The sequence below is a fragment of the Chenopodium quinoa genome, unplaced genomic scaffold (genome assembly GCF_001683475.1).
Source record: "Chenopodium quinoa cultivar QQ74 unplaced genomic scaffold, ASM168347v1, whole genome shotgun sequence".
Lineage (NCBI taxonomy): Eukaryota > Viridiplantae > Streptophyta > Magnoliopsida > Caryophyllales > Amaranthaceae > Chenopodium > Chenopodium quinoa.
This window is the reverse complement of record NW_018742204.1, coordinates 20,202,410-20,325,730: the sequence shown is the minus strand read 5'-3', so window position 1 is coordinate 20,325,730 and position 123,321 is coordinate 20,202,410. Positions and strand designations below refer to the sequence as shown.

At 34.9% G+C, this 123,321-nt stretch overlaps 18 protein-coding genes and 1 long non-coding RNA gene across 23 annotated transcripts; 8 read left to right on the top strand and 11 right to left on the bottom strand.

Moving 5' to 3' along the window:
• The first annotated feature begins 18,007 nt into the window (after nucleotides 1-18,007).
• Nucleotides 18,008-25,263, top strand: LOC110722325. The gene is made up of 4 exons (XM_021901602.1): nucleotides 18,008-18,680; nucleotides 21,418-21,653; nucleotides 21,797-22,598; nucleotides 22,813-25,263. Exons 2-4 carry the CDS (start codon nucleotides 21,420-21,422, stop codon nucleotides 24,867-24,869), a joined length of 3,093 nt encoding a protein of 1,030 aa, XP_021757294.1. The 5' UTR covers nucleotides 18,008-18,680; nucleotides 21,418-21,419; the 3' UTR covers nucleotides 24,870-25,263.
• A 1,763-nt stretch (nucleotides 25,264-27,026) lies between these two features.
• LOC110684728 (pentatricopeptide repeat-containing protein At2g03380, mitochondrial-like) lies at nucleotides 27,027-30,635 on the bottom strand. Its single transcript, XM_021861193.1, has 2 exons — nucleotides 30,615-30,635; nucleotides 27,027-30,139 (listed from the first exon to the last, which is right to left on the bottom strand). Exons 1-2 carry the CDS (start codon nucleotides 30,633-30,635, stop codon nucleotides 27,965-27,967), a joined length of 2,196 nt encoding a protein of 731 aa, XP_021716885.1. The 3' UTR covers nucleotides 27,027-27,964.
• A 496-nt stretch (nucleotides 30,636-31,131) lies between these two features.
• LOC110722314 (protein GDAP2 homolog) lies at nucleotides 31,132-38,369 on the bottom strand. The gene is made up of 15 exons (XM_021901592.1): nucleotides 38,147-38,369; nucleotides 37,280-37,671; nucleotides 36,751-36,828; nucleotides 36,271-36,326; nucleotides 35,672-35,791; nucleotides 35,515-35,585; nucleotides 34,683-34,776; nucleotides 34,337-34,546; nucleotides 32,749-33,000; nucleotides 32,489-32,597; nucleotides 32,325-32,392; nucleotides 32,072-32,141; nucleotides 31,883-31,957; nucleotides 31,687-31,778; nucleotides 31,132-31,476 (listed from the first exon to the last, which is right to left on the bottom strand). The coding sequence occupies exons 2-15, from the start codon at nucleotides 37,595-37,597 to the stop codon at nucleotides 31,401-31,403; spliced, it is 1,689 nt and encodes a 562-aa protein (XP_021757284.1). The 5' UTR covers nucleotides 37,598-37,671; nucleotides 38,147-38,369; the 3' UTR covers nucleotides 31,132-31,400.
• A 1,152-nt stretch (nucleotides 38,370-39,521) lies between these two features.
• LOC110696438 lies at nucleotides 39,522-40,762 on the bottom strand. The gene is made up of 4 exons (XM_021873749.1): nucleotides 40,400-40,762; nucleotides 40,218-40,307; nucleotides 39,982-40,078; nucleotides 39,522-39,803 (listed from the first exon to the last, which is right to left on the bottom strand). Exons 1-4 carry the CDS (start codon nucleotides 40,632-40,634, stop codon nucleotides 39,665-39,667), a joined length of 561 nt encoding a protein of 186 aa, XP_021729441.1. The 5' UTR covers nucleotides 40,635-40,762; the 3' UTR covers nucleotides 39,522-39,664.
• A 1,465-nt stretch (nucleotides 40,763-42,227) lies between these two features.
• LOC110722295 (26S proteasome non-ATPase regulatory subunit 10-like) lies at nucleotides 42,228-47,612 on the bottom strand. 3 transcript variants are annotated; one of them, XR_002511568.1, is made up of 6 exons: nucleotides 47,331-47,612; nucleotides 47,111-47,243; nucleotides 44,027-44,151; nucleotides 43,756-43,902; nucleotides 42,775-42,977; nucleotides 42,228-42,584 (listed from the first exon to the last, which is right to left on the bottom strand). XR_002511568.1 is itself a non-coding variant. In XM_021901578.1 (6 exons), exons 1-5 carry the CDS (start codon nucleotides 47,517-47,519, stop codon nucleotides 42,843-42,845), a joined length of 729 nt encoding a protein of 242 aa, XP_021757270.1. In that variant the 5' UTR covers nucleotides 47,520-47,612; the 3' UTR covers nucleotides 42,228-42,584; nucleotides 42,809-42,842. The 3 variants fall into 3 exon arrangements, 2 of the variants coding, with proteins under 2 accessions (XP_021757270.1, XP_021757261.1); XM_021901578.1 differs by having other exon boundaries at nucleotides 42,809-42,977; XM_021901569.1 differs by having other exon boundaries at nucleotides 42,228-42,587; nucleotides 42,809-42,977; nucleotides 47,331-47,610.
• A 1,833-nt stretch (nucleotides 47,613-49,445) lies between these two features.
• LOC110722286 (thiamine biosynthetic bifunctional enzyme TH1, chloroplastic-like) lies at nucleotides 49,446-56,539 on the bottom strand. The gene is made up of 10 exons (XM_021901559.1): nucleotides 56,344-56,539; nucleotides 55,784-56,017; nucleotides 54,483-54,557; nucleotides 53,659-53,734; nucleotides 53,496-53,571; nucleotides 52,876-53,010; nucleotides 52,052-52,116; nucleotides 51,802-51,929; nucleotides 51,366-51,616; nucleotides 49,446-50,209 (listed from the first exon to the last, which is right to left on the bottom strand). Exons 1-10 carry the CDS (start codon nucleotides 56,380-56,382, stop codon nucleotides 49,678-49,680), a joined length of 1,611 nt encoding a protein of 536 aa, XP_021757251.1. The 5' UTR covers nucleotides 56,383-56,539; the 3' UTR covers nucleotides 49,446-49,677.
• A 1,463-nt stretch (nucleotides 56,540-58,002) lies between these two features.
• LOC110722280 (nodulin-related protein 1-like) lies at nucleotides 58,003-59,085 on the top strand. Its single transcript, XM_021901553.1, has one exon. The coding sequence runs from the start codon at nucleotides 58,183-58,185 to the stop codon at nucleotides 58,867-58,869; it is 687 nt and encodes a 228-aa protein (XP_021757245.1). The 5' UTR covers nucleotides 58,003-58,182; the 3' UTR covers nucleotides 58,870-59,085.
• A 578-nt stretch (nucleotides 59,086-59,663) lies between these two features.
• On the top strand, nucleotides 59,664-60,233 carry LOC110684649 (nodulin-related protein 1-like). Its single transcript, XM_021861117.1, has one exon. It carries the CDS (start codon nucleotides 59,664-59,666, stop codon nucleotides 60,231-60,233), a length of 570 nt encoding a protein of 189 aa, XP_021716809.1.
• Nucleotides 60,234-67,478: 7,245 nt separating this feature from the next.
• On the top strand, nucleotides 67,479-68,350 carry LOC110722270 (nodulin-related protein 1-like). The gene has a single exon (XM_021901549.1). It carries the CDS (start codon nucleotides 67,606-67,608, stop codon nucleotides 67,981-67,983), a length of 378 nt encoding a protein of 125 aa, XP_021757241.1. The 5' UTR covers nucleotides 67,479-67,605; the 3' UTR covers nucleotides 67,984-68,350.
• A 1,541-nt stretch (nucleotides 68,351-69,891) lies between these two features.
• LOC110722263 lies at nucleotides 69,892-70,791 on the top strand. Its single transcript, XM_021901541.1, has 2 exons — nucleotides 69,892-70,392; nucleotides 70,480-70,791. The coding sequence occupies exons 1-2, from the start codon at nucleotides 70,015-70,017 to the stop codon at nucleotides 70,567-70,569; spliced, it is 468 nt and encodes a 155-aa protein (XP_021757233.1). The 5' UTR covers nucleotides 69,892-70,014; the 3' UTR covers nucleotides 70,570-70,791.
• An 11,183-nt stretch (nucleotides 70,792-81,974) lies between these two features.
• Nucleotides 81,975-84,415, top strand: LOC110722249. The gene is made up of 3 exons (XM_021901529.1): nucleotides 81,975-82,267; nucleotides 82,948-83,013; nucleotides 83,356-84,415. Exon 3 carries the CDS (start codon nucleotides 83,357-83,359, stop codon nucleotides 84,152-84,154), a length of 798 nt encoding a protein of 265 aa, XP_021757221.1. The 5' UTR covers nucleotides 81,975-82,267; nucleotides 82,948-83,013; nucleotide 83,356; the 3' UTR covers nucleotides 84,155-84,415.
• A 97-nt stretch (nucleotides 84,416-84,512) lies between these two features.
• LOC110722230 (altered inheritance of mitochondria protein 21-like) lies at nucleotides 84,513-87,879 on the bottom strand. 3 transcript variants are annotated; one of them, XM_021901510.1, is made up of 6 exons: nucleotides 87,152-87,879; nucleotides 86,961-87,025; nucleotides 86,612-86,863; nucleotides 86,059-86,515; nucleotides 85,889-85,970; nucleotides 84,513-85,804 (listed from the first exon to the last, which is right to left on the bottom strand). In XM_021901510.1, exons 1-6 carry the CDS (start codon nucleotides 87,175-87,177, stop codon nucleotides 85,607-85,609), a joined length of 1,080 nt encoding a protein of 359 aa, XP_021757202.1. In that variant the 5' UTR covers nucleotides 87,178-87,879; the 3' UTR covers nucleotides 84,513-85,606. The 3 variants fall into 3 exon arrangements, with proteins under 3 accessions (XP_021757202.1, XP_021757195.1, XP_021757210.1); XM_021901503.1 differs by having other exon boundaries at nucleotides 84,513-85,970; XM_021901518.1 differs by having other exon boundaries at nucleotides 84,513-85,970; nucleotides 87,104-87,878.
• Nucleotides 86,769-89,766, top strand: LOC110722256. The gene is made up of 3 exons (XR_002511565.1): nucleotides 86,769-86,854; nucleotides 87,894-88,072; nucleotides 88,179-89,766. It is a non-coding gene; the product is annotated as an uncharacterized LOC110722256 (long non-coding RNA).
• A 692-nt stretch (nucleotides 89,767-90,458) lies between these two features.
• Nucleotides 90,459-91,127, bottom strand: LOC110684483 (probable aspartic protease At2g35615). The gene has a single exon (XM_021860970.1). It carries the CDS (start codon nucleotides 91,125-91,127, stop codon nucleotides 90,459-90,461), a length of 669 nt encoding a protein of 222 aa, XP_021716662.1.
• Nucleotides 91,128-92,721: 1,594 nt separating this feature from the next.
• LOC110684399 (aspartyl protease family protein At5g10770-like) lies at nucleotides 92,722-97,915 on the bottom strand. Its single transcript, XM_021860881.1, has 2 exons — nucleotides 97,657-97,915; nucleotides 92,722-93,362 (listed from the first exon to the last, which is right to left on the bottom strand). Exons 1-2 carry the CDS (start codon nucleotides 97,913-97,915, stop codon nucleotides 92,722-92,724), a joined length of 900 nt encoding a protein of 299 aa, XP_021716573.1.
• A 2,352-nt stretch (nucleotides 97,916-100,267) lies between these two features.
• LOC110684306 lies at nucleotides 100,268-101,957 on the top strand. Its single transcript, XM_021860781.1, has 2 exons — nucleotides 100,268-100,367; nucleotides 101,302-101,957. Exons 1-2 carry the CDS (start codon nucleotides 100,268-100,270, stop codon nucleotides 101,955-101,957), a joined length of 756 nt encoding a protein of 251 aa, XP_021716473.1.
• A 2,360-nt stretch (nucleotides 101,958-104,317) lies between these two features.
• Nucleotides 104,318-106,260, bottom strand: LOC110684220 (protein ASPARTIC PROTEASE IN GUARD CELL 2-like). The gene is made up of 2 exons (XM_021860668.1): nucleotides 105,882-106,260; nucleotides 104,318-104,943 (listed from the first exon to the last, which is right to left on the bottom strand). The coding sequence occupies exons 1-2, from the start codon at nucleotides 106,258-106,260 to the stop codon at nucleotides 104,318-104,320; spliced, it is 1,005 nt and encodes a 334-aa protein (XP_021716360.1).
• A 1,386-nt stretch (nucleotides 106,261-107,646) lies between these two features.
• On the bottom strand, nucleotides 107,647-109,907 carry LOC110684124 (aspartyl protease 37-like). The gene is made up of 3 exons (XM_021860567.1): nucleotides 109,688-109,907; nucleotides 109,448-109,576; nucleotides 107,647-108,302 (listed from the first exon to the last, which is right to left on the bottom strand). Exons 1-3 carry the CDS (start codon nucleotides 109,905-109,907, stop codon nucleotides 107,647-107,649), a joined length of 1,005 nt encoding a protein of 334 aa, XP_021716259.1.
• A 1,205-nt stretch (nucleotides 109,908-111,112) lies between these two features.
• On the bottom strand, nucleotides 111,113-112,972 carry LOC110684033 (aspartic proteinase nepenthesin-2-like). Its single transcript, XM_021860460.1, has 2 exons — nucleotides 112,597-112,972; nucleotides 111,113-111,765 (listed from the first exon to the last, which is right to left on the bottom strand). The coding sequence occupies exons 1-2, from the start codon at nucleotides 112,970-112,972 to the stop codon at nucleotides 111,113-111,115; spliced, it is 1,029 nt and encodes a 342-aa protein (XP_021716152.1).
• Between the last annotated feature and the right edge of the window lie 10,349 nt (nucleotides 112,973-123,321).

Genomic DNA, 123,321 nt, shown 5'->3' with positions numbered 1-123,321 from the left:
ATTATTGTTGTTGTTGTGGTGGTGGTGGTGGTTGTTGCTGATGTTGTTGTTATTGTTATTATTTAATCAATTTGAGGAGATAATAAATTTTAGTTATGAATTGAATGATCTTTAACAACCATAGGGATATATTAATTCGGTACAAATTGTTTATAACAACTTTTTAATAATTTTAACCCTATACCTTTTTAAAAGTATAAGAAAACACTAATAAATATGTGATAACAGGTTTATCTTTAAAATGTTTGTTTGCCTATATGCTCTTATTCATATGAGGTTATTAATTGCATCTAAATTTTTCTTTGTGTGAATTAATGAATCAACGAACTCTTATGAATAATGTTTGAACAACTATACCCTCTAAAAATGTTTATTTACTTATTTGACCTCATTAATTTTAATTACCATTTCTGAACTCCTAAGAATAGTATGGAGACATTTATACCCTTAAAAATATTTGTTTACATATTTTCTCTCATTAAATGTTGCCAACAACGGAAAGGGCTCTCTAAATGAGTAGCTATGGCATGCGCATTGCGCGTTTTAGCCACCCTTATTAATTTGAAAATTTGATATCATTACTCATTTTTTTCTCCCTTTGACTTTTCAAGGTCTATCTTTATGACGCATTTTTAAACATTTATAACTCCATTTTATATGTGTAAATTAAAATTATAGAAATTTGATATTAGTAATTAAAAGAAAATTTTGTATTTTACCACCCATTAATAACACACATTTTGAATTTACCTCCCAAAAAATTATTTTATATTACCACCCATTAAGTTAAATAAATATTTAAATCATCACCCTTTGCCTCTTTCCATTCATTTTTCATGTTAGGACTTAGGAGGCCCACTTTTATTATTTCCCTCCTCTTTTTTACTTTTATTCTCTCGATTCCCTCTATTACTATTCTATCCGTACTTTACTCTACTCTTCCTCCATTTAATTTCTTCATCTTCCAACATTAAATCAATTTCAATTCTTCAACCTTTCCACCATTAATGAAATTAACCTTAAAAAAAAAATCAACCGTTAAAACGACCTTTCTTTCTCTAATACCCAAAAACCATAAACTAGAATCATAATATACCCTTCCTTTCTCTCTCTTCGGTGGCGCCTTCTCTGCTGCGGTTTCTTAAGGTAATTTCTCTATTTGACACAAATAATTTCCAAGAAAGGTAATTTTATAATAACCCCAATTTTATTGCCAAGAACCCTTATTTTAGAAAAACCCCTAATTCTATTGCCAAGAACCCTAATTGTGTTTGACAACTTCACACAAATAATTGAGCTTACATAATTGTGACATTAATGTCTTCACTTGTGTAGGAGAATTATTCAAATTATAGCTTGCAAAAATTCGGAGAATTTAAGGGCAATTGATATCGATAATATGGAGGTGTAATTTTATACATCAATATCGAGGGCAAAAAGTAAAAGAAGGATCAAACTAGTTGTTATGTGGGGCTCTCTAATCGAAAAATGACCGGAAAGAGGCAAAAGGTGGTGATTTAAATATTTATTTAATTTAATGGGTGATAAATTTTTTTTTTTTTTTGGGGGGGGGTTTGTAATTTCAAAATTTGTGTTATTAATGGGTGGTCAAATACAAAATTTCCTTAATAAATATAAAATGAGACGAAGCCAATAAGACCTCACTTGACTATATTATCTTGTTACTGATTAGAATTTACAATCAAAGTTTAAAAAGTTTGACCCAATAATTTATAGCGGGACAAAAAAATAAGGATAGAGGATTAGAGGGGGTATTTACTCATCTTATATACAATAATATTGGAATATGTGGCAAATGAGCCCCATAACCTAAGACTTAAGTGCAAAATAGCCCCTAAGTACTAATAACAGCAAATTAACCCCACTACTTTTTAAATCGTGCAATTTAACTCCCATTAGACATTTTCCGGTGACATTTAATCTTAATACATAATACAAACCGGAAAACAACTACTACGTATTTTTTTCCCCAAATAAATAGTACACATATATTTATGCTAATATAATTCATGGCACCTGTATCCCATTTTTCCCATCTTACCAACTTTTGGTCTACTTCTTCATCAATTCTACATACAACTTTCTCCCTGTACCCACCTTTTCTCATTTTTTCTCTCTCCTTCCAATGGCAAATTATCTTCAAATCTAAGTGCAAATTAAAGTAGCTAATTTAATGAGAGGAATAATTGGGTTGTTTACGAATCCTATTAGTAGTCAATATTCACTACCACCTTCTACAACTTTCAAAGAATTTCTGTAGAACTTCTAGCACTATCGTATCGCCATATCCATTGTCCATCAGAGCTCCAACCAACATATAGCGCAACTAGGGACTACAATTACAAAGGTAATACTCATTTGTCAATTACAAAGTTGTTAATCAATCAAGTTCATAGATCTTATTATGAATGTTGTAAGTTTATTTGGTAATTGATTCATACAATTTCATGTCTAAAACTAATTGATTCATACTCATTTGAATAATCTGAATTTCATTGTTTTTTTACAAAAAAAAAGTTATTAGGTTTTCCCAATTACATATTATCTTGATGTGTTTCTACAGGTACAATTTAAAATTAGGTTTTAATCATGGTTTATATCATGAGAGAGAAATCAAAGTTACCTACAAAGGAAGCCATGGAAGAGACTTGAGATGTTTTGGAGAGCGTTGTGCTTGAACGTGGAGTTGTTGTTCATGTAGTTCACTTTTTTTTTTTTTGGGATGTATTTTTTAATTTCATTATAGGGTTATTGTATGTAAGTTATAAATAACGTACTTCAAATATACAAGGATTGTATCTCAATGGTTTAAGGATAGTATAATGGTAAAATTATAGTGGTATTCCGGCGAAATTAAAATTTTCCGATTATATATGGCCAGAATATACAATGTATGGGCTAATTACACATTCTCTAAAGGTGCAGGGCTGATTTGCACTTAAGTCTTAGGTTATGGGGTTCATTTGCTACAAACGCCCAATAATATTTACCAACTTTAATGGTTTTTTTTTTTTGGAAAGACTTAGAGCTTGTTTAGTTCACCTTGTGTTTACTTATTTCAGAAAAAAAAAGTTCATATCAGTTTAAATAAGGGTTTGTTCTCATTTACTGAATTCAGTTGAAATGAACTGAACTGAGCTGAATTGAACTGAACTGAATGTTTTATAAGAGAAGGAAATTAGGAGCTGAGCTAAACTGAATTGAATTGAACTGAACTGAAAATAAACGTATGAGAACAGGCCCTAAATTCATATCAAATCATCGTTTAATGTGCAATTTTAAACCGCTAAATATCTTTAATTTCGTAATGAAAAAAATTATGAGAATCACATATTAATAAAATACACATTATTACGAATCTAACAAGACCCCACTTGATACATTTTTTCCATATAGATGACCATATATTTAGGGATTTGTTAAACATCGCCCGCAAATCTCCACATAAAGCCCACAAAATCCACTTGATTTGACAATATTGCCCTTGACCTAAAAAAAAACACTCACACTCTCATCACTCACAATCTCATCGCTCATCTTCTTTCAACAACTCAAAAAAAAAAATTCAAACAACGACAATGTTAAGGCGGCAAGGCAAGGAATTGGCGGCGGCGGCGGAGGGAAGGTGGTCTCAAGGAGGCAAGGTACAATTTGTTAAAAAAAAAAAAAAGGAAAACCGCCGTGACGGAGGAGGGGCGCCTTGGCCGGACGCCCAACCAGCGGTGGTAGCGCCAGCTGCAGACGCCGCAACCAGTAGGCTGGCGCCTGGGCTGGACGCCATAGCCACGGTTGTGGCGTTTATTCAAAGCGCCGCAGCCGTGGCTATGGCGTCCAGCCCAGACGCCAGCCCACTGGTTGCGGCGTCTGCAACTGGCGCCACCACCGCCGGCTGGGCGTCCAGCCAAGGCGCCCCCCCCCCCCCTTTTTTTTTATATATTTGTATTAAAATATTGTTTTTTTTTTTTTTTTTTTTTTGTGTAATGTCTTTTTCAATTGTTTTTATATTTTGTTGTTTATTTTTATAAATTTTATCAATTTTGTTGTATTTTTTCTATGTTTATATTTTGTTTACAATTATTTGTTTGTTTTATTTGTACATTTTAAAAATATAACTATTTTTTCTATGTTTATATTTTTTCTATGTTTATATTTTGTTTACAATTATTTGTTTGTTTTATTTGTACATTTTTATTTTTATTCTCAATTTCAATTTGTTAGTACATTTTTTTGTTCATTTGATATTGTTTTTGGTTAGTTAATTTATTTTAATTTTTATTATTGATATTGTTTTTGGTTAGTTAATTTATTTTAATTGGGAATGAATTATTTATGTTTATATATATTCTTATGTGTTGGTTTTATTTCCTTTCTTAGTGTATTTTTTATTCTATTATTTTTATTTAAGTGTTTTGTTAATTTCTTTATTATGTTAATTTGTTAGTATGTTTTTAATTTATTTGATTTGGGTAGTGGTAGCTATTTTTCGTATAATTTTTTGTATGTTTATATATTTTTAAATTTTTTGTAGAATTCACTGCGTCGTCATGGTGCGGGGAAGAATGTAGAGCTTCTTAGTAGAAGCTATTCAGTGGAGAGGTCGGGGCATAGACATGTTAGATCCCGTGGTATTTCGGCCTCGGCTCGTAGAGAACGGATCCACCGTCGGGATGAGGATGACGATGATGTACTGAGGAGGGTGACCAAGAGGAGGAGCAGGAGGAGGGCGCGGATGAGGATGAGGATGTGGACGATGGTAGTGGACCGTATGATGATTACGGTCCATTCAGTCAGAGGGTTGATGACATGTACGAGACACATATGGTGGAGGTGCGTAAGGGTAGGGGTGGTAGGTTTGTTAGTAGATCTGGCACATCATCTGCGTCCACTGTATCTGGGGCAAGCAGGAAACGGTCGAGGGTCGTTAATGATTCTTGGGTTGTTAGGAGTGAGGTGCCCGGTGGGCCTATTGACGGGAGTGTGATTCCTAGCTTTCTAGGACACATAGCTGCCCATATTTGGGAGGACCAGGAGAGGCCTTCAGTTACGGGGTTGTTGAAATGTCATACCCGGGAAAAGACTTGTAGCTTTTTGCGTACATGGGTTGAGGCTTGGTCGGCGGAGAGCGAGATGTTCGAGCGACTGGAGGGCACTGGGGTGAATCACGTTCCTGCCACCATGCACGATAAGATTGACAGTACGCTGATCACGGCTTTCATTGAGCGATGGCAGCCGGATACAAACTCTTTCCACCTTCCGTTCGGTGAGATGACGATCATGTTACATGACGTCGAGGCCATTATGGGGATTCGTGTTGAGGGTAAACGACTTTGTGCTGTGGCTGATGCGGATCAGGCAGATTTGCTGGCGGAGTTGTTGGCGGTGGACAGGGCTGCACTGTACACCGAGGCGCTTGGTGTTTGGGAACACGGCGGTGTGAAGATCGCATCCGTGTTGCAGCGGTGTTTGTACCCCAGTGCACGTAGGACGCACGACGCACAGCTGAGTGTTTATGTTTTTCTACTCCTCGGATGTACCTTGTTTCCGGATAAGAGCGGCGGAAACAAGCTCGGGCCACGCAACATAGTAGAGGCGTGTGACCCCGACAGTGTAGGCCAGTTTTCCTGGGGATCGGCTACGTTGGCGTATTTGTATCGCCAACTAGGATTTGCGAGTCGGGCTGACGCGGCAGGTATCACTGGGTGTCTGACTCTATTGCAGACCTGGATATACGAGTACTTTCCTGCATTGCGACCACATCGTGACCCGGTTCCTATTGATGAGGGGATGCCGCGTGCTTGTGCGTGGAGTCCGCGCTCGGAGAAGAAGTCCGTTGACCGCCTACGATCGATACGGTTATTGCTGGACAGGATGTCCCCCTTAGAGGTAACGTTTATAAATTGTTTCTACATTTTATTATTTGCACATATTATATTCATGTTATTAAATTTTAAAACTATTTGCAGGTGAACTGGATGCCTTTCGGCCCGAACCCTAGTGTTAGGGTACCCAGGACCCTGTACACGGGACTCATTCAGTATCGTGAGATCGTCGAGGCGTACATGCCCCAGCGTTGTCTTCGCCAGCTTGGATTTGTCCAGGTTGTCCCTCCTCCCCCGGCATGCCCGATGAAGGCGGTCCGACCTGCATCGTCGAGGGACTACGTCGTGCAATGGCCGGATATCATGACCGGGACGTGGGACCAGTTTCCGATGGTGGCCCGCTTATGGACTGCGGAGTTGCAGCGGCCGCCCTCTCGGGTTCCTCCCATGTGTGACCATTACTACATGGAATGGTTCAACCGGTATTCGCACCCGAGGTTGATCGCAGATCTCGACCACAGCGATGATGATTATGTGCCACCACCTACTGCCATGGAAGCGGTATGTCTCATATTATATTTATCGTTGTCTTTTAATTAAGTTTTATATGTTGTTATTGTATTTCATCTTTTGTTTTTTGTTGTATGCAGTGGATGGGAAAGATAATGCAGGACGTACAGAAACTCTCTCTTGAGAAGGACAACATGAGTGCAACAGTGAGAGCTGTTGTTGATAGTCTGGAACAGACCCTTGCGCAGTGGGAGTCGTCGTCGAGGAGGGATTACTGATGGTTTTGTCATTTTATTTATAGAGCACTTTAAATATTATCGTTTTAATTTATTAAATTGGACATTATGTTGTAAGTTTGTAACATTTTAGATTGTTCTTTTAGCTTCCAACTTAAACATATTATCATTGCTGTTTTTAAATTTTGATATAACCGTTCGTGGATCCGCGCAACTTACCCATGCAACATATAGAATGCAGTAAGCAATACAATATAAAAGATTAATGTTCTCATTAAAAGAGCAACATACAAATAAGATTACATAGGAAGAATGTAAACATGAAAAACTAAAATGCAGCTAGGGTGTTCCATTCGTGGATCCGGTCATGATATAGCGCATCCCAACCCTCTACGCTCGGTGTGCGAATGTTGTACCACCGAGGTATAATCGGTGGCACTGGAAAATCGGATGACATGTCTAGTCGGATGAAATGTCTGTATGACGACCCAAGAAACGCAATAGCTAGCTCTCTGACCGGTGTGGTGACAGTCTCACGCGACCGCCAAGGGAGAACCGTGGTACAAGGATAATAAGCTTGACTATGCACTCCCAGGCCGAAATGCATGACTGCGCATTTGTAAATGTTTGCAACGGCAAACAGATCTAGGGGCGCGTCAAAATAATGATTTTGGCCGCAAGGTCCACCTCCCCACCGGATACGCCGCAGAGCGCCATCCAAGTCATCCTGGTACACATGACGATAAACATTTCGGTTAGAGGCAATTTCGCTGTACATCAACTGACGCACCAAACCGTAGTTGTCTTCGCCCATTTGAAAAACATCAGCCACGACCCGGAATCCGCAGTTACCATCTCCGACTACATCATTCCACCCTTCCAAGTACGGCATGATGATCGCAGGTATCCTTTCCTTGTACGGAAACTGATCAACATCGTTTCTTCCTATTCACCATATAATTATAAACAGTTAAGAAGGCAGGAGTAACATTTTAAAACTATGTGCAATGTAAACAACCAAAACGTACCAGTTCTCAGGGGCATATTCACAGACGATGAAGATTGACTACGACTAGATGACGATGTCCGACCACGAGCACGACCACGACCAAGACCACGGATATACTCAAACGCACTCCTGTTCCGCCGTTGTCGACCTCGAGGACGGTCAACTCCTTCGGGTTCCTCATAATCTAAGGTAGACGTGTGGAACATGTCATGAAGTACATGAGTAGCGTCACGAATAATAGAAGGATGGCTGGAGGACACTCGGTTGTACATCGAACGAAACTGCTCCAACTCCTCCTGTTCACGGTCGGCCGTTTGAGTGTCTGCATGCTCACCAATAACAAGCGTCCTCCAGAATGAATGGACCTGATCAACATGTAACGACTCCCTTTCTTCTGTAATAACGCGGTGAATGGTGCATGCGCAAGGTAATCCATGAGTTACTGAAATAGCACACCCACACCGAGCATACACTTCGTCAGCCAAGTCCCTCATCCTGTTCAGCTCAGTGAGAATCAACCCCAAGCAGTAGTGCGACACACGACCATGGAGAATCTTAAATATAAAATGGCAATACATCGTACCATGTCGTCGTCTGGAGTCCTCTAGAGAGTTCCTGATGCCGTTCTTCTGAGTTTCAATTGACTTGTGAGGGACCCATTGCTGCATCACATAGTCCACCAGTGCCGGACACCACTGGTACGAATCCCTGAAGTTAGCCAATGCTCGCTCATACGCTTCCTCTGTGGTAGCCTGTAGGATCTTCCGCCACTTACCATTCACCAATCTCTCTGCCATTTCCAAATTCTTGTTGAAAAGGTTGTAGGCTTTCACTTTCACGCAGTTGTTGATGTGCCATGTGCACAATAAGTGGTTCGATTCTGGAAACAGCTCTGCTATGGGGGCAAAGAGACCTCCCTCACAGTCGCTGACGATGGCTGCTGGATGAACATTAGGCCCGATGTAGTTTCTCAGCTTCTCCAACACCCAATAATAACTTGGAGCCGTCTCATCCTTGATGATTGCATGACCAATCAGAAAGTTCTGGTTCGTTGGAGTCATCCCCATGATCTCAACCAGTGGGAACTTGTACTTGTTTGTCTTGTACGTTGAGTCGATCAAAATCACAAATGGCCAAGACTTGATCATATCATCACAATCAGGATGCACAAGGAAAAGATGAGTCACCTCCGCTGTATCTTCATCAGAATCAAACCAGAACAGGTAACCACGTGATTGTGCCTGGTGTAGCAGCTGCTGTATAGGGTTCCTTCCCTCTGACCATTCAAACCTGAGTTGCTGTCTGACGTTGTAGATGTGTCTTCGGTTTGGATGGTCTTCTGGAAATTTCTCTATCACAGATGCTAATATTTTAGCAGGCTTGACTTGAGCATCACTCATTTCTTTCACAACTAGTTTCGCAGCAGGACTTAAGCCGCTCAGCTGTCGATGACCCTCTTCATATACTATCATCTCATGGTTGTGATACCCCCATTTAGAGTAACCAATCACTTCCTAACCGTCACGACTCCGTAGTTGTCGAACCTTTACTCTGAACTCACACCCACAACCTTTCCTCTTTGTATCAAACCGAGTGGCTGTACGAAAATCTCTTTCTTCTCTTTTGCGATAACGGTCACATCTCAAAATGCGATCCATTCTACCATCCCGTTGAGATTTATGAGTTACTACTACCAAGCAAAATCCAGCTGCAATTGCAACCTGTTTTGCCCAATCAATCGCCTGTTGAGCTTCTTCGAATGGACCATCATGTCCAAATATCCCACTGTAATCATTTCCGTCTCCACCATAATCCTGCATCAATTATATATTACAATAAATACATTTAACGGATAATACATTTAATTTCTATATTTACACAGAATTAACACAAAAAAAAAGCATAATTATGTATAATCAAACTTAATTTTTATAAAAACCCAATTCGAATTTTCAAACTAAATTTAAAAATATACCATTTCGAATTTTCAAACTTAATTTTAAAAAAACCTATTTCGAATTTTCAAAATTAATTTTAAAAAAACCCATTTCGAATTTTTTTAAAAAATCATTTTCGATTTTTTTTTTTAAAAAAATAAATAAATAAAAAACAACAACAAAATCAAAAAAGAAAAAAAAAATTAATATATAAGGGTGGCGTCTGCCAGGACTGCCACAACCACTGGACTGGCGCCTGGCAGGGCCGCCTCAGCCAGTAGAGTGGCGCCTGGCCAGGACGCCAGTCTGGTGGTCTGGGCGTCTGGGCTGGACGCCACTCTGGTGGTTCTGGCGTCTGGCTTGGACGTCCAGGCTACGGTTTGGGCGTCCATCCTAGGCGCCGGAGCCACTCCGACGGTAAACCGTGAATTTTAACGGTGACTTACCTCGTTTTCCGTCACGACGACGTACCTCCGGCGTCCCCCGCATCTCCAGCCTGCCCTCCGGTCTCCCCCGGCGAGCCAGTACGGCTCCAAATTTTTTAAACCGAGATTATTTCAATTTTAGAAAATGGGCATAATGGTCACACCAAGTCATATTTGTGGGCTTTATATGGTAATTTGCGAGCGATGTTTAGCGATTCACTATATTTAAGGTCAAAGTTTGTTCAAATTAGACATTCACATCAGTAAAAATAAGGTGAACTAAATAAGCCCTTATATCGTTTCATCACTTTGGCATTTTGTTCCCCCTAAAACCTTATGTTTCACTTTGGTGGCTAAAAATACTTCATCACATATTTGGCTATTTGCGTATGTCATCTTACTAAAATCACCCAAAATAGTACTCCGTAGTATCTATTCTATGGTTATTCTACTTTATAAAACACTAGTTTAAGTCCCGTGCAATGCACGGTTTTTACTTTACCTAATTTTTAATTACAATATTAATTTAACAAAAACTTGAAATATATACTTGAATTTCTTTAATAATAATAATAATAATAATAATAATAATAATAATAAAGCAAAACAAAACTTTAGTTTAATATTATATCGATGTCAAAAGTTATTGATCATTAAACATTTTTTTTTTAAAAAAAACACAAATTTAATAATTATAAGATTTTACATAAGAATTAAATTTTATGTTAATTATAACCCGTAGAATGTACCTTTTTTAGAGGAACACGTGTAATGTACATACCTCAACGTCCCAATTTTGTTGGCATGTTTTGACCGGCACAATGTTTTATAGCTTACTTTGACCGATATAATGTTTTATACAAATTTAATTGACTTTTTTTTTTATAATTAACAATCAAGGTTTTTTAATTTTTATTTTATATTTTTATTTATTGAATTGTAGTGTTATTATTATAAATAAATCAACAAATATATACTTCGTAATAAAGGTTAAAGAGTCCATCCAGGTTGGAGCAAAAAAAAAAAAAACCTTCCAAAGAAAAAAATGTGATACAAAATGATATGGAGTAGTACATTATTATTGTAAAATATTATATGTTTGTTTATTTTAGAAAAAAAAATACCTATTATAAAATAATGAAAGATAGGTTAAAATATTATTAATTTATTATCATTGAATGCATATAGAATATACTTTGTATATAATATAGTTGCCAAATTGAAGGATAAATATTCTAATATATATAAATTAATATTCACGAAGATTTGTAAAAAGAAAGAAAAGTTAAAAATGGCGGGAAAATTTTTAATCAGAACATGACAAGTCATGTCAGATTCACCTTTAGTATTATGTTATTGATGATTGATTATTAGCACAATATATCAACATAGTGAATAGTAGTGAGTCAACTTATACACTACGTATATTATTCCAAATGTTCAAAACCAAGAAAATTACTAGAACAAGACTGTGACCAAGTGCACACAATAAAAACAAAGAATAATAAGTCTTCTGAATTATTCAAAATTTAAATTTCCACTAATAACAAAGCACACCTTGTTAGAATGAATAAGTTAAAAGATTTAGTTATTTCGTATACAAATACTTTATCTAGATCAATTTAGTTGAGAAAATTTGACTACGGTCACTTTTTTTATAAATTGCTTGAACTTCTTTTTGTGCTTTTAAAGGAAAAAAAGGCATGTTAAATCTTACGAAGTACTTCGTATTTAACATTTTTTTTTTGTTGGTTGTACTACTGTGTGGTTGGTGCACTCAGTCACCCAGGTGTACCATGCGCATAGTGCACCCAAAAAAATATTAGTTATATTTAAAAGAACATGAGTAAAAAAAAAAGGACATTATATACATTTATAAAGAACACAAGCATACTATGTTCTTTAAGTTTGATTATTATGTTCTTGGAGTTTGAACTATATTATATGTGCCTTACATTACACAAAATGTTCTTTAATATAATATATGTACATACTGCGTAAAAAAAATGGTTAAATTCAACCAAATGTATTATCATGCTCTTTTTTGTAAAGACTTTATATATTTGATCTTACTTAGACCGGCTCGACCTGACTAGATTTTGGGCAGATTTTTTCAGTCCGAAATCGGGTCGGGCCCGGCCTGGCCAGGAATTTTTTTGGGATTGTGCTTTGTTGCATATTTAGTTGTTTTTCTAGCACGACCCGCCCATTTTGGGTGGGTTGGCAAAAAAAATTTGGGCCAAATTTCGGCTTGACCCAGCTTGGCTCGAGAAGTGGGCTAATGTTTTGCTCTCGGCCCACTCAATGATCATCTCTAAAACTTATGTTCTTTGTAATGCCACTTTTTTTGTCAAACACAAATATGTTTTTTTGTTAAACATAAAATTCCTTTTCAAACACATTCAATGACTTTTTTTTTCCCTGAGATATGACATTGACATCATCTTATTTGTAGATTTATCATGGTGTGCGCCAATGCGGTAATAATTACGGAGTATTTTGATAGAACATGTAAAAAGTTTTACTTGTATAAAAAGAAAGTTAAAAACATGGCAAAGAGCCCAATAAAAGAAAGAAAAGAAGAGTAAAGCCCATTAAATCAATCAAGTTAGAAGCAATTTAGCAGTACAATGTGGGCAGCCTCGAAGATTTGTTGGAAAACGGGTGTTTAGTGCTGGAAGAATTCGAATACTTCATTTCACTTTTTGTACACCCATAAATTCATATGAGTATCATTCATTCTTATTGGATAATTTAACATCTAGATAATTAAGCTTAATGTTGTCACAAGGGACCAATAATTTGGTTAATTTGGTTAAAAGTTGAATCCCCTCTTCATATAAAGGGTCAACCAAAAGAGAGAAAAAGTTAGAGAATATATTTTTCATTTTTTTGAAATAAAAAAAAGTTAGAGAAGATGAGTAAGGGAATTCTCGTCATTCAATTAAATCTTTTTTTTTTCAAATTTAAAGAATAGACATGTTTCAAAAAAAATAAAAAATTAAAGGATTGACATTAATAAATTCAAATTTAAATTAAAAAAAAAATTATATAAGTCATTTAATTTCAATTGACTATTATTATTAATAAATCTTACTTTATAAATTCGTGCATTTTATAGGACCAAAACAAGTTTTTATGGATGTATTGGGATAAGGAAAATAATCTACTTCGTATTTGCTTTACTTGCAATAAACTTTCTCAATTATCCGAGCCACTTACTTGCGCAAATTGGCCTCTTTTGAGTTTTGACATTCTTAGACTTTCTTGCGAAATGTGGAGATTTATTTGCTCAACTTTATTGAGTTAATTTGCGTAACTTAGAGTTGATTTGCGATGCTTTGAGTGGACAGCATTACATGCAAATTTGCACTTGTGTTTTATTTGCCACACTTTCTTTGAAATAAAGCCCACAGTTTGCCACACTTTGTGTATCACAATTTTTTATTTTTATTTATTTATTTATTTATATATATTTTTTAAGGACTTTGTGCATCACATCTAAACTAAGGACAATAACAGTGTGTTCTTTTCAACTAGTTTAAATAATTTTCAAACAATAAGTTTCAATAAATCTCAAACATTCTCATATGTTCAAACAATAAATTTAAGTTTTGATGAATCAAATAGGTTGAATATGACATGTCCTATGTATATAAGTATATAACTAAAATAAAATTGAAAATTAAAAATCACGCAAAAAAAAACTTATTTAGAAAGTTAAGGACGACTGAAAACGCCTAACATGTACATAAGCCAATAATCCATATTTGACCAATTAATTTTTCGCCACTTCTTCATATTCTAAGTAGCTATTACTTTTCATGTGAATAGGTGTAAGATAAAAGATGGATCAACCAAATAAGATTCAATATGTAAAGGTGAATAGAAATGTGTAAGATAAAATAATTTGACTAAAGATTTAAAGTATAAGTGGCAAGAAAAAAACACTAAATTGAAGAATTAATATTAATGACATAATATACAGTGTAACTATTTTTTTTGACAGGTCATGCGTAACTAATTTAAATGCGGTAATATGTGTATCTAGTTTAAGGGTCCGTTCATATTTACTTATTTTCAGTTCAGTTCAGTTCAGCTCTAATCAGTTCAGTTCAGTTCAGCTCCAATCAGTTCAGTTCAGTTCAGCTCAGTTCAGCTCTTAATTTCCCTCTCTCATAAAATATTCATTTCAGCTTAGTTCAGTTCAGTTCAGTTCAGCTCAGCTCCAATCAGTTCAGTTCAGTTCAGTTCAGTTCAGTTCAGTAAATATGAACAGGCCCTAAATTAATACTCTAGTGTCCAATAATATTATTGCATTTATAAAAAAAAACCACATTTTAAATTTATTTAATGGTAGTATGTACAATTATGGTTGGTCAAATTAAAGATGTGCTGTGTTAACTTGTTTTATATTGTCTTAAAAAAAACTTATTTTATATTTCAAATAAAATATTTCAAGAAAATTCAGTTTGTTGATAAGGATTACCATGTTCAAATTTTGACCAAGGGCCTATTCACTTCAGCTTAAATTCAATTCAGTTCTCTTCAGCTTCAATCAGTTCAATTCACTTCAGCTCCTAATTTTCTTCTCTCATAAAATATTCATTTTAGTTCTATTCAGTTCAGTTCAGTTAATCTCCAATCAGTTCAGTTCAGTTCAGGTTCAATCAGTTCAGTTCAATTCAGTTCAGCTCAATTCAGTAAATGTGAACATACCCTAAGATTAGTTATAAACTTATAATAAGGTATGATATTCAAATAAATAAAATTATGCTAAAAAAGTGAAAATCAGGTAAATAAAATAATTTCATATAAAATGTGAAAATGAGTATAACATTTTTAATATAGTAGAGGATATCATGTATTAGAACTTAAAGACAGTTGTTAATAGCAATTCAAAGTAGCATTTACTTCGCACCCCGGATTAGCTTCAATAATCTAACGGTTTTAAAGAGATGTTCAAAATAAACATTTACTTTGTACTTTGTAATTATTTAAGGAGAGATTATAAGAAATGTGACCTAAAGTATCTCACATGCGTAGATGAGAAATGTGACATTTCATTTGATTTTTGATTTTCAAATGAATTTAAGTCCCTACAATTGTGTGGCTTTGATGTTGTCTAAGCTTTTAGACACGTGGAAGCATATTTCAAAAATAATAAATACGAAAGTTAAAAAAATTCGGCTTTATTAAGGTACATAAGCTCACACAAATAAGCGTGAAGATCAGCCAATTATAAAACACACATACGTATCATTGATCAAAATTAACTTCGTATCATTATCATCCTCAATAATTTTTAATTATTCGCTCCCTATAAAAACTTTTCATCTACACTTTTATACTCCACTATTTATAAAAAACACACTAATTATACCGATTTACGCGTGTTTTTGTCATGAATTCCTAACTTTATACATTTTCCAAGAGTAAATTCAATGCTTATATATAGCGTATAGCATTACCCATATTTTATATACATTAAATTATCTCTCTTCTATCTTAATAGGTAAGAAATAACATACGGAGTATATATTATTGCCTTGTCAGTTAATCAGAGCTTGATTAACCCATGACGCTATAGAAGTCTAATATGTTTACCGGTATGATAACTCTTCTCATTTACAAAACAAAAAAAGTAATATTTTTTTTTATATTTTTTTTAATTTGTATTTTAATAAGTGTTCCAATTTTTTTTTGCCCTATTTATATATGAACTTTAAATCAATATACGTAGTAACTGTATTTGTATATAACTGTTTTTGCTATAATGTATTGTGTAAAATGTTATACATAGTAGAATTAATCTCAAATGCACATATCATAAAATCAATTTTATATTATCATAAAATCAATTTTATATAATTTTTTTTGAAAGATATAATTTTACTAATAAACAATAAATTATAAAATGTATTGATGCTTAAAGTTCTCATTGGCACATGTATGGAGTATTAGTTAAAGTGATACCTTGTGGGAGTTTAAAATATAATTGTATTATTTTTCAATACTTATAATTTTAAGATATGTAAATTATTGCAATTCTTGGTAATAAAAACCAAACATTTTATTGATTAAAGTTATGAGTTTATAGCGAAAAATAATGAGATTTGTTTTAAGAAATATTATTGAATAAAAAATCTGCCTTTTTTTTCGTAAATAAAATTTCGATGTAAAGGTCAATTTGTTTCCTTTCAAAAAATATTAAAAAGAAAGGTCAATTTGTTAAACCAACCAACCCAAAAAAACTCATAAAATAATAACACCTCATCTGATTTTAGACAGTAGTGTGGGACCCAGTTATTGTCTCTCTATCGAGAGTTAGCCAATTAAATACTTTAGCTTAAAAAAAAGAAAAATAAAATAAAATAAAATTAATAAAAGCCACTTATACATCTTTTGATTTGGTTTAAGTGGATACAGGAATTAATCTACACTTGTTAAGAAGTTCTATAGATTTTTATACTAATAATTACTCCCTAGTATTTATTTATTTTTAATAGAAAGTAACAGAAATGGTTTTTGTTGACCATTTTATAGAATATAAAATTTGGTAAAAAGAAAATTAAAAAGTTTGTAAAAGCTTTGATATTTGTCATGCCTGCTATTGTTATTACTTGAGTGCTTGACCAAGTTGCCCCAAATCTGAAATTCAAATGAGCAATTTTTTTTTTCTCAAACTTATTTAAGGCCAAATTATGCTTACAAATCATGTTGGATCTTGCAATTATGACATTATTATTTATTAATGAAGATTTGTGTTGTATTGTTTAGGTAGGCATAACGCCATAACGGACAAATAATGTAAGTAAAATTCTATCTCATGGCTTGAGTACCACCCATGATACATAAATCAAATTAACTAATTAACCAAATATGGAGTATAAAGTACGTAGTATATTGAAGGTAAAATGTGACAAACAAAAAGAAAAGATGACTAATGTCTGTAGATAAAATGTGAGAAAGAAGTATATTTGGTACCAGTAACAATAGCTACAAGTATCAAAAGTATGTGATTAAATTACAACCACATACAAGGAGTATTAAAGACGAAAGAAATACTTTTAGGAAATAAAAATAATTGGTTGACTGGATTTATTCTATTGAAGATCAATAATGAAATCTACTATATTAAATTGGTTGATCTTTTTTTTAATAATTTATATTCATGATTAAAATTAAAATTTTATTCTATTCAATTTACGTTTTCCAGTTAGACATTAAATCAATGGCAACAGAATTTGAATCTAATCACACTTATCATAGGATAAATCGGCATAAATTAATTACTAACATTATAATTAGTACTAATAATAATGTTTAAAAGCAATAGTTGCAACTTGTCCAGTTTGTTGTGTTGTTGCTGCTTGCAGTACCGCAGGCGTGTTGGGTGTGCAGTACAAATGTTAAAAATTAATTTCTTATTAGTACTCCTATAATGAAAATAAAGACTAATTTTTTTTTAAATGGTAATTATATAGATTAAAAAGGTAATATTATATTGGATTATAAGTATCTGTACCAAGTACCAAAAGCAAGGAAGGTGGAGAGAATCTAGAAAATGGCCCCCAAAACCCATTAAATCTAATTTATTTTCTTTTTTCATTTTAGGAAAATTCAATAAGATTATTATTTTTTGATTTTCTCACACATAACTTATACAAGTATTATCAGGTTTTAAATAATCATGATAATAATCAATTCAATAATTGAAAGTAATTAATAATTACTCTTATTAAGTATTATATTAATTGTGCATTTAAGTAATCACATTTAAAATGCAACTCAAAATATTACAGTATTAAAGACACATCTTTAAACTTTAACTGTAAAAGATGATACAGTAACATAAATTATAAAGTTATAGTATTAGTATGCCAAAAAAATAAACTTAAGATTATTTATACTGTATAATATTTATACTTACGTAATATGGAGTATATTATTGTGGATCGGGTCTATATGATATTAAAATAAATAAATTAAAAGTTAATGCAAAAGCTAATTAAGTGAGGCAGAGAAGAGTAGAGGAGAGAGAGAAAGAAGAGAGAGATAGGAAGAAGAAAGATAAATGGAAAAAGCAGAGAATAAAAAGAGACCGGATGTTGACAAATTTCATGTCACTGTTCTTAGAAGGTCGTTTGTTTGTGTGAAGATTTCTTATCTGGGATCTCTCTCATTCTCTCTCTCTAACAAAAAATAAAAACTCTATTTTCTCTCTCTACTTTCTTTCTCTTCATTTCTTCACTTTCTCTCTCTAAAAAAATAACTCTTTGTTTCAGACACTGGCCCAGCAGATCGAAATCTTCATCTTTTTCCTCCCTTCTTAATCTCATGACGATCTAATTAGCTCTTCATTCAATGGGGTTTTTTCAAAATCTTTTTTTTATTTAATATATTTATAAATATTTTATTTTTGTTTTCTAACTAAAGGTGGGTTTTTTATTTTATTTTTATTACTTATAGTTTGGTCATTAAAGATTTTATCTTTATTTAATTTTCTTGTAAACTCATTTGTAAAGTTCATTCCTTTTTCAGTCTCTGAGGACTGAATTTTCATGATGGGACTTTTTTTTTTTTTTTTTTTTGTTTTTCTCTTTTATTATCATCTCTGAAAAACCTCTCTTACTCATGAATGATTGAATCCCCTTTGTTTTAGAGAGAGAAACACAGTTCTAGAGAGAGAGGGAGAGTGATTGGAGGATGTGGGTCTAAAGGTAAAGTCTTTATTTATTTATTATAATTTCTACTATTTACCCAGAAATTAAATTTGTGGGTTTTTGATTTTTATGGGTTTTTTTTGATCAATTGGGTACTATTCTAGTTCTGTAATTAATAATTCTTGTTCTATTGATATAATTGGGTGTTGTGTTTGGTTGTTTAGATGATATTTGCATTTTGTTTAATTCATAATTGCTTGGATTTGGGGTTTGGGAATTGCATTTAATTTCAATTTTGTAGTATTATATCTAATTGGGGATCTAATGCCTCATTATCTGTTTTGAATGAATATTCCCTTATCAATAGTCATTGAAAATTTTGTGCTTTATTCAAGTTATTTGAGTAGGGTTTTGACAATTTGATAAGTCTCAGTTTGGAATTTTGGGTAAATTTCCTTTTATGAGAACAATTGCCTTTCCTTTTGTTTCTTAGATATCACTGTTAATCGTGTTTTAACTGGTGTTTTAGCTGAATTTTTGTTTTATCTACGGAATATACTTTTCTTAACATTCTTTGGAATTGTTGTTTATGTGTAAAATGGGTGAATCTTTGCATTTTCCGTTGATTTGTGATTGATTGTTGAGTCATTCTAGTGGTTAAATTAAGCTAAATTTAGGATAACTTGATTTTTTGGGCATTTAGCTGTGAAGGCTATGCTGCTGCTTTTGTTATCCTGTTCTCTAAATTTAATAGGTTTAATTTGAGTGCATTTTGGATTTCATCGTTTTCTGTTATATAGTGATGCTTCGCGACAAAATGGAGTTCGTTATGTTATTGACGTGGAGTTGCATTCAAGTAGTTGGGGCCTGGGGGTAGGAGGGGGGTGGGTTTCTGGACTTTACGTGGTTACTTGCTAAGCAACACCTTGTTTTCCGGTGGATGGATGATCATTAAAATTGGTTTGTTCAGTTTATTGAATGTCTGGAAGACAGTGTTGATTAGGAGAGTCGGTAGAGGCTTACGAAAACTTGGGCTATTGTCTGGTAGTGGCTTTGAGGTTTGTGGCTTATATTTCTGTATTTTGAACTGGAGTTCTTGGGATATCCATGGTGTTGTGCTGCTCCTTATGTTGGGTGAGAGACAACTATAATCTTTCTTTGCCAAGGATTAATGTGAACGCTGTGTTTTAAGTGTCAGTTATGTTGTTGCATAGTTGCTTTGTGTTTGTAGCGTAGTTTCTGCTTGCTAGCTTTTCACTTATCAATTAGCAGATTGCCAATCCAACAAAATTATCGTCATAGAGTTGTACACGTGAGATTTATGAACAAATCTTATAGCTTGCGATTTATAAATACATCTTTTCATTTACTGAACTGATTTCTTAATACTGCTGAGGTGATTTTGATAAGCTTAGGGAGTCAATTGATCTTGCATTAATCAGTGAAAGCATTACAATATATATAGCTCTGCGAGTATGAGCTGTACCTGAAACCTGTACTGAATTAGGCAAAATATACTAAGATTAGGAAACAAATCCTTTTTTCCTCAATACAAGGATTATTTCCTTAAATACATCCACATTAATTTATTTTATTTCCTTTTCTTTTTTAAATAAATTGTTTTGGGGTACTGGTGGTGTACATTTGATTGAAGGATAGAGCCTTTTTAAATGACAAGGTTGTCATGCAACTTGGTAAAATAGAGAATGTCAAATATGGTTTTCTGTGAATTCTTTGTGATTTTGGAAGAGGGAAGGGATGACACTAATGCACTCTTTTCATAGAGTTGTTGTAAACATGAGCTCGTGAAAGACTTGAATGGCATAGTAGGAACTGCTCTTGACAAATTAGGATACTCTTTTATTGGAATGTACCAGTAGTATGGTTCTAGTAGAGATAGATTCATTGAACATGAAAGAGTGATGTTTGTATGGTGACGGATAGTGGGTCATAGATTTCAAGTCTTATTAATACTGGACATCGTTATGTTCAAGTTTAATTGTGATATCAGCGGGGAGTTTTAGTTGGCATATTTCTATCTGTCCCCTTTTCAGTATGTTGAACTGTTTGAGTACATTGTTCCATGGAATTCCATTTGATTCACCTTTTAGGTTTGTATCCAGGTGTGAGTATGTCCTTTATGGCACTGAAGATTTATCTGCTTATGATGATAGATACGAGTATACGACTGACTTAAAATGCATGTCTTATTCCCGAAGCTGAATATGACTTCTAGTCAAAGATCCTGGTGGGTGTTGGGGGATGCTGGTTCATACAAAAATGTAAAATGTGGTCTCTGCTGGTAACCTAACTCCCATGAAACTTGTATTTCATCGAGTTATATATATGTACACACTCCATTACCTTTATTGCATCTTGACCTCGGACAACCACAAATCAGATGCAATCTGCCTGCCGTTAACGTTTGGATGCATGATATCACACACACCCACACATTAATGTTTTTCATCGAAGTGCTAATTGGTCATGATTCTGAACAAGTTTGCATATTTTGTTTGATAACGAATTGATCTCTGCAATGATGTCTATGTTTGTATCAGTTATGCTTGCTATATGTAAATAATTGCAAGATATGTCATGTGAGGACTAGGGGAACATATGGTGGTAGACTGGTGGTGAGTGTACAGAAGGCATTGCTTAAAAGGATATTTCTGTAATGTTTTTTGTTTGGTGATATGTTTGTGCAAGCCGTTGTTGCTGCAGTATTCGAGTGTAAATGTGTAATCTGTTAGTGTTTGTTTCTTATTTGGATAGTGTTTCCATAAATGGACAGGAATGGGAACAAAAGTGCAGTTTGAGAATTACTTGCCTGCACATTACTCAATGAAGGCTCTTACTCGTGAATCTAATGGTGCTAATTGGCCTACTTGTTTTGGTGAGAGCAATTTATCCAACGGACAATTTTATTACGGTTTTTTGCCTAGGACTGTTGCCGATTCACAGCCAGGGTATGACAAGGATATTGTAAAGCAAACAATGCTGGAGCATGAAGCCATATTTAAAGATCAGGTATGTATTATTACCAAATTCAGTTATCTGAGTGTCACATAATAACCTTTTTCTGGAATAGATGGAATTACTGAAGATCTTTTAAGCCCTAATTTATTTCTCGAAGATTCTTCCATCGACCATTCACATGCTTATTTATCCAGGTGAGTGAGTTACATCGACTATACAGAGTACAAAGAGATCTGATGGATGAGGCCAGGAGGAAAGAGCAATTTAAACGGAGGATTCCTTATGAAACATCATCTTCTTCAAGCCCTGTACCATCCCAAATGCAATATGAGGATGTGCAAAGATGGAATGGTCCAAACCTTCCATTGTCAAACGAAGTTTGTGGCAGACCTCCCATTTCAGCCCCAGATACTGTTCAATCGTCACCATTATCTGCCAAAGGAAAGAGCATACAAGCCAGTCCAAGTTCACTTCCGAATTGCTATAGCCCAAAGAACTCGGAGTCGGAGTCTAGACCGACAAAACTTAGAAGACGAATGCTTGATCTGCAACTCCCAGCTGATGAGTATATTGACACAGATGAAGTGGATCAGTTTAATGGTGTAAAAGTTTCTGATAATACTAGTCCTTCCCCTGATAAAAACAGAAAGTTTGCAGTGGGGAATGGAAAACGGTTAATGGACTATCCTGCAAAGACTGAATATCAGGGAGATACTTCAAGATCTAATTTGCACGTCAGTAAACCTAGGGCTCTGGCGGATTTGAATGAGCCGTTACTTATGGAAGAAGCTACCTCTGTCTCATCTATTGACTTTTTGCGCCGTGGTGGTAGTCACATTGATGTTCAGTACAGGGATCTTTCTGCACGGTTGTTAAGGTCATCTAATGATGTTCCTCAGAACCCCAAGAATAATGGCAGCATGAATGGGGCTTTGAACAATGTACACTTAGAACATAGATCAAATGGCGCGGACTGGTTTGGTACATTAGAACAAGGTAATAATGAACCACATTGCTCTTAAAAATTTTGGTTTTCCTGCATTTGGATTCTTGATCTCTAGAATTAGGAACTTGAGTCTTCATTAGAACAAGGCATGACTACACTTTTAGACAAGTGATGTATACTTGAGTCTTCTCATGTGTTTTATTTATTGTATTATCAAGGTAGTTGTTCGTACTGTTGATCATTATTTCCGTGTTTAAATTGCAGATAATAAAGGTAGCATTAGATCCATTAATCAAGGAATCTGTCCAGAAAAAGCACCTGTACCATCTCAGCCAGTACATATTATGCTTGATCAAGTTTGTCAACCTCCGGCTTTTCTGGCCAGTGATCGTGTCAAGGGAGATCTTTGGAAAGCAAAATCTGGTGGCATCGTAGAAAAATCTGACAGAGGTTATTCTCTATCCAGCTATAATGTTCCTGGAACAGGTGCTTCTCATCTTCCAAATCAACCTGGATTTTTTCAGCCATGGGATCAATGTACCTCATCTTGGGGGAAACCAGGCAGCTTTTTTGGCCAAAAGCCCATACCAGTTCAGACAAGTCCATATCCAACTTCTGCTACCTTGAGCAAGAGTCCCCAGTCATCTGCCCAAAGCAATGATTTGTTTGGCAATAATAAGTGGAATCTAAATAGCAGCCCTTCAGCTTTGGGGACTGACACACCTGTGAGAAACGGTTTTTATGAAGGTTCATCATATTCTTATAAAGGCACTGATTATGCAAATGGCAGTTACAGTGAGAAAAAGGTGCCTTGTTCCAGTATCAACTACTTCAAGGCTACAAGTTGCTCCAATATGAATCCTGTAAAAGATATGAACTTGAATGTGGCACTTCCAAATGGTATGTCTGACGATCATTATAGCAGGCAAGGTGTTAGGATCTCAGACAAGGAATACAGATCCGAGGATCCTGTAGCTGTTTTGCCATGGCTCAGAGGAAAGGGCGCTTGCAATAATGAGGCAGAGAATTCAAGGAAAGGTCTTTACTCGCTGGATTCAGCCCTTTCTCGATGGGGTTCAGTCGCTTCAAATTCATGTGAGGGTGATGTTAAAGCCAAGGTTCTTGATAGCAGCAGAAAAATTCTTGGGGTACCCATATTTGAAAACCCTCCAACACCGAAGAAAGAGATTTCCAATCCTTTGCTTAGTCACAAATGTTCAGGAAACAAGGAGAGTGAAAGAAGTGGGAGAAAAGGTGGTTTTGATATGAATTTACCTTGTGACCCCACTGAAGAGGAAGTTGTGATTGTAGAAGAGAATATTCAAACTGAATCTGCTAGTCTCAGACATCATTTTGATCTTAATTCTTGCATATTTGAGGAGGAAATTCCGAGTGAAACCCCTCTTCCAGAAAATAAAACCTCCTTGAGGAATTGCACTGGTATAGATCTGGAAGCTCCCTTCATTCTTGAAGACGAGGAGGTCATTCCTCCGGATGAAGATTCTTTAATAAAAGAGACGGAGAAAGAGCCAGAGTTACCCCAACATAATGCTGGTGACGGAGAAGCCGAACTTGCCAAGTCAGCAGCAGTGGCAATCGTTGCCATTTCATCATTTGTTAACCCAAATCAATCCAAGGAAGCAACTTTCCTACAAGTCGAAACTGACTTGGATGATCCCCTTCAGTGGTTTGTTGATATCGCTTGTTCTAATGGATCTGATCTTGAAAATGTGGATGGGGTACCCGAAGATTTGGATGATTTTGAATTGATGACTTTGAGACAGAAGGAGTGCACTGCAGAAGAGTCCTTCCCGAAACCAAGCTTTCCTGAAGTCCCTAACATTGAAGAAAAAGGGGCGTGTGTCTTAACTACAACTAGAGCACGAAAAGGACATGGTCGTAGAGGAAGACAAAGAAGAGACTTTCAAAGAGACATTCTTCCTGGCCTAACATCACTTGCAAGGCACGAAGTAACCGAAGACCTCCAAATGTTTGGTGGTCTAATGAGAGCTACAGGTCATCCTTGGCAATCTGGGCTAAATAGGCGGAATGCTACTAGATCCGGAGGTGCAAGAGGCAGGCGACGGTCTGTCGCAGCAGCACCAACACCAACACCAACACCTGCAGCTGCAACAGCAAATGCAGTCTGTGCCCTTCCATTGAAGCAGCAGCAGCAGCAACATTTACAGAATAGTAATACAGAAGTGGTTTTGGAAGATAGAAGCCTGACGGGATGGGGAAAAACAACTAGACGTCCCAGAAGACAAAGGTGCCCTGCAGGTAATCCTGCATCCGCCCCTCCTCCCGTTCCTTTGACCTAATTTATTGAATCGAGGCTCTGATATCATGAATCGGAAAAAAACCTATAGAGCGAAACAAAACAAAAAAAAATACTCGAGTAGAGTTGTTCGTTGAAGACCTTCGGAACTGAGCTTTTCCTTTCTCCTCCTTTCTTTTTTTTTTTTCTTAGTCACAAAAGGGGATTGTCTTTGTACATGTTCCTTAGCCCAAAATTTGGGTCCCCTTTTTAATTATCTGTCTTTTGCAACCAACTTTGTATTGTTTCATGAATAATGTTGCATGGGGTTTCTTGTCCTTAGCTTATGCTTTTGTGCATGAGCTAATTTGAACTATAGTAGATCATGCACCTGTATTGTGTGCTTGTCTTCTTCATATCTTTCTGATGATTATTAACAAAGCCTTTTTCTGCTCAAATCTAGGACATATATTTTATATAATCATTTTTGAGTTTCATATACTTTTAAGATATTGTCACAGATTTTCATAAATGTTATAGTCCCTTTTGTTCCTAAATTAAGTTATATAAAAATGTTCATAAATGTCCTATGACTCAGTCTAAAAGTATGATCTTGAATGTGGCCATGTGCTAGCGCATTTGTTGCGGGATTTCATCCTTTTATTTGGACCCTACTCAGGCTCACTCGGTTGGGATTTTGCTGTCTATTTAATGTAACAGCAGTGTTGATTTTGCCTGATATAGGTGTTTAATTAGAATGAACAAACTTGTATTTCAACTAAATCTAATTGGCACTAAAGTCTTTGAGTTGTTGAATAGTACTTAATTTGGAATAAACCTCTATACATATAGAATCGTGATCGTGTGTCCTAAGATTGTTGACTTGGGTTTAAGGAACGCTGTTTTATTGGTGATTCTATAAATGCATTGAAATGAATACAGAATTTAATATGGTTAGATATAGAATGGGAATGGGAGTGCGGTGATATAAAAATTGAAGATTTTTTATATATACGCAAAATGTGTACATAATATTTACCGAAAAACACTCTTGTTGAACATTTTTGACAAAAAATCTACTACTTCCAAGGTGAATTATTGGTGGGTTTTTATCTTTTTACTTTTATTTGTAAAGAATTATTTATCACAAGTATATAGGAAAATAATAAAGGAAAAATTATGGATGGATAATTTTACAAAAGAACAAGCACCAAGTTTTGAGGCATCTCCAGACTTAAAGTGTAAGGACCACAAAGAGAATCACAATTCATAATTAAATTTAATAAATGAATTTTATTTAATCAATCAATGAAAAAAAAGTTTGAGTCATTATATGTCACGACTCACGAACCATCAACCTCACATAATAAATAATGCGAGTAATACCAAATCAAATATACTTCTATCAGATTCAATTTCTATACCATGCATCCGTGTAGAAATAGTTGCACCAATTTAATTTTTGCACTATGAATTCACTAAATTTAACCCTTCTTTTAAGTAAAAATAATTTTAACATAGATAATAAATTTAGCTGGATATATCTCAATGTCTAATTTAAGATTTAAGAATATCAACTTTTAGAAAAATTTACAACATACTCCCACTGTTTTATGTTGGTTGTCTCATTTGTGATATTGAGAGATTCCAATGGAAATAAAATCTAGTACTTTAAAGATTTTTCTATATACTTTAAAAAATAGTAATGTGGAATCTTGTAAGATTTGTTTTAATTTTTATTTTTCAAGTATGCAATTTTTAATCTTACAATTTTTTTTTTCTTTTTTTTTTTTGGTAATTTGTAATTTTTACCAATTGGATTACAATTGTGCAAAAAGAAAATGAGAAAAAAAAAGAATAAACAATAAGGAAGTAATAAGTCAAAATTGTGCATTCCTAACATGAAAGTCAGGAGGCATATTCGGCAAAATATAGTTATGAAGGTAACTGTTAGCTGTGGAGGTAGCTGTACGCTGTGTAGATAGCGGTTGACTAGCTATTACATATAAAAATTAATATTTTATTTTTAAAACTATAGATTAAATTTTCAATCGGTACCTCAAAAGTTTCAAAAGCTAATATTATAACTTTTCATGAAAACTAACTCCACCACTAAAATTTACCATAACCACTACTTTGCCAAACACTCACATTTTTTTGTTAAATGCTACCTAAAAGCTACTCGAACGCTAATGCCGAACACGCCATATAAGAAGAAAGTTTTAATGGATAAAGTAATTTATTTAATGCTTTCATCCCATTTACTAGGTCCATTTTCCTTTTTGGATTGTCATAATTTACTTTTGCAAGTTAAATTTTAGAGAAAAAAAAAAAAATCTTTCTTCTTTTTCTTGAGTTGTGTCTTGCATTCATCCACAGACGGAGGGAGTGAAAATAAAAGGCGGAGTAAATTTCAGTTTAGTGAAAATTAGATGAAAAAAAAAGCTCAAGAAAGAATTGGTATTTACGGTCTAATTAAAGTAAGAATGGGAAGAGAGTTTTCAATATGATGAGTACAATGGTCACTAATTTTTACTTCCTCTCTCATTCTAGTAATTCAGTGGTCTGGATACTGCACAGAAACCTCACTCCACTAGCTAAAATTGCAATTCTCTTATATGATGAACTAGCTACTAGATGATCAAGTATAATAAGCGTTGGGCAAACCCCATTTGCATATAACACATTTACATAATTACAATGTGGAGGAACTCTATATATTTCATGTCAGATACAGTATTTCGTAAACATCTGCAGGTAGAACAAAATTAGCTGTATTACAGTCAGTATTCACCAGCTCAATACCCCCAAAAATTCGCTCTTTCACAGAGATCAGCTTATAAAACCACTATCATCTTTGAAGAGAGAACATTTTGTTTCCAGCTGACAAATTTGTGCATCATAGCCACCAAGCCATCTCAGTCATTCTTGAAAGTTGTCTTTTTAGATGGCTTTGCCACAGCCCACAGGTCCAGAATGCAAAACCATTTTTTCTACACTCTTACTCCATGCAGCTGCATCGCATACACAACACTACAACATGGATTTCGTTGATAATTATAGGCAAGGAAGCTCCAGAGATAAGCACCACAGATTTTTTTTTTGATCTTTTACTCAGTCAGTGACACGGAAGATATTACTATCTTCTGTCTTGAGCGATTACCTAGTAGAAGATAATTGCAAGGAAGGAAGCTGGTTAAAACTTTCCATCTCTGAGGAGCTCCAACCAGGTGACTTGCTCAACCCTCTTTCCTTCATTAAATCTCTGATCTCATCTGCCTTGTCCCATCTTCCATCTGAAGCATACAACTTATACAAAAGCACATGGTAACAAGCTTCGTTAGGATGCATGTCTAACATTCTTCGTGCTGCAATCTCTCCCAGTTCAAACTGGGAATGAAGGCTGCATCCATGAACAAATGCTCCTAGGACAGTGATATCTGGACGAATAGGCATATTCTCCATGATGTCTGCAGCTTCCTCTAATTTTCCTGCACGAGCTAATATGTCTACCATACATGCATAATGTTTCATGGAGGGCACAAAGTTATGCTCCCTACAGATAGAAGTGAAATATTTCCATCCTTCACCGACATTTCCTGAGTGACTACATGCTGATAAAAGAACAGTAACATGGACATCATTAAGTTCCACATCTTCCTTTAACATATTGTTGAACAGTGTAACAGACTCCTCGCCATCACCATGCATCCCATAACCCCTAATCATAGAACTCCAAGTTACTTCATTCTTTACTCCCATCTCATCAAAAACCTTCCGTGCACATATCACATCACCACACTTGGCATAAAAATTTAGAAGTGCCGTGCCAACATAGGTGTTAACAGATGACAAACCTTCCCTGATTAATAAAGCATGTAAAGAAGAACCAACTTTAACAGCATTTATAGAAGCACAAGCAGAGATTACGCTGACCAAAGTCACTGTATCTGGAGACATAGATTCTAAAGTCATTTGATGAAAGAGTTTAAGGGCTTCAAGAGCATACCCATTTTGGGCGTAACCTGAAATCATTGAATTCCAAGCAATCACACTCTTGTTGTGTATTGAATCAAAGATATACCGAGAATCTCTCATCAGGTTGCATTTTGCATACATGTCAATGAGGGCATGTTTGACATCAACATCTTCTAAACCTTGCAAAGTTGCAAGGCAGTGAACCGACCTGCCCATACTCAGATCTCCGAGTTGAGAACAAGCTGAAAGTACACTAGCTATGGTCATGGAATTAGGAAAAATTCTAGCTCGCCTCTTGTCTGCAAATAACTTCAGGGCCTCATTAGGCTGGCCGCATTGAGTGTGCCCAACTATCATAGCGGTCCAAGAGATTAGATCATCGGTAGAACAGAACTCGTCAAATACAGAACGAGCATCTTTAATGCTCCCACTTTTGACATACATGTCTAGAAGCGCGGTAGCCAGAAAGGAATTCAGATTGATCCCAGCTTTGAGCAAATACCCATGAAGCCACTTCCCTTGATGCAAAGCTCCCAACTTCCCACAACCTGTCAGTAAGCTCCCCAATGTAAACTGATTTGCATCAACAAGGCTTTCCCTCATCCTATTAAACAAAATCAAACCCTCTTCAGAACAATCATTCTGCACATACCCCGTGATTAACGAAGTCCACGAAACGACATTTCTATCCTCTATCTCTTCGAAAACTCCCCGAGCAGAATCAATCTCCCCACATTTAGCATACACATCCACCAAACTAGTAAGCACAAAACTATCAGGACTCCCTGCCTTGACAATATGGCAATGCACCTTCCTCCCCTCATTGACATCCCTCAGCTCACAACAAGCCTTCAACACAATAGAGAAAACAATATCATCGGTCTCTCTGAGGCATTTCCTCAAACCCCTGTAGCACACAATTGTTTCAAGATGCAATTCATTCAAAAAATACCATCTAATCATTACTTTGAAAGAATAAAGGTCTGGGTTAGGAATTTTATCAAACACCTTACGGGCAATCCTCAAATACCCAAATGAACCATACAAACTCACCAATTTAGTGAGGCAAAGAAGATTATCAACTACACCATGAACAATGAGTAAAGCATGAACTTTTTGGAGAGAAGAATGATTTTTGCAGGTACCCAGAAGAAGGTAAGCTGGGTTTGAAGAAATGGAGAGCAACGAAGCTTTAGATTGCTGGGAAGTGTGGTACTCCTTGGGAGGAGGATTGAGAAATGGGAAGGAAGAGAGAGAAATTGCCCGCCATTGATGAGGGTATTTGGTGATGAAAGCAGGAATTTGCTTCAGAAAATGGGAAAATAATTGATTCATGATGATTTGAAGAAGATGATTCTAATTTGGGGGAAGAAATTGGTGCCGCCATTTTCTAATTGGGACTTTTTAAGGTTTTGGTTGTTGGCATTGGCGGCAAATCGATTGTTGCCTGTTGGTTTGAAGGCAACTAATACGAGTACGTCCATATAACTAAAGATGGTGCCGGGCCGTGCCTCATGCCGGGTTTTGGGGCTAGCTAGGCTTAGTCCACAGCTCAGCTCACAAATTACGTGCTGTGTCGTGTCGTCAAAATTATAAATTGTAGTCAAAGTCGTGCTTAAGCTAAACTTTTTAAATTGTAAAAAATAGTAAGTATGGATTATTTGGAGCACATTGTTGGTGCTTCAAGGACCATAACCATACAATAATTAGGCTTTTTCATTGTGTCATACTCTTCTTTTTTTTTTTCTTTAGATGGTAATCAAAGCAATCAGATAAACATGCTAGGTCGCTTATTATGTGTAATCAGTTAGCAGTTTTTTCAAAGGTATACTTCAAAAAGTGTCTTCTCCATGATCAACCCTTTCTACTCAAGTCTTTATCTTAATCACTTTTCCCATCAGAAGTTTACCTAATTTGAAATTCTTTATTCTACTCAAGCCTCACAAATTTACAATTTACTTTAGTCAAGTCCTTTTATATTTCCCTGCAAAATCTTAATAAATGTGAAAAACATTCAGTACTGTTGAAATTCTCACCAACTAAAAAACATTCAGTTAAGATTTCATTGATCTCCCACCAGTCAATCTATACTTTTTTTTTTTACTAATTTAAAATTGTGGGTAAATATGGTTGAAGTTGTGGCTTTAACTATGACATTCCAATATAAAAGGAAATAAATGTAAGCAGATAGGATGAGAAAACGCCAACAACAAAAGCCTTAGTCCCAAAATGATTTGGGATCGGCGAACATGAATCGTCATAAGAAATTGTACGATAGAATGAGACGACGCCCATTAGTGTAGTTAAAAACCTTTCTATGTTACAAATTTACAATTAAGACCAAAATATACACTGAATAAAATGAAAAATTTATTCTTATAATCTTATTACATCAAGATATATCTTGGATAGCTATACTAAACATAGAACAGAAAAAATCAAGCAGAGAAAAAACTAAAGAGAAAGATGTGGATCTAGTATACAAGATTGATGATAAATTCTATCTCAAAGAAAGAAAAAAAAAAATATGATGTAGTGAAAATTCAAACAAATTATGGTCCAGAGAAAAGAAAATAAAGAATACAGTCCCTAACTGCACAGACCGTCAATCTCTAGCTTAAGGTCGTTGATACACATACTTCGTTCTGGGATCTACAATAAGACCTTTTCCTCCGTTCACTTCCAGATCATGCCTGCTTAACCCATCATCATTAATATATAAACATATACGTAATTTATATAAAGAAAATACATAATCATGGGTCATCTAGTTAAATTTGTTTTAATGTGGATTTTCATAAAATGAAACTAATGATAATTATGATCAAAGTGCAAATTGGAGACTGCAAAATACAGATGAGTGTATGTTCAAAGAACAGAGGGGGTGAAAGTGTATACTCAACTGGAAAACAAAATCAGGAATGGTTAGCTGCTCACGAGGGACGTATCTGAACAGCTGCAGTAGTCGATCAACATATACAACTTTCTTCCAGACCTAGCCAATCACGTTAATGCATTATAAAGAATGAAGAATTTGGTGGCTGGGAAGTGAGAAAAAAACAACCCATTAAACAATGATAAAATATGATGGATGCATACCATATTATCCACGAACATTTGTAAGGCAAATATGGCTGCTTTCAATCCAAATGTTGGATGTAGTACATATATCGCCTATATCAATCAAATCAAACAAAACCATAAGTTATTTTGATCTCTTTTTTTAGTAACAAATATCAGGTAAGGCAATAGATTATCTTGTAAGATTGAAGTCATCCAGTAGCATACATGCAGATTTCGCTGGTGTTTGCGGCCAAGAATTTGCTGTAATCTTCTCATCCACCCTAAATCTGGTTGACTGTACACCCAGAAGAACAGATAATAACAGTTAGACATAAATCGACTTGTTATACATGAGAAATACATAATATACACAAGCTTAGAAATGTTAAATTTCAGGCACATGAACACAGGACATCAATGACACTCATTAAAAGTAAACAGCATCTCATACAAACTTTTAAAGAGACATAATCCTTACGGCTGTAAAGAGGCAGCAGAGTGGAAGTAGACAATAGAATACGGCTTCTGACCTATTGGCTCGAACTCCTAAAAAACAATCATGAGCGTATGTTATTATACGAAACCACATACTCAGCACGTCCATATCATGAAGAAATATCATCAAAGAAAAAAGTACTATACCTTCACTACATACATGATAAAACGCTCAAGATCAAGGCACCGCAACAAGAAATGAGCTCCAACTACTACCATAACTGGACGTCCTTCACTATCAACCCCACCACGATATCTGAAGAAAACCAGTAGCATAACTTAAATTAAGTGGATCCCCAATCTACCAAGGTCAAGACTGAAGCTGAAAATTTTCTCTAATACTGTATTTTTTTTCCCCTAGAAAGGCTGAGTAAATAGCAGCATTTAATAGCAGAATTTTCTCTTACACAATTTTCATTTCTGCAATCTCAGAAAGGTTTGTAGAATTAGCTTTAGCAAGGTATCTTGAATGGAGAGAATATTCTTCAGCAGCAGATAGTGGAGGGCCACCAAGGTTTCCATATCCAAGCATTTTCGCACAATTCCATCCACTTTGAGCTTGAGCAGCCTTTTCCCACTGCTCCTTTCGTCTTTGATCTGGATCCTTAATTAGTGACATAAAAGCAGGATCCAAGTAAGTATCCAAATAGGAGGGATTCCTGTCAGGTTGTGTAAAAAAACTTAATTAGGCCCAATATATTGATTCATACAACATAAAATTAAGTCCTTTGAAATTTAAAGGGCAAGTCATGAAATTGTCTAAAGTTTGACAGCTATAGTCAATTCTATTATATTATATAATAGATGAAAGGCGAACAGAGGTTACCCAAGTCACAAAGTGTGAAGGAGGAAAAGATGTCCTCAGACATCAGAAAATTTACTACAGATTAACCCAGTTCCTTTTACTTTCCCGCCTTCCCCAACAAAATACTGTCAAAAGCTCAAAACTTAAAAGCCCCAGCCACCTTGGCCCACAAAGATGCCCAGTAAGCACCACAGAATTGCCATAAACAATTCCGGCATAACACCTTCTCCTTCACCTTTCCAAAACCCACAGAATGAATCTGCAGCAACTCCAAATAGTATAAACTATAAAGGAAAACCCAGGACTTCCCACACTCACCTAAAGCCTCCTCAGAGTTAGGGGTGTAAATGAACCAAGCCGATCAATAAACTACTCGTGTTCGGGCTTGGTTGAAGCTCGTTCAGTACGTTTATTTAATAAATGAACCGAGCTTGAACAAACTTTGAAGCTCGTTTAATAAATGAGCTTGAACACGAACATAGATATGCTCGTTCAAATAAGTTCATGAACAACTCGTTTTTTATGTTTATGATTTACTCGTTTATCTATGTTCATGAATCATTGGTTTATTGGCAATTGTTAATTTAGTTATTAAATTTAATTAAGATTCAATTATTATGCTAATTTTGAAATTTTCAAATATCAAAAGTACAAAGCTCATTTATTGGAGAAACTCGATTATTATTAAGTTCGTTCATGAAAGACTCGTTAAATAAACGAGTTGTTCACGAACCGTTCGTGAACATATAGTGTACAATGTACTAAATGAGCCGAGCTTGAACAGAAATTTGAGCTCGTTCAAAAGCTCGGGATCGTGCTTGAACTCGCCTAAGTTAAATGAACTTGAACATGAACAAGGTAATACTCGGCTCGGCTCATTTACTCCCCTACTTAGAGTATTAAATGCCATCTCATAATAAAGACATTGATGCAAAACCTGCTATAGGTATGACATATCATGACATACACAGTAAATAGCCATCCTTGGTCTATCCTTCGGATAACATCATTGAAATTAACTCCACTCAATGCCCAAGTCCACACAAAAGGCTCTCACCTTAAAGGAACCCTGGCCTTCCAAAAATAAGAACTGGTGTTTCACATTGTTTTATATACGCACTGTAGTAAAAATAAAATTTAAAAGGTAAACAAATGTAGGATTATAAAACATAGACTTTAGAGAAACTAACCTTCTAGCCAATCCAACCTCATTTAGAGTAATTTCATTTGAGACTTGAGAAGGTTTGGGCTCTGTCTTCTTAGCATTTGGAAGTGGCTTTATTCTGATTTTACGCTCATCTATAACAGTTTCACCATTCTCGTCCCCAACATCAGCAGGAAGTTTTGATATAGCAACCTCTTCTTCATGTTTATCACGAGGAAAGTAGAGAGGAAGTAGTCTAAACATAAAAAGCACATGGAAACAATTCACATATAAGGACATAAACTACAGAAATCAATTAGAAGCATCCAGTATTTAAGTTTACTTGTATGAACAAAAAAAAAAATAAAGGGTTATAAAAAGAAGTGCTTTACCTTTTATATATCTCCGTGTCAGTTGATGTGGTAGTGCAAAATACAATGGCAGTAATTTTGTCCTTCTGTTTCTCGAGAAATCGTCTTACAGTCCCTATTAAATAAAAGCAGTACTCAGAAAAATGTTTTGACCAGTTTTTTTCACAGAACTGACAATAAGAGAACAATCCACTTAGAATATTTGCATCTATGACACATACCCATGTCAAACTAGGGTATGAATTCAAGTGACACAGCTATATAGTTAATTTTCTGTCCATATTCTTGGTCTGCATCAAGTACCCTTACCCATGTTAGAGTGTCCAGAATATGACAAGGGTACTAGAAGTGAAATGAAGAGTCCAAGTGCCAATGTGTCATTGAACCCATAGGAGGTTGGAAGTTCACGAGCTAATCAGCTTGACATATAACAAGTTTTAGAGCACCAAACCCATAGAAGTGAGCAACAGTAAGGCACTTTGGTGAAATTATTTGCCTCTTTGTGTGAAGGCCTTACATAGTTCCATATATTAGTAATTATATTTTCTAAGGTAGGCTAGGTAGCCATTATAACAAAGGAACAAGAGGTGAAATGATGAGTCAATATGACATTAAATGCTATAAGGAGGTTGGAAGATCAAGTGCTACTCATCTTCACATATAACAAGAATGTTAGACCACCAATCCCAAAATATTGAACAATGGTAAGGCAAATTGGCAAAAACATTGTTTGCCACTTTGTCTGAAAGCCTTATATAGTTCTATTATTTTAGCAGTATTACATTTTCATAGGAGCTCATCAAGGAAGTCACTTTTTCTAAAAGGCAAGAAAAGAAAATTTGAAACATCTTACTGATGGCCACATGTGCTGCAGGTTCACGAGGATAGTTTTTTGACTCTGTATAAATGCAACCCATTGCTATGCTGCACAAGCAAAAATATACAAATTTATACGACAGCGAAAAAAAAATAACACAGAAGTAAATAAAAACAAGCATACACTCTTAAACCTTCGAAGCCCATTTTCTATAAGCAGCTCAAGGCATGATCGATAGCAATGGCTAAGAGCATTCTCTGCGGCTGTGTGATATTTGACTGCATACTTAGGGCCAACAGTATGAATTACCTTCCTAAGAATATTAATGGACACAAGTCAGTCTGATAAAAAGAAAAGAAAACATCAAATGAGGGGAAGAAAATTGATTAAAAAAAAAAAAAAAAGTCATAGAGTCAACAGATGAAAATGCACCGACATGTCTAGAATCTAGAATTACATGAATAGAGAGCTTCCAAATTAGATATCCTTATATTCTTTTATCTTTACTTTTCTCTCCCAGATATGAATAACATGTTACTTACACAGCCTTGATCTACCAATTGCATACAATCAAGCATGACATAAGTTTTGGCTCAATTAGTGTAAACATCAAATGCAACAGAATGATGAACAGATGGACTGAAACATTTAAAAATATCAAAACAGAATTATATTTAGTGCTTGAAAAACTGCTCTGAAATTCCAGGACAATAGAAAGCATTGCTTCTACACGTTAATCATGAAACAAGATTTATCATAAATATCAGATTAAAATATTTATGTTAAACCTACCTAGCTGGAAGCTCATGAGCACCTGTCATCTTCGCCATCCCAGTTCTGCACCCACCCTGCCAAAGACAAGGCCATATTAATTTCAACTCCGACCTTTGTACAAATATTCCCCTAACCAAGTACATGGGTAGCTACACCAATAAGATTGATAGCAGACTAGCAGACCATTAGGTAATATCAACTACAGACAAGAAACGATCAAACAATGAACATTAAAGAGAATATCCCTCCATCCTAACTTATAGAAGTCAAGTTTTAGTATTTGAATAATCTTTTTATCTATTTTTTTATTTTTTTTTTATTTTTTTTGTAAACATTAAATTTTGATTTTAATTTATAGTCTAAGTTTGACCTGCAAAAATACTTGGAAATGAAGGGAGATGTAAATGACGCCAAAAGTAATGAGCCTCTACATTAAACTGACACTTATATCAATTGAAAGAGAAACCTGATCCAGACTTGGAGAGTGGAAAGGCCTACCAGTGTAGCACATTCTTCAGCCAGGCCAGGACCAGCAGCAGCATGTAAACCAGGACTGCTATGTGCTTCATCCATATTCTGTCCATAAACCAGGCCATTTTTGTAACGACAATACAGGAAAAAAGCGTTCATACATACATTCACCTCAAGAGCGATATTTACCTAAAACAGTAATCCCTTTATAATCTAGACTTGAAAAAATACCATACACAAGCAAAAGCAGCAAAGTGACTTAAATCATGAGTGACCCCATTGCATTCTACTGCTCGCTCAAGTATTCAAATAAAAAATGCTGCCTCATTTGTACACCATGATCATATTCCAGGTCCAAATGTAAATGTAATTATCCATATAATATGTGATTATCCATATAATTATTTAAGCCATCTTACTGACACTAAAAACCAGATAATAATGAAGTTAATCATGTCATTTTACATTTTACTTCGTATAAAGTATTGCCTGTACAGAAATTTATGCAGGCAATACAGGCAAAGAGAAACACAGCAAAAGTATGATAGTAAGTTACCTCGTTCGTGGAGTTAACAACAGCATCTACTTCAATATTCCAAGGATTTCCCCTCCATAGATAAACCTTCGAGTTAATCTCATGGTCAACAGGAAATCTAGACACCATTCCATTACTTCCATTCTCTGAAGTAGAAGCTGATGCAAGAGGATCAGGGAAATGAGAACTAGGATAAACCGAGTCATCACCTTGGTGTTCTGAAGACCAACGAACCTCAGTATCGCTCCACCGAGGTACTTGATCCAAAGTCACAACAGAATCTACCGTATCAGCTGGTGACCCATCCCTAGTGGGTTCAGTAGGCATTGATCTATACATGTTTCCCCAATTACTCAACAAAGCTTTCCAGGGCTCCTCTACCTCAAACCCTCATAAACTAGCACCTCATTTTCCTGCCCACCAAATACATAATCATGAAAAGGGTTTCTTCAGCATTGCATAATATCAACAATTAAACTTCCATGAAAAGGATTCATTCGAGCAATGACCCAATACAGATCCATAATTCAACAGCACAGAAACAATTAATTTCACATATTTAAATTAAATCTAGACTTAGAACAAAATTGAAACAAATCCCAAATAAGAATGATTAAATAATCAATTGCAGAAAATATTGTGTCAGCAATTAGAATCAAAGTACACCAAAACATCCCCAAAAACCACAGAAAAAACCCAAATTAAAAATAGAAAGACGGGAAGAATCACAATCAAACATGGGGGATAAATAACAAGCAAGATTAACACTTTTTGCAACCATATAACTTGAAAATTGTTGTGATTAAGAAAGAATTGAAAATAATGAAGTAAAGTGATGAAAAATTAACAAATTCATAATTAAAAGTAGTGGGTAGAACAGAAAAATACCTGGAGAGAGAAAGAGGGAGATGGAGAAAGAGGAAGAAAGGTGGGCGAAGATGAGTTTGGAGAATTATCGATGAGCTTGAAAGGATCAACTTGTACCAGAACCCAACATATGATTGAAGACGTCTTTTTTCCCTTTCTTTTTTCGTTTGCAATTATTCTGGGTTTTGACTTGGATATTGGCTTATTCCATTTGTGTTTCTTTTTGTTTGCCAGCCTAGCTTCTTTAGCCTCGTAGGAGGATCAAATAGCATCGCATCACAAAGGTTGGGTGTTCGATTCTCTATCACTTAGGCATTGTGATACTTAATGGCGAATCTTGTCGAAAATATAGATAGATTGGAATTTGAATCTCTAACCTTTCACTCAAATTCATGAGCATTTTGATAATTTTTTTTGCTTTGGGGTAGACTGTGTTCTTCTATATTGTTCTATATTATTTACTAACGAGACTTTTACATTACTTCATAAAATATTAAAGTATTCAGTCTTTGATTTAAACTTGTTTAATCTTGATGTAAGCAAGATTTAAAGAGATTCATGATGGCTTATAATACAATGTTCATTTTATAACTATTTCTCTCGTATTCAACCTTTGTGTGTAGAATGTGAGAGGGTGTAATTTTACATCTATGTCGATCTTGTGTATGATCGAAATCCTAGAACTTATATGAGTAACAACTTAATCATTAGTGAGTACTCAATAGTGACCCTCTTAGAATATCCTTCAAGATACACCAACTACGGAGCATGTTGTATACTTATATGTGTTTTGATCTTCAATTTTAGAGTTTGCTTCCTCCCTGATTTTTGGTTGCAATTTTAAGGTTTTTCCCTAACCATGAGTAAAAGTCACCTTAGTGTTTCTGTAATACTCACTCTTGAATATACTATCTACGCATCAAGTTTTATCACTTGTACCTACCTCTCAAAACACCTAGTATTAAATTTAATGTTTTCCTCATAGTGCAACTACATGCATATAAATATATACGAGTACTTCGTAAATTCGTATAATATTGTGGTTAGAATAGCATTAAAGTCAAATGTCTATATATATATATATATATACACAAGTCGTGGCAAAGCCACCCTGACAACATCATCATGTAGAATACGCCCTACCCTAAAACTATAGGAGGGAATTGAATCGATGAGGTTGTTCTGGGAAACTCCATGATTAGCTAGCCAAATGTCTACATGTCTATATTAATTAATGATTTTTAAAATATTTTTTCATGGAAAGTTGATAATATGGTATTTTCTTAATAGGACGTATTATGTCTATTATTTTCCTTTTATAATAAAGATACTCTATAAAATTATATGTATGTAGTATAATTGTATAAGTTAAAACAAAGTAGTTTTATAAGAATACTTTCATGAAAATTAGATTCAAAATTTCAAATGAGATCAAACAAGAGTAAAACTTTAATAACTTGTGTACATGGATCATGACTAGCTAATTAATGGCTTACAAAAAGATTTTTTTTTTTTTTTTCCTCTAAAAAAAATAAAAAATCATTTGGTGCCAATCTTCTGCTTGAGCGTTTCTATGAAAGTATCTCTTTCCTCTGCTGTCATTCCTTCAGTAGAGCAATCTCCAACTCCCCACTCTGCTCCTCGTAAGCAATACTTGTCCAATATTTCTTGTTTGTTCCTGTCAATTTTACCATAACCAAATTCAGTTGTCACATTATCGATGCAAATAACATGTTATCAACGTGATAATTAATTTTGAACAAAGCCGAGTGATTTCAATAACATAACAAGAATATCCTACCGTAGCATATAATAAACATGATGTAATAAACTTTGTAAGGGTATTAGAAATTTACTTTTCCTTATTCTTTTTGGACCGTTCAAGTAGCTCTTTGATAATAGGGGATGACTTGATTCTCTCATCATTTTCAGCGTACTTCTTTTGGTTCTCTTCTGCAGGTATCATCAAAGTAACCAAACAGCGCAATCACAGTTAGTTTAGTTGTCACATTACTAGTTCAAATTACTCTAGTAACACGTGACATGAGGATAAAATCCGGACTAGAGTAGTACGAGTTTATGGACTACATACCATTAAAGCGATCTAGGAATTCAACCTTGGGAAGTTCAGGACCTGGAATAGATTCAATTCCAGTAGAGCCAGACAAAAACCCCGCTTCAGCTACATAATTTCACCAAAAAAAAAAAAAAAAAATCAGTAAAATGCCAATTCATCAAATAATAAAAATGAAAGAAAATTAGAAATGAGATTACCTGGATTAGACCAACAAAGGACTAATGAAATAGCTAAAGGAACACAATATTTTTGCATTTCTTGTTGGGTGAGTTTAGCAGTAGGAGGATTGTTAACATAATTGGACACTAAGTTTTTTTGAGATTTAATTTGGGAAATGAAAATTGTAGATTGAAATTTTTTTGGGTATTGATTGGTAAGAGGAAGTTGAAGAGAAGAGCCATGAAAAGAGGAGTGTAAAGATGAAGAAATCATTGGAAAATAGGGGTGTTTCTCACCTTCTTTCTTCTTCCTTTCAAACTCCCTCTCTTACAAAGAGAGTAGAGAAAAGATAACAAGAGAACAAAAATAAACGGTTGGCATTAGTTTTGATTGTCTTGCCTTTTCAAAGGCATTAGGCCCGTTAGTTGCTATTCCCTCTTTTCATTTTTGTTTGTGTTATATGTGGACATAATTTCTAATTTTAGAAAAGTTTCGGTTAATCAAAATAGTAAATAAAACAATATAAAAGTTTAATTATCATATTATTTTCATAAATATATTAACAGTGGAACCCAAGATTGCGTTCTGTTAAAATGATTTTTACTTATCTGAACTTATTAGCCCTTATTAAAACTTATTTTACTTATAAATTAAACTTAAATAACCCTAATTAAACCTTGTCACAACTTAGCTGAACTTATTTGAACTTTTTTTTTTTCTGAACTTATTAACCCGAAAATAAGTAGAAAGAAAGTGAACAAAATAGTTTCCGAACTTATTAACCCTAAAATAAGTAGAAAGAAAGTGAACAGAATATGGCCCAAATTTAATAAAAAGTTGTTGATTTATTTACAATTTTACCTGTTTATCATATTGATAAACTAGTATTTTTTTGTCTATTTTTTTATGGGATGCCCCTTGATATTACTCAATTGCGTTATTTGGTATATTTTCTCATTTGATGCCCTACTTGCTTTCTCCCTCTTCCTCTTCCTCTTAAATTAATCAATTACACTTCTTAAAAATGAACTTGCTCTATATAAGGAACACTAAAAAGAGACTGGAATCCTATATATCAATTAATATTGGATGAAGGGATTATGTAGGATGCAGATGATTTTTTCATTAAAAGTCCAATCATTCAAGATTTAAAATCTTGCTGAAGGATTTATTTCGCTAGATAATAAAATGATTTTCCTAGATAATTTAAAGATTCCAAATGCATCTTTTGATTTTACAATCTCATATTGTCCAAGCTAACAAGTGAATTTTTTTTTATTTTTTTTTTCCAAAGGAAGCTAAGTGAATCATTATTAAATAAGACTATAAAAAATCGAGGCAACTAGTGATATATTACACTAAAACACTAATTTAGGGTCTGTTCTCATTGACTGGATTGACTGAGCTGAACTGAACTGAACTGAACTGGTGTTTCTTAATTTAATAAACCTCTAATTCAATCACTGGGTTAATGGATGACTATTTATCTACCATGACTGAATTTTATGCACGATTTTCCCAGATAAACCGCTAATCGAATTGATAGCTTTCCTTGGTACAGCACTAAACCACAAATTGAGTTATCGATTATTTTCTTCATATAACATCAATTATATTGACCCTTCTATCCCGAGGAAAAAAAGTCATTCAACAAGGAGATTCTAATTTTGTGGAATCTTAATTCAATCAAGTTGTTGAGTGTTCAACGAGCGGATTCATTACTATATTTGCATTTATAAAAAAGTGTTTACTTGGACTGAATGTAAGAATTTACGCAAAAATAATGTATTTGAGGAAATATAAATATATCGCTCAAACTACAGTAGAGTGTTTGAAAAAAAAAAAGAAAAAAACTAGAGCAGAGGGTTATAAATTGTAAGAACTTGTGTTATTGTGTATACCAAATATGAGACAATTGTCAAACGTAAGGGCACACTCTTTTTTACACTCATTTATTCGATGAAGGAATATGCATCTTCATCTATCCCATGGTAATTGCCAAGCAGAATACAATGGAATCACAACAAAAGAAATAATATCAACTCTCGGTGAGCATTAGTCTCCTTAATATGAAAAAGCTTCCTTCTTGAGGATGAAATCGATTTGACAATGCCTGAATATTTCAAAACCACTTGACTGATACAACACTGCAAATGTTCACCTCTGAAGTTCAATTGAAAACTTGGTTTACTCCCTTCTGTACAGTCAAGGTTTTAATGCAACCTGCTGATAGAAGTGGATTCAATACAATGTTAGTAATGTGTACAAGTAACAGCAAAACATGTTATTCCGTAAATGATGTTGAAGTTAAGCTGATCAAAATATTGGAAGTTGTTAATTAGGACTGCCTTTGGATTTCCAACACCATTTACATCAGTATATAGGCTCAACAAGGAAGATATGAACGAATGACCTTAGCATGCCAAAAACACTTAGGAGGGAGTTACCCTTGTCAAGTTTGTAACCACATCATCTTATGGTTTAGCCTTCCATCATGGCTTTTGCAGCATCAATAATAGCATCCCTAAGATCCTTTGGGGAGCGACCTAAGACTGTATAACCTTCTTTGTCTTCAATATCCACATCGGCTCCATGTCTTACTAGAAGAAGTGCAACCTGTCACCAAATCAATTCCAGAAATCAGATTATGAAGCCAAGTTCCTTGCAACAGGTGAGGTACATACTGTTGATAGCAATGAAGTGCTGTTTTTGAAACCGGTAAATGCAGTTAAAAAGTGAAGTGTAATAACAAGAACAGAATTTTAGGTGTGGGCATGTAGCAATAGTGGAAAGAAAATTATCAAGGTAATTTGCAGCAATTTTGACTGACAGCAAAGTCTAAAAAAGAATAACAGAGTTCATATTGGCCACATTGTCAAAAACTTAATTGCAGACTGGACAGTGGCAGTAAATCTTACTAATTTAATTCTAGAATAGAATCAACTTCCTCTGTTTGATATTTGTTGGTACATATACTAGCCGTTACCATTCTAATATATATAGGGTATATGAATATATGATATCCTAATACTTCCTTACTATTCAAGTAATGAGGAGAGGAAAAAATTACACACTGATTATATAGGGTGCATTTGAAAATTATAAACAAAATGAACTATGAGAGGGGTGGCCGGGTGGACAATGTAACAACAAATTATTATTGGAAGATGTTTGCTGTCAATCATCTCAGAAATCTTAATCACAAGAGCAGCAACAGGGCCAATTTTCAAAGCGGCAGACCAAGATGAAAACCACCCAACTTAACCCTCTTTAAATTTTCGTTTATTAGTGATATTTTGAAGGGAAGACCCAAGAAAGAATATGGAAAGAAAAAGAATCATATAGCTAAGGCTGGTAAGATGACATCACAAAGAGCTAGTCATCTAAAAATTACCTGTCTGTCTTCACAAATGACAGCAGTCATTAGAGGAGTTTGATCAGCTCTGTCAAGGGCATCAATCTCTGCTCCTTCTTCAATGAGGAGTTCACACAACTCTGAGTTCCCTGTGCTAGCTGCACGATGCAGTGGTGTGCATCCAACCTAAAACAAACTCTTGAGCATTAGCCACAATGTGCAACAGGAGTATTTAGATCAAAAATTACAATAAAGTTGAAAAAAAATAAAATGTTTCTTTTCTCTATAAAAAGTTATTTTGACAATGAACCTTGTCCTTAGCATTGATGTTTGCACCATGGGCAAGCAACAACTCAGCAACCTTCACCCATCCCTTGCTAGCAGCATAGTGAAGAGCAGTTCGACCACCATCATTTTTCAAGTTAACATCAGCTCCTGTCCACAGGGGTGGAGCCAGGAAATTTTATTAGAAGGATCAAAACCACATATTATACACTCATATCATGCTGTAAAAAAATTACTAGAATGACTAGATCCAAAAAATATTAATTCGGTTAATTTTTGTGTGTTTATAAAATCAACTTTTAATTCATATTACTTCCGTCCCTATATTAGAAGCCTATTTCTCTTTATTATGTGAGAAATAAATATTAGAAATAGGCTTCTAATAAAGGAATGGAGGGAGTAATACGTAACTATTTTATACACAAGGCCCCATTTGTTCACCTTATTTCCACTTTTTTCGAGCAAAACAAGTACAGATTAGTTTTGATAAGGATTATCCATGTTTAATTTACAACTACAATAATTTCAGGTAAGAAGTAAAAATCGGGTAAATAGAATACACCCTGAAAAACAATAAACAACAGCAAAAATAACAATGATTATGATAATTAAATCCAACAAATACAGATGTTGATAAAAAAAGATACGACATTGGATATAGGAAAAAGGAAATAAGTGTAACGTCCTCAAACACCTCGAAATCCTTTTTAGGTCAATCAAGTACTCAAAACAGAATAAATAGGGCTCTTTGGTCTTGTAATCTCATATCTACCCAATACTGTAAATATTTTAATTAACAGAAAATGACAAGTTTAAAATTTGGACCGACTTAAACCCCAAAGCAGGTTCCATCCCAAAACTAATTAGCAAGCACTGGGCAGAGTAGCTCCTAGAGCTTATAAGGTTAAAAATCTCTTTCCAATTCTCCAGCTCACATGTGAATAACATAAGGAATAACACTCCCCCTCACACGTGAAGGTCCTAAGAATTAAAAAAGGATAATTTCTCACCAAAGTTGTGCCTTTTGGATAAATTCAAACACTAAAGGGGTTTAAATTGTTCAATCTGCTGACAAAAGTCACAAAACAATGTTTTGCCTTTATAGATGTCAAGTTCCATGAAAACATCTATCCTCAAAGGTTGTTATAACCTAACCAATGCCCACCAGCATCCCTTGCTTGTCAGTACATCATCATATTTCTTTCCCTAGTCATGCATCAGCGCCCCTAATTCCTCCAGTAAAAAGAATAACCAAGACCTCACTAAACTTCAACGTTGACTCCAAATTATGGACCCATTTACTCCTCATGGGACAACCTAAACATAACTGACTTACAACCTAATTTTGCTGCATTTCTGTCATTGGTGAAACCCTCCTGGTTCCTTGTTTCAACTGTTGATGTTATGAGTAGGCCTTGACCACATCAACTTCACTTCCTATGCCTTGAGCAAAGGTCGGTTACTCCTAGCATTCAGCATCTATATATTTGATCACTACCAGTCATGCCCTTCATTAACTCATATACTCATGTTTTCTTTTGAACTTAGTACCTCAAAAGACAAGAAATTGACACACAAACACGAGGAAGGAAAGTTAGTATATAATTTACTCTAATTGCCAATTTACAACCTCTGCATTTGCCCACAAGCTGATCCTATTAGCAAGAGATTTGAAACCAAAGACAGTTTAAATTCTTTTTCATTTCGCTCATTAACAATCCTCATTTTTTTTATTGTATAAACCTATTTCTACCTTTTAATTTTCTTATGATGGACCGAGGATATAGGAACAAGGTAAACTAAAGCCACTCTCTCACCTGTTGCATCACTCAGAGAACTTTCTCTTAATGTACTACTACTACCCTACGGCCCTACCACAGAAGTACAGACACAGCACATCAACACCCCATGCCTTTTCAGTAGTTTCCTAGGAGGCTTTTCAATTCTATGACAATGCCATCTAAACTGAAAGTATTGAAAGGTGTTGTCCAGAGACCTAGGACATATCAGTACATTATATTAGATAACTAAATTGATTCAAAGCCCACTCATCGCATTACAATATAATTATATATGAGTGTCAATTTAAAAATATTACTATGATATTCAAAACATAGAAAGTAGAGAGATGGAATCAAGGGATCACACCGCAAACGGTGGTCAACTACAAAACCTTAAGAACCAAATATTATGATTTTCTTGCTACAAAATAACTTCATTCACTAAGGTTGCTTTTGTTTTGGCGGAAAACATTTTATTATAATCTTCTCAAGTGTGAAAAATATATTTTCCAAGAGTAAAAAACATCTTCCTTTTAAAAATGATAGATTGCCACATTTTTCTCACAACTAATATCCCTTTCCTCTCCTCCCATCCATCTTCTCTCTTCCACTCATATTTTTCCTCTTCATCTATAATTTATCTTATAAAGAAACAAATGAAAACTATTTCTATAATTATGTTTTTCCTTGAAATTGTTTTCCATGGGAAAAATGAATTTCTATTGAAACAATGGAGCCTAAAGTATCACTTATCATTTCATAAACTTAGTCCATCGTCATCAATCAATTTAGCCCAAACTTATCATCATCATTTCATCAGACAGAACCTAACACTAAAACAAGTATACAACAACATTAATATCAGTGACATGCAGCATGCATCTTGCCAGTGACAACGGGAATGCAGTTCAAAACACTCTTTCTAAACAACAGTGTGTCGGACCTCATACCGACGTATATAATTAGAATCATTCAGATTTTATGCACCCCAAAAGCAAGTGCAATTACTGGATAAACCCAGCACTCAAGCAAATCTACAATGCCAAACACATAGTGCCTCCGCCCTCGAGTTAAACATATCACTACGAATGCTTGTTAACATACAATCACAATCCAAATATGAGTACTTGTATACATTATTAAGAACTTAAAATACGAAGTATTTCAAATTATAAACCAATCTAAAAGTTCAACAACCAACCCCATTACACCCTTAATTCCTCAATCAACCCAAAACCTTGCTAAAATTTGAAGCGTAAATGACAAGAATCCTAAAATAAAATTAAACCCAGGTTAATTCCACTGAATTTACAAAGGAAATCACAAACCTTTAGTAAGGAGAATTTGGAGGATGTCAAGATTTCCAATACTACAAGCAGAATGAATTGGGGCCCACCCTTCTTCATCCTTGTTATTAATCACTTTCCCTGTTGAATCAGCTTCAGCTAGAATTTCAACCACCTAATAAAACCCAGAAAAATTGAATTTGATTAAACCAACAAAACCCTAAAAAACAGAAATCAAAATTGAAGAATTGAAAAATGCAACCTTGGAATGTGCAGAGGAAGCGGCGACATGGAGGAGCGAGCGAGCGTCGTCATTTTGAAGAGAGAGAAATTTGGAGGGTTGGGTTTTGGAGAGAGAGTTGAAGAGGGAAGCGTCGCCGGATTCGGCGGCTTTGAAGAGTTGGGTTGAGGTGATTTCTGTGTCATTTGAAGCGTCTGTCTCCATCTCCATTTTCAGTTGAAGATCACTATTTCTGTTTCCTCTTCTTTTTTTTGTACTTTTTAATTCGAAATTAACTCGCTAAGGTTTAAAATTTGACCTAATACTCAATAATCTTATCGTCAAAACCTGACCCGATCTTTTTAATTCGAAATCAACTCAAAAAATATCCTACCTAATATTTTAATTTTGATTCGCATGAATATAATAATTTAATATGACTTAAGTTTAAAATTTGACCTAATCCAATCTGCATAATCAAACTTAATCCTAATTTTCAAATTGATACCTTTGGATGTTTCCAAATAGTGCTTTTGTAAAAATAACTTTTTAAAATAGTCTCCACTGTTTTCAATATTATGCAAGGTACCCATTAAAAAACAGTTTGTTAATCCACTATATCTTTGCCATTAACCTTTCGTTAAGACTTGAGAACTTCTGTTAGTTTTATGTTTTCCATATTTTGACTTTTTTGGCACCTCTTCCTATATTTGGTGAGAAAAAAATTTCACTCCAAAATTAGCACGGTTCTTCTCCTCTTTGTTTATGAAAATTTTGTTTTTCCCTCTAGCCTCTGTCTTCTCACTACACAAAGAACCATGCAATATAAAAAGTTTTAGGGAAAAAGGCAAATCTTGAGACATTCTTTGAGGGACGGAGTAGTAATATCAAAATTGAATTGATTTTGACACTCTTTGTCAAACGACTTGTTTGTCACACATAGCACTGTTATAGTCTATAAACATTACTTACATTTTACAAATAGACAAAACAACAAGAGAAACTCATACCTTTAGCAATTGAATATATGAATATTGAATAATAATAATATTGAATAACAAGATATTTCCCAAAGGGGTGACCTGAGAACACAAGAGATAATTAGCAATCTTAATAATGCAAATTAAGCTAATTACATCCTGTGTTCTCAGTTTTCACTCCTCTGGGGTGTATCTCCTTTTTTTTTTTTTTTTTTTTTTAGAACTTCAATTCTTGTTTCATTTGTATTGGCCTCTTGATCGATTTAATACATTTGTTTGCATATAATTGATATTCTTGATATTTTATAAGGTTGAAATCATGACATTATGTTGTCACATGACGACATTGGTAGTTATTTGACATAATTCTTCCATTATGTTGTCATCTACTTTGTAATAACGTCCCACTCGTCACCAACAAAGCAAGGCAACAAGTAGTTAGAAGACTAAGGAGATGAAAGACTACGTACAATTGTACAAAACTCATATAAACCCTTCCATAATTTTCTAAGAAACTAGGTACAACTAGTTTATGAATATATCCACCATACATTGTGATACTAGAGGTAAATGTAACATGTCCACACCAAAAGGCGCGAGCACACACACAGAGGGAACGGGGGAAGTCCATAGAAAAGAAAATTAGAAATGTTTCGTGCACCGGTTGACAAGCATAAGGGAAGAGAGAAAATAGTGTCATTGTTTAGTAGTTCTTATTATTAGTTCGTAAACTTAATACAAAGTATTAATTTTGGTATAATTAGTTGTTAGAACTACCAATAAATGGGTCAATACTCCATACACAAGATATTCATGAATTTGGCCAAGTTGCAAATTTGTGTATAACATGAATACATCCAACTATGAAAGTAGGAAGTTAAGTAACGCCAAATTTAATGAAAGATCGTCCCATATGGGCCATATCCCAAAATCAAAAGTCACCCTTCATTGAAAACCATTTATCCTAATACTCAATAACCTACCAGCACATCAATCTGCTTCACAAAATCACAAATCACAATGATAAACCAACAATAGTAAATGTTGGATTTAAAGATTACAAGTGTTCAAAAAGCTCTCCCTTAAATTTATAAATGCCACATTTTAAGTACATTATTTTAAAAAGAAAAGTAACAAAAATAAATAGAATATAAAAGATAGACAAATCACAACACGCTAAATGGATCAACCATTTCTCATTGTAGCCATGAATCCAAAATCAATAATCAAGAGCAAATAGAATGAGTCAATGAAAGGCATGAGATCTCTAATGTCTTCCACATGATCCTTCTCATCTGTTGAGCATTGTATGTTAAGCTTTAAACTCACCTCACCAAAAAATGCATTTTAGAGCACACATGATCAGAATTATGAACAGCAACAACATTTCCATCACGACTCTTCTTTCCCTACTTTCTTGTTTGTACAGCCTGCTTTAGAATTTCATGCAGCTGCTTAGTTGCCGAAGAAACACATTCGGCATTAAAAAGGGCTGAGACAACGGCAACACCTTCCAAATTTGGCACATTGATTTCCATAACAGAATGAGCATTGGACAAGCCAATACCACCAATTGCAACCACAGGTAGTTTTGATGCCAAGCAGACCTCTTTCAGGCCATCCAAGCCAATGGTCTTATTATTTGCTTTAGTGTTAGTTGGAAAAACACCACCAGAACCAATATAATCAGCCCCATTGATCCAAGCTTCATGAGCTTGTTGTAGGGTCTTACATGAAACACCAATAATCTTTTCAGGTCCTAGAAGAGATCGAACAAGAGATACTGGCATGTCAGATTGGCCAACATGCACACCATCAGCATCAGAAGCCAATGCTACATCAACTCTGTCATTTATTAAGATTGGAACTCCTTTAGAGTGGCAAATGCTGACACACTCCTTGGCTGCTTCAATGAAGTCCCTGGTTTCCAAATTCTTTTCCCTAAAAAAAAAATTAAAAAAAATAAAAAATGAGGACTTAAAACTAGATCTTTCAGCACATATTAGCAGCAAATCTTGGAAACATTTATCATGTCCAGAAACAAAACTAAATATAAATCATTACCATAAGCTGCAAAATTGTTAGCTACAAACAAAGTGAAAATGTCCAAACAACGAAAGGAAACAGGGAAGATAGGCAACACACAAAAGGGAGGAGAAAAAGGCCAACTGGTTGAAAATAAATATCGTTCGTAAATTCCTTATAAACTTTCTGAAGCCAATAGCAACAAGCCAAGAACAAATACTAAATAAAAAGCAGAAAACACTTCTCTGAGAAGACTTTGTTCATTTACTGTCTAAGGAGAAGAGGCAATGACGGTATCTGGGGAATAAGCATCGGCTAAATAATTTAATTCAGTTTAAAACAATCCATCATTAGAATCCTTTTTCGAACATGATAGTAGAACCCTTGGCTATTATCCTGCCAATTTTCAGCTTCATTTTGAACTCAGTTAGAAAGCACCGGACCTAAAAATGGAGAGCTCGTTATCATAGGGGGAAAAAAAAAAAAAAAAAAAAAAAAAACTTCTTTGGAAGAGGTGGAGAGAGACAATAATTGGTGCGAGACTGCGAGTAGAGGAACAAGTGAAGGTGATGATCTGGAGAAAAGTAAAAGAACAAGAGTCCCAACAACGTAAAATCTTAACTATGCCATAGCAACTGGAATTTAAAGATCTAGCACCACTTATGAGTTCAGAACTTTCATAATTGAGAATTCTTAAATAATTTGTTATGCTCACGTTTCAACTAGTGAAATACCATACTTCGTGTAATATCTTGGAGAAAAGGGTCTCTAAACTTAAGGACCTTGTTTATAATTGAATAAAATACATAAGCCAGTATCCCAGTAGTGTAAAGTAATATTCTAGCAGCACCAATCAGAACTCAAAAGAAAATCCCAATGTTATGGAAAACTTCCATTTAAAAACTAAAATCAGCTGAATAAATAAATGCATATTCCTAGTACAGAATAGAATAATTTCCCTCAAGTTGCAATTTACTTGGTACTAGTTTCTTGCCAAACTGAACTCACACCACACTCAAGTCTATTGTTGAAGCAAAAGGCTAAAATGAATGTATAAGTTATCAAAACATACCTGAGTTGAACAATGGTTGCTCCTCCTTCTATAGCAGCTTTAACAGCATCTGAAATAGAACGGCCCCATTTCCCATTCATCCCAGAATCTGTAACAGCATAGAGGAATAAATCTGATGGACAGAAAGCACGAGGCGCAACTGATCTGCAGACTTTAAGCTTTAACAAGTGATCAAAGGGGCCTTGAGGTCCTCTACCAATAGCCATATCTTTTCCGTAATTCAAGGCAGTCTCAACATAACGTTTGGCAATCTGCAAAAGAAAATAGAAAAAGATGTTATAATATCATTACAACAACCATATTTATTACTGCCTACCAAATGGGTCTCCATTAGTGATTAGTAGTCTATAAAATAGCAGATCTTAGAAGAACGTAATGACACAAAAATCAAGGATTACAAATGACCTCACAATGACACACACAAAAAAAAAATTACCTTAACAGCTGAAAGCATTGGTAAACCTTTCGCTAACTCAGCTGCAATACTTGATGCCAATGTGCATCCAGTGCCATGAGTATTACGGGTATTAATGCGTGTTGAGCCCAATTCATACAAATTTACTCCTGTAAATATATATTTATTAGGGGGGGGAAAAAAGCATAACCTGTCAAAGAAAAGGTGAAATAGCAGAGAGAAAAGGTCATTCTCATGACCACAGTAGACTTGAAGGGATGTAATAGTATACCATCAAAGAATACATCAACTGCATCCATTGAGGCAGGGAGGTCACCACCTTTCACAAGCACATTTCTGAAATAAGAAAAAGTATATTACGTATTTGTTAGCAGAAAAACCTTTGCAGCTTGTGTTCTTCATCAGGCATAAAAATTAATAATCGATTTATCCCTCATTTAATTTTCTCACTGTTTCTTTTTTGGCTGCGATTCTTTTACAAATAGTCAAACCAAAGAGTCCAGGTCCAGGACCCAGGGCCTCAATCTCAACAACTAACCAAAGACCCATCACCACAAAGTGATGGTTTTAAAACCATTCCTACAAATAGCAACTGCATGAGATATTATTACATGCACCAAAAACACCATGTGATCATCACCCAAGCCAGTTATTGATCAAAGCATTTATAGTATTGGGACTGGCTGGCCATCTAGGAAAAAAAATGGGGGAAGATACATAGTGATCTAGAAATATATAATTGGTATGGGCTTAAATGTGCACTGGTGAAGAATGAAGAACACAATAAGGCGATATAGCTTAAGAAAAAAAATAATAAAGAGATCATTTTATCAGCTTTTTAGAACTGTGATACAGTGATAGACCTGATAGTAGTATTTGATAGAAGAATGAAGAACACAATTTCACATACTTCAAATTAAAACAAACTGCAACTAAAAAGATACAAATTTTGTTTCCACACTTAAAGTAGTCACATGTATCAATTACAAATAACAATCATCTGAATAAAAGGAAAACATCCTAATTATAAACTAATAAGCACAGTAAAGAAAAGAAGTGTATAATAAGAAAATCAAAGGCATGTAAAGGTCTTACCGTGGACCCATATCATGTATCAATTTTGCAGCAGACCGCATGTCAGCAACCGTTTCAAGGTGCATGCCCCCAAGCAAATATGATGCCTCTTTTAAATTTGGTGTCACTAAATCAGCCATAGGAAGCAACTCTTGCCTGTTTTATATAGTTTACTTAAAGATTAATAAAGAAACAGGGGTAGCATGTAGAAGTAGAAGTATCAAAATTAATTCCAGAAAGCAACAAATATTATAATTAGAACATACAAATTCAAAAGAAAGCGACTGAAAACGGAAAATTATTATAAAAGCTGAATGGGCATCAATGCTACAGCCTTGATAAAAGGGAAGAAATCATTAATCGAGCCCAAAAGCCTAAAAAACATAGTGGAGAAAGAACAAAGCTACCTTCCATTAGTTCCATACAAGCCTCTTTTTGCAACTACAGTCTAACAAATTCTAATTGATTTTGCCTCTTCATTGCTTTGTGACTAACTTTGGTTAAATATCAGCACTGAAAAATATTCTGCTTTCCTATTTCTAGGATGAAATTTTATTATACATCACACATAGACATTGATATCATATTCACTTCCCCTAAGGAGGCAATGCATCATAGAACTGTCACACATTGGCACATACCTAAATACAGGTAGAACAGACGAACCAGCCAGCACATCTCCACTGGTTGCTACCATCACAGGATCCACCACCAAAGCTTCCTTCAATAACATGATTAACTCAGCTCACAATACACAACTGCAGCAAAAACTAAGAATCATTAAATCCAGAGACGCATACATACCTTGAACTGGGTACTCCTTGATGGAATGGAGGAGGACCTTGACCATACCAACAGAAGGAAGCATACCCGTTTTAACCTGAGAAATTTCAAATCATTACAACAAACCTACAGTCTAGTAACATGAGACAGGACATGTAGTTGTAGGAATGTAAGCTTTTGAGGATCAAAAGATAAATTAGTATAAAGAAAGTGGTGATAGCTGGGGGCAGGGGGGGGGGGGGGAAGGTGGAAATCACATCAAGAGTTTAAAATAAAATGACTCTTTCAACTCCAAATTTGAAACAAAGCATCTAATCTCAATCACTTATGCTCTCCTGTTCTAAAATATAATCAAGATGTTTAGCAGGAAAAAAATCCATACTTCGGGGAATGCTTTTCAGTTGGTTCGACTTACATTAATGCAATAAGTATCAAGATAATTAAGTTTTACCACAGGGAGTTCTTGGCAATAGTTCAAAAAAAGTTTATTAATTTAAATGCAGATAAATTAAGCAACTAGCAACTGATTAGCTAATGAATACCAGCATGGAAACAATAATGAACCCAGGTCTATAGTGATATTCTTCAAAGATTTTGAAGCAATTAACTGATGAATGTCAGGCCATACAGTTTGAATAAATTGACATAAATACATTCATTCATCATGAGAGACTAGAGCATGTTTAGTTGAAGCAATCAACAAAGGTGCATAATGTAGCAGGCCTAGCAGCTCAGCAAAACCTAACCCAAGGAAATGTCCTATCAGGACCAAGTTCAGCCACTAATATACCTCTTGAAGAAAAACCCTTCACAAAAAGGATTCAAATAACTTCAACTGAACTTACCACATCAACTTCCATATCTGAAAGCACAGACTTCATTTGCTCAGCCACAAAGTCCTCTGGCAATATGTTGACACCCTATAAAACAAGCCAAATATTTCCCATTAGTAACATCAAAGTTCGCAAACAGCTCACCATTGTATTAAAACATGACATGTTAGCACACAATACAAAAAAAAAAAAAAGTTCCTTATAGGATTCCACAAGTGTTCATAAGCAACTAGATCAACCAATAGTAAAACATCTAGGAAGACAGGACTGAGACCACACAATAAGTACGAGCTTTAGTCTCCTAATAGACCTACACCACAACCTCTTTCGCAAAGGTTAGTCCCCATTAAAATAAATAAATAACAGTGGGATACAATGGTAGCTTTATTTGAATATAATTGCACTTTCTCACCCTCACCTAAGAATACATTTAATACCCTGAGAGATAGTTAAACTAATGTGTAAATATTATGTGCAATTGTACACCCAACATACTATGTGGATTGTGCACTCCTTTTATCCAGAAATTCTGTTACACCCTCAATAAAAGCTTGTGCAGTTGTGCTTTCCTCAACTCAAGCTAGATTGGAGACTTTTTCCACGTTGCACTCCCGATATATAACAGTGCTTGATACTTTGGCAAAACCCCTTAGCACATTAAAACTCCTAGACCACGAGTTATCTTCAAACTTCACACATAACTCATCAATTGAGAACCTTCACAATTCAAAGGTATGCGAACAATATTGCATGCTAAATAAACCAATCACTATCCTACAATCACCCATTTGTATGGATCAAAACGACAGTGGAACCCATATGGATACAAAATACAATCATATAATTATTAACTAATCCTGTAAAATGTAGGCTCTGAATGACTATAGATAACCTTCTACCAATGTCAAATCAAGAATTGGCACCTTAGATTCCCTGCCCAAGTGTTAGCAGTATATGTGACCAACATAGTACTCCGTACTAAACTTCTAACTTTCTAAGATTTCACAAGGGTCAGTGAGCACCAAGCTGAATTTTTTAATATCACTATAGAGTTTATCATGATATATTTTATCATTTGTTCCTTCGACATACCACCAACCTTAATAACAAGGCTACAACCTCAAATGCGGGATTAGACAAGGTCAAATCTACGAAGCATTACCATTACATTAACAATCAACTGTTAGTCATCCCCTACAATTACTAATAAGATGTTATAATTCCATAGACCATTGATCAATAAATGAACATACCAAAATGCACATCCTCTTATATCACATATACATCCAAAACAATGAAGATAAATAATAGACCTGAACCCCAACAGTATTCTGAGCAGTAACAGCTGTGATCACAGTTGAACAATAAACCCCAAGTGCAGCACAGGCCTTCAAATCAGCCTGTATTCCTGCACCCGCCCCCGAGTCCGAACCCGCCACCGTCATAACATGCGGTATTTTCATTTTGTGGCCGTTGTTCTCCGTTGAAACCATTGAAAATCTTGGGCAATTAGAGCTTCTATTAGCCCTAGGTAAACTCAATTTGCCCTAGTCAAAATGTTAAACATCATCAATACCCAATTCTATTAATAATTCATGAAAACCAACAAATTTTAGCAATTAACTTGGTTTGTTCTCTAAATATATCAATTGGGGTGATTAGGGAACGAAAATTAGAATTGCTATCAGTGATTTTAGGTCCAAATTTCGATTAACGAAGACAAATTAAGAGCAAAATTTCGGGTTTATGTAAATTATCGTATATTGCTTCAATCTAATTCCGAAATGAAATGTTGTAATTTGGGTCGTAATCATCATGCAATTCGATTTCAGAATAAATACTAAAAAAATAGAGAGAGGGAAAAGAGAGATACCAGAGTGGAGGAGAGAGAAAATGAGTGAGAATGCAGCATGAAGATGGAAGAGGTTCCGGAATCCAGAATGCCACTTTTCAAAAGTACGTCAGGAGCCGGGAAGGCGAGTTGCTAGAAATGGTTAAAAGAACTCTTCCCTCTAAAGACCCAATGCGTGGATTACAAATCATGGATTATATGTCAAACCTCGACTCAAGTTGGCTTGTCTCAAGATCAGGTTCGGCTTAAGAAGGTAAGAGTTGAACTATCTTTAGTTAGACCGTTAGACTTGAAATTTTGTGAACAAACTTAATTTTTTTACTACCTCCGTCACATGTTATGTGCAACGATTTGACATAAATAAAGAGGTAAAATGTCTAATCGTTGCATATAATCTGTAACAGAGGTAGTATTTTTTTTAATATGCTCAAAAGTTGAAGTATAAAATTTGTAGTCTAAAATTATTTATTAACATTTGGATTTTGGGAGTTATTATCATATTTGGGTTTTAGTGAGGGATTCCAATTATCATTTGATAAAAACACAAATAATTTTAAGACTAGGATCAAGCATTTGATGTTCAAGCCCTAAGCCGAGCTTGTGTCGAAGGTTTTGAGCTCGATTTTCTCAAGCTCGACTAGCTTCAGCTTTGAGCTTGAGCTAAGCCTAAGCTCACTAGTGTCAAGCTCGAGTCTGAAATCACAAGTGTCTACCGAAGTAACTAGAGAATGTAATTGTATATATGCTATCAATATTCACCTTTCTCTTTTCTCGTTTGGTCAGAGGTTACTTGTAGGGGGTTACTCATTCGGTCAGGATTACTTGTAGGGGTTTATTTGTTTGGTCAAATGTTACTTATTCTAAGGCTTCTTGTTTGGTCAATGGTTACTTGTTTCGTCAAGGGTAAATTATATGATTTATTTATTATTCAAGGGTTACTTGGTCCGTCGGGGGTTACTCTCACACGAAAATTGCGCTAAGCGACTGAGTAAGTAACCCTTGAATAAATAACCCATACAAGTAACCTCTGAATAAGTAACTCATACAAATAACCCTTGAATAAGTAATCCATACAAGTAATTCCCAAATAAGTAACTCATAGTCTCATACAAGTAATTCTTGAATAAGTAACTCATACAAGTAACCCCCAAATAAGTAACTCCGATCCTACAAGTAACCCCTGCCACAACTAAAAAAATGTTGATATTCTTATTAATTCATATACTTCCTCGGTCCCCATAATACGTGACACAGTCAAACATTATATTACACACATGCCAATGCACTAATTTGACTTTATTTCTATATGATTAAATATTAATGAAAATTATTTTTAAAATTATGTTATGAAATTTAATATTAAAACCTACCTAACAACATATTTTATAATAAAATACTTACTGCCGTTTTTTATTACTTGGCACGTTTTTCTTTTTAGGATTTTTTTTAATTGACATATTTCCTTTTTGGGAAAGTTTTATACCTTGTTTTTTAAGTGTACCCCACTTGCTTTATCATTCTCTTTCACATTCTCTCATCTCCTTAATATGTGTGCCTAAATTGAACATGTCAACCAAATAGAAAATGAACGAATTATATTTACACAATCTAATAAATAATTCGTGGAAGTTAAATCTTGTGTGTTAAGTCATTCACCACTCGGCGTTGACAACTCAACTCAAGTCTTTGGACGGCGCGCACAACTTCTCCGCTCTTCCACCGCTTAACAGTCCACTATTAATACAACAAACAAACCAACATTTCTTCCTCATCCACAAAATAAAACTATTTCTTTTTATCACAACTTCATTGACTATTCAATTTCCCAAAACCCCATCTCAAATCCTCAGATCCAAAACAATGGAAGACGAATACTACACAACAAGAGGTAAACCCACCAAAACCCACTCGGGTCCGGGCCAAGTTCCGGGTCAGGGTCACACCCCCAGCACATCAGAACTCATGGCAAGCGCTAAACTCATGGCAGACGCAGCTAAATCGGCTTTAGCCCACGATACCGAAAAGATCGATAAAGCTAAAGTCGCCGGAGCCGCCGGTAACATCCTCGGCGCCGCCAAACATTACGGTAAACTCGATGAGAAGAGTTACGGTAAATACGTTGGTAAAGCTGAAACTTATCTTCATAAATATAACTCGTCATCTTCTTCTTCTCAATCTCAATCTCATTCCTCATCGTATACCTCTTCAACCACCGCGCATTCCTTCGGGTACGGTGGCCCCCACGACGGCGGTGACGGGAAGTATAGTCATGGTCAGGGTCATTCCGGTGGTGGTGGAAGTGGTGGGGGGTATGGGGAGTATGTGAAGTTGGCGCAAGGGTTGTTGAATAAGAAGCAAGATCATGGCGGCGAAGGCGGTGGATCAGGACATTCTAGTAGCGGTGGTGCTGGGGATTATATTAAGTTGGCTCAAGGGTTGTTGAATAAGAAACAAGATCATGGCGGCGAAGGCGGCGGAACAGGTCATTCTAGTGGTGGTGCTGGAGATTATATCAAATTGGCTCAAGGGTTTATGAAGAAACATTGATTAATTAATTTGATGGTTTGGGTTAATGTTGTTTGAAATTGTGTCAATTACATACTGACTTGTTGTATTGGATTATGAGTATGATTATTGTATGAATGTCAATTACTTGATTAATTTTGTGCTTTGTTATTTCTAAGTTTAGCTTATGCAAAAAATTATGCTTGTAATCTTGAGCACTAGAATAGAAGTTGTATTCCGATTGACCAATTCCTTTCATTTGCTCTAGTACAATAATTTTGTGAATTGGCTTATACCGACGAGAAAATGAGGAATTTTGATCGGTTCTTAGTCAAACATGAAATACTACCTCCGTTAACTATTATGTGCAACAAAGAGGTATTATTTGTGAGACATAAAATATTCTTGTTACACATAATAATTGATGGAGGTAGTAATTTTAATCTGTGGCACACTGGCACTTAAAAGGTTTGACAAAATGAGGGTTATGAGTGAATGACATTCAGCTTCTGATCTTATAAGATTTTAGCCTCTATATTCTGCTTTCCATATGACCTTAAGTGTAGGATAGAAATTCATGTCCTTCTATATTTCTTTGAGGGGAATAATATTAGAATTTAATAGTACTAATAAAAGTATTTGGCTAAGTCAAATATCTAATTAAAATCAGCTAAAATCTCTCTTAGCCACCCTCTTCATACACCAAAATCAGGTAGTTTTATAATTCATGTTTCTTCCTTGCCTTAAACTTTTTTTTCATTTTAAATTCTTCTCGAAATCATAATATAAACAACCAAGAGTAATCCGGATTATATCAAGTGCACATAGCTAGAATAATGGAAGAAGAACGGTCAACCACCAAAAGCAACACCAAGCAAACCTCGGCTTCCAATGCAGATATAATGTCAAGCGCCAAGGTGATAGCTGCTGCGGCGAAATCCTCATTTGGTCAAGAGAATGACAAGATTAACAAGGATGAAGTTGCTGAAGCCGCGGCTGACCTTCTAGGAGCTGCCAAAAAGTATGGCAAATTGGAGGACAAAAGCTATGGAAAAGTCCTAGACAAGGCTGAGGATTACCTTCACAATTATCATTCTTCTAATAACTCCACCACCTCTGCTGTGCATGGTGGGTCCCACGTCGAAGGAGGTGGGAAAGAACACGGGCATTCTTCAAGTGGCGGCGGTGGTGGGGGGGGGGGGTATGGGGAGTATGTGAAGATGGCTCAAGGGTTTTTGAAGAAAGATGATGATGATCATGGACATTCAACAAGTAGTGTTGGTGGAGCAAAGAAAGATGGTGCTAAAAAAGGTGGTGATGGTGGTCATCATGGACACTCGAATAGTGGAGGTGGAGGAGGGTATGGAGATTATTTGAAAATGGCTCAAGGAATTCTAAAGAAATGATGTTACAAGTCATCCTCCTTGGACCATGTTTGTATATTATAGAGTATGCATGAAATACTATTTTAATGTTTTGTAAATTTACTACATACTTCGTATATAGTTTCTGTTGGAAATAATGCAAAGGAAGGTTTCTTATTTTTTGAGGAAAACTCTTTGTGCCACATTGGTGGGATAAGGAAGGTTTACTTGGTTTAAATATGTGTGTTTGTGTTTTGATGTTTGAAGTGCTTTCCCTATTGTTGTGGGCTAGAAAGGGGCATCCCCACGCGCCGCCGCCGCCGTCCGGCCGGTTTGGTTCGTGTTCGTGGCACGGTGTGGTGGGGCTACCTTTTTAGGCCGAGTCGTAACTAACGTTCCAGTTTTATGAGATCGTTCAGTTACGAAGCCCGCAACGACTTTTGACTCAGTTTTTTAAACGTTTGTAACTGTCCCTGATTTTACTCTCACGATTTATTTTGTGCCTTGATTTTCTCCATCAGTTACGTTTCCTCTATAAAAAACTGATTTCCGTGGCTTTTGAAAACACACAAAAAAAACTTTCTCCTTTCTCTCTCTCTATTCTTCCAGTTTTCCTCTAAATTCGTTCTGAGCATATTGTGAGTTCCTAATCTCTCTTTTTGAGTGCACATTAAGAGAGATTGTTGTGTTAAATCATGGGGGGCAACGCCATCTCCGATTGCACCATAGTCGGGGCGAATTTTGCTTCTAAGACAGTGTTCTAAACACGTCACAGCTTTTCACCTACATTAAATAAATTCGGCCCACATTTCAATCTATATTTTTCTGATTTTACAGTCTCTCTACCTACAAGTTAGAAGCAAAATTCCCTACTGTAATTTCAGATCATGGAATTTTCAATTGCTAAAACCCTTCCCGATCTCTCTAAACTCGAACCTCTTGATGGCACCAATTACAAACGCTGGTCTCAGAAATTGCTGATCTTTTTTGAACAATTGGAGGTTGATTATGTCCTCCTCCAAGACTGTCCAGTTTGCCCAACTGCAACAACCTCTGAAGCTGGTTCTGCTCAAGCCTCCTCTGCCCTTCAAGAACAGATCGCGAAGTATGAGAAGCACAACAAGTTCGTTCGAGGCCCCATTCTCAGCCACATGTCCAATCCTCTGTTCGATCTCTTCATCACCAACAAATCTGCTAAATCTGTTTGGGAGACTCTTGAGAAGAAGTATGGGAATGATGATGCGGGAAAGAAGAAGTATGCAACGGGAAAGTGGCTGAAGTTCCAGATTGTTGATGACAAGCCGATCATGGAGCAAGTTCATGAGTACGAGAATCTGGTTGCTGACATTCTTGCCGAGGGTATGAAGATGTGCGAGGTGCTGCAAGCTAATGTTCTGATCGAGAAGCTGCCTGATTCGTGGTCTAACTACCGCAACCATCTCAAACACAAGAAGAAGGATATGTCTCTTGAGGAGCTCGTTGGTCATATGAAGATTGAAGAAGCCAATCGCCTTAAGGATAAGGATTCTTCCTCTTATGAACTTTCTGTTAAAGCTAACATTGTGGAATCTTCTGTTCCAAAACATGACAGGTTTAACAAACAAAACAAAGCTGCTGCAAATTCCAAGAAGAACCAAAATCAGAAACCCCTTGGAGTTCAAAACAAAAAGAACAACAGTTTCAAGAAAAACAACAAGGCAGAAAAGAGCAATGGTGGCTGCTATGTCTGTGAAGCAAGGCCACAAGGCATGGCAATGCTACAACCGCAAAGATGCATCCAACAATGGGCAGAAATCAGATCAGAACAAGATCCAAGCCCGCATTGCAGAAGAGACAGATGAAGTTATTGCTGCAGTAGTTTCAGAAATTAACCTTGTTGGCAACAAAGCAGAATGGGTAGTAGACACAGGAGCCACCAAACATTTTTGTTCTGACAAAGATCTTTTTTCTGATTTTACAGAATTTATGAATGCTGACCAAGTTTATATGGGGAATTCCAGCAGCTCTGAAGTGCTCGGTAAAGGAAAAATTCTCCTTAAGTTAAATTCTGGAAAATCTTTGTCTTTGCAAAATGAATTGTATGTCCCTTCCCTTCGTAGGAATTTAATTTCTGGTGCACTTCTTAACAAGGCTGGTGTGAAACTTGTTTTTGAAGGTGATAAGTTAGTTTTATCTCGTAATGGGGAATTTGTGGGCAAGGTATATCTGTCTGGTGGGTTATTTATCTTAGAAACTGTATTTGTTGCTGATTCTATTAATAAAGCTTCTACTTCTGCTTATATTGTTGAGAATTTTGATACTTGGCATGCTAAATTAGGACATGTAAATTATGGTTCTATGAAACGCTTGCAAAACATGTCTTTAATTCCTAGTCTTGTCCATAATGGTCATAAATGCGAAATATGTGTTGAAGCTAAACATTCCAATAAACCATTCAAACCTGTAATTAGTAGACAAACTGAATTGCCTGAATTGGTTCACACGGACTTAGCTGACTTTAAGAATACCGTAAGCAGAGGCGGCAAACGGTATTATATTACCTTTTTTGATGACCATTCCAGATATACCAAAGTGTATTTGTTAAGGACCAAAGATGAGGCCGAAAACATGTTTTTAATTTATAAGGCAGAAGTTGAGAACCAATTGGACCGTAAGATTAAAAGACTTAGGTCAGACAGGGGAGGAGAGTATGGAACCACCTTTTTAAAAGGACTTTGTGAGAAAAATGGAATTATCCATGAAATTTCTACTCCCTACACTCCCCAACAAAATGGCATTGCTGAAAGGAAAAATAGAACTCTTAAAGAGATGATGAATGCCATGTTGATTGGTTCTGGTTTGCCTGATAATATGTGGGGGAGGCTATTCTTTCTGCTACTTATGTGTTGAACAAATTACCTCATAAAAAACTTGACAAAACTCCCTATGAACTGTGGAAAGGCCATGTACCTAACCTTAAATATTTGAAAGTGTGGGGGTGTCTTGCTAAAGTTGCCTTACCTTCCTTTAAAAGGCAAAACATTGGACCGAAAACCTTTGATGCTATATTTGTTGGTTATGCTACAAATAGTGCAGCTTATAGGTTCATGTGCTTAAATGATAAATCTATGTGTGAATCTAGAGATGCGGAATTCTTTGAACATATTTTCCCTTGAAGAAAAACAATGTATCTCATGATGTGGATATTCCTGCTTCTTCACCCTCTTCTATGCCTGTTCCTTCTCCTGTTGTTCAAAATGATGATGTTGTACAGCCTAGGAAAAGTAAGAGACGTAGAACTGAGACTAGCTTCGGTCCTGATTTTTTGACTACTTTCTTAACTGAACTCAATGATGTTGATGAATTAGATGAACTTGTTGTATGTTATCACTTGTTTGATGATGAGCCTAAAACATTTGAAGAGGCCATGAGTTCAATTGATGCTAGTTTTTGGAAAGAAGCTGTTAATAGTGAAATAGAGTCCATCATGTCCAATCATACGTGGGAACTAGTTGATTTACCTAAAGGTAGTAAGGCCATTGGTTGTAAGTGGATCTTTAAAATAAAACTTAGAACTGATGGTACTGTTGAAAGGTATAAAGCAAGACTAGTGATTAAAGGGTTCACACAAAAATTTGGTGTTGATTTCTTTTACACTTACTCACCTGTGACTAAGATCGCCACTATACGTGCTTTACTTGCATTAGCTTCTAGCTATAATCTGATTGTGCATCAAATTGATGTAAAAACTGCTTTTTTAAATGGCGACTTAGAGGAGAAAATTTATATGGTTCAACCTCCAGGGTTTGTGGTTCCCGGACAGGAACAAAAAGTGTGTAAGTTAAAGAAATCTTTGTATGGATTAAAACAAGCCCCAAAACAATGGTATGAAAAATTTCATAAAACCATACTCAGTTTTGGGTTTGTAGCAAACCGTGCTGATACGTGTGTGTACTCAAAATTGTTTGGATCTGATTGTGTAATTGTCTGCTTATATGTAGATGATATGTTGATTTTTGGTACACATATTGATGTTATTAATGAAACTAAAGAATTTCTTTCCTCTCAGTTTGAGATGAAAGACTTAAGTGAAACTGATGTTATTTTGGGTGTTAAAGTTACTAAAACTAATAATGGTTTCTCCTTGTCTCAATCTCATTATGTGGAAAAAGTGTTAAAGAAATTTAATAGTTATGATGTTGTGCCTTTTAAAACTCCTTATTGCCTAAACACATGACATCTTCCCGTGGTGACACGTGTCACCCTTTAACTGGGCCACGTGTCACTATGGGATTGGCCTGAGACCTTAAGAACTCTGGATTGCGTGGCATCTTCCCGTGGTGACACGTGTCACCCTATAACTGGGCCACGTGTCACTATGGGATTGGTCCACGTATACGAGGTATTTTTACCCTCAACAATTTGTGTTGCCAAAAACAGTGCTTACAATGGAAAAAAGAGGCACATTCATGTGAGACATGAGTCTGTGAGGACTTTAATAGTAAGTGGTGTTATCACTATGGAATATGTAAGATCTGAGAGGAATCTAGCAGATCCATTAACTAAAGGACTAAATAGAAGACTTGTCCTTGATACGTCAAGGGGAATGGGTCTAAAGCCCGTTAGTTGAGGAATTCATGGTGGATACCCGACCTTGTTCACACAAGGATTCATGTGGACTAACGAAACCATGGAAAGACTCATAATTGTACACTTCCTATTCCTATGACCTGTACATTTAGTAAGGTTAAGCTTTTAGCTTTTAATGAATTCATAGCCCAGGATTTGGGTGGTCCTAATGAGATGGAATTGATGAATTCACCGCTTTGATAATGTGAGGTTGAGCAAAGGTTCTTAATGATTTCATATCCCAGGGTTTGGGTGGTCTATGTGATATACTTGATGAAATCACCTACATGGGTGTGAAGGTCTGGACACCTTCTATGAAAGACTTGGGCAGTCTTTCTAAAGCACTCATGAGCATCCCAAGTTTAATGGCCAATACTAGTGGTTGATTTTTATCGTGGAACTCACAAGGTTTAAGGTAAGATATGTGTTATTAGGATCTAATTTCTAAGTTGAGTAAGTCCTTCGCATTTGTGGGGGATTGTTGGAAATAATGCAAAGGAAGGTTTCTTATTTTTTGAGGAAAACTCTTTGTCCCACATTGGTGGGATAAGGAAGGTTTACTTGGTTTAAATATGTGTGTTTGTGTTTTGATGTTTGAAGTGCTTTCCCTATTGTTGTGGGCTAGAAAGGGGCATCCCCACGCGCGCCGCCGCCGCCGTCCGGCCGGTTCGGTTCGTGTTCGTGGCACGGTGTGGTGGGGCTACCTTTTTGGGCCGAGTCGTAACTGACGTTCCAGTTTTATGAGATCGTTCAGTTACGAAGCCCGCAACGACTTTTGACTCAGTTTTTTAAACGTTTGTAACTGTCCCTGATTTTACTCTCACGATTTATTTTGTGCCTTGATTTTCTCCATCAGTTACGATCTTCTTCCTCTATAAAAAAACTGATTTCCGTGGCTTTTGAAAACACACAAAAAAAACTTTCTCCTTTCTCTCTCTCTATTCTTCCAGTTTTCCTCTAAATTCGTTGTGAGCATATTGTGAGTTCCTAATCTCTCTTTTTGAGTGCACATTAAGAGAGATCGCTGTGTTAAATCTTGGGGGGCAACGCCATCTCCGATTGCACCATAGTCGGGGCGAATTTTGCTTCTAAGACAGTGTTCTAAACACGTCACAACTTTTCACCTACATTAAATAAATTCGGCCCACACTTCAATCTATATTTTTCTGATTTTACAGTCTCTCTACCTACAGTTTCAATTGTATGATTGATGAATGTGTTACGTTTTGAAGAAAATTCGTTGTATTATCATAACCTAGGATAGAGTATAAAATAATATAGTTATACAAGGTCATTTTTCTTGGTCAATTTGAGATTGAGGATAGGATTATTATTATTATTATTATAGGATCATGTCAATTGGGCTTTTGGTATTTCTTGAATCATAAATCAAACTACACAAGCCTGGGACTTAAATAAGGCAATTGGGACACATTTGAGTAGCCGAGTAGTTTTTGATTGATTTTTTGCAATCTGTGCGCCTAAGCACCAATTCCGTGGTTGACAACAAGTCACTTTAATTAATTAGACAACTGAAAAGCAATTGATCCTTGCCCTTTCTTAGCAAATGTAAATGCTCTTAGTGTTCTCTTTTTTTCTAATGGGGTTGAGGAAAAAAAATGAAGTAGACGAAATTTTATATGTAGTTAAAGATTGTTAACAGTGATAGAGTCCCTACATGCTACATGCTACATGCTACGCGGCCACACTATTAGGAAGAATTCAATTCCCTTATTCTCAATAATGATGTTTAATAAACGAATCGAACTTGAATACCGTGATTTTAATTTGTTGCTCATTTCCACAAATAAGTTAATGTTTGTTTATAAACTTGAACATTTTATAATTATTTACAATGTGTAGTAAAGGGGAAGTGATTCTTCCATGGAATAATCAAATTGGTTCACAAGGAATTCCTATTTATGGAACCATCAAATAGGCTCATGCTCGTAAGATCGAATCGCAAGTCGCAAGCAACTTTAGAAAAGTAACAAAGCAAGCCAATATACCCGTGAAAATAATAGTGACTCGATTATTGATATGGTCCGTGATTGGTGGATGGTGGGCACTAAGCATGGGCTTAGATAATTATTCATGAAGATTGAAGAGGGTCGACAGTGACAAAATTTGCGTGATACAAAGAGTAAAGCAAGTACATAGGAGAAAGCTTAATTGTACCATTTTGGTAAGGGATATTCCATATTCGGATATACTTGTAGTTTGACTAACATACACCTAAGTATAAAGAGTAACATCGATTATAAATATTTTAACTAACATACACTCTGATCCTTTTATTTCTTTTTAAGTGTTACATCTATATTAACCGACCATCAATTAATTTTAATATTAATATTATTATTTTCTGGTTTCTACGCAACACGGCCATACTCACATATACTTTCCTTCGAATTGTCCAAGGAATAGCCTCAGTCCCTCTCAACTCTTATGAGTAAACAGTTAGTCATTAGCAAAATCAAGAAGAAATAGGCACGTAGCACCTTAAATCAAAGGCTGCATACGTAATTGCATTAAACTTATGGTTGTGTCGGTAACAACTTGGCAAAGCAATAAGTTTACTCCTCAAATATGGGCCCCATTTTAAACACCACCATAATTTTTCCAAAATAAAATATCTCAATCATACATTTATCCACTATACTCCACATTCCTTAACCCCTTTAAATCCCCTACTATTTTTCTAACATCTCATAAACCAAAACAAACAACCTACACAAAAAAAGTTCATTCATTCTCTAAACTTAGCCCACTTTATTATTTATTCCTCACTCATATTTTGTTCATTATGGCTGAAGAAGCTACTAATACCCACAGTGCACCATCATCAACATCCGATCTGATGGGGAGCGCCAAGATCGTAGCCGAGGCGGCGCAGTTTGCCTGCTCCAACCAGACTGATAAGATTGATAAGACTAAGGTCTCGGAAGCTGCTGAAGATGTTCTAGAAGCTGCTAAGACGTATGGGAAGCTCGATGATAATAGCGGTGTTGGACAGTATGTTGGTAAGGCGGAAGGTTATCTCCATAACCTTCATGGAGAACACGGTGGTGCTGCGGTGGAGGGTGGTGAAAAGAAGGCGGAGTCGGCGGTGCCGGAGAGTGGTGAAAAGAAGGAGTCTAGTGGTGGTGGTTTGATGGATATGGCTAAAGGACTTTTCAAGTGATCAACGGGTGATCATATTAATTATAATCAATAAGTTTGCTTAATTTTATGGGATATTGAATAAATTCTTCTAGTATATCCTGTTTGTTACGGAGTAATTGTTAGTTATTGTACGTTTTTGTTGTCGTTGTGGTGGTACGTTGTTTAAATAGAAAAACAAATTAAAGGAAAGGAAAAAATGTTTGTGGTGTGGTTGTGTAAATTAAAGTAATGTAATTTGTTTGTGTTTGTGTGATGTAGTGATACACTAGATTTGTATATTAGTGGAAAAAAAAAACCGTACTACTCTTTGTAAGTTAAATTAGTTGTAATATTGTACGTTTTCAACATATTACGTAAGGAAATATTATTTTTAATGTGGTACGTCATGACTTGAGTTGTTAATTATCATTATTTGATCGAATTACACTACTATTTTTATATAAAAATACAAAAAATGGGCAAAGTAGTCATGAATCATGATCGATGTTATCGATCTTTTACATAATTATACTTAGCTTGAGATTATAAAGATCAGAACACCCGATTTTACATCGGCTTAACTTAATCAATGATGACATGAATCAAATTAAATTATAATATAAACTGACCAATCGACCAACTAATTTAATTAATACGTTAAAGCAAGTTTAGTAAAATAAACTACTTCTTACATTTGATGCATAACAAGATAGTAAAGTAAAATCCTTTTATTCTTCTATGTTTGTCTTATTTCTTTTATATATTCAAATTAAGTATCAATATATACGGTATATAACAAGATCCTATCCTTCATTGAGCCAGACCCACTAGTTGATATCTGATATCAACAAAATTTTGTTAATATCACCAATTTTTCTCTCTCCTCCTCTCACATGACCAAATTTTGTTTTTCTCTCCTCCATTCCCGTGGCCACTACTTCCTTCTCTCTCCTCCATTCCCATACCCAAGGTCGACCACATATATACACGGATCTACAGCGGCCGGCCGGCCAAAAAAACGAAACCTAGTAGCAATTTAGAAAATTGGGGCCATACAAATCCTTCAGGGATTTGCTCGTACTAGCTTAGTGGTGTTGCGGCGGTCGAATGTTGGTGCAGCGGCCTGTGGTGGTCAGCTGGGGTCGATTCGTAAAGGCTAGTGAAGCTAAAGGTGGTGTTGTGGGTGGTAGCTAGTGGTGGTGCGACGGTCGAATGTTGGTGTGGCGACCGTGTGATGGTCGGCTGGGGTCGATCGGTGGTCGGCAGGGGTCGATTCGTGAAGGTAAAGGTGGTGTTGTGGGTGGTAGTAGAGGTTGCACACGGTGGTGATAGAGGGGAGAGAAAGGGGGTGTGGTTGCTAAAATTACAATATTATCCTTGGTGTGGTAGCTAAATTTACAAAATTAGCCTATATATTAACAAGTTTTGTTGATATCTGATATCAACTTGTATTTACTCCTAATAATGTGCGAAGCACACAACTCTTACAATTTGCCACTTTTAGATATCTTGATCTCTTACTATTCAATCATCTATTCTTTACTTATAGTGAATATTTAAGTAAATTATTAGTGGATTGGAGTACTTGAGTATAGTATAATACTATATATTTCAATCAATATCAGTAATATTCATGTCAAAACACAAAATGAATAATAGAACTCTAATTTTATACTCGTACAATACATTTAGGCCAGTCACATTTACTGAATTGAACTAAGCTAAACTGAAGTGAATTAAAGTGATTAGAGCTGAATTGAAATTAAAGTGAAATAAGAACATACCCTAAGCCTACTCTATAATTTATCATGTCGGCAATGACTTAAAACATATTAAAAACTCTTAATTCTTAAGAGTTTAATCATCTCAATGGGCCCATGATTAAACACCACCTTACAAACTTTATTATAACGATAGAAAATATCTAATCCTACACATCATTTATATAATACTCGTATATGATCATATCCTCAACCCCTTTAAATTCCTAGCCATTTCTAAGCTAACATCATCTAAAACTTCCAACAAAATAATTACATCTAAATTGTTAAATAATACGTAAAACTTTAGTATGGCAGAAGAAACTCCCAAAAGCCAAACCCCATCTGAGTTGATGGCAAGTGCCAAGGTTCAGGTATCCGGAGCTGCTACAGATGTTATAAATGCTGCCAAGACCTACGGTAAGCCCGACGGAGATAGCGGTGTTGGACATTATGTTGGCAAAGCTGAGGATTATCTACACCAGCTTCACTCCCCCTCTGATCAACCCGAGAAGGCCGAGTCTGTTGTAACAGCTGAGGGTGCTGAAAAGAAGGCCGCCGAGTCTGTTGTTGTAGCAGCCGAGGGTGCTGAAAAGAAGGCCGCCGAGTCTGTTGTTGTAGCAGCCGAGGGTGCTGAAAAGAAGGCCGCCGAGTCTGTTGTTGTAGCAGCCGAGGGTGCTGAAAAGAAGGCCGCCGAGTCTGTTGTTGTAGCCGAGGGTGCTGAAAAGAAGGCCGCCGAGTCTGTTGTTGTAGCAGCCGAGGGTGCTGAGAAGAAGGCTGAGTCTGCTGCTGCGGCTGCAGAAGGTGGTGAAAAGAATGGTGGTGTTGGAGGTTTGATCAATAAAGCTAAAGGATTATTCAAGTAATCATTGTTTCATCATTTTTATTTGTTATTACATACTGGATTTCATGGAGAACAATCTAGTTATAAACGATCGATGTTGTATAGTTGTCAAAAACACTACAAAAAAATGTTGTTAGTTGTGTGTTATTTTTATTTACTTTGTAAATTTGTAGGCTTTCTTTAGTGTGTAAAATTGTTGTTTTTGTTCATGTAATATATCTAAGGACATGTTTTCTTCCGTCTATTTTGATTTTTTACCTGATCTCTGTCATACATGTGTTTTAATATATGTAATACGAAGTATAACATTTGACTTTTTATCCACTGTAAAAAAAAAAAATGACTTGTAACGATTTTAAAATCATGAATAGCTAGCATAATAGATGATGATGGTGACTTGATGAATGAGGCGGAACCATACATTGGGCTCTTGAAGCGCGCGAATCCAAGTGGAATCTGGAATGGGCTGTGAGCCTGTGAGCAACACGGCCCAATGGCCCACTTGTTAAGATATACTACAAGTATGTATAACTACCACACTTGACAAGTTGACCGTTGACCCTACACTACTACACTCCAAACTACCTCTTGTCTTTTCTCTTAAATATTCTCATATATCGGATTAATAGCGCTAAACTTGTATAGTAATCCCTAAGAATCTAATATATCATTTTCTCTCTTTTTTTTTAACAGTGGAATGGCCGGTGGAAATGTTACACAATATGTTAAAGTGATACAATGATCTTTCTCTAATTTTTTTTTCGTCTTTTTATTTGAATTTTTTTGTGAGAGATAAATCAAAGAGAGATGAAACAATCGATTAGAACTTTTAAAGCAGCAATATTTTTTGAAGAAACAGATTTATGCAAACATATCCAAAGTTATTTAGCTAGTAACTTATAAAGAGTTACAACTTACAAATTTACAATACAATAATCCACCCCTTAATCACACTATTCAAATAACAACATATCTCTGGTCCAAAACTAAGATATATACTGTACTAATAATTCAAACTAAAACCTTTGATTTTATTTCGTTGTAATCAATTCAATTTACAACCTTTGATTTTATTTTGTTGTAAAGTTTTGTTTTACACTGCTCACATACTCAAAGGTGTTGGTTACTTATAAAGTGATACTTATAAAGTTATAAGTTTAATCTTACAATTAAGTTGGTTACTTAGACATGAAATTAAGAGCTAGTGTAATAACAAGAATGTCATTCACTTATTTGTAATCTCTTGCGTTAGGTATCACAATTTTCATTTTAATTCAAGATAATGCCAAAATTATAATTTTTCCTTTATTTGTAAACTCGTGAAAGTCGTGATATTTCATTGTGTATGTCGGCAATAGCTTTAGCAGTGTAAAGATATAGCTCTCCATAACGATGGGCCCAAAATTCAACGCCACCACAAAACTTCAATGAATATTGCCAACAAAATATCTCAACCATACATCCACATTACTCGTTACACAACCCCTATAAAACCCCAACGTCTAACATAATACAAAACAACCAAAACTTTCTACTACAAAAAAAAAAAAAAAAAAAAAAATCACACCCGTAAAACCTTAGCCAAATATTCTCATACTAAGCAATGGCTGAGAAAACAACCATGACTAACATAGTAGATGGTGCCAAGAATGCCGGGGAGACAGTGAAAACAACCGTCACCCAACAGACTGACAAGATTGACACGGCTCAAATTTCCAAATCTGCCGGAGAAATGGCTGAAAACATCAAGAACACCGTTGGAGATGCTCTTAACAAGGCCGGGGATTTTGTTAAACCCGCTCCTCCACCACCAGAGGAGAGTTTGATGGACAAGGCTAAAGGTCTCTTCAAGTGATTGATCATTTTTTAAATTTATCCCATTTCAAGGGAAATTGTTAAGATCTCGTCTTAATATATGTTGTTAGTTGTACGTTCTTGTTATTGCAAAATGTGGTTGTGGTACGTTAAAAAAAGACTCGTGCATTTGTAGTCGTGTGCATTTGTGGCCGTGTGGTTATTGCTAGCTAGGCTTGTACACAACAATCCGAAAATCCAAAATCCGCAATAATTGATCCGAATTTTAGGATATCCGATTTGAGTTTTCATTTCGTATAGGATACAATTTCGGATGTTGGTTTTAAAATTTTCGGATAATCGATATCCGAATAATATTGGATATCCGAGCCAATATTTGATAATTTAAACGATAAATATTGAAATTAGATACGGAGTATATTTTTTAAAAAATGAATATCCCTAAAACAAATTAATAATCAAACAAACACCCTACTCACATTCAAATTTCAATCTCTCACTAAAGTAAAAACCCTAAATTCCTCCCCTTATCTTTCTACGCTCACTCGCTCAGGCCGCCACCCTACCTTTCATAGCCACCACCCGGATAATGGATAATTGGATATAAACCACTGATTCAAGATTATTCTTATAAACAAATATGGTCACACTATGTGGCTAACCACATACAAGACTTACCCAAATAATTTTACATTTTATAATTAAACAATTGATAAAAAAAAATAAAAAATAAAATAAAAAAAAACTCTCTATGTTCTCTCTCTTCAAACCTACCCACCATAGTAAAACTTAGGGGCTACCACTGATAAAAAAGATTATGTTTTTTGACAATAAAGATTACCAACAATATGGTGATTGTATTCAGTCCCTCCATGTAGGGTTTAGTCAGTTCCCTAATGGTGGGATGTTTAGTATTGTTTGTTTGTTTATTTTTCGTGTGTACAGGAATACAAATTTGAAAGATTTGTCTTGAAAATTTGTGAAATTGCAGGCATGTTGGTATAAGGGTGCAAATTTAGAAGATTCGTCTTGCAAATTTGTAGATCTTGATGATCAATCAAGTTTTATCATTTTTGTGACTATACATCAATAGAGTTCCGTCAAAAACAATGTAAAGGCATCTAAAACTATCATGGAGCAGTTCAGAAGCGATGCTAATAGTTTAGCGGTGTTTAATTCTTGTATTGAGAATTTAGATCTTTTAAGGAATGATTGTAAGTGTCGAATTATTATTATTATTTAATGAAATCACCCTTCCCTATTCCATTCAAAAAAATAAAAACTAATAACGTTTATTAATAACCGCTATAAGGTGATTATGATATCTTTTATAGCATAACTAACAAAACCGCTATAAGAAAAAAAGTGCTATAAAAACCTAATTTTGTACTAGTGGGGCCTTCTATCTTTTTGGAGAGAATTTATTTTCTTTCTTTGTTGACGGAATATTGCTTAGCTTTTATCACGGTTTTGACTGTTGAGATTTTCTGACTGTTGGGGATCTATTCAGTCTCTAATTCCTTGATTATATAGCTGACTCTTACACTCCCTTGATCATTTCTCTTGATTGACTTAGTTAATTTGGACGGTTTTTTTGGCTAAGTACTTTCCTTCTTTTTTGTTAGCCGTTTCCACTTTTGCTTATAAATATATATTCGGTTCTTCTTCAAGCAAAAACACACAACAACAATCACTTTCTCTATTCTCTAAAATTGCCAAACACGGGTTTTAATCTTTTCTGTTTTCTGGGTAAGTATTCTAAATTCCAGTTGGGTTTGTAAGTGCACATAAACTCCGATGCCATGCTTATCCTGGAGGCCAGGGCAACTACATCACGTCTACTGCACCGAAAGGTAGCACGAAATAGTCTTTTAGGTCAGTGGTTTGCTAAGATACTACTACTGTTAGTTTCATTCACGCAACAAAAGATAAGTAATTATTGTTTTATTGCTTATAGTATGACAAGTATTTCTTATTCTCAACTTTTGTTTATGGATATTACAAAAATCAATGTGTGGTATTTATTACGATTAATTTTTTTGGTAGATTGGTACTCATATCTCATGATAATTTATGATAATTGAAGAAGTTGAATTGAAGAAATTAATGGAGTAGATGATTTGACAAATTAAATTCAACTCAATTATCATGATGAATAGCATACTTGTAATAGATGATGATGGTGACTTGATGAATGAGGCGAACCATACATTGGGCTCTTGAAGCGCGCGAATCCAAGTGGAATGGGCTGTGAGCCTCTTAGCAGTACGGCCCAATGGCCCACTTGTTAAGATAAAGGAAGTAAAATCTTGTTTGTCAAAAAAAAAAAAGAGTAAAATCTTATTCGTATAACTACCACACTTGAGACTTGGCAGTTGACACTACACTACTACACTCCAAATTATCCCTTACGCTTACGTAAGGATTAAGCGTAAGGATTATACCTTCCAACCTTATCCTTTCCCCTCATTTTTAAAGTGTCTGACCCGTAAATACCGAGTCAAAACTCTGTGAGGGAGTTGAGGTGTGATCAGAGTCAATTATCCTTAAAAAAAAAAAATTATCCTTTGTCTTTTATCTTAAATATTCTCATGCGTCAAATTAATAGCTCTAAACTAGTAAAGTAATCCCTAAGAATCTAAGATATCATTTACTTTTTCTCTTTTTTAACACAAATTTTTACATGCGACCTGTTGTACCGTGCGGCAAGGGTTACTTGAGTTTCTCTCGCAGGGGCTACTTGACTTTCTAGGGTTACTTGAGTTTCTCGGTCAGGGGTTACTCGAGTTTTTCAGTCATGGGTTACTCGAGTTGTTGGGGTTACTCAACACAAGTTTTTGATAGCAGCCTATCCGAGAAACTCAAGTAACTCCTGACCGAGAAACTCGGGTAAACCCTGACTAAGTAACCCTTAATTGATTGAATCCCTCGAGTAACCCCTGACTAAGTAACCCTTAATTGATTGAATCCCTCGAGTAACCCTGTCTGAACCTCTCAAGTAACCCCTGACCGAGTAACTCAAGTAACCCTTGACCGAAAAACTCAAGTAATCCTTGACCAAGTAACTCAAATAACCCCTGACTGAAAAACTCAAGTAACCCATGGCTAAAAACCCCAGGTAACCTCTAACAAAAAAAACTTGAGTAATCCCTGCCGCATGATGTGGCCTGCTGTACCAAAAAATTGTTGTTTTTTTAATAGTGAATGACGGGTGGAAATGTTACACAATACGTCAAAGTGATACAATGATGCTCTCTTTAATCTTTTCGTCCTTTTTTTTTGTTTTTTTTGAGGTAAATCAAAGTGAGATGAAAAGGTAGATTAGAACTCTAGAAGGAGCAATATTTCAAAAGAATTTATGCAGACATATCCAAAGTTATTAAGGGTCGTTTGGTTTGCACAGGGTAAATGAAATGGAATGAACAAAGGAATTCAAAGAGAATGGAATGAAAAACCATTCCATATAGTATGTTGTTTGTTTTATAAAAAATAAAAGGAATGGAGCCACCAATCCATCACCACATAGCCACATAAACAACTCATTTCTTGTTATTTCCAGCTACCACCCGGCCAACCAACCACCCGGCCACCACCTAGTCACGCTCATAGCCAAAAACCCCATTCTTCCCCCAAAAACCTTCCCCTACCCTCGAAAAAACCCCAGAAATCCCTCATCCTCCCTGTAAAAACCGCCCTTCTTTCTCCATGTACAAACCGTCGGCTAGAGTTTCGAGGGTGGTCGACGGTTTTTACAGGGAGGAGATCGAGATTTCTAGGGTTTTTCGAGGTAAGGGGAGGGGAGGGGAGGGGTTTTTGGGCGGCGAAGAAGGGCGACGAGAGAAAGATGAGTTGCGGTGAGGGTAGTTGGGTGGTGGCTAGGCAGCAGGATGGTCGGGTGGTGGCTGGAAAGTTAAATAAATGAGTTATTTGCGCAGTGGGGGGAGGTTTTTAGGGGAGGGGAGGGCTTATCGATGGACGGCCATGGTCGGGGAAGGGGCGGCGATGGCAGTGGAGGTGAAGGTGCGACTGGGTGACAGTTGGGTGGTGGGGGTAAGGTAAAAGGGTGGTGGCTAGTGTGGGTGTGGTGGTGGAGGGGTGGCTAAGGAAAGGGAATAGAAAAAGTCTAGGGGGGTTGGGGAATCAAGTTTGAAGGATTTGGGGTAATGGAAAGGGTAAAGGAAATAAAAAATGTGTCTAACAGACAACAACAAAGGGAATCGAAGCAGTTGATTTCCATTTCCTTTGATGAATACCCCTAAACAAACGACCCCTTAGTCTATTCCATCTAGCTAGTGGCGAACTAAAAAAGTAAATAGTTAATACAATATAATTCACCCCTTTTACATGAGATTAATCACGCTACTCAAATAACAACATATCTCCACTCAAATTTCCAAATACAAGATATATATACTCATAATTCAAATAACAACCTTCGATTTTATTTCGTTGTAAAGTTTTTGTTTCACAGTTCTCACATACTCAAAGGTCTAAAACTCTAAATGTAAGTAATCAAGTGATATTTATCGATTTAATATTTCAATTGAATTGGTTATTAGACTGAAATTAAGAACCAGCACAATAACAAAAGGGTTACAAGTTTAAATCTCAATCTGACACTTACATTTAATCTCAATTAAATAAAAAAAAAAGTCTCTTACTATACGTTAATCATCATATTTGTCATTTAAATTCAAGATAATGCCAAAATTATAATTTTCCCTTTATTTGTAAACTCGTGATATTCATCGTGTATGTCGGCAATAGCTTTAGCATTGTAAAGATATAACCCTCCACGACGATGGGCCCAAATTTCAACGCCACCAAAAAACTTTAATGAATATTGCCAACAAAATATGAACTTTGTTAAAAAAATATCTCAATTATACATCCACTATACTCGTTACACAACCCCTATAAAACCCCAACCATTTCCAACGTCTAACATATTACAAAACAACCAAAACTTTCTAATACTAAAAATCACTCGTAAATCCTTAGCCAAACATTCTCATACATTTAGCAATGGCTGAAAAAACCACCATGACTAACATAGTAGATGGCGCCAAGGATGCCGGGGAGACGGTGAAAACAACGGTCACCACACAAACCGACAAGATTGACACGGCTAAGATTTCCAAATCAGCCGGAGAAATGGCTGAAAACACCAAGAATACCGTTGGAGATGCTCTTAACAAGGCCGGGGACTTTGTTAAACCCACTCCTCCACCACCAGAGGAGAGTTTGATGGACAAGGCTAAAGGTCTCTTCAAGTGATCGATCATTTTTTAAATTTATCTCATTTTACGGGGAATTGTTAAAATCTCGTCTTAATATTTCTTAGTTGTACAAACTGTGTTGTGTGGTACGTTAAAAAAGACTCGTGCATTTGTGGCCGTGTGGGTAGGACTCCACGACTCCTTGTAACTTTACTAGCAAAATTGCAATGTATGCACATGTAATTTCGTGTTTTTAATGAGATGATTCCTCCGTTCTTACAATCGCACAATACTAGTTTTGAAGTACTTGGATAGCTTTATTCTTTTTTTAGTTCTAATCGGGTACAATATGCATGCAAATATTAATGTCGTACAAAAAGTACGATGATCCTCCCTCCGTACCCATAACAAGCTAACAACCATATGATGTATGTGTTAATTAATTCACCAATACTCCATAGATCGGTAGATGACTAATAGTCATATAATAGAGTGTATTCTAAAATAAAAAGTAACTAACTTAAATTCAAGGATAGCTACTCAATTATATTTAGGCTTGGTTAAATTTCATTTTATTTCATTACCTTATTGCTTATTTCAAATTAGACTAAAAAAAAAAGTTCAAATCAAATCAAATTTTTACAGAAATAAGTTCTGATCAGGCCAGGCCTTATCGTTTAATTTGTTTTATTCATAATTTTTTATTGTTAAATATATATTAATACGTTTTAATACAAACTCAATAAGGCCACACTTGATAATAATTTTTTTTATGAAAGTGGATACATAATTAACGTCAAACATTATTCTAATCAAGTAATTAGATCAGATCAGAAAAATAAATTTTGATCATATAAGCAAATATATAAGGTGGACTCAACATATATAGCCCCTTTAGTTAAGTTTGTCAAGGGCCAAGGAAGATCATAATTTATGATTTTATATAAGAAGTGGCAAGTGATTAAAAGAAAATCTAATACGAAGTATGATTCTAGACATTGGTAAAAAAAAAAAAATGAAAATTTAAGTTTGAATATAGTAGGAGTAAATTTAGGATACAAACTTGTTTCTGAAGTCTATCTTTATGAATTATGATTGATGATTATGTTTTTTTCACCTTAACTAATTGAGGTTATGTTTACACTTAAATAGGTCCATACATTTAATTTTTCAAGTTTACTCAACCTCTTACAATCAAGTTTAATAAATTAAAATTAAAGTCTTATAAGCTACCGTCAAGTTCAATAAATAATAAGTTTCAAATCAACATATAGGCTCTATTGAATTCAAAGATCTCAAACAAAAAAATGCACCCTAATTCAAGATTATATACTCTATGTAATTGTTAATTATATATATTATTAATCAAAATTCTACCATTAAAATGCAAAATACTCGTATAATTCAAAGATATTATCAACTTCTCGCGTAGTCACGTGCTGGATAAAAAAAGTTTGTAACAGCGACGTGTGCGATCAATTTCTACAGAATCAAGGATATAGAAATATGCCATGTGGCTCATGCTCAATGGACTATTATTCCACTAAAAAAAAACCCGAACGAGGTATGAGTAGTAATGTAGATATGTAGTAAAGCTTTTCTGATCATAATAAAAGGTTATACTGTATCATTATATGCAACGGGCAAATTTTAAGATGCACCATGATGCACCACGCCTATACTTTTGAATAATTAGTAAAAAAAATTTTAAATAATTGTAAATTTTGAACATGTAGTAGAAACATTTGTACATCGCAAATTTTGAACATTTAGTTAAAAAATCTGAACAGTTGCAATGCATCATGCCTATACTTTTGAACATTTAGTAAAAAAATCTGAACAATCGAGAATTTTAAACATTTAGTTAAAAATCTAAACATCGCCATTTTTTAACATTTAGTAAAAAAATTTGAACAATCACAATGCACCACGCCTATAATTTTGAACTTTTATTAAAAAAATATGAACAATACCAAAATTTGAACATATAGTAAAAAAAATCTGAACAATCGCAAATTTTGAATTATTGACAAATTTTAAACTAACTCGTAATAATTCAATAGTTTTGTAATATAAACTGAACATTTAATGTATACAAAATGAACATTTCTTAATAAAATATGAACATAAAAATTGCATGTTTATGTTCAATTATTGTGACGTGTTCATTTTTTTTACTAAATATTCATTTTTTGCAAAATGTTCAATTTTTTTTTTATTATTAAATGTTCAAAAGTATGTTCGTGGTGCACCTATTTCTAGGTGGACCATGATGCACATAATACTAATTGATATGCGTCGTCTCTATTTCTACTTATAAAAGGGATCTTTCTTGAAGTAAAATGAGATCTTTCTTTTTCTCACTAAAGTATAAAATTAAATAAACAATATGACTATATGAGCAATTAAGCATACACCTCTTGTAAAAAAATATCTTTCAATCAAAGATGAGAACTAATGTTCATATTACAAAATGTGTAACAAAAGGAAAAAAAGACAGGACTAAAAAAACAGTAGTAGTAAATAGTAAATGATATAATTTGCATCCCCTTTAATTTCTACATTGCAATTTTAGAATAGGATAGAGGATGTATCATTTTCTCTTTATTTATTAGGGTAGAAAAATCAAGTGAATTTCTAACAAAGGGCCAATCTAAATCATCCACACAGATGATAAGAGAAATTACATCATCGGCCCATAAATAAAGGAGAAAAACCTACGTAGTATAAGAAAGAATTGAAAGTGTGGCCTTGTTGGCCAACAAAATCCATTGCATGGTTAAGTTATGGATAACAATGTTTATTTAGATTACTCACATTATTTATCTATCTTACACATTACCTTATTCATATTTAATAATTTTTTATTAATGAATTTCAGCCTTGCCCCACTAGTATTGTTCATATAAAATTCTGCTCATGTTACGAGCATTTTAACTTATGCTCATTGATGGGATGAAGTATTTTATGCTTTTTGCTCACCAAAATGCTCATAAGTATATTTTTGCTCACTGTCGTGGGTACTCTTAGTGAAAGTGTTGAAACTCAATGTAAACCCACTTGTGACTTTTGTGAGTGTCCCACATTGAAAAAAGAAGAGAGATGATTCTATTTTATTAGGTAGAAGAGTTAATCAGTTAATGCCACTATCACTAATTGGTTTTAATATAGGACCTCTTTTGCCCTTGTATGCCGACCAAATAACTAAATCATATAGTGTATGCATATCCATATATTTTCTATGGTTGTCTATTATCCTTAAATATCACTTTTTTTAAAAAAAAAATAAAAATAAAATAAATTATCGTTCAATATCTTTAGGAGGCTATTGTTGAGTGATATATATACCTTTTCAGTTATTTTTTTACTTGACTTGTTTCATTTATCATGATTGCCAAAATATAATTTTAACCATTAATAACTTTAAATCTCAATTAATAAAATTATAGAAATAAGATATTATTGCTTGTATTCGTCTCACTTTTATTTCAACATGTGGGAGTAGTAATTTTTTGCTAATATACTATTTACATGAATTGGTTAAAAATTAACTAATACTTCAAATTGAGTATAACCTTTAGAAAAAAAAACTCCCCCGGTACATGTGATATGTATGTAGTAGTATTTTTTTTTAAAGACAATTTTAACCAAATTCCACATAAATATGTTTTTCCTCACATATAACTCACAAATGCTGATCAAAGGAAAATGATTAGAAAAGTATAAAAGCCAAAATATGACAGTAAAAAAGAAGGGAGAAACTAAAATTTATGGAAAAAATAAACATTTTATAGATCATTAAGGATGGATCTATTGTCTATTGAATGCTCATATAGTCTAATAGTCATATGGGTGTTCCATTATGCCTTTTATTAAAAATTAAAATGGTCTTTAAAAGCCCAAATAAGCAGCTAGCTAGCCCATATCCCAATCTCAATGTCTATTTCCTAAAATTATAATAATTGCAAACCTTAATTCTTCAATCGAACATTTTTTTTAATCGACATTATTGAATCAGGTTTATACACATAAATCGATGCATTTACGTTAATTTTTTTTGCCAATTTTGAGCAGGGCCACAATGGCTAGTGATGAGAATCGATCCCAAGTTCTCTTGGAATTAAAAGAGGAGCTCTAATTACTTGAGTTATCCCTCACTCTCTCAGTGATAGACTGGTACTCTGGTAGTATAGTCAAATTAACCTAAGTAAAAATCAAATGAATATAATCCATCCTAAATAAAAGAACATAAACAAGTGTCAAACGGGCTCAAGCGGTTTCTTAAGAGTCCTAGCTCGAGTGATTTATCGAGTGTTGTAGAAATTGAGTATTATCACGTACATAGTACTCCGTAATATTTTCCGAACATTTTACATCAGACTAAATGGGCTTCAATGTATCTCGAGTGCTCCACAACGGGTCTAGGATTTAAATCAAAGACTTACTTTTTCCTCCTTCTTTTTCTTTTTCCAGCTACTTCCATGGTAAAAACGGTGACGTATGACCCTGGTTACATCACGATCTAATTTTGCTGGTTTTAATTATGGTTAACCAAACAAATCAACATCAATGGAGAAATTTAAAATTCCAAGTATTAGTTGATCTTCTCCGGGAAGTAGGGAAGAGGCACCTCAAATTCAAGATTAAGATTTCACATTCCCCATTAAAATACTGCCGAATTTCTGGGTAAGATCACATCTTTCTTCTCTAATCTTTCACTAATCGAAATACATATATAGATTTGACCCTTTGATTTAATTATTTCTATGTAATTTACATTTAGCTTAATGGGTTTAATTAGTTCTTTAGAATTCGAATTTTGTTTTCTATTTATTTTGGAAATTATCATTGGTACATTTTTATATAGCAGCGAATTCAATAGACTTGAATTCCAATTTTCCCCTGTTCATAATTGATGGTATATCTAGTTTAGAGAAAACAAAGAGATGTTGTAAGTTGTTACATGGTATCTTAAATGAAATAAAAAGTCACCCCGATCTCACAATAAGTTATTGTAAATTCGTCTCAAACAAGATTTTATCAATATGGAAGTTACATGACATGAATGTTCAAATTCTATGTTATATTACAAAAGTAAGTGAAGGTTTTACTAGTGGGTTTCATTGGTCTAATTCTAGAAGACAGGTCAAACAGTAAATTTACAACTTTTGTTAATCAATCAAGTTGATTGTATATTTGTATTAGTGGGTTATGTAGAATGAAAGTGTAAGATTATTTTATGGTGCAGTTGTTTGTGCTGATTTGTCAAACTCTATGATTTAGTAGTGCTTTTTATTAACCTTATTGTATGTACAAGATATGTGTGGTCTTACATATTTTCTGTTTCATGCTCTTTCATCTCTCAGATAAATTTACTGGAAAAAGGTGTAAAGCATTCAAACAAAGAGACTGAATATTGATACATTTCTGAGGTCAGTATATTGGAACATTACACTTGTTCATCGGTATTTTCGGTGTTTAATCATAAGTTCATAGATTTTTATCATGGAGTGATAGCTCAACTAACTATGTGAAGTGTAAAAACAAATACAAGTTGCTCTCTGGTTGAAGTAGAGTCTAGTACTCTAGTACCAATTCCTCATAATATGTGCATCATCCACTAATTTATATATGCAGTAGGCTACCATTGTATCTGTGACGAGAGTCTGTGAAATTTATGAGACATGTAGGTTCAATGTTGTGTCTTTAGTGTTAAATGAGTAGTTCCAACTGTACTATACTAAATCACTAACTAGCAAACTTTCATTGGTTAGAATGTGGAGTTTTCCAAATACAATCCCAAATCTTCGTCTTCGGAAGGTTTCTACCGAGCCAAAACTGTGTTGTGCTGACTCGTCAGATGATGACACTGGGTCAAGTTCTAGCAGAGAGGAAGGTCTAGAGTGCCCAATTTGCTTTGAATCCTTCAATATCGTTGAGAATGTGCCTTATGTCTTATGGTGTGGTCACACTCTCTGCCAGAATTGTGTTCTTGGACTTCAATGGGCTGTTCTGAAATTGCCTGCCCAGAAGATTAAACTTCCGTTTTTTGTTTCCTGTCCATGGTGCAGCTTGTTATCGTTTAGATGGGTCTATAGAGGAAATCTCAAGTTTCCTCGAAAAAACTACTTTATCCTTTGGATGATAGAGAGCTTGAATGGAGAACGGGCAGAATCTTCTTGTTCAGTAAGAGATGATAGCCGGCCATCATTTTCTCCAAGAATAAGCTCACTTATTGGTTCTCCCAACAATGAAAGCCCTAGAAGGGTTCAATATGCTCAAACTCGAGGATGGTTGGGAAGCAACCTTAATAACAATCGTGTTGCTGGTAATATTAATGTGGAGAGGCCTCAATTCTCACTTCATAAGTCTCTTGATTACTTCATCCACGTTGCTTCTAAGTTCCCGCTGGTTATTCTTTTCTTGGTGATTATATTCTGCGTAATACCAGGAAGTGTGGCTATATTGGTCCTGTACTTGCTAGTCAGTGTTCTATTAGCTCTGCCATCTCTTTTGGTTCTCTACTTTGCGTACCCTACTTTGGATTGGTTATTGAGAGAAATTGCAAGCTAAGGTTTGTTTGATTCTGCAGTTTGTGTTCTTGTTGAGTTTGTTGGCTTGCAAGATAGTTTCTTCTTTACTTCCAGTTTCTCCATTATCCATGTATATTGGTTGGTCATTGATTGATTGATTAGGGAAGTGTGATGGGAGACCTGTGAAGTTGCATACTTTCTCACAGTTGACATCAAAATTGTAATGCTTTGTTGTGATTATTTGGAGTCCTAGAGGCTCATAATGAAATGGGCTTCCCGTATGAGGGACTATTATGATCAATTGTGCTGTGATAAATACTAAATACGCCTCTGCTAGATTTTTGTGTGTTTGAATTCATCTTATGGACTTTATCCATTGTGATACTGTTGAATGCTGAATCATTCACCGTGCATGCAATTGGGCTACTGATATGCATAGTTCTCAATTTCAAAAATTATTCTGGGTGTATATGGGAGTGTTCAATAAAATGAATCAGAAAATATATGCCACAAACACAAAAGACATTTTTTGTATCAAAATTCTCAGATGTGCATCACTCTAGAGTCTAGAATATCAAATTGTCAATATTTTGGCTGCAACTAAAGGCTTTTGGATGTATATCTCCTTTATTTTAGATTATGTTGCTATTGATATATACCTGAGCATAGAACGCAATTTAGGGCTTCTTGTTTTTTGATGCTATACTATGCATCAGAGTTATTTTCCTTTTCCCTATTTTTTTCCTTTTTCTTGAATAAATAAACTTTTGAATTGATGTGATTAATGCCTCATAATATCTTGTTGTTCATGGATAATTTCTTTTCATATCCCTATTTTCCTTGTAAAACAAGATTTCATATCTTTAGATTCCTGGTTTATTTACTGAGTATTTTCTTCTGGTACAAAGATTAAGTATTAAATTAATTAATTAAATTAGTTGTAGCATTAGCAAGCTGTAGTTTTTCACACCCCAAAAAAATAAATAATAAAAGGCTGCATTGGCTTCATTAGCTTGGAGATCTTATCAATTGTGTTTTCATGGCTTTATTGTGTTTTGCTTAAACGAAAGGAATGGTGGTCTTTTGCATTTGATAGGAAAATAATTTTCTTGGGCCTCTTGTCCGCAAGCAAATTTACTCAATCTCATCCCTAATAGGTATGAAATGGTAGACTGTTACAAAAACACCCTTGCGCAAACATTTTGCTTGTAACAAAAACACAGGGTTCCATCTGTTTAAGTTACTGATTTGTTATATCAATATATTTCCACACCTTACGCTTTGTTCAAATTGTATTATACATATGACTTGTTTGAAATGTATGTTTGTAATCTATTTACACCTAAATATGATACATACTGATTGTCCTTTTGCAAACACCTTTGATGAAAATGTAACAAGAATTAACTGCTCTATTTTTGTCCAAAGGCTTTATGTGTTCCTCTGTGTACTGTTGTAACTTGATGATAGATGCCATATTGCTTCGTTGCCTTTACAAACAAAGGCACATTGGAGGCAGAGGAGGTTCTCCTGTTGCTCGGTATTTGTTAGCCTTCTCCTTCACCTTGAGCTCTTTTTTCCTCCGTTTTTCCTTTGCCTGTGCTCTTGCTCCATCAGCTATCTGTCTTATGCGTTCCATCTCAATTTGATAATTTTGCAATGCTTTAGCCCTCCTTTTTTCCTTATTGCTCTGCGATTCTTGCAAGCAGACCTTCGTTAGAAAAGCTTTCCTATATTTATAGCAACTGGAGTCTTGCTTAGATTTAAAGCGAACCTCTGTTGATTCCAATTTGCGTCTGGCTTTCTTCTTCTTCTTATCTTCCCATTCCAGAATTGTTGCATTCAGTTTCTCATATCTGTGTATATGAATACATGCCAAATTTTAAAATTTAAAAATTCTACATTATTGCATTTAGAAAGTTAGGTATCAAACTTCCCATCTACCTTTCTTTAATTTTAGCCATTTCTTCTGTCTCCCAAGCGTCTGCATCTGTGTCAAAGCTCCCACGCCTGGCTCTGTGTGCCCGTTTTGGTGGATCTATAGGCTCTATGTAAAGTGGTGGAACTGCGGGTGGAGGGGGGATATTGGATGATGGATAGAGTCTTGGTGCTGAACTTTCTTGTTTAGTGGGTTTAGCATTCTGTGTCTGTTCTTCGCCAAAAGTTGGAGTCCTTTTCACAGATGGACTCCTTCTGGTGAAGGGAATGGTTGGTTTCAATTTTTTGGCATCTTCTGACTCTTCATCAAAAGTTGGAGACTTTTCGATGTAATTGTAGGGCATCCCGCTATCTTCTTGCAGCTCATCAGCAAAGGTTAGTCTTTTCTTTGGCATAGTTGGAATCCTTTTTATTGATGGTACTGGATGGATAGTTTTCTCTGGTATTCTGGCTTGATGATCATCTGACACAGTCATAAAAATGCTTCAACTTATTGTAAATAAAAACCATGCAAATCAGCTATAATGCTATATATTAAATTTGAGCCTTGAGCTTTTACCATTGTTTCTGTTTAATGCTTCATCAGGCTGTGCTGCTGCCGAAATTCTGTCCACAATCCCGCTTATGATTCTTGGAAGAGAGAATTGTGGTCCTGCTTCTGGTGCTTTTTGATCCGGGCTCTCTGAATCAAGCGAAGTAATGGCAAATGCAGCTGCTGCAACTGCTGCAGCATACTCTGCGTCCTCAGCTGGCTCTTTGTTACTCATTTGGCGTGAGAACTGTCTCCTGAGCCACTTTTGAGGTTTACTCTCTGCATTTGTTAATAGAATTCATTTTTTTTTTAAAAGCTGCTGATTTCTCTCTTTTTCCTGAACTGTTCTGCAATTTGCTAAAGCATAAAACCTTACCTCTAAACGATGATGTTCTTTGGTACCTGGTGTTTCCAAGTTCTTCTCTCCCACTGAATTTTGACCTAACAAAACAGAGATTTTTTAGTCAAAATGCATTTAGATAACATTAGTCATAAAAACTCGAAAATGTAAGCATTTACCCCTGAGGAATACGAATACTGTATTATTGGGAGTGATTGTAGAGGTACCTCACTTGACTGAGCAGTTCTTCCATTAATGGATTGATATCGTTCAGATACGTGATTTTGAGGAGATACGTAGGAGCATTATGTGTTGTGAAATGCAGGGGACGTCAGGGAACTTTATAATCAAAGGTGGGTTACTTGGGAAAACTTGGAAGATGTTCCTAGGTAATAAGACTCTATAAGGTGAAGAATGGTGTTGGGCAAGTAAAGATAGAATATTCTTTGCTGCATTAAGATAACCTTTATTCTTTGTTAGAATCATCTTCTTACAAGAAAGTACGTTTCCTTTTATCTTTATGCCTGCTCTTCTTCTGTTTTTAAAAAATACGAAGTATAAAAAAGGACGGATTTAATTATTTCTTTTACCTAGTTTTTGTTCTGGGGATTATGATTTCAAAAGTAGAAAAAAAGAAGAAATATTCCGCAAGTAATTAAGGGATCTAATAAGTTCATTAAAAGGCAAACACTATCATTTTATAAGCTTTTTTAGCAGGTTATCTTGTCTTTCAAACATTTCTTTGCTAATTTTCTTCTGTGTTTTGTTACTCTTGTACTGTGTTTGTATACCAAAATTGAATTTTTAACATGCAGGAATGAGAAAAATTAGTTTAAATGGTCAATCTATATTATAAGTTAACAGAATCATTATTATGAATATTTGTAATCTTTTTCAACAATCATACCAAGACAAACCAAATAAATAGTACTAATATTTTTTAATTGATAAAATGATTCTAACTAGCAGTTTCGCAATCAGTCTGTTCCATGTACATGAGGTCATTATTAGGATCATGCCCAATATTGTAATTTACAAGCTGCTCAAATCCAAGGACAGATAAAGTTGACATTGTTCTAATCATTTGCAAGCACTCTATGTCAGCTTTTGGGATTTTCTGCCATACTCGAAATTCCTCGAATTCTAAGGTAAAATCAGTGACCTCTAGTGCTATAATCGGCCTTTTATCCTCCTGCCCCTTTCCAAGCTTTGAGGAAGTATAACAAATCTCGAAAATGGCGTACTTTGTTGCAGGGCCAAGGAATTGCTCTATCTTCTTCTTCAATGCATCAAAAGCTTCTGTTGTTAGGATAGTTAGGGCGGTAGTAGAGTCTGCGATGAAGCCTCTTGTCCCGTTATTGTTCATCTCAAACACTACTGGTCTTACATCGATGTCTTCTCTGTTCACTTGGACAGAGACCACATCGAGGTAGTAGAAACTGGTGTGAAGGTTCTTTACCATGTCAAGGGTATCACCCCTGAGTTCTGCTGCTGGACCAAACTTGATTAGGCTTGTTTTGGACAGGTCATCGGATATACAATATGAGAACTTGGGATCGTCCGGATATAGTTGCCTTGGGAGTGATAAGCCACTATTAGATGCACCTGTTAATAAGAAAATAAAAAAAATAAAAAATAAATATGTTATAATTGAAATTTGTTTGCTTAATATTGGAGAAATGAATCACTTTTTTCCTCTGTTGTATACTTGTATGTATATAGGCTATAGCGTTGTCAAATCAATGACAATTACGGATCTAAGATTTTACGGATAGTGGCTCACTACTACTCCGTAAGTAACAATGCATTGGTAAGAAAATATCAATCTCGAGAGTCATTTCAGGTAGAGTCGTCTATTTGATGATCCAATCCGTTTTTAATTAAAGGGAAATTCTCATTGGTAGCAATGTAAAATTGCACACTCTCAATAGTAACAAAATTTTTTACAAATTCTCAAAAATAGCATTACTTTTGATAAATTTCTTTAACATGACAATATTTTTCTAATTAACAAATATTTAGCAAATTGATCATCATCATCAACCCGCCCACCCCATGGAACCCCCACCCTGTCGAACCCCCATCTAGCACCACCACCTGCACGGTCTCCCTGTCTCACCGACCCCATGACAACCCAAACGAAACCCCAACCCAATCAAACCCCTAGCCAATCGAACCCCCACCCAGTCGAAACGCCACAATCGAATCCCCGCCCAACTCTATGGTGGTCAAATCGAATTTGTCGGTGGCTATGGTGGTTGAAATTGGGTAAGCCCAAATTGGGTTCGGTTTGGGGTTAACAGCTGATGGTGGTTCGATGGGGTATGGTGGAGATGGTGGTCGAAGGATCGATGGGGTGTCGCGGAGATGATTGAAGGTTAATGAATGATGGTGGTTCGATGGTTATGGTGGTATGATGGTTGTGATCTTTGGTGGCAATGTCGCGTTTAAGTTTTTACTTGTTCGATCGCTCAAACTCAAGTGCAATTATCAAAAATTCATCACCTCAATCATCTCAATATGCAAAAAAGGCCTAATTTCTACAGTTACAAGGTAATTCCTTCTTCCTAAATTTTAAACAAAAAACAAACTTTCTGCATTAGATTGCCATGGATGCCCTGTTTTACGTATGAACTAATGTTGATGAAGTATGATTATTGTAGGTATCAATCAATAAATTAAGTGAGGGTAATTTAGTAAATTATTATTACATAACCATGGTTATTGTATTTTAGGCTAATATATCACATTTAATAAAATAAAGCTATACAAGGAAATAATTGTAAAACTAATGCTATTTAAGAGAATTTACAAACTTTTATTGCTACCAATGAGAAAAACCTTTAATTAAAACTTAATTTGTTTTTTAAAAGGTAAGTCCAATTTGATTCAAATTTTACATAGATCTAATTTGAATTAAAGTTTTGGTAATACCATTCTGTCCTAGTCAAATTATTTGTTTTAAAACGTGATTAAGAAAAATACAAAATGTTACAAATTGGTCATATTGGTTCACAATCTTGAAATATGTCTTAGAAATAATTAAAATAGCTTAGTTGTGTTGGCCTATTGAGTATATCCTTACCCCTTTAATCTAATCCGAATCGACAATCAGATTCTTCAAAAAAACTTCAATTTGTTTCGATCCAATATAGAAAACCATTTTCTTTTTCTTATTAATGGTGGGTCCTATGATCCATCACAATTCGCCAAATGCACACAATCCCAATTCTTGATTATTTACACTCCGTATTATCTTCGACTTTATACCTTAGCTTAATAATTCAATACAAATGGTGTGTCCTATGACCCACCATGACTAAGAACACTTCCGCCAAATGGACACAATACCAATCCAAAACTATTTATATTCCTACGAAATAAATATAGAAAATTGACTTACGCACAAAAAGATTTGGTTTTGACACATTAATTTGAGAAGAGCATTGAAAATTGTGCCCTCATAAATTCATAATGAGGTGTGTGCCAGAATCAATTTTTAGTAAACATTTGTCGATATATTTTGGGAATAGTTTAAAACTCACCTATGGCCCCCATCATTCTGGGGCTATTCTTAACGCTGCATCCAAAGATGAAATCTTGGACAATCTCCGACTCCGGTTTGAATGTGACAACATCAGTAGCCAAGGGACCATAAGCAACCGTCGCATTCTCATAAGTGGCCATGAATGCGCAAGGAGGTAGTTTCCCTTTGCATCCTATAATGTTTACATAACTAGTGTTGCATTTGACATCATCACACGGTACATGTTTGTAAGTAGAGGACTCACTATAGTTATAGTACACAAATTCATTCTGTTTTGCTTGCTTGGCGCATTGGATCCATACAATATCACTCGATGTGTCGAAGATCCCGTACACTCGTTGCTCTGGATTACCCAAGTACATGTCTACTACGTGATGACCCGCATCCCTTTGAAATGAAACCTCTCCTTGCTTGTTTTGTGTATATTTTGTTATGAGCCACTCCATGTATTGGCTTCGGTTTAGAGTAACATTTTTCGTTGTTGATATGTTGTTTGCTTTGAGTATTTCGGTATAAAATGGAGAACGAGGAGAGGTTGGTGGGATTAGAGGTGCAGTTAAGCCTTTGCTAGGAGAAGAGGCCGAAGCCAAAGAGACAACCAAAAAGATGGTGCTAAGGAAAGTTTTGGTGAACATGTTGAGGAAAACAAATATCATATGTGATACTTGAATGAATTATGATTTATGAATGAAATTACATTTTTAAGGACTTCGTTAGTTCGTTACCAATTCTCCACATTATGTGTGTTTTTACATGTTATGAACATTTACATATTTAATGCATGATTGTTATGATGATGTTTTTTATAGTCTTATTCCATGTTTGATATGGTAATAAATGGAAATGTGATCAATATTAATTTTGGCCAAGTGAATCTGTGAATGTAATTACATTACATCCTTTCACTTAAGTTAAATGTAACGCGTGCTTGACTATATGTTATGACTTATGACATTATTGGTGTAATTAATCTGAATTCATATTTAATTTAATATGGTAATCCATCCATTCCTAAAGATTGTTACGTATTGGGATGGCAATGGATTGGAGGTGGGTTGGGTGATGTTTCATCTGCCTCCATCCACTAATGATCCATTCCTCACCCAATCCATTCATTACCTAATTTACCTTCATCCATATTGATCCATCCATCATCCCTGGAAATCGAGTGATAATTTAGGTGAAATAAAATATATACATGAAATTTTACACTTTCATAATTAAATTCAAGATTTGAAAAAAAAAGGTGAACTAATTAAACTTTGATATATCCTTCTAATACTTGCTCCTTTTTACTAACTTTAAAACTTAAAATACATGTCAATTCCTAACATTTTAAATAGACATTAAATTATTATACAATGATATTTATTTAAAAATATATATTTAATGGTTAGATGAATGGGTCGGGTGATGAATTAGATGTATCATCACCTGAATCCCTCACCCTACCCATCCATCATCTATCCGTCACCCGGTTAAACTCGGGGTTGGATGACATTGCCACCCCGATAACGTTTGGTGATTATATGTGGTTATTCATGAAAATAAGGTATATAGTGGTAAACAATGATTTGATCTCATATATCAAGTAATCCATGTTAAGGTAGTTAGTCAATGTTGAAAATTATAGGAACATTTACATTGGGACTTGGGATTAAGTTTTTATTTTTTATTTTTTTATTTTTTTATTTTTTTTTGTTGAACATAAATAATTTGCTTTGGGCATAGGTAAATTATTTTAGTAGGTAGAATTAATTGCATAGAAAGTTGTATGTACGAGGGAAAATATCTTTAAAAAATTGTTTTAATCTAGCATATAATTCAAACATAACACCAAAAGAGAACACCCAAAATAACTAACGTAATTACTGTATCTTTTTAAGAACAGATGGAGTAATAAAAATGTTTAAGCAAAAACAAATTATGAGCTTGTTCATTTTAGCTTAATTTCAGTTCAGCTCCAATCAGTTCAGTTCAGTTCAGCTCCTAATTTCCTTCTCTCATAAAATATTCATTTTGATCAGCTCAGTTCAGTTCAGCTCCAATCAATTCAGTTCAGCTCAGTTCAGTAAATGTGAACAAACCCTATATTTTAATTGACGCAGAAAAGTAAATATCAAGAAAGTGAGGATTCACAATAGTTTTAACTTCCCACAAAACATGGGAGATAGTACTCACACATTAGGATAATCAACTAACATATATTATTAATATTATATGAAGTATTAATTCATACAAAAACGAAAGTTAAAAAGGAGTAGGGCACTTGATCTTATCAAAATGCAAGAGTCCCTTATTAGGATCATACCCAACGTTAAAATCAAGAAGTGGTTGATTTCCAAGTATGGATATGGTGTTGTTCTGTCTGTTAAGTATTATCAAACATTGCAAGGTGGAACTGGGTATCTTATACCATATATTACTCTCCTCAATCTCTAACAAATAATTCTCGAACTCAAATCGTATGACAGGCGGCCTCCCATCTACAAACTTTCGACTTTCATAACAAATCTCAAAATATTTGTACTGGACCGGAGGACCAAACAATTGCACCATCTTCTTCTTCATGGCCTCGAAAGCCACCGAGGTTAACCAAGTTGAGGTGGTGCCTGAGTCTATGATGAAGCCTCTTGTCCCGGAATCCGACATCTGGAATACTGATGGTGGCACATCTAACCTCTCATTATTCACTGTGATGGCAAGGAGTTCAATGAAATAATTATCATTGTTGAAGTTTCTGAACATTTTCACAGGTTGGCCTTGGATCCTTGATTCAGGACCAAATAAGAGGACATTGATTTGACTTAGGTCACTAGATATGCAGTATGAAAACTTGGGGTCATCTGCGTTAAGTTGTCTTGGGAGAGAGTACTCATTGTTGTTTGCACCTGAATTTAATTAACAAAATTAAATTTTGTTTTTCAATGTATTAATTCAAATGAAAAGTTTGTGTATAGTGATGAAAGTCAAAATATATATGTTACTAATATGAAACGAAAAACAAAAATTTACACATGTTATTCGTTTAAAATAAACACAATACACAATATTAATAGTACTCGAATAAAATAAGGCCATGCTTGGTTCACCTTAATTAAGAACCTTTACGTTCAAATTAAATTAGATAAGACCTAAAAAATTAAGTGCAGATCATATGTTATTTTTGTATGAGCGATATTAATTTTAGTCGTTACATATCTTTAATTTTGTAATGAAAAAATATTATGATGATTAAATATTAATTTTATTTTAACGGAGATAATTACATATTAAAAATAAATATACTTTGTACATACTATTTTGAATTTAACTAGACCTTTCTTTTTATAAATAGATAAGAATGAATATAAGGTTAAAGTTTGGTCAAATAAGATAATAAATTTAGATTTGATATGAGACAAAAAAAAAAAATCATATCAGAAATAAGTTTAGATTTGTTCTGATCGGAAAAAAAAGGAAAAATAGAAACTAAAAATCCAATCTTTGTGCGGTTTGACAATAAAAATCCAACCTTCCATTAATATCATAAAAATTCAACCTTTATACCTCACCTTCTCTCACAGATCCATTTGACCTTTAACCTATTAAACAGGTTAAATTTTTTTTTTATAATTATATTAATTTCCCTTCTCACTCCTCTTTCTCTTTCCTCTCTCCAACAAACCACCAATCCACCAATTCCGCCACCCCAACAACCCACCAAAAACCCGACCACCCCAGCCAACCTGAAGCCCGACCACCCTAAAACCCCGACCACCCCAACCAACCCCGGCCCACAAAACCCGACCCTAACACCAACCACCCTAAACCCCGACCACCCTAGAACCCCAACCACCCCAGCCAACCTAAAACCTGACCACGCCAGCCACCCACGAAACTCAACCCACAAAACCCCGACCCTTACACCAACCACCCTAAAACCCCGACCACCCCAGAACCTCGACCACCCTAGCCAACCTAAAACCCGACCACCCCTAAACTCGCCCCTATTTCTTCTTGTTTAAGGGTATGGGTGTCGTGGGTGGTCGAGTTTAGGGGTGATGTGGGTGGTCGTGTTTGGGGGTAGTCCATATTCGAGTTTGGGGGTGGCTGCGGTGGTTAGTTTCGGGTAAGGGGTGGTAGGATTTAAGGGTATGGGTGGTCAGTTTTGAGTAAAGGGTGGTAGGATTTAAGGGCATAGGTGGTTGCGGTGGTCAATTTCGGGTAAGGGGGGTTGGTGTGGTGGTTTAAGGTGGTCGGGTTTCAAGGTTAGGGGCGGTGGGGATGGGGATGTGGTGGTTAGGTGCGGTGTTCAGGGAAGGAGGTGGGGATGGGGATTTTGGTTTTTCTGATTTTTTTTCTTTTAATTTTTTTTTTGTTTTTTAATGATTAAAAAAATAATTGACCAATTAATGACTGACCCGTGGCACATAACTTACAAAAATCGGTCATCAACAGGTAATGGATCTGTGGGAGAAGGTGATGTATAAAGGTTGGATTTTTGTGAGATTAATTAAAGGTTGGATTTTTTTTGTCAGACTGCGCAAAGGTTGGAATTTTAGTTTCCATTTTTCAAAAAAAAAAAAACAAATCAGATGAGCAAAATATGACTTAATAATTGGTTTGGGGCTCAAAACCAGACACACCTACGAAAAATCACATTTGTAATGCCTTTATAGTTCATCATTTACAATTTACATAAATAAGAATTAAAGAGCACGTACCTATAATCCCGGGGAATTTGTTGATGTCAGTATAACTGCATCCAAACCTGAATTGTACCTGTTTCGGGTGAAAACAATGGGACCTTGCCGAAGGTCCGCTGAAACGGAGAAGACTGGATTCGGTCCAAGTTATGTTGGGCCGAAGGTTTCCTGCACAGTAAACACACGTAAACTAGCCTCGGGGGTGTTGCCGAGGAAGGCCCCTCCGATGCTGAAGTCAGTACAATGTGTAGAAAGAGAACACTATGCAAGAGAATTAGTTGCTTGAGGCTTTGCTTGAATATATGAGAATATATGAATCTATCAATTAATATGAATGTATGAATATTGATGGCTTTTATACCTCTTCATACATGGAGAGGTTGGGCCTTAGCCCAATTGGCTTGCTTTGAGGGCTGACCTTTGACTTTAGCACAATTGGAGAGTTGAACCTTGACCTTGGGCTTTTAATTGGATCATTTAATGCCTAGGCCCAATTGGACTAAATTGGACCCAAACAACTTGCCCCCCAGACCCGATTTGGAAGGATGACGGGTCGGGTTTGATTTAATTCAGAAAAGGAGGGAAGTAAATGATTTAATTAATCCAAAAATTTGAATTTAAACCGTAATTAATGAGATAACAACGGTTAAGGCGGATGATTGTGGAAGTTGGACGGATAATGGGCAGTTTAATCGCAAGGTCGTGTGTTTAACGATTACTTAGTGGGGTATTTAAGAGAAATTGAAACGCGGACTCCCCGCATCCCATTCCTGGAGATATAAACAGAGGCGCGTCATCTCTCCTCACTTATTCACCAACACAAACCCATAAGCATCAGCCAGCTTCTTCTGGGTCTCCTCCAAGTCTTCCTTGGATTTCTTCAGCTCATCGGCGAGCTTGGAGGAGGAACCTTTCAGCTCATTCAGCTCCTGCTGAACTTGGGAAGCCTTTGTCTGAGCCTGGGCCACTTCAACTTTTTTGGCCATCAGTTGATCCTCAGCCTCATGGAGTTTAGCTCTCTGAGCTTCAGCAGCAGCAGCAGCCTCTGAGAGTTGGACATCCCTGGCCTGGAGCAGCTCTTCAGCAGCCATTCGGCTGGCTTCAAGAGCTTCTATTCGTTGCTGCACTTCAGCTTGTGCAGCAGCTCCTTCCTGAATACGGCTTTCAACGGCAGCCTTGAACTTGGAGACGTCCACTCCCATGTGCTCCTGGAGGAATTTTTCCCCTTCCATCAGTGGGGGAAACACTTCCTTCTCGCAGAAGGTTTTGAGGAAAGGAAGTTTTTCCCCCACTGATGGAAGGGGAAAAATTCCTCCAGGAGCACATGGGAGTGGACGTCTCCAAGTTCAAGGCTGCTTTTGAAAGCCGTATTCAGGAAGGAGCTGCTGCACAAGCTGAAGTGCAGCAACGAATAGAAGCTCTTGAAGCCAACCGAATGGCTGCTGAAGAGCTGCTCCAGGCCAGGGATGTCCAACTCTCAGAGGCTGCTGCTGCTGCTGAAGCTCAGAGAGCTAAACTCCATGAGGCTGAGGATCAACTGATGGCCAAAAAAGTTGAAGTGGCCCAGGCTCAGACAAAGGCTTCCCAAGTTCAGCAGGAGCTGAATGAGCTGAAAGGTTCCTCCTCCAAGCTCGCCGATGAGCTGAAGAAATCCAAGGAAGACTTGGAGGAGACCCAGAAGAAGCTGGCTGATGCTTATGGGTTTGTGTTGGTGAATAAGTGAGGAGAGATGACGCGCCTCTGTTTATATCTCCAGGAATGGGATGCGGGGAGTCCGCGTTTCAATTTCTCTTAAATACCCCACTAAGTAATCGTTAAACACACGACCTTGCGATTAAACTGCCCATTATCCGTCCAACTTCCACAATCATCCGCCTTAACCGTTGTTATCTCATTAATTACGGTTTAAATTCAAATTTTTGGATTAATTAAATCATTTACTTCCCTCCTTTTCTGAATTAAATCAAACCCGACCCGTCATCCTTCCAAATCGGGTCTGGGGGGCAAGTTGTTTGGGTCCAATTTAGTCCAATTGGGCCTAGGCATTAAATGATCCAATTAAAAGCCCAAGGTCAAGGTTCAACTCTCCAATTGTGCTAAAGTCAAAGGTCAGCCCTCAAAGCAAGCCAATTGGGCTAAGGCCCAACCTCTCCATGTATGAAGAGGTATAAAAGCCATCAATATTCATACATTCATATTAATTGATAGATTCATATATTCTCATATATTCAAGCAAAGCCTCAAGCAACTAATTCTCTTGCATAGTGTTCTCTTTCTACACATTGTACTGACTTCAGCATCGGAGGGGCCTTCCTCGGCAACACCCCCGAGGCTAGTTTACGTGTGTTTACTGTGCAGGAAACCTTCGGCCCAACATAACTTGGACCGAATCCAGTGTTCTCCGTTTCAGCGGACCTTCGGCAAGGTCCCATTGTTTTCACCCGAAACAGTACCAATGTCTGAACTGGACCGATTCTAAATGTGGTGTCATCCATACAAAGATATCCGGTAGCCCAATCTCCACCTGAATACGTAATATCAAATATACACCCATCTGTTTTATCGCAACCTTTGATATACTGTTTTTTAGTGTTACACTTTTGCTGGTCACTACATCTTACAATACGATAGCTAGCTGATTGTGTTTGGTTAAAGTAATAGAATCCCGCTTTTTCTGTAGGTTGATTGCATTTGAACCATGACAAACTACTTCCTGTGTCGAAGAAGCCATACACAATTTGCAGTGGATTACCCATGAAAATTTGTACTACATGTTCATGTAATTCTTGTATATAATCTACCTCACTCACTTCGTTTGGGGAAGATGATGATAGTTTGGAAAGATACCATGTCATGTAATGGTTTCGATCTAAGGTTATGTTTGTTGTAGTTGATGGGATGGTGATGTTGTTGGCTTCAAGTACTTGAGTGTAGAGTGGTGATTTGGGAGATAAGGGTGGGATTAGTGGTGCAATTAAGCTTTTAGTAAAAGGAGGAAAGGAAGCTAAATAGATGATTGATAATATGGTGAAAGATAGAATGTTGGAAAGCATTTTGATGTTGAAAAATTGCTAAAATTATTGCTGGTTGTATATGAAAATCAAATGAATGTTTTTTTTTTTTAAAAAAAAAAACCTTTAAGAGCATGCATATTGTGAAAATTTGGCTTTAATTGACAAATATATACACTAGTTAGTGATCACGTATAGTAATGATTAAAATGTATAGATTCAATTTATTTAATAATTATTTTTTTTTGACAAGGAAATATGGGATTATGGGAATCGAAAAAAGAAGAAAGAAATCAAGAATATTTAATTCAGAAGATCATCAAGTCAATTATGTGGAGATATATATACACTAGTTAGTGAATTAGTGATCACTGGACATACATGCCATATTGCCATGCACATGTTTGACCGTTTAAATATTTTATTATATATTTATATAAGGTATAAAAAGTTTATACTAAAAAATTATACATTAAAACAGAGGTAGTATATAACTTTTAGAATTTTTACCTATAAAGAATTAAAGTTATTAGTCATTAAAGTTTAATATTGATAAACGTAATAAAATAAACATGTTAAGTTAAAAAAAAAAAAAAAGATTATATTTATTGTTTGGTTTCCAAATAACCTTATTTGGGCTGGTAAATTTTTGGCCCAAAAGTCCACAAAAGGATCTTTCCTTGCCTAAAGTCAAATTCCGTGCCTAAGTTCAAAGGGCAGTCCACTGCCACTTGGTCCAAATCAGCCCATGGCTAGAGCCTACGCATCTATAAGGTATAATTACCCCAATTTATACCAAATAAGCTATTTACTCCCTTAGTTTTAATATAAGTGTTACATTAATACGATTGTATTTTAATAAGCATTACATTTTCCTTTTTTTTTTTTTGGAAAAAACCTACGTTTTAACATTACAACATCTATTTCATATTTTTGACAACTTTGAATTATTTTATCTCACAAATAATATCTCAAACTTGCAAAAAATACAAAATGGAGGTAGTATATCTATCTCCTTCCATGGTCCCCCCCAAGCCCACTAATACTATTTTTTTATATAATTTATTTCCTCCCACATTCATTACTTTTTGATAAACTATTTACCCCACTATCTTTGTTTTACAATTTTTAATACTCTAATTACCTCACTAACCTATTATATTATTTAAATCAATTAAATTGCCTAAAACTATATGCAGGTGAGACCAGAGTGTAACATTTATTAAAACACAAAGGGATTACAAAACAATCTCACATTTATTACACTTGCATGCATTGAATTCTCTCCTTGAGCTTCAATCACACGTACTGACTTAGGCATCAGATGGGTTTCCTCGGATACACCCCTAAGGTCAGTTAACGTGGTCTCTTGTGTAGGTGATCTTCGGCCTAGTCTCATACAGACATAACCCATCCTTCCATTTACAAATAAAGGTCAAAGTCTTAACCACATTGTTCACTCCAATGATTTACAATTCAACAAAAATAAGTTAAGCTATACAATCATACCGCTTCTTACTTGTCTCCACATAATTGGCTTGAGGATCTTTTGGGATAAATATTCTTGATTTTTTTTCCCTCTTTTTTCGATTCCCATAATCTTATATTTCCTTCTGATAAAAACATAATTATTAAATGAATTGAACCTAGCCATTTTAATCATTATAAGTGATCACTAACTAGTGTATGTTTGTATCAATAAAATCCAAGTTTTCACAATATACTCTTAAAGTTATTTTAAAAGAAAAACATTCATTTGATTTTCATGTACAACCATCAATAATTTTAGCAATTTTTCTTAATATCAAAATGCTTTCCAACATTCTCTCATTCACCATATTATCAATCATCTATTTAGCCTCCTTTCCCCCTTTTACTAAAGGCTTTATTGCACCATTAATCCCACCCTTATCTCCCGAATCACCACTTTACACTCAAATACTCGAAGCCAACAATATCATCCCATCAACTACAACAAACATAACCTTAGATCGAAACCATTACATGACATGGTATCTTTTGAAACCATCATTAGCTTCCCCAAATGAAGCGAGTGAAGTAGATTATAAACAAGAAGTACGTGCACATGTAGTAAAAATGCATATAGGTAATCCACGACAAATTGTGTATGGCTCCTTCGACACTGGAAGTAGTTTGTCATGGTTCAAATGCAATCAACCTATAGAAAAATTGGGATGTTGGTACTTTAACCAAACACAATCAGCTAGCTATTGTATTATAAGTTGTACTGACCAGCAAAAGTGTAACACTTATAACAAACGATATATCAAAGGTTGCGACAAAACAGAAGAGTGTAGATTTGATATTACATATGCAGGTGGAGATTGTGCTAGCGGATATCTTTCTATAGATCAAAACACATTTAAAATCAAATATGTTAAGACATTGATAAATTTCAGGTTTGGACACCACCAAATTACCGGGGATTATAGGTACGTGTTCTCCAATTCTTATTTATATATATTTAATTGTAAATAATGAACCAAAAAGGCATTACAAATGTTAGATTTGTTGTAGGACCTAGGTTTTGAACCCCGGGGAAATGATTAAGCCCTATAATTGCTTATATGATCTGAATTTTCAGAACATATTTTTTCTGATCTGATCTAATTTAATTTTATTATCTTATTTAACTAAAATTTAACTTTATATTTACGCTTATCTATAAAGAAAAAGTATCAAATAGGTCTTGTTAAATTCACAATATATAATATGTACAAAGTGTATTTATTAATATGTAATTACCATAATTTTTTCATTATAAATTTAAAGATATGTAGCTATTAAAAATCAATATCGCACATAAAAAATATAACATATATATGATCTGAACTTAATTTTTTGGATCTTATTTGATTTGAAAGGTTCTATATTAAGGTGAACCAAATATGGCCTTATTTGAGTACTATTAATATTTATTTTGTATTGTGTTCTGAACAAATAACATGCGCAATATTTTGTTTTCTTTCGTTTCATATTAGGTGACATATTTTGACTTTCAACACCATACACAAACTTTACGTTTAGAATTTATACATTGACAAACATAATTTAAGTTTACAAATATATGTTTCAACTAATTTTTCTTAATCGTAATGTGCTATTTTCAGGTGCAAACAACAATGAGGACTCTCTCCCAAGACAACTATACGCAGATGACCCCAAGTTTTCATACTGCATATCAAGTGACCTAAGTCAAATCAATGTCCTCTTATTTGGTCCTGAAGCAAAGATCCAAGGCCAACCCGGACCAATGTTTAGAAACATGTTCAATGATAATTATTTCATTGACCTCCTTGCAATCACAGTGAATAATGAGAGGTTAGATGTGTTACCATCAGTATTCCAAATGTCGGATTCTGGGACAAGAGGCTTCATCGTAGACTCAGGCTCCACCTCCACTTGGTTAACCTCGGTGGCTTTCGAGGCTATGAAAAAGAAGATGGTGCAAATGTTTGGTCGTCCTCCTATCCAGTACACGGTCCAAGGTAGCGTACATTTTGAGATATGTTATGAAAGTAGAAAGTTTATAGATGGGAGGCCGCCTGTAATAGGATTTCAGTTTGTGAATTATTTGTTAGAGATTGAGGAGAGTAATATGTGGTATAAGATACCCGATTCCACTTTGCAATGTTTAATAATACTTGATGGAAAGAACGACACCATATCCATCCTTGGAAGTTACCAACTTCTTGATGTTAATGTTGGGTATGATCCTAATAAGGGAGCCTTGTATTTTGATAAGATTAAGTGCCCTAATCCTTGATAACTTTTGATTTTATTTTGATTAATATACTTCATATATTATTAATAATATGTTAGTTGATTTTCCTCAAAAAAAAAAATATATGCCAGTTGATTATCATCGTAATGTGTGAGTATTCTTTTAATTTGTCTTTCCCATGTTTTGTGGGAAGTTAAAATTTTCACGTGAATTCTCACTTCCTCCATATTTACTTTTGTGCATCAATCATATGTAATTTTGACTTTTACCACAAAAAAATAAAAATTCTAAAAATTAATTTTTACCACCTCCCGTAAAAAAACCATTAAATTTAATGAAATTTTAAATATTCTTTGTTTTTCGTTCCAAAAACGATGTTCTGTAAGGGTTTTGGGGTCATTTTGGTCCTTTGAGACCGATTTGATGTCTAAATTGACAAAAAATATCACAAATGTCTCGTTTTTCATACTAAAAAAGACCTCAAATTGCGTGAAACATGCAAAATAAGGCATTTACGATTTTTTGGTCAATTCTAACCTCAAATCGAGCAAGGCCAAAACAACCCCCGACACCTCTAGTGAACATGTTTTTGCACAAAAATCGAAGATTTTTCTTTGTGAAGTGTTAGATTTAACATGTTTTTTGACGTCTGATTCTGAAAAACAATTTTTAGAATAGAATTTTTTTTCTGGTAAAATAAAACTTTTAGAGGTCTTAGTAGTTAAAAGCAATTTCCTTATTTTTTTTGGAAAAATTAGAAATAATAATCCCAACTTTCATCAATTTTGGTAGAATAATATCAACTTTGGATTATACTGGAATAATCCGAACTTTAGGGGCTCTTCTTTTTCTTCAATCCCAAATACCGGTTACCGGTTGAATGGGTTAATTTTTTTTTTTTTTTAAAAAAAACTGACACCTGTAACGAGTTTATTGGTTAAAAAATATAAAAACAAAAAAATTAAAAACAAACAAAATTAAAAAAAAAACACAAAATCTTTCCAAAAAAAAAAAAAAAAAACCCCAGCCAAACCCAGATTCCGGCCACCCAACCTTGCCGGCGGCTGCTGCTGCTACTCCCCCTCCCCCTGCGCCAATTTCTCCCCTCCCTCAACGCCGATTTCTCCCCCCTGCGCCGATTCCGGTGATGCGACCCACCTTCCTCCCCTCCATTTTCCGCCGGCAACAACCTTTGGAAAGATCGAAATTCCTTTTCTAACCACCACCACCACTCGCACTCCCTTTAAAACTCTCGCCAACCCCCGAAAACCCCCAAAAACCCTTCCCCCACCATCGAAAACCCTAGTCGCTAGGGGTTTCAGGATGGAGGAGGAGTTTTTGTTGGTTTTTCGAGAGTGGGAAAGGGGATTTTTGTTGTGGTTTCGCAAGGGGCTGGAGGGGGTTTAAGAGAAGGGGGAAAGCGGCGGTCTGGGGTGGGAAGAGCGGTGGTCCGGCGTGGTAATATCAAAGGTCGGCGAAGGAGTGTGGTACTGGTGGAGGTTATGGTGGGACAATGGAGGAGGGGAAGTTGGCTGGGTTTTTCAGATTTTTCAGATTTTTTATTTTTTGGTTTTTTGTTTTTTTTTTTAATTTTTTTTAAAAAAAATTTTTTATTTAATTTTTTTTATTTTATTTATGGACCAATTAGAATTTGATACGTGTCAAGTGACCAGATATAGTAGGTCATTGACTTTTGTTGACCGGTTAGGGATTGAAGAAAAAGAAGACCCCCTAAAGTTCGGATTATTCTAGCATAATTCAAAGTTGGGATTATTGTACCAAAATTGATGAAAGTTGAGATTATTATTTCTCATTTTTCCTATTTTTTTTTTGGTGATAAAAGTGTTGTATAGTTTCTTATAACATTTTAAATGTTATTAGGTAATTTATTACAATTTTTTTTATTAGGTAATTTTCACAAATTCTGGGCTTTATTAGGTAGTTTTTGATAAAAAAAATCCTAAAATATACAATGAGACGATTCTAACATAATCACTTATATAATAACGAGAATTCATGCATGGTTAACATTTATAAAATTTACCTATTTGTATATACAGTGAGGCAAAAAAATAAGGAAGGGAGTACTTAGGTTTTTTTTTATGCAAGATAGAAAGAAACCCCTTACAAAAAGAGAAAACCAAACCAAAAAGGTAGAAAAAGAAACAGACAAAAGAAGAAAAAAAAAGACCCCTAGGGTGTTCTTAGGTTGGCATCAAGTAAATAAAATCTTAACATAAAAATTAGGGCGTTCTTCCGTCAAGTCAAGTAAACAAAATTCTAGAATAAAAAAAATACTTGTAGCAATTAGGGCATCAAGTATTGAATCCAAAACCTCTTATTTGAAATGTAAAAACATGAGTGACACTAACATACACAAGTTCTTCATATTATATGAAGTATTATTTCAAAAATACAAAAGGATTAGGGCATTTGATCGTATCATCAAAATACAAGAGTCCCTTATTAGGATCATGCCCAACATTAACATCAAGAAGTTGATTACTTCCAAGCATGGATATGGTGTCGTTTTGTCCGTTAAGTATACTTAAACATTGCAAGGTGGAACTGGGTATCTTATACCACATATTACTCTCCTTGATCTCTAACAAATAATTCTCGAACTCGAATCCTATAACAGGAGGTCTCCCATCAACAAACTTTCCACTCTCATAACATATTTCAAACTGTTGGGTACCATTGATCGTGTACTGGACCGGAGGACCAAACAATTGCACCATCTTCTTCATCATGGTGTCGTAAGCCTCCGAGGTTAACCAAGTTGAGGCGGTGCCTGAGTCTATGATGAAGCCTCTTGTCCCGGATTTCGACATCTGGAATACTGATGGTGGCACATCTAACCTCTCATTATTCACTCCGATGGCAAGGACTTCAATATAATAAAAATCAGAGTTGGTGTTTCTTAACATTTTTACGGGTTGGCCTTGGATCCTTGCTTCAGGACCAAATAAGACGACATTGATTTGACTTAGGTCACTTGATATGCAGTACGAAAACTTTGGGTCATCTGCATACAGTTGTCTTGGAAGTGAGTCCTCATTGTTGTCTCCACCAATATTATTTTACTCGTATTATGTTTGACAATGTATAAAATCAATTGTAGTAGTGTTAAAAGTCAAAATATGTCAATTAATATGGAACCGAAGAAAAATAAAAATTCACACGTCAAATAACATGTTAATTTATTACTTTATTCTTATTGGTAGTAAAATTTTGACAATTTATTTGTATGTTTATCTAGTCTAATATCTCTCTTAAATGCTTGTCAAAGTGGTGTGTTGCAAGTATACAAAAACGGAGGAAATATGTATCATTATAAATCTAAAATGATTCCACTTGATATTTCTTTATTGATTAGCGCATTCCCTTGATAGTTTTTTCAAGTGTTACACTTTAATTGACACATAGTTTTAGGCAATTTAATCGACTTAAATAAATTAAAAGGTAAGTGGGATAGTTGAAGTATTAAACAATTGTAAAATAGAATAAAATAGTGAAGTTAATACTTTATTGAAAAGTAATAAACGTGAGAGGCAAATACAATAAAAAAGTAGTAGTGGCTTTGAGTGAGAACCATAAAAGGAGAGATATAATATTAAAATACAACTTGTTGTCAAAAAAAAAAAAGGTGTAATAATTAAAAACTTGAATGTATTTTGTATGTGTAACACTTTAAAAGTCAGTTTATAAAAGGTCAAAATTTAGTCAAGTAAGACAATTAAATTGATATGATAAAAAAATAGAAAGTTTAGGCCAAATCAAATATGAAAAAATAAATTCAGATGTCAGAGAAAAAATTAGATTAAATAATCAAAAATAAAATAAACTAACCAGGGCCTAATAATTGGCCGAGGATCAAAACCAGAGACCTGTGACAAATATGATATTTGTAATGACTTTATGGTTCATTTACATACGGGTAATTAAGAATTAGAGAGCACGTACCTATAATCCCCGGCAATTTGGTGGTGTCAAGATAACTACACCCAAACCTGAATTGTGCCAATGTCATAAAATAACCGATTCTAAATGTGGTGTGATCCGTAGAAAGATGCCCGGTAGTCCAATCTTCATCTTCATACGTAATATCAAATTTACACCCTTGTGTATCATCGTCACAACCTTTGATATACGGATACCCTTTTTCAATGTCGCACCTTTGCTCGTCAGTACAACTTATAATACGATAGCTAGCTGATTGTGTTTGGTTAAAGTAATCGTATCCCTCTAATCTTTCTATAGGCTGATTACATTTGAACCATGACAAACTACTTCCTGTGTCGAATAAACCATACACAATTTGCAGTGGATCACCCATATACATTTTTATTATATGTTCGCCTACTTCTCGTTTATATTCTACCTCACTCACTACGTTTGGGGACGCTGATGATAATTTTGAAAGATACCATGTCATGTAATGGTTTCGATCTAAGGTTATATTTGTTTTAGTTGATGGGATGGTAATGTTGTTGGCTTCGAGTACTTGAGTGTAGAGTGGTGATTCGGGAGATAAGGGTGGGATTAATGGTGCAATTAAGCCTTTAGTAAGAGGAGAATAGGTAGCTAAATATATGATTGACAATGTGGTGAAAGATAGAATGTTAGAAAGCATTTTGATGCAATGGAATATAGCTAAAATTATACTTTGTATATAATTGTAAATGAAAATTGAACGTATTTTTTAAAACTTTAAGTGCATATTGTGAAAACTTAGGTTCAATTGATACATATATGCACTGTACTTGTTAGTGATCACTTTACAGAAATAAAATGGATGGATTCAATTCATTTAAAATTTTGCTTATAAATGTATCCTAAAAATCAAAATGTATCTGTGTTTGATTCCCATGATTGAATACATTATGCTACTATCACAAGGAAATATTGGATGATGGGAATCGAAAAAGGAGGAAAGGAGTCAAAAATACTTAATTTAGAAGATTATCCAGCGGATTTTGTGATTAAAGCAAAGGAAACATATAACTTTTAAGTAAACATGGTTCACATTAATTTATAGTGGACCAGTAATATTAGTGGTCCATTGTTGATTTATGAAGGGGTTTTTATCGATGGAAAGACCCTATACTTGTTTCTGTACAAAAATTTCAAATTTATAATAATGCTTTCTCCTTCAAAAGAATGGGTTTCCGATCTATTTCGAAAGATAATGGTTTTTCGATATCCATCGAAAGATAATGATTATCTGTTCTTTTCGAGAGAGAAATTTCTTAGTTTTAAATTTGTAATAGTAAATATAATGGATTGTCATATAATTATTTCAAAGGATCATTAGATTGTGTCTCCAACTAAGGCATTTCATAATGCAAGCTAACACCTACATGACGATTGTTGTTTTTATGAAAGGAAATTTTTGATTGATTAATACCTTATATATTTGTTAAAGTCAAATATTCTTTGTAAATATCATATGATTTTCTATTCATAAATTATTTTTACTATTAAAAAAAAAGAGAATAAAAAACTTTATCAATCAATGTGACAACATAATCATCGTCATCATTTAAGTACTTAGGTTCGTTGGCATCAAGTACATGTAATCATAAAATTTAAAAGGGAATCAAGTAAATAAAAGCACAAAAAAAAAAAAAACACTTTTAGCAAATTGGGCATCGATTATTGAATCCAAAACCTCCCATATGAAAAAAAATAAAAAATAAAATAAAAAACATTTTGTTATATATCAAATCTAAATAAAAGGATTAGGGCATTTGATCTTATCAAAATACAAGGCTCCTTTATTAGGATCATACCCAACATTAAAATCAAGAAGTTGATAATTTCCAAGGTAGGATATGGTGTCGTCCTTTCCATTAATTATTAGCAAACATTGCAAGGTTGAACTTGGAACCTTAAACCACATATTACTCTCCGCAATCTCAAGAAAATAATCCTCGAACTCAAACCCTATAACAGGCGGCGTCCCGTTTTCAAACTTTCCACTGTCGTAACAAATCTCAAACTGTGCGTTACCTATTGTGTACTCGACTGGAGTACCAAACAATTGAACCATCTTCTTCATCATGGCGTCGAAGGCCTCCGAGGTTAACCAAGTTGAGGCGGTGCCTGAATCTATGATGAAGCCTCTTGTCCCGGAATCCGACATCTGGAATACTGTTGAATCCACATCTATCTCCTCATTATTCACCGTGACGCCAAGGACTTCAATGAAATAATTATCACTGTTGTTGTTTCTCAACATTTTTACGGGTTGGCCATGGATCCTTGCTTCAGGGCCAAAAAAGATGACATTAGTTTGAGTTAGGTCACTTGATATACAGTATGAAAACTTGGGGTCGTCTGGGTTAAGTTGTCTTGGGAGAGAGTACTCATTGTTGTTTGCACCTGAATTTAACACATTATGTCAACTAATTTTTAAGAAAGTTATTTAGATTAGGTAAATGAATGAATTAAGTTATAAAATTTAAATCGTAATAACTCATTACTTATTATTGGTGTTACAAGTAAATAAAAACGGAGAAAGTGCATTATATATATGTGAATTTAATAAGACCCCACTCTGATATATTTTCTTTATTGATTAGCGTATATATATGGTCAATGTGTGGTCAAATAAAACTATTAAATTTAATTTTATATGAGAAAAGAAAAAAGAAATTCAAATCAAGAAAAATAAGTTCAAATTCGTCCCGAAAAAGTAAGATCGGATTAGCCAAAATAAGGTAAATGAAACCGTACATGGCCTAATAATTGGTCAGGGGATCGAAACTAGAGACCTACACAAATATGATATTTATAATGCCTTTATGGTTCATTTAAATACTTCTTACATTCCTAAATAATTGACACATTTGACTTTTTTTCACTATTTATACTAACTTTGACCCTCGTTTTTAGTAATGTACCTCATTACTTTATAAAAAGTATAAAACTACTCTTATGAATAGTGTTATGCCAATTCTACCCTTTAAAATGTGTATTTACATATATATCCTCATTAATTATGTACAAGTTTTTTTTTAATAAATAGTGTTTGGACAACTAAACCATATAAAATATATGGTTATTTACTTATTTGCCCTCATTAATGATAATTACCTCTTTATTTTATCTATTAAAAATAATGTGTGAACTTTTATACCCGCATATATATATATATATATATATATATATATATATATATATATATATATATATATTTCTGTATATATTTTCTCTCATTATGCTGCTAATAACTAAAATTTTAATGTAAGTCCAACCGAAAGAGATTCCGAATATGGCTAACTATAGCGCTCGTATAGCGCGCGTTAGCTACCCTAGTATAAAAAAATTATCAAGAAATATATTTTGAAATAGGTATTAATATAAGGTTTCATAATATCAACTTTTTGATATTTTTTTAACAATATTTAATCATAAACATTTTATATTAAACTAGTGTAATAGTGTATTAACATTTGTATCAAGTTTAACTGTGTTAATAATTTGAGAACGCAGAGATTAAATAAGAATTAGAAGAGCACGCGTACCTATAATCCCCGGCACTTTGGAGGTATCAAGATAACCACATCCAAACTTGAATTGCACCAATGTCTTAATATAACCGATTCTAAATGTCATGTCATCCATAGACAAATATCCGGTAGCCCAGTCTTTACCTGCATATGTAATATCAAATACACACCCTTCTATTTTATCGCAACCTTTGATATACCGTTTGTTAGTGTTACACTTTTGCTGGTCACTACATCTTACAATACGATAGCTACCTGATTGTGTTTGGTTAAAGTACCAGTATTCAGGTTTATCAATAGGTTGATTGCATTTGAACCATGTCAAACTACTTCCCGTATCGAATTCTCCATACACCGTTTGTAGAGGATCACCCATATGCAGTTGTACTAAATGTCCACGAGTGTCTCTATTATAGCCTACCTCACTCACTTCGTTTGGGGATATCGATGATAATTTTGAAAGATACCATGTCATGTAATGATTTCGATCTAAGGTTATGTTTGATGTAGTTGATGGGATGGTGATGTTGTTTGCTTCAAGTACTTCAATGTAGAGTGGTGATTCAGGAGATAAGGGTGGGATTAATGGTACAATTAAGCCTTTAGTAAAAGGGGGAATGGAAGATAAAGAGATAATTGATAATATGGTGAAAGTTAGAATGTTGGAAAGCATTTTGATGTGAAGAAAAATTGCTAGAATTATTTCTGGTTGTGTATGAAATTCAAATGAATAATTTTATATTTTTTTTATTTAAAAAAAAAACAACTTTAAGAGCATATTGTGAAAAGTTGGTTTTAGTTGATATGTATATATAATCACTTATAGTAATATTTAAAATGGATAGATTCAATTCATTTAATAATTATGTTTTTTTTCACAAGGAAATATGGGATCATGAGAATCGGAAATATAAAAAAGGAAAGAAATCAACCATATTTATTTCAGAAGATCATAATCAAGCCAATTATGTGGAGAAAAATGAGATCATCACGACTATTAGTTATCGTTGGATTGTCTCTCCAACCATTATCCTACAATTATAAAGTCATTGATATCAGATGTTTATATTTGCCGTGATAGTGCAAGATCCACCAAACAAAGGAAAATAACTAAATTTGGCTTCGAGTATTTGTGTGTAGAGTGGTGATTCTGGAGATAAGGGTGGGATTAATGGTGCAATTAATCCTTTTATTAAGAGGGGAAAAGGAAGCTAAAGAGATGATTGATAATATGGTGAAAGATAGAATGTTGGAAAGCATTTTGATGCAAAGGAAAATAGCTAAAATTATTGGTGTGTATTTGTTTTAAAATAAAAAAAAAAAAAACTTTTAAGTGATTGTGAAAACATAACTTCAATTGATACAATTATACAATAGTTAGTGATCACTTTTAAAAATTAAAATGGATATGTTCAATTCATTTAAAATGATTCGTATAATCATATCTAATAATCAAAATTTATCAATGAACGTGACAAACTATCACCGTCAATTAAGTACTTAGGTTCATTGGCATCAAGTAAATAAAATCATTAAAAAAAAAATAAGGGCATCAAGTTAATAAAAGCACAAAATTAAAAATACTTGTAGAAAATAGGCCAGGGCATCAAGTATTGAATCCAAAGCCTCCCATTTGAAATGTATGAACATTAATTACACTAATTAACATGTACAAGTAGTTCATATTGTAGGGCATAAGAGCTTATCAAAATACAAGAGTCCCTTATTAGGATCATACCCAACATTAACATCAAGAAGTTGATAATTTCCAAGGGTGGATACCTTGTCGTCCAGTCCGTTAAATATTAGCAAGCATTGCAAGGTTGAACTTGGAACCTTATACCACATATTTTTCTCCTCAATCTCTAGCAAATAATTCTCGAACTCAAATCCTATAACAGGCGGCCTCCCATTTACAAACTTTCCACTTTCGTAACATATCTCAAAATGTACGTCACCCTGGACAGTGTATTGAACTGGAGGACCGAACAATTGCACCATCTTCTTCATCAAGGCGTCGTAAGCCTCTGAGGCTAACCAAGTTGAGGCGGTGCCTGAGTCTATGATGAAGCCTCTTGTCCCGGATTCCGACATCTTGAATACTGATGGTGGCACATCTAACCTCTCATTATTCACTCCGATGGCAAGGACTTCAATATAATAAAAATCATAGTTGGGGTTTGTTAACATTTTTACGGGTTGGCCTTGGATCCTTGCTTCAGGACCCAATAAGATTACATTGATTTGACTTAGGTCACTTGATATGCAGTACGAAAACTTGGGGTCATCTGCGTACAATTGTCTTGGGAGAGAGTACTCATTGTTGTTTGCACCTGAATTTAACACTTTGTGTCAACTAATTTTTAAGAAATTAATCAAATTGATTAAGTTAGTTAAATGGATGAATTATGTTATAAAATTTAAATGACTTATCACTTATTTATTACTAGTGGTTAAATTTTCTTGATTAATTTATCTGTTTATATAGTCTAATATCTAAATTGCATGTCAAAATGATGTGTAACAAGTAAATAAAACGGAACAAGTGTATATTATTGTTAATCTAATAAGACCCTACTTTGATTTTTTTTTTTTATTATTGATTATCGTATATATAAGGTTAAAACTGGTCAAATAAGACTATTAAATTAGATTTGATATGATCGGAAAAAAATAATATTTGATCATATCTGATTAGAAAAAATAAGTTTAGATTCGTTTAGAAAAATAAGTTTAGCTTAGGTAGATTAGATTTAATTTGTCAAAATATTGTAAATTAAACAAAACCTAATAATTGGCTCGGGGATCAAAACCAGAGACCTACAATAAACCTAACATTTACAATGCCTTTATGGTTCATTTACATACTTCCTCCATTTTTGAATAATTGACACGTTTGACTTTTTTCACTATTTATATAATGAAATTAACCAATGTGTTTTAGTTTTGTATAAAAATAATAAATTTTATCAAAAATATATTGCGAAATAGGTAATATAAGGTTTCATAATATCAAAATTTTAATATATTTTTGTTAATATTTAATCATATATATTTATATTTAAGATCAAACTAATGTAATAATATATCGACATTTGTGTGAAATTTGGCAGTGCCAATTGTTTAGGAATAGAGAGAGTAATTAAGAATTAGAGAGCACATACCTATAATCCCCGGCGATTTGGTGGTGTCAAGAAAACTGCATCCAAACCTGAATTGTATCAATATCTTAACATAACCAATTCTAAATATGATTCGTTCCATAGACAGATATCCGGTAGCCCAGTCTTTATCTGCATATGTAATATCAAATAAACACCTTGTTTCTTTGTCGCAACCTTTAATAAACCATTTGTACTTATCAGTGTTACACTTTTGCTTGTCATTACAGCTTACAACTTGATAGCTAGATGATCGTGTTTGGTTAAAGTACCAGGTTTTTGGTTTATCAATAGGCTCTTGGTTGCATTTGAACCATGACAAACTACTTCCTGTGTCAAATAAACCATACACCGATTGTATTGGAGTACCCATATTCATTTTTACTATGTGTCCACGTGTGTCTCGATTATAACCTATTGAACTCACTGTGTTTGGGGATTTCCACGATAATTTTGAAAGATACCATGTCATGTAATGGTTTCGATCTAAGGTTATGTTTGTTGTAGTTGATGGAACTGTGATGTTGTTGGCTTCGAGTACTTCAGTGTAGAGTGGTGATTCGGGAGATAAAGGTGGGATTAATGGTGCGATAAAGCCTTTAGTTAGAGGGGGAAAGGAAGCTAAAGAGAAGATTGATAATATAGTGAAAGATAGAATATTGGAAAGCATTTTGATGCAAAGAAAAATAGCTAAACTTATTGGTGTGTATTTGTTTTAAAGGGGAAAAAAAAACTTTCAAGTATATATTGTGAAAACTTAGCTTCAATTGCTACATTTATACACTAGTTAGTGATCACTTTTTTTAAAAAAAAATTGGATAGATTCAATTCATTTAAAATGGTTCGTATAATCTAAAAAATCAAAATGTATCTATGTTTGATTTCCCTAATTGAATATATTAGTTTTTATCACAAGAAAATATGGGACAGTTCGTATAATCATATCCAAAAAATCAAAATGTATTTGTGTTTGATAATATAATATCTCAAGGAAATATGGGATAGTTCGTTTAGGGCCTGTTCATATTTACTGAACTAAGCTGAACTGGACTGATTGGAGCTGAACTGAACTGATTGAAGCTGAACTGAACTAAACTGAACTGAACTGAACTGAACTAAACTGAACTGAACTGAACTAAGCTGAAATTAATATTTTATGAGAGAGGGAAATTAAGAGCTGAATTGAACTGAACTGAATTGAACTGATTGGAGCTGAACTGAACTGAACTGATTGGAACTGAACTGAACTGAAAATAAGTAAATATGAACAGGCCCTTAATCATGTCCAAAAAGTCAAAATGTATTTGTGTCTGATTTCCCTAATCAAATATATTATGTTTTTATCTCAAGGAAAAATATGTGATAGTTAATCATATCCAAAAAGTCAAAATGTATTTGTGTCTGATTCTCCTAATCAAATACAGAGTATATTGTATTTTTATCTAAAGGAAATATGGGATGGTTCATATAATCATATCCAACAAAATCAAATATATTTGTGTTTGATTTCCCCAAATTAAATGCATTATGTTATTTTGGAATTAAGGTTATTTATTATTATTTTTTTCATCTTAAATTACTATCAATGGATTTAATCATATGATTTCTTATTTAATTACACCTACCAACATATAACATATTGTTTTAAACAAAAGATAATTACTCCCTCTGTTACATATTACTCGCAACAATTACTATAAATAGACGGTACGTATTACTCGCAACAAACTTTTTTCTTTTCTATTATGATAAGTTTTTTTTTTGTGTGATTTTACAACATTACCTTACTTTTTTTTTTAACATCCCAATTAAACTATTGATTATATCTTATTAACTTAAACCCTTTCATTGATTATTTTAACCGTTTCTACCAAAATCATTCCCCTTCCATCTAAATTCATCATCACCTTCATTGGTAACATTAGTAGAATAAAGTAAATGAGCAGCCCCAAATGGCAAGCGGTTATTGAATTCCGCTTCCAAAAATACCCAAAAAAATGAAACAAGCAAACGACAAGCGATTTTGGGTGAACCACTTGCAAAATTGTAAATGGCAAGAGGTTTGAACATTGAACCGCTTGCCATTAGCTAAAAAAGCCCCTAAAAAATTAAAATTCCATCTCATGCCCCTTATTCTCTCTCCTCTCTCCCCTTTCCCCTTCATTTCTCACGTTCTTTCTCCTCTCATTTCTCAGTTCGCTCTCTCTCCTCCCAAGCCTCACTTCTCTCTCTTCTTCCCCCTCCATTCTCACGCCCTTTCCTTTTCCCATCTTCTTCTCTTTCCTCTCTCCTCTTATCACCTACCACAACAACGACGAGCCTAATTTAGATCTAATCGGAGCACCACCGACCGACCGCTGAGCAAACTCCCACGCCTCACTTCTCTCTCCTTTCTCCCCTCCATTCAAGGTATGTTCCCTTTTTTTTCATTTATTTTGTTTTTTGAAATTTCTTTTTGAATTTTTATGGTGATGGGTTGGTGCATCATTTTTTTTATTTTCAGCCGACTTTGATTCGGGTAGGGGTTTTCGTGGGGTTCGTGGCGGGTGAGGTAGGTTTTTTTGTTGTTAAAGGTGGTTGCACTAGTAGAAAGTACTTAATGGGAAGCGGTTCAAAACCGTTAATGGGAAGCGGTTTTGAACCGCATGCCCTTAGGGGGCTTGCCATTGGCCATTTAAATGGTAAGTGGTTCAAAACCCTTGCCATTTGTAATGAAAGGGTAGCAGTTTTGGCGCCAAACTGCTGCCCATTATAGCTATAAACGACCCCCCACCCACCAAACCCTCACCGAAACCACGACCCCCACTCACCAAAACCAGATCCCCACCCAAACCACGACCCCCACCCACCAAAACCCTCACCGAAACCACGACCCCCACCCACCAAAACTAGATCCTCACCCAAACCATGACCCAAACCCAGACCACGACCCCCACCCACCAAAACCAGATCCCCACCCAAACCACGGCCCTACCTACTAAAACCAGACCCCCACCCAAACCACGACCCCCATCCACCAGATCCCCACCCAAACCACGACCCCCACCCACCACGACCCCCACCCACCACGACCCCCACCAAAAATCAAATTAAAATCAAAATTAAAATCGAAATAAAAAAATAGAACCTTAGACCCACCTTAAAAAAAACCATCTAACCCACCACAATCTCCACCCAAACCAGATCCGCGACCATAAAAACGCCAATTTTGGCTTGAAATTATGGTTTTAAAGGTCAAATTCGACCATAAAAACTCTAGATCTAGAGTTTTCATGGTCGGATTTGAACTATAAAACTTGAACACCCACACGCATGCACGAATTTGCTCGAAATTGTACTCGAAATTGCTCGAAATTGTCCTCGAAATCTGCTCGAAATTTTACTTGGGGTTTTGGTCGAATTTGCTCGAAATTATCCTTTTGTGGTTCGAATTTGTGAAGATGAAAAAGAACAAAGAAAAAGAGAAAGTGAAAGAAGAGAGGAGCGAAGGACAAAGAAGAGAAAAGGAGATCAAAGATGAAAAGGGAAGAGAAGAGGAGAGAGAGGGAGAATGGGAGATATGGAAGAGGACGGAGAGAGAGAAGCGAAAATGAGAGTAAAGAAAGAGGAGAGAGAATCAAGAAATGAAGGGAGGGGTGGGCAGCTACAAGTACTATTAGTTTTAGGGGTTTTTTTTAAATGGCAAGCGGTTTGGGGTTGAATCGCTTACCAATATATCTAATGGAAAGCGGTTCAACCCTAAACCGCTTGTCTGAACCGCTTGTCACTATATATATTGGCAAGCGGTTTGTGCCAAAACTGCTTGCCATTCAATATTAGAGGTTTTTTTTATTAAAAAATTTGGTAAATGGCAAGCGGATTATTTTTAAAACCGCTTGCCATTTGGGGCTTCCCATTACGTTTTTTCTACTAGTGTTAGTGGTGGTGATACGTGAAAGGGGACTGAGGGCTGGTGTTGCACATGGATGAGGACTGAGGGTAGGTGGTGCGTGGCTGAGTGGTGCGTGCTGGTGCATGGTGCGTGCTTTGGCTCTTGAACAAGAGCAGCAACAACAATAAATTTTAATGAATTTATCATTGATTAATTAATTTATGTTTTTTTAAGGGAATTAATTTATGTATTTTGATGGAAATGTAATTTCTTTTTTTACATGGAAATGTAATATTCAACAAATAATTAGTGAAAAATTGAAAATAGTTATGTTTATCAATATTTAAGTTCTTGTGTATCAATTTAATTGATAAAAAACAGTTTTTTAATTATTATTATAGGTGTAATGGGAAGCGGTTCAGCCAAAACCGCTTGCCATTACCTTCAAATGGGAAGCGGTTTTGAACCGCTTGCCATTTAATTAAATGGACAATGGCAAGTCCCCTAAGTGCAAGCGGTTCAAAAACCGCTTCCCATTAGAGTTTTGAACTGCTTGCCATTTATTATTTTCTACTAATGCAACCACCACCACCACTACCTCCACGTTATTTACCCAGACCGGTCTCCACCGCATCCATGGCGATCGCTATCGTCGCCGAAACTCACTACCGACATCCCGTTGCTGTTTTGTTGTTATTTATCGCTGGAACTCTTTTTCTCTCTCTCCTCTTCTTGCTATTATGTCATTGCCTCTAAAGCTTAAATTTGACCAATTGAAGCTTAAATTGACCATAGAGAAGGCATTAGTTTGTCATTTACATCCATTTCGTCGGTTCGTGGGTTGTGGGTTTTGGGTATCTAGGTTCGCGTTTGGGGTTATGGGTTCAAGGTTTTGGGGTTCTAGGTTCGAGTTCAGGGTTTTAGGTTATGGTTTTTGGGGTTCTGGGTTCGAATTCGAGGTTGTGGGTTTTGGGGTTCTGGGTTCGAGTTGTGGGTTTTAGGTTCTGGTGGTGGGTGGTTTTGTGGTACTAGGTGGTGGTGTTGGGTGGTTTCGCGGTGCTAGATGCTGGTGTTGGGTGGTTTCGTTGTGCTAGGTGGTGGTGATGGGTGGTGGTGGCCCGGTGTTCGTGAATTCATGGTGTTGGGTTGTGAGCTTTGATTTATTTTATTTTTTTTAAGTTGGATTAATACTTAAATGTATACCCTTAATTTTCATTAATCATGTTTTCAATATTTTGCCTAAGAGCCCTCAATCTCCTAGTTTGTTGCGAGTAATTCGTAAAGGAGGGAGTATAAAAGTTTAGGGGATATACGGCATGTGGTCTTTTCTAAATACAAGGACTCATTGTTACGATCATACCCAACATTAACATCAAGAAGCTGCAAATAACCAAGAATGGATATTAAGGACTTTTTTTTTAAATACTATTTAACAATGCAAACCAAAGTATTTGTAGTTGCCCATTGTTCTCCATAATTTACCATCTTCATAAATTAGACCATTCTGAAATTAAAGTCCAATCATAGGCTTCCTTAAAAAGAAAAATGTAACAAATGTTTGTAATTTATACATAAAAATAAGTATAGTCTAATTCACTTTAACTAATATTTGTGATTTATACATAAAGATAAGTATTTGATTCTATTACTACGTAATCTGAAATGGTTAATTAAGTAACTATGATTATAGGAGTCAAAACTTAGGCACTGTTTTGTTCACCTTATTTCAAGAAAAATAAGTTCTAATAAGGGTTAATAATAAGTTCTAATAAGTTCAGGAAATATAAGTTTAGATAAATTGTGATAAAGATTAATCAAGGCTACCCAAGTTCAATTACAACTAAAATAAGTTATAATAAAGACTAATAAATTCAGATAAGATCAAATAAGTTTTGATAAGTAGAAATCAGGTTAATAGGAATTATACAACGCACCATTAGCTTGAACATTATTACAAGTTTCAACAATCACAATTTGCATTCAAGTAACTCAAAATTAAATTAAAACTTTACATTAGATAATACTCCCTCCGTTTTATATATATATATATATATATATATATATATATATATATATATATATATATATATATATATATATATATATATATATATATATATATCACTTTGGATTGCACAAAGTTTTAGGAGAGTAATATAATAATGTGAGTGGGTGAATAAATTATTATTATAGTAAAAGTAAGATAGGGACCATGAAAGAGAAAGTATGTGAGAGATGATAAATATTTTTATTATTTTAGTGAGGACCATGGAAGAGAGTGAAATGATAAGTTGAGTGGGGTTTAAAGTAAGAGAGAAAAATGATAAAATATAGTATAAAGTTATCAAATATAGAGCTGATGCATTTAAAAAAATACCCCAAAAAGGAAAGTGATGCAAATTTTTTTAAAAAAATGGAGGGAGTAATATATTAGTACATAATTTATTTAATTTTACTGTATAATTAAAAAATTCAATCACCAAATAAACAAATTAACGAATTCGATTTAAGAATTTAAACTCAATCAAAACAAGATAAGCTATTGTGTACGGATGCTCGCATACAAATTTCCGTGTGGATGGCTTGGCTGATATGTTTTACTTGTTGGATTATATGTTTCATGAGTTAGCTTATATGTTTCATTTGTCGACTGATATGATTTTTAAGTTGGCTAATGTATTCTTTTTGGTGGCTGATATTTTAATAAAAAAAATTTATAAGTTTTGTTTGTTGGTTGATATCAGACATAATTTGACTTATATGTTTCTTTAGCTGGCTTATATGTGTATTTTAATTGTTAGCTTATATATATGTTTAATTTTGTTGGCTGATATGTTTATTTTGTTGGCTTACCTAATGGTTTTGTTGGTTGATACACTTCATTTGTTGGTTGATATGTTCCTTTTGTTGGTTGACAAGTACCTTTTGTTGGCTGATATACTCCTCTTGTTGGCTTATATGTATCTTTTGTTGGCGATATACTCCTCTTGTTGGCTTATTTGTAGCTTTTGTTGGCTGATAAGTACCTTTTGTAAGGTGATATATCCCTCTTTTTAGCTGATGTATTCCTCTTGTTGGCTGATACGATTTTATTAATGTCTGATATGTCCCTAATGTTAACTAATAGAAACGGAGGAAGTATCAGCAAAGGAAAACCACGGGCACCGGCCAGCAAAAGGTCGTGGCAAAGAAGATCATGGACACCGGCAAAGGGTCGTGGCAAAGAAGATCACGATTACCAGTAAAGGGCCGTGGCAAAGAAGATCACGGACACCAGCAAAAGGCCTTGGCAGAAGAAGTTCATGGACACCATAGCAAAGGGCTGTGGCAAAGAAGATCACGGACACCAGCAAAGGGCCGTGGAAAAAGAAGACCACGGACACCAGCAAAGGGTCGTGACAGAAGACCACGGACACCAGCAAAGGGAAGTGATTGCAAAAGTTTATTTAAAAAAAAAATTGAAGCGACATAAAAAAAAAGTAGTGCAACTCAATCAACTTCAACAAATTGATGAATTTCCAATCGCAATGTTCGTGTTACTGCCGTTACGATTGCGGGAGGGTGTTAGAGATATGTGATATTGGAAAATATATGTGTAATATATTTTCCGTAGATATCACTACAGGAATAATATATTTAGGTTTATTTTATGTTAAGATAAATTTAGAGAATATATCTTTAGGATTTATGATTACGGTAGTATATCTTTTAAGAATATTGTTTCCTTTCTTATGTTCGTAGGTTTTCTATAAATAATCTATCTGTTGATGAATAATGATCAAGCTATTCTCATAATTTAGCAATTTTGTAATTTTAATTTGTTAACTGTATAAGAATATCATAATTCGAATTAGATTGGGAATTAGCTATAACTCTGAGCATTTTGTTCTAGGGAAAATGTTGAAAGCCAATTAACTAAATGCCCTAAATATAGTGAATTTTTAATTTGTTTCTTTTAATGTAGTGAATTTTTAATTTGTTTCATTTATAATGCTTATATTAGTTGAGTTTTATTTGTTGATGAATAGTTGCTGTGGATTATTATTTTTTTGTTTTTCTTTAGAATTTATTGATTAGTAATTGTTGTGTCTAATTAGGGCCTGTTCTGATTAAGTGACCTAACCTGAACGGATTGGATCTGAATTGAATATTTTATGAGAGAAGGAAATTAAGTACAGAACAAAACTTAACTTAACTTATTGGAGCTGAACTGAAATGAAGGCCCTTAGTATAATATTGAATTATTATAAATTTTTTGAGGAAAATTTGTTCAAAAGAGGTCGATGACTTTGTGAAAAGGGACTTTTTGAGACAAAAATTGTGAGAAAGGACCTTATAAGTTGACTGAGGTTGTGAAGAAGAATTTTGGTTGGTATTCCGACTAGTCAACTCATGACTCCGACATTGATTATCATGTTCCTAGCACGTGACACTTTAAAAAGGCCCATTCGTACTTTATTCCCCATATTTTCTTCCATTTCAGATCAAACAATCCCGTGCTAGGCACATGAAGGGAAACATAGAAAAAATAGTGATTAGAGGTCTTTTTTTAGTGTCATATGCTAGGCACGTGAAAGTCAATCCTAGAATTAGGCGTTGACTAGCCTGAAAACCAACTAATGTCCCTCTTCACAGCCTCACACAACTTATATAGTCGTTTCTCATAACTTTTGTCTTAAAATGTCCTTTTTCACAAAGTCACTCTCTTAATTAATAGGTCACTAGGTTGGTCCCGTGCAATGCACGATTTTATCAAAATATATAACTATAAATATATCATCTTTAGCTATATTGAGGACATTCAATCTTTTCAGTTTATTTAGGAAACAAAAAATAATGGTTGATTTCCTATGATTAGCAAATTTGTACAATTATACCATAGTCTGTAGAAGCATCTATCTACTCCTTATTTGTTTTTTTTTTTTTTTTAAATAGTGTAGTCATTATATATAATCCAATTTAATTTTCAAAGCAATTTAAGAAAGTAGCTTAGCTTTAAAATAAATAAATAAAAATAATGATGTCATCAATGCATTTAGGCGGGAAAAAATTTCATAAAAAAGTGACATGTATACCTCCTTTGAAGAAGGATGATGTCGGTAGTTTCTATTTTAGTTATATTATAGATTTTTCACAAATTTCTCTAACTTGTTATTAGTACCAAGTAAAAGTTGTTTTAGATTTGTCCAAATTCATTTTAGAACTGTCAAGATCCTAATCGATTGATATAATGCAAAAATTTCAGATGGGAAAACGAAGGATGAGAAATGGAAAGATAAAGAGAAAGGGAAAGGTTAAGGAAGATGTCAAGCGCGAAGACGGTGACATTAAATATTCCTACAAACAATAAAAGGGAGTATAGAGAATTTTTATAGCGAATTCTACATCGTTGATGTGGATAAAGATGAAGTGGTAAAATGTCCTCATGTTCTAGAAAAGGAGGGAGGTTTGAGTTCTATGGTAGCTTTGGAAACTCGGATCTATCTCATTGGCGGTATTGTTAAAGGTGAAGTCCAAGGCCGAGGTCATCGTGGCACATCGTATCTAGATTTGAACAATAATCAAGTTGAAGAAGGATGTAAATCAACTCCTTATCTTAAAGCGTTAATTGATAGACCTTGTATACCTGGTTGTGTTTCCTTTTGTGGTAAGATCTATTTGTTTCAACTTGGGGTGTGTTTTTGTCCTAAAAAAGGATGTCCCAGTTTCTCATGGTGAGGAATAAATTTGAGGATGATACAACAAATATATACTATTTTTAACTCTTAAATTTGAGGATGATGCTCCTTTCTTTTGCTGGCTCCCTAGACAAAATGTTTTGATCAACAATAATAATGTGGTCTAAATTGCATTTAAGGTGATTTGAAATCGGGTCAAAAATAATTTGGGTTGAATTTAGGTCGGGTCAATAACAAGTCGTGTTAATTTCGAGTCGAGTTAGTAACACATCAGGTTGAACTTTTGGGTCGAGTAAGTAATAGGTCTGGTAAAATTCGGGCCGGTTCAATAACAAGTCAGGTTTAATTTGGGTCAGGTCAACAACAAGTCGGGTTGATTTCGGGTCGGGTTTGTAATAGGTTGGGTTAAATTTGGGTCGGATTAAATTCAGGTCAGGTTAGTAACAAGTCGGGTCAAATTCGGATTTTTACGGGTTAAAACGGGTTTGGGTCATTTTCGGTTCAAGTGGGGTTCGGTGCAAGTAAATTAAATTCGCCGCTGTAAACCGAAAAATCGATGCAAGTTGTAAACAGGTAAATTGGTCGTTTAAAGGCAAATTAGATTGTTTCACCCACCCAATTGGACTCCCGGAAGATAATAGGGACCATGATAAACATTTCGACAATTTATATTCCGGGCGAAAAAAAAGTCAAAATTTCCAAAATTGAAGGCTAATGTCCACGCTTTTTAAGAAATTTTTTAGGTTTCTGGGCCTGGTGTCGCAAAGTCTTGAGATTTTAGGGAATACAATTGGGGGTCATAAATGCCGTTTGGAACCATATATGATCATTATATGTTGTCACCTTGTCATAGATGTTCGTGGTAGGCTTGAGTTAATGAAATCGGTGCAAGTTGTAAACTGGTAAATTGGCCGTTTAAAGGCAAATTTGAGGGTTCCACCCACCCAATTGGACTCCCGGAGGATATTAGGGACCATGGTCAACGTTTCGGAAATTTTTATTTTCGGGCAATAAAAAGTCAAAAAATTCCAAAATTAAAGGCTAAGATCCATGCTTTTTGAGAATTTTGGAGGTTTCGAGGCCCTGTGCCGAAAAGCCTTGAAATTTTATAGAATACATCTCGGGGTCATATAATGCCGTTTGGAATCATTTATGATCATTATATGTTATCATAAATGT

What these genes read in the sequence shown, in the direction of transcription:
- LOC110722295 (XM_021901578.1), bottom strand. Translation starts at nt 47,519, where the DNA reads ATGGAGATGGAGACAGACGCTTCAAATGACACAGAAATCACCTCAACC. An exon ending in CCAAATTCTCCTTACTAAAG is followed by an intron (nt 44,152 to 47,110) that starts GTTTGTGATTTC and finishes CCCTGTGGACAG; the next exon opens with GAGCTGATGTTAACTTGAAA. An exon ending in TCATTTGTGAAGACAGACAG is followed by an intron (nt 42,978 to 43,755) that starts GTAATTTTTAGA and finishes ATTTGGTGACAG; the next exon opens with GTTGCACTTCTTCTAGTAAG.
- LOC110722270 (XM_021901549.1), top strand. Translation starts at nt 67,606, where the DNA reads ATGGCTGAAGAAGCTACTAATACCCACAGTGCACCATCATCAACATCC.
- LOC110722230 (XM_021901503.1), bottom strand. Translation starts at nt 87,177, where the DNA reads ATGGAAGAACTGCTCAGTCAAGTGAG. An exon ending in GAACTGCTCAGTCAAGTGAG is followed by an intron (nt 87,026 to 87,151) that starts GTACCTCTACAA and finishes CTGTTTTGTTAG; the next exon opens with GTCAAAATTCAGTGGGAGAG. An exon ending in AGCATTAAACAGAAACAATG is followed by an intron (nt 86,516 to 86,611) that starts GTAAAAGCTCAA and finishes TGACTGTGTCAG; the next exon opens with ATGATCATCAAGCCAGAATA.
- LOC110684306 (XM_021860781.1), top strand. Translation starts at nt 100,268, where the DNA reads ATGCATATAGGTAATCCACGACAAATTGTGTATGGCTCCTTCGACACT. An exon ending in ACCTATAGAAAAATTGGGAT is followed by an intron (nt 100,368 to 101,301) that starts GTTGGTACTTTA and finishes TGCTATTTTCAG; the next exon opens with GTGCAAACAACAATGAGGAC.
- LOC110722286 (XM_021901559.1), bottom strand. Translation starts at nt 56,382, where the DNA reads ATGCTGCATTCTCACTCATTTTCTCTCTCCTCCACTCTG. An exon ending in CAAGGAGTACCCAGTTCAAG is followed by an intron (nt 53,572 to 53,658) that starts GTATGTATGCGT and finishes TATTGAAGGAAG; the next exon opens with CTTTGGTGGTGGATCCTGTG. An exon ending in TCTGTTCTACCTGTATTTAG is followed by an intron (nt 53,011 to 53,495) that starts GTATGTGCCAAT and finishes TATATAAAACAG; the next exon opens with GCAAGAGTTGCTTCCTATGG.
- LOC110684220 (XM_021860668.1), bottom strand. Translation starts at nt 106,260, where the DNA reads ATGTATATGGGTGATCCACTGCAAATTGTGTATGGTTTATTCGACACA. An exon ending in CAAATTGCCGGGGATTATAG is followed by an intron (nt 104,944 to 105,881) that starts GTACGTGCTCTC and finishes AACTGTATGCAG; the next exon opens with ATGACCCAAAGTTTTCGTAC.
- LOC110684728 (XM_021861193.1), bottom strand. Translation starts at nt 30,635, where the DNA reads ATGGAGAAGACACTTTTTGAA. An exon ending in TGGAGAAGACACTTTTTGAA is followed by an intron (nt 30,140 to 30,614) that starts GTATACCTTTGA and finishes CCCCCAAATTAG; the next exon opens with AATCATCTTCTTCAAATCAT.
- LOC110696438 (XM_021873749.1), bottom strand. Translation starts at nt 40,634, where the DNA reads ATGATTTCTTCATCTTTACACTCCTCTTTTCATGGCTCTTCTCTTCAA. An exon ending in ATTCCTAGATCGCTTTAATG is followed by an intron (nt 40,079 to 40,217) that starts GTATGTAGTCCA and finishes TGATACCTGCAG; the next exon opens with AAGAGAACCAAAAGAAGTAC. An exon ending in TCCAAAAAGAATAAGGAAAA is followed by an intron (nt 39,804 to 39,981) that starts GTAAATTTCTAA and finishes TAAAATTGACAG; the next exon opens with GAACAAACAAGAAATATTGG.
- LOC110722325 (XM_021901602.1), top strand. Translation starts at nt 21,420, where the DNA reads ATGGGAACAAAAGTGCAGTTTGAGAATTACTTGCCTGCACATTACTCA. An exon ending in AAGCCATATTTAAAGATCAG is followed by an intron (nt 21,654 to 21,796) that starts GTATGTATTATT and finishes TTATTTATCCAG; the next exon opens with GTGAGTGAGTTACATCGACT. An exon ending in GTTTGGTACATTAGAACAAG is followed by an intron (nt 22,599 to 22,812) that starts GTAATAATGAAC and finishes TTTAAATTGCAG; the next exon opens with ATAATAAAGGTAGCATTAGA.
- LOC110684649 (XM_021861117.1), top strand. Translation starts at nt 59,664, where the DNA reads ATGGAAGAAGAACGGTCAACCACCAAAAGCAACACCAAGCAAACCTCG.
- LOC110684124 (XM_021860567.1), bottom strand. Translation starts at nt 109,907, where the DNA reads ATGACATGGTATCTTTCAAAATTATCATCGATATCCCCAAACGAAGTG. An exon ending in CTTTAACCAAACACAATCAG is followed by an intron (nt 109,577 to 109,687) that starts GTAGCTATCGTA and finishes TTACATATGCAG; the next exon opens with GTAAAGACTGGGCTACCGGA. An exon ending in CAAAGTGCCGGGGATTATAG is followed by an intron (nt 108,303 to 109,447) that starts GTACGCGTGCTC and finishes TGTTAAATTCAG; the next exon opens with GTGCAAACAACAATGAGTAC.
- LOC110722280 (XM_021901553.1), top strand. Translation starts at nt 58,183, where the DNA reads ATGGAAGACGAATACTACACAACAAGAGGTAAACCCACCAAAACCCAC.
- LOC110684399 (XM_021860881.1), bottom strand. Translation starts at nt 97,915, where the DNA reads ATGGGTAATCCACTGCAAATTGTGTATGGCTTCTTCGACACAGGAAGT. An exon ending in TTGGGCTACCGGATATCTTT is followed by an intron (nt 93,363 to 97,656) that starts GTATGGATGACA and finishes AATTAAATTCAG; the next exon opens with GTGCAAACAACAATGAGTAC.
- LOC110722249 (XM_021901529.1), top strand. Translation starts at nt 83,357, where the DNA reads ATGTGGAGTTTTCCAAATACAATCCCAAATCTTCGTCTTCGGAAGGTT.
- LOC110722314 (XM_021901592.1), bottom strand. Translation starts at nt 37,597, where the DNA reads ATGTATAGATCAATGCCTACTGAACCCACTAGGGATGGGTCACCAGCT. An exon ending in CTGAAGAATGTGCTACACTG is followed by an intron (nt 36,327 to 36,750) that starts GTAGGCCTTTCC and finishes TGTCTTTGGCAG; the next exon opens with GGTGGGTGCAGAACTGGGAT. An exon ending in TGCAGCACATGTGGCCATCA is followed by an intron (nt 34,777 to 35,514) that starts GTAAGATGTTTC and finishes TTTATTTAATAG; the next exon opens with GGACTGTAAGACGATTTCTC.
- LOC110684483 (XM_021860970.1), bottom strand. Translation starts at nt 91,127, where the DNA reads ATGATATTTGTTTTCCTCAACATGTTCACCAAAACTTTCCTTAGCACC.
- LOC110684033 (XM_021860460.1), bottom strand. Translation starts at nt 112,972, where the DNA reads ATGAATATGGGTACTCCAATACAATCGGTGTATGGTTTATTTGACACA. An exon ending in CAAATCGCCGGGGATTATAG is followed by an intron (nt 111,766 to 112,596) that starts GTATGTGCTCTC and finishes TGTTAAATTCAG; the next exon opens with GTGCAAACAACAATGAGTAC.
- LOC110722263 (XM_021901541.1), top strand. Translation starts at nt 70,015, where the DNA reads ATGGCAGAAGAAACTCCCAAAAGCCAAACCCCATCTGAGTTGATGGCA. An exon ending in CCGAGGGTGCTGAAAAGAAG is followed by an intron (nt 70,393 to 70,479) that starts GCCGCCGAGTCT and finishes GCTGAGAAGAAG; the next exon opens with GCTGAGTCTGCTGCTGCGGC.